A 139,606-nucleotide genomic window follows, 5' to 3' on the forward strand; every position below is an offset into this window, starting at 1 on the left:
AAATGACCTTGAGGAGTGCATTGGTGGCTCAGCTGGTTAAGTGTCCAACTCTTGATTTAGGCTCAGGTCATGATCTCGCAGTTCATGAGTCTGAGCCCCACACCGAGCTCTGCGCTGCCAGTGTGGAGCCTGCTTGGGATTCTGTCTCCTCTCTCTCTGCCCCTCTCCTGCTCATGCTCTCTTTCTCTCTCTAAAATAAATAAACTTAAAAAAATAAATAAAATAAAATTACACTGAAATTTATAAAGCCAAAATATGAAGAAGGATAGAGACTCACTTAACAATATGATTAATAAGTCTCATTTTAATAGATTCCTGGAGAGACACATGTATTGAATAGTAGATGATATACCGTTTTTGTTTCCTAGTGCCCATGCAGCATTCGTAAAAACTTGAATATATAGTTATACTAACAGTGGCATGTAAGCAGAGTTCAATTGCTAAAGAAGATTCACAGGACCCAAAGTGACAAGGCTTACAAATGTAAAAAGTTTATTACAGGGGAAGGACATGTTACAGCAAGAGCACAGAAGTCAGACTATACATCCCAGCATATGGCTCACAGCAGGGCCTGGTGAGGCCAGATGCAGTCTCCTATGGTCTTCTTGTGGTCCTACCAAACTGCATTCATCTCATATCTTCCCTGCCCCAACCCTAGAATCAGCCATTTCTTTAAGGAGCCCTGAATTCTTTTATTGGAGAATGGTATTTAGAAACAAAGATCTGGGGGCTAGGTGTGCTCATTGCTGCTGGCACGTCACTGATTCCAGACCACTGCAGAAGCCAGAGCCAGAGCCAGAAAATGTATCTAAATATACTACCTTATGTATACATACATATCTATATTTCTGTATATTATCTACCAACTATAGTACATTTACATACTGTTCTTTTTATTGTTGGTCTTCCATTCCCTGGTCAAAACACCATTTTTTCTTTCTTTTTTTTTAATTGAAGTATAATTGACATACAACATTATATCAGTTACAGGTATACAACATAATGATTTGATATTTGTATATACTGCAAAATGATCACCACAATAAATCCAGTTAACATCTGCCACACTACACACATTTCTTGTGATGAGAACTTTAAAGACTTCCTCTCAGTTATGTTCAAATATGCAATATGGTATTACTAACTCTAGTCACCATGCTGCACATTACATCTCCATGATTTCTGTATTTCATAACTGGAAAAGTTTGCACATTTTGACTCCTTTCACCCATTTTGCCCATACCTCACCCCTCTCCTCTGGTGGCCACCAATCTATTCTCTGTGTCCATAAACTTAAAAACAATTTTTCCAAGCTATTTAACTTTCCCACCTGCCTTCTTCAGTGAAGTTATGCCATCCATTTTTTTGTTTTGTTTTTTAATTTATTTATTTTTTAATTTACATCCAAGTTAGCTAGCATATAGTGCAACAATGTTTTCAGGAGTAGATTCCTTAATGCCCCTGACCCATTTAGCCCAGCCCCCCTCCCACAACCCCTCCAGTAACCCTCTGTTTGTTCTCCATATTTAAGAGTCTCTTCTATTTTGTCCCCCTCCCTATTTTTATATTTTCGCTTCCCTTCCCTTATGTTCATCTGTTTTGTCTCTTAAATTCCTCATATGAGTGAAGCCATATGATTTTTGTCTTTCTCTGACTAATTTCGCTTAGCATAATACCTTCCAGTTCCATCCACGTAGTCGCGAATGGTAAGATTGCATTCTTTTTGATTGCCGAGTAATATTCCATTGTATATATATATACCACATCTTCTTTATCCATTCATCCATCGACGGACACTCGGGCTCTTGCCATACTTTGGCTATTGTTGATAGTGCTGCTCTAAACATGGGTGTGCATGTGCCCCTTCAAAACAGCACACCTGTATCCCTTGGATAAATACCTAGTAGTGCCATTGCTGGGTGGTAGGGTAGTTTTATTTTAATTTTTTTAAGGAACCTCCACACTGTTTTCCAGAGTGGCTGCACCAGTTTGCATTCCCACCAGCAAAAGAGATCCTCTTTAGCCGCATCCTCGCCAACATCTGTTGTTGCCTGAGTTGTTAATTTAGCCAGTTGTATCTCATTGTGGTTATGATTTGTATTTCCCTGATGTTGAGTGATGTTGAGCATTTTTTCATGTGTCAGTTAGCCATCTGGATGTCTTCTTTGGAGAAGTGTCTATTCATGTCTTTTGCCCATTTCTTCACTGGATTATTTGTTTTTTGGATGTGGAGTTTGATAAGTTCTTTATAGATTTTGGATACGAACCCTTTATCTGATATGTCATTTGCAAATATCTTCTCCCATTCCATCAGTTGCCTTTTAGTTTTGCTGATTGTTTCCTTCACCGTGCAGAAGCTTTTTATTTTGGTGAGGTCCCAATAGTTCATTTTTGCTTTTGTTTCCCTTGCCTCTGGAGTTGTGTTGAGTGAGAAGTTGCTGTGGCCAAGGTCAAAGAGGTTTTTGCCGGCTTTCTCCCTGAGGATTTTGATGGCTTCCTGTCTTACTTTTAGGTCTTTCATCCATTTTGAGTTTATTTTTGTGTATGGTGTAAGACAGTGGTCCAGGTTTATTTTTCTGCATGTCGCTGTCCAGTTTTCCGAGCACCACTTGCTGAAAAGACTGTCTTTATTCCATTGGATACTCTTTCCTGCTTTGTCGAAGATTAGTTGGCCGTACGTTTGTGGGTCCATTTCTGGGTTCTCTATTCTGGTCCATTGATCTGAGTGTCTGTTTTTGTGCCAGTACCATATTGTCTTGATGATTACGGCTTTGTAATACATCTTGAAGTCTGGTATGCCATCCATTTTTAATACAATCAGATTATTTTGTCAGACTCTGCATTCCATCCTAGGATCACTGACAGAATGGTTTTTAAAAATTTGCAAACAGTAAAGTTCATTCTTGGTGATGTAACATTCTATGTGTTTTTTTTTTTTTAGTTTTCATTTATTCATTATTTATTTATTTATTTTGAGAGAGAGAGAGAGAGAGAGGAGGAAGGGTCAGTGAAAGAGGGAGAGAGAGAGAGAGAGAGAGAGAAAGGGAGAGCGAGAGAATCCCAAGCAGGCTCCGTGCTATCAGAGCAGAGCCCAGTGTGGGGCTTGACCTCATGAACTGTGAGATCGTGACCTGAGTGGAAATCAAGAGTCAGACACTTAACCGACTGAGTCAGCCAGGCGCCCCCATTCTATAGGTTTGTGACAACTGTAGAGTCATAGATCCTCCACCATGCTTGTACGACCCATTACATACTCAATCCTTCCCTCTTCCACAAGCCCTGGCAATGACTGCTCTGCTTTCCATACTGTGGTAGACTGAATAATGACCTGAAAAAATACCCAAGCCCTAATCTCTGCAACCCACGAATGTTACGCCACATGGCAAAAGGGCCTTTACAGATGTGATTAAGTTAAGAATTCCGTGAGGGGGATATTATCCAGGTGAGTCCTAAATGTAATCACAAAGGTCCTTAAAAGAGAGCAGCAAGACTGACAAAGGAGTTAGGAGGAGACGTGAGAAAGGAGGCAAGGCGGCGGCGTGATGTGAGGAAGGAGTCGCAAGCTAAGTCATACAGGCAGCCGCCAGAAGCCAGAAAAGTCATGGAAGCGAATCCTCTCTTAGATCCTCCAGAAGGAGCCAGTCCTACAACACCTTGACCTTAGCCTAGTGAAACTGATTTTTGAGTTCTGGCCTCGAGAACTGTAAGCGAATAAATTTGTGTTGTTGTAAGCCACCAAGTCTGTGGTAATTTTTACAGCGGCAATAGGAAACTAATACATCTCCCTCTAATTCTGCCTTCTCCACAATGTCTTATGAATGGCATTATACAATACTTCTGGATCTTAGAATCTGGCTTCCTACCCTTGGCAAAATGCATTTACAATTCATCCGTGTTTATGTTACATATATTTTACCACTAGGAAAAAAGATTCACTCGTGTTGTTGAGTGAATCAATAGATCTTTCCTTCTTATCACAGCCTAGCATCCCATTGTATGCATGGACCAGTTTATCCATTCACCTGTTAAAGGACATCTGGTAGTTTCTGATGAATAAAGCTGCTACAAGCATTTGCATACAAGTTTTTGTGTGCACATAAATTTTCCATTAACTTGGCTATTAAAGAAAACTCATAGGTATGCATAGCTTTCAGGACGTGGGGTTGCAATATAAATATCATTACCAGGGAAACACATTATTAAGTAATACAAACAAAAAGAATTACAGGCTTTTTAAGGCCAAAGTTTCGTTCACAGAACAAGCCGTAAGTTCTGAGTTCCAGATGTGTTACAAGACTCCTTCATTAGTAATAACATTTTCAAGGACATATCAAGAAACCAGAAAATCTTATCCTGTTGCTGGGATTTCTTACACCAGCAGCTAGGACAGCCTGTGGTTTTCGAGACCAAATGCTGGAATTCCATTATTTCGAACTGAAAGAAATAAAGACAGACCTAGGAAGTTTAAAACTCACTACAGAAAGGAAAAGGGCAAAATAGAATTATAAACAATTGGAATATTAGCATGGAACGTTATCCATCCTACGGTGTGAATAGCAAAAACCGACAATATCTGAATTTCTGGTTGATTATATTGGCAATCCATTCACCCCTAGTCCTTAGCACTGTTGCCATGAAACTTTTTCAATTAATTTTATGAAGTCATTAAAACTTACTTGTTTTTTCCAACAGATGTGCAGTGACACCTCTGTCAGTGGACTTCTGCCAAACATAAAAGTAGCAAAATTTTTCCCTAAGGGACCAAAGCTACAGAAGAATAATTGCAAGTCGTACCCCTCAATGCAAAATCAGGTACAAGTCACAAACTAGCCAAAAGGCTTATAAAACTAACTGCAAAGTGCATAATAAGTATTAGTTGGGGGTTGAGATTTTTCTCCTATTTATAAGCAAACAAATTAGCCTGTTACCATTTCCTGGATGCCAGCAGCATGGTAAGCAGTATGAGCCTCATTAGCTTATTTGTGTCGGTTCCCCACTTCCCAGATCCCACAGGGGCCAGGCAGAGGAGCCCAGATAGACCCACTGTGTACATACTGTTAGTACTTTGGCATTGCAGCTGAGGAAAACTGGCCTTGGGGAGCTCACATCTTTTACAGCAAGCCCATTATTTGTTCAGAAGGAGATATCACCTCATCCCTCAAGGCAGTTCCCTACAAAGGAAGCCCTGAGAAGCGGCTCCTGCGAGAGGGTCTGAGTCTCGCATTCCAGGCTTGTAAAACAAGCACAAGCAGTGACACTCTGGGCTGTGACAGATAGTACGTGGCAAAAATAGTGTGCCCAGAGAGAAAGGGCTGTGTATCCTTCCACTGGAAGTGGACAATAGGAGGTACGAGCCAAGTTTTGCTCCTAGGAAGAGTTTCCTTCACCCCTGTCTTTCAGGGGCTAGAATGCACCCACTTTTCAGCTGGTGCCAGCAAATGTGTGTAAACCGGGCCTGTGCTTTACCTGATAACCAGTCATAGAGAACTCTCTGGGAAGTCCTAAATGTGGGTTAAGGGAGAAGTAAATCAGTAGGAGCAAGCGCCATGAGAGTTTAAAACACTTCTTCCTGCAGTTTGCTTGTGCCTCCTGACCAGCTTGGACTCAATTGTGTTTATATAGCGCTACCATTTTCTTTATTTTTATTTTTTTTAATGTTTATTTTTGAGAAAGAGACAGAGTGCAAGTGGGAGAGGGGCAGAGAGAGAGAGAGGGAGACACAGAACCCAAAGCAGGCTCCGGGCTCTGAGCCCTCAGCACAGAGCCTGATGTGGGGCTTGAACTCACAAACCGAGCGATCATGACCTGAGCCCAAGTCAGACACGTAACTGACTGAGCCACCCAGGCGCCCCTAGCGCTACCATTTTCTAATGGAATACTGTTGTCACATCCAATTTTATGTTTCCATGGATCAGATGACACTCACTTTCTGATGGTCATTACAAGAGGCACACCTCACTCTCCTTTCACCTTCCAGATTTCCTGCCCGTGCTTTCCATTGAGTGAACCTACCCAGAAGCTGGAGGGCAAGGAAACCTATTGACACGGTCCCTTCCTACGGCACAGAGCAGGTAGAGAGGGTGGAGTGAATCTGGAAGGGAAAATGTAAGGTACCTAGCACAGCCCATAAATGGCATTGATGTGACTGGTGTGATTTTCTAAAACATTAAGCCATTCTTGGTAAAGCTCCAAACAAAACAACAGACACTCCTTTCAATTTACACAGTAGTTCCATTCCTGGAAAATTCCAGGGTATAAAACCATGCAAAAAATACTTCGAGTTATGCTCACTTCAGCAGCAATATACTAAACTTGAGAAGACAGGCATGGCCCCTGCACTAGAATGACATGCAGGTTTGTAAAAGCCTTCCATATTTTTAAAAACACATTTCAGAAAGAGAAAAAAGTATGTTGAGTTTACATGTAAAATGAGATCAGGTTTAGGTTCAGATAATGACAAATAAGTTTTTCATATACACGAATGTCTAGGGGGACATTTGAAAATTATGTAAGATGTAGGAAAATTCATCCTTGTAAGAAAGTCACATGCACTGAATGACATATGACATTCTTGGCTTCTGTCCAACTAACCAACAGAAGATCCCAGCCAGGGGATTCGTGTCCGTCACTGCAACAACCAAAGGAGCCCCACGTGTTTTCAAAGTAGACCCTTGTGTGGTACGGCCCCTAGTGAGACCCACTCTCCTAAGGTGAAACATTCACCCTGGCAGAATTTGAGTTTGATTCTTCATCAACTTAGCATCTGGAGGCAACACTCAATGGAAGAAATTACTTCTCAAATTATGGATTCTTGCTCAATCCAACATACACAAGTCTCTGATCCAAACTTGTGGGTCAGTTACCAAACACTTACTGCCATTTCTGGTGATGTATAATTGTGAATTTGAATTTTCCGATTTAGTATAAATACAAAGTAAGAAGATAACGGAATGTGAAGCTCAAACTTCACATGGAGCCAGATAAAAGTTTATAAATAACCACATTTCGTGTCATTTGATATCAAACTATAACATTTTTCTACTTTTTTTTTAGTTTATTTTGAGAGAGAGAGAGACAGACAGACAGAGACAGAGAGAACACAAGCGGGGGCGGGGGAGGGCAGAGAGAGAGAGAATCCCAAGCAGGCTCTGTGCCATCAGCACAGAGCCATTTGCGTGACTTGATCTCGTGAATTGTGAGATCATGACCTGAGCTGAAACCAAGGGTCAGACTGACTGAGCCACCCAGGCGCCCCACATTTTTCTACTTTTAACTAATATATTTTAAGTAATACATCCACATTATATAAAAATACAAAAATATATAGGGGCGCCTGATCTCATGGTTCATGACACGAGCCCAGTGTCGGGTTCTTTGCTGATGGTATGGAGCCTGCTTGGGATTTTCTCTCTCTCTCTCTCTGTCTCTCTCTCTCTCTCTGTGCCCCCCCCCCACAGGAATTCATGTGAATGCTCTCTTTCTCTCTCTCTCTCAGAATAAATAAACTTAAAAAAATACAAAATATATAAACAAAAATTAAAAATAAAAACATCACATTCTGTGGTAGACAGAATAATTGCCCCCCTCAAAGATGTCCATGACCTAATCCCCGGAAACTGTGAATGTTATGGTAAAAGAGACTTTGCAGATGTGACTAAATTAAGGATCTTGAGATGGGCAGATTGTCCTGGATTATCCAAGTGGGCCCAATGTAACCACGAGTGTCCTTATAAAAGGGAAGCAGGAGGGTCAGAGGACAGAGAAGGTGACGTGATAATAAGAGCATATATTGGAGTGATGCAGCCAGAACCAAGGAATGCAAGCAGCCTCAAGAAACAGAAAGATGTAAGCAATGGATTCATTCCTAGAGCTTCCAAAAGAAACCAGCCCTGCAGACACCTTGGTTTTAGTCTCATAAACCTCTTTATACATCTGACCTCCAAAACTGTAAAAGAAGAAATTTGTGTTCGTTTAGGCACTAGCTTTGTGGTAATTTGTTACAACAACAATGGGAAACTCATAAACGTTCACCACCCCCACCCCCACCTTGTTAGCACCTTGGTACCTGGACTGCTTCCAGATCTTTTCCTGTACCATTATATGTGTGTGTGTACTTCTCACAAAATCGGATCACAGTCGGGTCACATGCTATTTTATAACTCACTTTGTAAATTTTTTTTAATGTTTTACTTATTTTTGAGAGAGAGAGAGAGAGAGAGAGAGAGAGAGAGAGAGACAGAGCACAAGTCGGGAAGGGGTAGAGAGACAGGGAGACACAGAATCTGAAAAGCCTGCAGGCTCTGAGCTGTCAGCACAGAGCCCGACGCGGGGCTCAAACCCACAAAACGTGAGATCATGACCTGAGTGGAAGTTGGACGCTTAACCCACTGAGCCACCCAGGCGCCCCATAGTACTTCATGGTTTAAAACTAATTTTTTTGTGTCAAAGTTTCTCTAATAAATTTTGGAATGGCGGTCAATTAACAGAAGTTTAGGCAAAATTACCAGACGAATTATTTGTTTCTTACTAACAATGTTTATTTACCCAAACCAGGCACATCTATGCTTTTAGAATGTGTTTTGAAAACAATGCAGTTTTGGGGGGTGGGAGGGAGGGGGAGGGTGGGTGATGGGTATTGAGGAGGGCACCTTTTGGGATGAACACTGGGTGTTGTATGGAAACCAACTTGACAATAAATTTCATATATTGAAAAAAAAAGAAAACAATGCAGTTTGATTCTTCATATTTTTTAAATGTTTATTTATTTATGAGAAAGAGAAGGCGGTGAGCCTGTGCACGCACGTATGAGCAGTGGAGGGACAGAGAGAGAGAGACACAGAGAATTCGAAGCAGTTCTGAGCTGTCAGCACAGAGCCCAAGGTGGGGCTCAAACTCACAAACCGCGAGATCATGACCTGAGCCAAAGTCGGATGCTTAACCGACTGAGCCACCCAGGTGCCCCTGATTATTCATATTTTCAAGAAACGTGTGAAATAGAATTCAAAGTCCAAGCTCTGGACAACCACTTATGATGAACAAATATGTCCCTAATCTAAGCCAATCACTCTCGTCTTTAATATCTAGTAACATATATTTAATTCTTAAAATTATACAAGTAAATCTGTATTTCTTTTATTTCTGGTAAAAAGTTAAATGCTGTTAAATGTCCACTGGAAGTAATGTTATGAATATTGATAAAAGAAAAAGTACTCAAGTTCATTTTGGTTTTGGGGGATTTTTTTTTTGGATTTGTTTTGTTTTGTTGTTTGTTTTTGAGAGAGAGAGAATGCAAGTGGGGGAGAGGGGCAAAGAGAGGGAGAATTCCAAGCAGGCTCCACGCTGAGTGTGGCTCGATCCCACAAACCTGGTGGGATCACGACCTGAGCCAAAATCAAGAGTCAGATGCTCAACCAACTGAGCCATCCAGGCACCCCACTCAGATTTATTTTGAATACTTGTCTATTACTTTCAGGTTTAGCATAAGATGTTGTAGAACAAATAATTCAGCCTGACAAAAGCCATTTCCCAAAAGTACTACTTCCGGTCATAATTTCTCTATTGAATGAGACTTGACAGTAAATATTGTGAACTTTCTCACAACCACCCTGCACATGAATCAGTAAGTATAACTATAATGTATCTTCTAGAAGGTAGCAGGGCTGGCCTTACAGAAGCTTGAGGAATAATGGGTAGGTTCTTTGACCAAAAATATCATACCCACTAAAAAAGAAATTAAGTTATTTAAGTCAAAGACTTTTCTGGTACAGCTTCACATGTTCTTTAAAACTCTGTTCTGGGGTGCCTGGGTGGCTCAGTCGGTTAAGCGTCCGACTTCAGCTCAGGTCACGATCTCGCGGTCCGTGAGTTCGAGCCCCGCGTCGGGCTCTGGGCTGATGGCTCAGAGCCTGGAGCCTGCTTCGGATTCTGTGTCTCCCTCTCTCTCTGCCCCTCCCCCGTTCATGCTCTGACTCTCTCTGTCTCAAAAATAAATAAACGTTAAAAAAATTAAAAAAAAAATAAAACTCTGTTCTATGTCATGAAACTTTTTTCTGTATTAGTAATGCACTGAAGAGGCTGAAGGAATCTTGAAAAATGGGACTGGGTTTTATTTATTTTTCTGTCCTTGGGTCTAGTACAAAACCTGGCGCATTTTTTTAAACTTTTTTCTTTTTTTTTAAAGTTTATTCATTTTTGAGAGAGAGAGAAAGAGTGCACACGTGAGCAGGGGAGGGGCAGAGAGAGGGAGAGAGAGAATCCCAAGCAGTCTCTGGGCCACTAGCACAGAGCCTGATGCGGAGCTCAAACCCACAGACCGTGAGATCATGATCTAAGCTGAGATCAACAGTCAGACACTTAAGTGACTGAGCCACACAGGCACACTATAACACTTGGTCGAGACCCAACACAGAGGCAGCAGTTTGAAAAGCACATGGGTTACACGTGAAGGTGATTTGTTGACTAACTTTAGGGCATGTGCTGGAGGGGCAAAGATCTTTAGGAACTTTCTCTGGAAACGGAAGTTTTGGCAGGCACCATTTATCTTATCCTCCTTCAGCCTACCTAGCCAGATGCTTGTGGGGGTCAGTTCTGACAGTCTCTACCTACCTTGCTAGCACCTATTACCCCACTCTGGCATTCACCTATAGACCTGCTATGCCTGCCAAAGCAACTCCTACCCCACCACACCTGGTGGGCAGCTTCAGTTGAGACTGGCTTCCCCCCAAAGCAACTACTTCCCCACTACACCTGGCAGGCAGCCCCAGTGGTATTGCATCCCTCCAAAGTGACCCCTGCCCCAGGAAGTGAGAGGGGGGGGAGCCAGCCCTGTCTGCCAGTGCAACCATAGCAGGTGTGGCCTGGTTCTGGAAACCAGGGGAGACTGCACTACTCGGCACCACAGGGTACCTTCTAAATAAGGCCACTACTTCCAAGAATAGGAGATGTAGCTGATCTACTTAATACACAGAAATAAACACAGAGAGTCAGACAAACTGAGGAGACAGAGAATACGTTCCAAACAAAAGAACAAGACAAAATCTCAGAAAAAGAACAAAACAAAATGGAGATAAGCAATCTACCTGATAAAGAGTTCCAAGTAATGGTCATAAAGATACTCGCTGGACTTGACAGAAGACTGATAACTTCAACAAAGAGACAGAAAATATAAAACAGAACCAACCAAAGCTGAAGGATACAATAACTGAAATGAAAAATACACTACGAGGAATCAACAGCTTATTAGAGTATGCAGAGGAACAAATCAGTGATCTGGAAGACAAGGTAATGGAGAGCATCCAAGCTGAATAGCAAAAAGAAAAAGTAACTTCTAAACATCATGAGAAATGAAGGGATCTCTACAACACCATCAGTTGTACTAACATTCACATTATACGGGCCCCATTAGAAGAAGACAGAGAAAGGGGCATAAAACTTATATGAAGAAACAATAGCTGAAAACTTCCCTAACCTGGGAAACAAATCAGACATCCAGGTCCACAAAGCACAGAAAACCCCAAACAAGATGAACCCAAGGAGGTCCACACTAAGACACATAATAATTAAAATATCAAAAATCAAAGATAAAGAATTTCAAAAGCAGCAAGGGAAAAGCAAATAGTTATGTATAAGAAAAACCCTATAGGGTTATCAGATGATTTTTCAGGAAAAAATTTTCAGGCCAAGAGGGAGGGGCATGATATATTCAAAGTCCTAAAAGGAAAAAAAAACATACAACCAGCATGGTTATCATTCAGAATTGAAGGAAAGATAGAGTTTCCTAGATAAACAAAAGTTAAAGGAGTTTATCACCACTAAACTGGCCTTATAAGAAATGTTTGGAAAACAGTATGGAGGTTCCTCAAAAAACTAAAAATAGAACTATCCTACGACCAAGCAATGGCACTACTAGGCATTTATCCACGGGATACAGGTGTGCTGATTCGAAGGGACACATGCACCCCCATGTTTTAGCAGCACTATCCACAATAGCCAAAGTATGGAAAGAGCCCAAGGGTCCATCAATGGATGAATGGATAAAGAAGATGTGGTATATATGTATACAATGGAGTATTACTTGGCAATCAAAAAGAATGAAATCTTGCCATTTGCAACTACGTGGATGGAACTGGAGGGTATTATGCTAAGTGAAATTAGTCAGAGCAAGACAAAAATCATATGACCTCACTCATGGGAGGACTTTAAGAGACAAAACAGATGAACATAAGGGAAGGGAAACAAAAATAATATAAAAACAGAGAGGGGGACAAAACAGAAGAGACTCATAAATATGGAGAACAAACTGAGGGTTACTGGAGAGGTTATGGGAGGGGGGATGGGCTAAATGGGTAAGGGGCATTAAGGAATCTACTCCTGAAATCATTGTTTCACTATATGCTAACTAATTTGGATGTAAATTTTAAAAAATTAAAAAGAAAATTAAAAAAAAGAAAAAGAAACGTTAAAGCAGAAGAGTCCATAACTAGAAGTGACAGACTGATAAAAGGACAAATTTAACTGGTAAAAGCAAATATATAGTAAAGGTAGTAGATCAATCAGTTATAAAGCTAATATAAAGGTTAAAATACAAAAGAACTACGATCAATTCTATCTACAAAAATTAGTTAAGAGATACACAAAATATAAAGATATAAAATATGACATCATATACTTAAAGCATGGAGGGGAGAGTAAAAGTGTAGTGCTTTTAGAATGTGTTCAAACTTAAACAGCCATTCACTGAATAAAGACTGCTATATACATAGGATGTTATATATGAGCCTCATAGTAACCACAAATCAAAAACCTGTAATAGGTACACAAAACATAAAGAGAAAGGAATCCAAGTATAACACTAAAGAAAGTCACATAATCATAAGGGAAGTGAACAAGAGAAGAAGAAAAAAAATAGAGAAGAACTACAAAACAACCAGAAACAATTAACAAAGGGCAGTAAGTATAAACCTACCAATAATGACTTTTAAATGTCAATGGACTAAACGCTGCAATCAAAAGACAGAGGATGATTGAATGGATAAAAACAACAGCAACAACAACAAAAAAGACCCATCTATATACTGCCTAAAAGAACCTCACTTCAGACCTAAAGAGACACACAGACTGAAAATGAAGGGATGGAAAAAAATATTCCAAGCAAGTTGAAGCAAAAAAAAAAAAAAAAAAAAAAAAAAAGGCTGGGGTAGTGATACTTAAATCAGGCAAGACAGACATTAAAACAGACTGTAACAAGAGACAAAGAAGAGCATTACATAATGATAAAGGGATCAATCCAACAAGAGGATATAACAATTATAAATATCTATGTACCAACATAGGACCACCTATATACATAAAGCAAATATCAACAGACACAAAGGGAGAAACTGAGAGTAATATAATAATAGTGGGGACTTTAACACCCCACTTACACCAATGGATACATCATCAGGGAGAAAATCAATAATGAAACTGTGGCTTTGCATGACACATTAGACCAGATGGACTTAACAGATATATACAGAATATTCCATCCAAAAACAACAGAATCCATGTTCTTTTCGAGTGTACATGGAACATTTTCCAGGATAGATCACATGTTAGGCCATAAAACAAGTTTAAATAAATTTAAGAAAATTGAAATCATATCAAGCATCTTTTTCAACTACAATGCTATGAAACTAGAAATCAATTACAAGAAGAAAACTGGAAAAAACACAAACACATGGAGGCTAAACAACATGGTGTTAAACAACCAATGGGTCAATGAAGAAATAAAAAAATATCTGGAGACAAGTGAAAATAAAAACACAATGGTTCAAAATCTTTGGGACATAGCAAAAGCCATTCTAAGAGAGAAGTTTATAGCCATAAAGGCCTACCTCAAGAAATAAGAAAAATCTCAAATAAACAATCTAACTTTACACTTAAGGGATCTAGAAAAAGAACAAACAAAACCCAAAGTTAGTAGAAGGAAGAAAATAATAAAGATCAGAGTGAAAATAAATGAAATAGGGGCACTGGGTGGCTCAGTTGGTTAGGCGTCTGACTTTGGCTCAGGTCATGATTTCATAGTTCATGGGTTCGAGCCCCATGACAGGCTCTGTGCTGACAGCTCAGAACGTGGTGCCTGCTTCAGATGCTTTGTCTCCCTTTCTCTCTGCCCCTCCCCTGCTCACACCCTGTCTCTCAAAAATAAATAAAAGTTAAAAAAAAGAAATAAAATGAAATAGAAAATAAATGTTTAAAAAACAATAGAAAAGATCCATGAAATTAACACCTGGTTCTTTGAAAAGATAAACAAAATAGATAAACCATCAGCCAAACTCCTCAAGAAAAAAGATATAGGGCTAAATAAATAAAATCAGAAAAGAAAGAGAAGTTACAACTGATTCCACAGAAATACAAAGGATTATAGCAGACTACTATGAAAAAGTATATGCTAACAAATTGAACAACCTAGAAGAAAGGGATGAATCTCTAGAAACATACAATATTCCAAGACTAAATCAGGAAGACATAGAAAATCTGAACAGACTGATTACTAGTAACAAAATTGAACCAATAATCAGAAAACTCCCAACAAATAAAAGTTCAGGACCAGATGGATTCACAGGTTAATTCTACCAAATATTTAAAGAAGAGTTAATACCTATCCTTCTCAAAATTTCTAAAAACAGAAGGAGGAGGAATGCTTCCAAATTCATTCTATGAGGCCACCATTACCCTGATAGCCAAACCAGACAAAGACAATACAAAAAAAGAAAAAGAAAAAGAAAAATATAGATGAATATGTCTAATAAACATAGATGCAAATATCCTCAACAAATTATTAGCAAACCAAATTCAACAATACATTAAAGGAATCATTCACTATGATCAAGTGGAGTTTATTCCAGGATGCAAGGATGGCTCAATATCCACAAATCAATCAACCTGATACACCACATTAACAAAATGAAGTATAAAAATCATATTATCATCACAATAGATGAATAAAAAGCATTTGACAAAATGGAACATCCATTCATGATAAAAACTCTCAACAAAGTAGGTTTAGAAGGAACATGCCTAAACAAAATAAAGGCCATATATGACAAACTCACAGCTAACATCATACTCAATGATGAAAAGCAAAAAGCTTTACTTCTAAAATCAGGAAGAAGACAAGGCTGCCCACAGTCCTCACTTTGATTTAACAGAGTACTAGAAATCCTAGCCACAGAAATCAGACAAGAAAAAGAAAAGAAAGGCATCCAAAATGGTAAAGAAGTAAAACTATCACTATTTGAAAATGACATGATACTATCTATAGAAAACCCTAAAGACTCCACTAAAAAAAAAAAATACAAGAACTAATTAAATGAATTCAGTGGAGGTGCAGGATACAAAATTAACATACAGAAATCTGTTGCAGGGGTGCCTGGGTGGTTCAGTTGATTGAGCATCTGACTCTTAATTTTGGCTCAGGTCATGATCCCAGGGTTGTGGGATCGAGCCGTCTGCTGGGCTCCATGCTGAGTGTGGAGCCTGCTTAAGATTCTCTGTCTCTCCCTCTACCCCCCTCCCCCACTCTCTATCTCAAAAAAAAGAAAGAAAGAAATTTGTTGCATTTCTATACACTGATAACAAACTAGAAGAAGAGAAATTAAGAAAACAATTCCATTTACAATTGCATCAAAAAGAATAAAATACCTAGGAATGAAGTTAACCAAAGAGGTGAAAGATTTGTACAGTGAAAGCTGTAAGATACTAATGAAAGAAATTGAAGATGACAAAAATGGAAGGATAAACCATGCTGATGGATTAGAAGAATTAATATTGTTAAAATGTCCATATTACCCAAAGCAATCTACAAACTGAAGGCAATCCCTACCAAAATACCATAGCATTTTTCATAGAACTAGAACAAATAATCCTAAAATTTGTATGGAACCACAAAAGACTGTGGATAGCCAAAGAAATCTTGGGAAAGAAGAACAGAGCTGGAAGTATCACAATCTCAGGATCAAACTATACTACAAAGCTATAGTAATCAAAATGGTATGGGTACTGGCACAAAAACAGACACATAGATCAATAGAACAGGAGAGCCCAGAAATAAACCCATACTTACAAGGTTAATTAATTTGCGACAAAGGAGGCAAACATAAAGTGGGGAAAAGACAATCTTTAATAAATGATGTAGAAAACTGTACAGCTATGTGCAAAAGAATAAAACTGGGCCACTCTTTTACACCATACACAAAAATAAACTCAAAATGGATTAAAGACCTAAATGTGAGCTCTGAAACCACAAAAACTCTTAAAAGGCAGTAAACTCTTGCGTATCAGCCTTAGCAATTCTTTTCTGAATCTGTCTCTGCAAGCAAGGGGAATAAAAACAAAAATAAGGAGTGCCTGGGTGGCTCATTCAGTTTAGTGTTCGACTTCAGCTCAGTTCATGATCTCACAGTTTGGGGGTTCAAGCCCCACATTGGGCCTCTGTGCTGTCAGCCCAGAGCCTGGAGCCTGCTCTTAATTCTGTGTCTTCCCTCTCTTTCTGCCCCTTCCCCTCTCGCACTCTCTCTTTCAAAAATAAACATTAAAAAAAAAAAAGGAAAAATAAACCACTGTGACTACATCAAACCAAAAAACTTTTTTTTTAATGTTTATTTATTTTTGAGACAATGCGAGAGACAGAGCGCAAACGGCAGAGGAGCAGACAGAGGGAGACACAGAATCCGAAGCAGGCTCCAGGCTCCTAGCCGTCAGCACAGAGCCCGACACAAGGCTCGAACTCACGAACCGCGAGATCATGACCTGAGCTGAAGTCGGGCATTCAACCGACTGAGCCACCCAGGTGCCCCCAAACTAAAAAACTTTTTCAAAAGGATTTTAAAACACTTTTTAAAGTAATATCTACACTCAACATGGGGCTCAAACTAACCACACCAGGATCAAGACTTGCATGCTTGGGGCACCTGGGTGGCTCAGTTGGTTGAGCACCCAACTGTTGATTTTAGTTCAGGTCATGATCTTGTAGTTGTGAAATTGAGCCCTGTGTTGGACTCCACACTGAGCATGGAGCCTGCTTAAGATCTCCTCTCTCCCTTTGCTCCTGTACCCTACTCACACATACTCTCCCTCTCTCTTAAAAAACAAACAAACAAAAAAAGAGTTGCATGCTGTACCGACTGAGCCAGCCAGGCACTCCAAACTAAAAAACTTTGGCACAGTGAATGAAACCATGAACAAAATGAAAAGGCAACCAACTGAATGGGAGAAGATATTTATAAATGATGTATCTGATAAGGGGTTAATATCCAAAATATATAAAGAACTTTAATACCAAATACACAAAAAATGGGCAGAGCACATGGATAGATACTTTCCCAAAGAAGACATACAGAGAGCCAACAAACACATGAAAAGATGCTCAACATCACCAATCATCAGGGAAATGCAAATCAAAACCAAAATGAGATATCACCTCACACCACTCAGAATGGCTAGAATCAAAAAGAAAAGAAATAATAAGTGTTGTGAAAACATGGAGAAAAGGAACCTCCGTCCACTCTTGGTGGGAATGTAAATTGGTGCAACCACTGTGACAGACAGTGTGGAGTTTCCTTAAAAAATTAAAAACAGAAATACCAGGGGCACCTGGGTGGCTCAGTCGGTTAAGCGTCCGGCTTTGGCTCAGGTCATGATCTCACGATCCGTTAGTTCGAGCTCTGCGTCAGGCTCTGTGCTGACAGCTCAGGGCCTGGGTCCTGCTTTGGATTCTGTGTCTCCCTCTTTCTCTGCCCCTTCCCCACTCGCACTCTGTCTCTCCCTCTCTCTCAAAAATAAATAAAAACATAAAAAAAAAAAGAAATAGAAATACCATACAATTCAGTAATTCCACTTCTGGGTGTTTACCCAAAGAAAACACTAACAAAGAAAATGTACCCTTGTGTTTATTGCAGCATTATTTATAATAGCCAAGATATGGAAGCAACTTTAGTGTCCATCAATAGATGAATAAAGAAGATGTAGTATATATATGCGATGGAATATTACCTAGCCATAAAAGGGAATGAAAACTTGCCATTCACCACAACATGGATGACCTAGAAGGTATTATGCTAAGTGAAGTCAGTCAGACAAAGACAAATAGTATGACTTCACCTATACCTGAAATCTAAAAACCAAAACGAATGAACAAAAAAAAACAAAAACAGCTTCATAAATATAAACTGTTGATTGCCAAAGGGGAGGGGGTGGGAGGATGAAATAGTGAAGGGGATTAAGAGGCACAAACTTCCAATTATCAAATAAATAAGTCATGGAGATGAAAAGTATATCATGGGAAATACGGTCAATAATAGTGTAATAACTTAGTATGGCAACAGATGGCAACTATACTTATTGTGGTGAGCATTGTATAATGTATGTAATTGTCAAATCAGGATGTTGTACACTTGAAACATTTATATAATACTGTATGTCAACTGTACTTCTATTAAAAATAAAAAATAATAGTGATAATAATTTTTTAGGTTTATTTATTTATTTTGAGAGAGAGAGAACCAGTGGGGAAGGGGCAGAGAGAGAGGGGGACAGAGGATTTGTAGCAGGCTCTGCACTGACAGCAGCGAGCCTGATGTGAGATCATGACCGTGAGACGCTTAACCAACTGAGCCACCCAGGCACGCCAGTAATTATTTTTAAAACTTCAATGCAATAGATATTAATGGGCTATAAACCCAGAATGAGGATTATGTGGACTGGAGGTACAACTATTTAAATTTTGGACTCCATCTCACTTTATCTATAAAAAGGGGAGCACCCTACACGCCAGATCTCACAATCCAGCCAGCCTTTGGCCAAACAGCAACCTCAGTCAAAATAGACTCTGAAGTAACAGGGACAATACTGCCCTCTAGGGAACATTTTGGAAGCTTGTGGGTACTTTTTTGGACACAACTTGAGTGAAACCTGCAAAACATCAATGATAAAGGGATTCTTAAAAGCCACAAGAGAAAAAAGGCATTATCACTAAGAAATGAAAATTAGACTGTCACCATACTTTACACCACTTAACAACTGATACCAGAACACAGTGGAATAATATTTTCAATTTTTTTTAACGTTTATTTATTTTTGGGACAGAGAGAGATAGAGCATGAACAGGGGAGGGTCAGAGAGAGAGAGGGAGACACAGAATCTGAAACAGGCTCCAGGCTCTGAGCTGTCAGCACGGAGCCCGACGCGGGGCTCGAACTCACTGACCGCGAGATCATGACCTGAGCCGAAGTTGGACGCTTCACCGACGGTGCCACCCAGGCGCCCCTGGAATAATATTTCCAAAGGGAAATTATTAGCAACATAGGATTTTATACTTAGGTTAAATTATCATTCTACAGTAAAAACAAAATAGAGACATTTACAGAAAGAGAAGTAGTTTACCACTCACAGACTCTCACTAAAAGAAATACAGTGTTTAAAAATTTTTAATTCCAGTATAATTAACATACACTGTTATATTAGTTTCAGGTGTACAAATAGTGATTCAACAATTCTGTGCATTACTCAGAGTTCATCTTAAGTGTACTCTTAATCCCCTTCACCTATTTCACCCATCCCCCCCCACTTCCCTCTGGTAACCATCAGTTTGTTCTCTATAGTTAAGAGTCTGCTTTTTGGTTTCTTTTTTTCTTGGTTTGTCTTGTTTCTTAAATTCTATATATGAGTGAAATCATATAGTATTTGTCTTTCTCTGACCTATTTTGCAAGCATTATACTCTATAGAAAAGAAATGTAATTATCAAGAAAGATAGCACCCCTATTTCCCAGCCTCGGTGAAAGAGTTGAAGCCTAACTTTGATAAGCACCAATTAGCAAGTACAGCTGGCCTAATCACATAGACCAACCTCCCCCACTAATGTCCAGCGCTTTTCACTAGCTCACCTCAATGCCTACACTTTAGAGGTGAGTTCAATCTCTCTCCCTCATTGCAATAGTTTTGAATAGTCTTTCTTGCCTTTTTAACTCATCCGGTGCAATTTTTCTTTTACAAAAATCTTGAAAAATGTTGCTGTTAGAATGAGTATATTTGAAGAAGGCAAATGTTCTACAAATGATGCAGCTGTAGTTTATGCTAATATTGGAGAATCTCCCTCCCTCCATTTAGGGCAATGTAGAACAATGGCACCGTGCAATAATTAGCAACTCCTATAGTCTCAAGTTGGGAATTCCCTAAAGGCTTGACCAGGGATCTGGCTAGAATTTATACTTCTGACCTCAAAAAATGAACTAAAAAAGGGGGAAAATGTATATAACTGGGGCAAGTGGAGAGCAAATTCTGCAAAGGACTTTGGGTCTGCAAATGGAAACTGTTTCAAAAGTTGGTTTCTTCCAGAAACTCAAACTTCTTTCTTGCTATTGGCATCAATACTAACAACCTGTATGCTATTGGCATCAATACTAACAACCTGTATTCTAATCACATCTTTCACGTATGTGGTAAAAAGCTAGTCTCCAATCCTATCTTGGCTTCCCACATAACTCAGGGTCCAATCTTAATCTTCCTCTCTCTTACACTAGAAACCCTCAAAAACATTTCTCCTAGGGATGCCTGGGTGGCTAAATCAGTTAACCATCCGACTCTTGATTTTGGCTCAAGTCATGATCTCACAGTTTGTGGGTTTGAGCCCGGTATCAGGCTATGTGCTGACAGCACAGAGCCTGCTTGGGATTCTCTCTCTCTCTCTCTCTCTCTCTCTCTCTCTGCCCTTCTCTCACTCACATGTGTGCACTCTCTCTCTCTCTCTCAAAAATACATAAACTTAAAAAAAAAACATTTCTCCTATCAAATAGGAATGGACACAAGCAAAGATAGTGTTGTCTTGTTCACAGTACCTAGCAAATGAAACAGATTTAATGAACATTAGCTGAACAAATGAATGAATTCCAAAGTTGAATATTTTCAAAAAATGTTAAAAAATCAAAGAAATACTGTGGATGTACTTGTTTCTGGTGCCAGCTAAGATCAAGTAAGACCACTACAGTCTCTTCTCTCCAACTTATAACAACTAAAGTCTCTGGAAAAAAAAAACACAACAAGCAGTTATCTCAGAATCTGAAAAGTGTGTAAAAGCAGGTGGATTGGGAAGGGAAGTAAAAATGTGATGTGACTTGTCCAGGGGTGAGTTACCCATACATTTGTATCTACTTTCTCTCCTAATATTGATTAGGGAAATCTCCAGCAGAGTTGCTATAGGAAACACAAGGAGAAAAACTCCAAGGAACCCCATATTTCTGGTCAGAGGAATGAAAAAATAGGCCCCTGAAAGCTGGAAAGTGTCACAAAGAAGAGAGAGCTGGAGAAAAGGATCCTTTAATTCTGTGTATGAACCAGTATACATCCCCGGCTCACCTCTGAGCTCAGTATGCATGGGATAGACCCAAAGCAATATAGCAAAGACTCTGAGAACTGAACTATGATATAAAACACCACTCAAACTAACCCCTAAGTAGACCAGATTTAGGATAAGCCCAAAGTATCAGAGCAAAGGCTTTGAAAACTGAACTGACATTTCAGTAGGTTCCAACTACACAGTGAGCTAGAATTTGTAGTTAGAACCTAACCAGGTTGATTGCCTGCTTTAAAAAGAAATCACATCCACTGGAGGACTTTATAACACGACCCAGATTCTTGCAACATAAGATTCAAAATATCCAGTATACAATCCAAAATTACTTGACATACAAAGAATCAAGAAAAAGTAACTAATTCCCAAGGGAAAAGACATTCAACAGATGGCCAAACTCAAGATGATTCAGCTACTGAAATTTACAGAGTTCAAGGCTGTTATAATTATGCCCTGTGAGGTAAACACACCCTTTAAATAAATGAGAAAAGATAGTTGTCAGCAGAGTAAAAAGAAACTACAAAAAAATAACCAAATGGAAATTTTAGAGGATAAAATGACAGTATATTAAATAAAAAATTCACTAGATGAAGTCAATAGCAGAAGTATACATGTGATATGTGTGTATAATATACAGAAAACCATCATTTTATATGATATATAGCTATATATACCAGGATTATGTGGACTGCAGGCACAATTCTTACTTTAAAATTTTGGAATCCATGTCATTTTGTCTTTAAAGAGGAAACTAGCCTAACCTTAAAGATCATGAGAGGCTGGAGATCTACAGCCCAGATCTCACTACCCAGCCACTCTCTGGCCAAACAGCAACCTTAATGAAGAGATGACAATAGTCTCTGAAGTGTTATGGGTGTAAAAGAAACAACACCGCCCTCTAGGGAGCATTTTGGAAGTTTGTGTGTGCCTCTTGGGGACAAAGACTTTTGGGGACACATTAGAGCGAAACTGCAAAATACCAGTGATAAAGAGAATATATATACAGAGAGAGAGAGAGACAGAGAGAGAATGGGAGAGATTCTAAAGATTTGCATAATGTGATTGTAGGGGTTGGAAAATTCAAAATCCTTCTCAGGGCAGGCCAGCAAGCTGGAAACCCAGGGAAAAATTGATTGTTGCAGTCTTCAGTCCAAAGGCAATCTGGAAGCAGACTTCTTTCTTCCTTAGGGCAGGTCAATCTTTTTTCTTAAGCCCTATGACTGACTCAACAAGGCACAACCACATTATGGAGGATAATCTGCTTTACTCAAAGTCTACTAATTTAAATGTTAATCACATCTAAAAAATACCTTCACAGCAATATATAGACCAGTGTTTGACCAAACAGTAGGTATCATAACTTAGCCAAGTTGACACATAAAATTAACCATCACAGGGGCACCTGGGTGGTTCAGTCAGTTAGGCATAGGACTCTTTATCTCAGCTCAGGTCATTATCTCATGGTTCGTGGGATCAAGCCCCGCGTCGGGCTCTGTGATGATGGTGCAGAGCCTGGTTGAGATTCTCTCTCTCCCTCTCTCTGCCTTTCTCCCACTTGCTCTCTCTCTCAAAATAAATAAATAAACATTAAAAAAATAAAATGTACCATCACAGATGACAGGGAAAAGAGATTGTGAGCTTGAAGATAGGTCAAGAGAAATTATTCAATCTAAAGAAAAGAAAGAAGAGTGAACAAATTTAACAGAACCTCAGGCCTGAGAAAAACTATCAAAGAATCAACCATTTGCACCACTGGAGTCCCAGGACAGCAGAAAGAAATTAGTACAGAAAAAAATATTTGAAGAAATAATGGCTGAAATTTTCCAAAATTTGGAGAAGGATATGTCTATATAGTCAAGATCAGCAAACCGAAAACAAGATAAACTCACCAATAAGAAAAATTTGTTCATTCTTCTCAGTTACATATAAAGCAATAATTAAAAATAACCAGATATAAGTGACAGTCTCAACAAATTTCAAAAAAATCAATAACAACAGACCTTACTCTCTGATAGAAAAGAAGAATAAAAAGATGTTTTTAAAAGATAAATGTTCAGTCAATTATACTTCAGTAAAGCTGAAAAAATGTGTAGAACAATAAAATGCTACTAATGACTTATGAGTTTAAGAGCAAATCATGATTTTGTAAAGGATTCTTAGATAGGATACCAAAAGCACCAGCAACAAAAGAAAACAGACATATTGGACTTCATCAAAATGAAAAACTCCTGTGCTTCAAAGGACACCATCAAGAAAATGCACAGGCAGAAAAAAAAGAAAATGCACAGAAAACCCAAAGAATGGGATTTGCCAAACACAAGTCTGATAAGAGATGTGTATTTAGAACATATAAAGAATTCTTACAACACAATAATAGAAAGACAACCCAATATTAAAAATGAGTCAAGGATCTGAATAGACATTTCTCCAAAGAAGAGGTACAAATAGCCAATAAGCACATTAAAAAAACGTTCAACACCATTAACCAACAGGGAAATGCAAATCAAAACGATAATGAGATACCACTTCACACACACTTGGATGGCTAAAATCAAAAAGTCATAATAAGCAACAGGAACTGTCATTACTGGTGAAAATGCAAAATGTACAGCCACTTTGGAAGACAGTTTGGCAGTTTCATAAAAAACTAAATGTATTTTCTTACCATATGATCCAGCAATCACCGTCCTTAGTATTTACTCAAATGAATTGAAAACTCACGTCCACAGAAAAATCTGCACACGGATGATGTTTGTAACAGCTTTATTCAAAACTTCCAGAATTGGAAACAATCAAGCTGTTTTTTCAGATAAGCAAACAGTGATACATTCATACAATGAAATATTATTCAGTGATAAAAAGAAATGAGTTATCAAGCCAGAAAGATATTGAGGAACTTTAAATGCATATTGCTGAGTGAAAGAAGCCCACCTGAAAAAGCTACATATTGTATGATTCCAACTATATGACATTCTGGAAAAGGCAAAACAATGGAGACAGTGAAAAGAACAGTGGTGGCCAGGGGTTTAAGGGGAAGGAGAAAGGGAGCTATGAGTAGGTAGAGCAAGGGGATTTGGGGGGCAGTGAAACTATCTTGTATGATAGTGTAATGGTGAATATATGTAATTATACAATTATCAAAACCCAGAGAATGTACAACACAAGGAGCGAATCCTAATCTAAATCATGAACTTTAGTTAAAAAAAAAAAAAAACTGTTGTAAACAATGTCAAGTAAAAAAGAATATAGCCAAAGGAGAAAATAATAATAACAACAGGTGTTGGTGGGATGTGGAGAAACAGGAACCCTAACATATGGGAATTAAAATGATGCAGCCACTTTGAAACACAGTCTGGCAGTTCTTCAAATGATTAAATATAAAGTCACCATCCAAACCCAGTAATTCTCCTCCTAGGTGTATACTGAAGAGAAATGAAAACAGATGTCCACACAAAAACTTGCACACAAATGTTTACAGCAGTATTATTCATAATAACCAAAAGGTAGAAACCCAAATGTCCATCATTGGACAAATGAATAAACAAAATGTGGTATATCCATACAATATAATATTATTCAGCAATGAAGAGGAATGGAATACTAATAGATGCTACAACATGGATGAACCTTGAGAACACCATGCTAAATAAAAGAAGCCAAGTATAAAATGCCATATATCGTATGGTTTGATATATATTAAATGTCTAAAATAGCCAAATCCATAGAGAGAGAAAGTAGATTAATTGTTGCCAGGGGCTGGGATTGGAAATAACTGCCTAATGGGTACAGATGGGGGTTTCAGGTTTTGGAATTAGATAGGGGTGATGGTTCCACAATATTGTGAATATACTAAAACCCACTGAATCATGTACTTTATTTTTTTTAAGTTTATTTATTTATTTTGAGAAAGATAGAGCACAAGCAGGGGAGGGCCAGAGGGAGGGAGGGGAGAGAGAGAGAATCCCAAGTTGGGCTCTGCACTGACAGGGTGGAACCCGACATGGGGCTGGAAGTGGGGCTCCAACCCACCATGGACCGAACCTGAGCCAAAATTAAGAGTTGGACACTTAACCAACTGCACCACCCAGGCACCCCTGAATCATGTATTTTAAATGGGTGAGTTTAATAATATGCAAATTATATCTCAATAAAAAATAACACCCTGAGTTTTAAGAAACAGGATGGATCCAGCAGCTGCTCCTGGAAAAAGGGATTGATTTTTTTTTTTAAGTTGCAAAAAGAAAAATAGGAAAGGCTGAAAATAAATGAGTTATATACTCATTTCAGGACCCTAGGGTGAAAAAAGTAAACCCAAAAGTAGAAAGACAGGTGTAAAAATGGAAAAGTAGAAATTAGTGATAGAAAACAAAACAAAACAGGAATCGACGAAACCAAATGTTGTTCTCTGAAAAAACTACCAAAACAGAAAAAATTCCAGTAAGTCTGATCTCCAGAAACATAAGGAGAAAAAAGACAGTGAGAAAGAGAGAAAGAGAGAGGGAGGGAGAACAATATTAGGAACAGAAAAGGAAATATAATAAACAATAAGGGCAGAAATTTTTAGTAACATATGAGAATACTACGAACAACTTTATTCCAGTACATATGAAAACTAAGAACACATGGAAAGATTTTGAGAGAAATATAAATTACCAAAATAGAAACTGATAATCAAATGTTGCTCCTGATAAAAAAAAAAAAACAACAACATTATGCCCATGGTCTTACTAAAAAGCTTTACCAAATCTTCCAAAAAAAAGATAATCTCTCTATATTAAACAATATATCTCAAGAAACAGAAGAAGTATAAAAGTTACTCAGCCCATTTTATGAGCTAATATAAACTTCATAACAAACTCACAAAACAGTAAAAGAAAGTAATATTTCAGATCAATCTCACTTATTAATATGCATGCAAATCTTCTAAATAACAACCCTAAGCAGTGTATTAAAATAAATAATGTGACATAATCAAGTAGAACTTTTTGAAAAATGCATCAGGAAGAGTTCAACATTAGAAAATCTAGTAATATAATATTTTATAAAGGAAAAAAATATAATCATCACACAAGATACAGAAAAGACAATACACATTTATTCATTATTTAAAACAAAACAAAAATAAAACTCCTAAGATAATTAGAACTAAAGGGAAACTTCCCTAACCTTGAAAAAAATATCCATTAAGAAAAAAAAAGCCAAGTACATAGAGGCAAGACTTTCAAGGAAGGTGGAAGGCAAATTATGTCCCCAAAAAGTAACTATAAAGTTGACAAAAACAATCATTTCAATGTTCTAGAAATCAACGGAGGCGGGGAAAGGGAGGATGGGAGAGAGAAGGAGAACACAAACTACCACTATCAGGAATGAAACAGGAAATATCACTAGAGACCCTGTAGACATAGAAAGGATAATAAGGGAACACTGCAAACACATGAAAACTCGACAACTAAGATGAAATGCACCACTTACTCAAAAAACACAAACTACCACAATGCACCCAATGTGAAATACATAATTTGAATAGCCCTATAGCTCTTAAGGTGATTGAATTTTTAATCCCCCCCAAAAAAAAACCCAAAAAGAAATCTCCAGGTCCAGATGGCTTTCACTTTTAAAGAAGAATGAACAACAATTATATACAAACTTTCCCAGAAAACAGAGAGGGAACACTTCCCAATTCATTTTGAAGCTAACATTTCCCTGACCAAAACAACAGAGACAATACAAAAAATGAAAACTACAGCCAATTTCCCTCATCAATGCAGATGTAAGATCCTTAATAAAAAGCAGCAGTATATAAAAAGAATTATATGGGTTCTAGTATCCAGAATATATATTTGAAAAAATTTCTACAACTCAATAACAAAAGGCAAACGATCTACTTTAAAAATGAACAATGACCTTTCTCCAAAGAAGATATATGCATGGCCAACAAACACATGAAAAGATGCTCAACATCATTAATCATTAGGGACTTGTAAACCAAAACTACAATGAAATTCCACTTTATACCCACTTGGATGGCCATAATAACAACAGCAACAAAAGGTAAAATGTAAGTATTGATGAGGATATGAAGAAACTGGACCCCTCATACATTCCTGGTGGGAATGTAAAACGGCAGAGCCACTTTGGAAAAGAGTTTGGCAGTTCCTCAAAAAGTTAAAACACTGAATTACCATTTGACCCACCAATTCCACTTCTAGGTATATATCCAAAAGAATTGAAAACAAGTGTTTAAACCAAAACCTGTTTGTTCATAACACCACTATTCACAATAGCCAAAAGATGGAAACAACCCAAATGTCCACCAACAGATGAATGCATAAACAAAATATGGCATATTATTCAGTCACAGAAAGAAGTACTGACAACTGCTATGACATGGATGAACCTTGAAAACATTATTCTAAGTGAAAGAAACCAGACACAAAAGGCCACATATTGTATAATTCCATTTATATGAAATATGCAGAATTGGCAAATCCAAAGAAACAAAAAGCAGATTAGTGGTTGACAGGAGCTGAGGGAAATGGGAATGTGGAATGATTGCTTAATGAGTATGAGGTTTCCTTTTGGGGTGATGAAAATGTTCTGATGATGGTTGCACAACACTGTGAATGCACTTAATGACAATTAATTGTACATTTTCAAAAGGCTAAAATGGTAAATTATATGCTATGTGTGTTTTACCACAATAATTTTTAAAAACATTTTTTAATATTTATTTAATTTTGAGAGAGACAGAGCAGGAGTTGGGGAGGGGCAGAGAGAGAGAGGGAGACACAGAACCTGAAGTAAGCTCCGGGCTCTGAGATGTCAGCACAGAGTCCGACATGGGGCTTGAACCCATGATGTGCAAGATCATGACCTGAGACAAAGTAGGACGTTCAACCAACTGAGCCACCCAGGCGCCCCCACAATTTTTTTTAAAAAAGAGAATCATACACCATCACCAAATGAGGTTTATTCTCTGGGTACAAACCTAGGTCAACATTCAAAACTCACACCTACAAGCTAAAGAAGAAAAAAAATCACATAATCATATCAATTGATTCAGATAAAGCATTTGACAAAATTCAACACCCATTCCCAATAAAATTTCTCCGAAAAATAGGGGTAAAAGTTTACTTCAGCTTGATTTTTAGCATCTACCAAAAAAACCTTACAGCCAACATTATACTTTTTGATGAAAGACTACTTTCCTCCTAAAAACAGGAATAAGGCAAGGATGCTTGCTCTCATCACCTTACTCAACATAGTGTTGGAAGTCATAGCCAATGCAAAAAGGAAAAAAGGAAATTAAAGGCCTCTTGATTGGAAAAATAAAATAGAACTGCCTTTATTTGTGAATGAAATGAATGTGTATGTAAAAAACCTATGAAAGAACTCCTAGAACCAATAAGTGAGTTCAGCAAGATTGCAGGATACAAGATAAACATATAAAATCAACTGTATGAACACAAGGACACAAAATTTTAAAATACAATACCATTTACAATCAGTCAAAAAAATGAAATATTTAAGTGTAAATCTAATAAAACATGGATAGGACTTGTAGGCTGAAAACCACAAAATAATGATTAAAGAAATACAAGAATTTCTAAATAAATAAAGAGATATTCTGTGTTCATTAACTGGAAGACTCACCATAAAAACATATCAAGCTCCTCCAATTCATACACAGGTTTAATGAAATTTCTATCAAATCATAGCAATACTGTTTTATAGATATAGAGAAGCTTATCGTAAAATTTATATGGAAAGAAAAAGGAACTAGATTAGCTAAATGAATTTTGGAAAAAAAAAGAATAAGGTGGAAGGAATCACTTTACCTGATTTCATGATTTATTATATAGCTACAGTAATCCAGATTATGTGATAGTTGCAGAGAAATCTATTTAGATCAATGAACAGATGAGAGAACCCAGAAGCAGACCCACAATAAATATGCCCAACTGACTTTTGACAAAGGTGCAAAAAGTAATTCAATGGAGGAAGGAAAGCCCTTTTGTCAAATAGTGCTGGATCAATTGAACATTCATAGGCCAAAAAATGGATCCCAACCTAAACCTCACAATTTATACAAAAATCAACTCAAAATCGATTGTGGACTTAAATGTAAAACATAAACTATAAAATTTTTAGAAGGAAAACAGGATAAAATCTTCAGGATAAAGAGCCAGGTGAAGCATTCTTTTTTTTTTTTTTTCAGGCGAAGTATTTTTAGACTTAACACCAAAAGCACCATTCAGGGAAAAATGGATAAGTTGGACTTCACCAAAATATAAACTTCATCTAGGTGAAAGACCTTATTTGGAAGATGAAAAGTCAAGCTAGAGACTGGGAGAAAATATCTGTAAATCACATTGATCTGACAAAGGATTAGTATCTCTAAACTCAACTGTAAAAAAGCAAATAATCCATTACAACATGAGGAGAAGATATGAACAAACATTTCACCAAAGAGGATATACAGATAGCAAACAAGCCCATGAACAGATGTTTAGGTATCATTAACCATTACAGATGCAAATTAAAACAACAGTGAGGTATCACTACACATCTATCAGCATGGCTAAAATAAAAAATAGTGACAACATCAAATACTGGTGAGGATATGGAAAAACTGGATACCACTTGCTGGTAAGAATGTAAAATTAGTATAGCCATTCTGGAAAATAGTTTGGCAGTTTCCTGAAAAACTAAACATGTAATGACCACACTACTCAGCATTTGCACTCTTAGGCATTTATTCTGAAAAACTAAAAACTTAAGTTCACACAAAGACCCGTACATGAATGTTTACAGCAACTTTAATTGTAATAAGCGATAACCGGAAACAACCCAAATGTCCTTCAATGGGTAAATGGTTAAACGAACTATGGTACATCCATACCAAGGAATACTATTTAGTAATAAAAAAGAATGAACTATTGAGCTACTGTTACACACAACTTGGATGAATCTCCAGAGAATTACACTGAGTAAACAAAACAAAACAAAACAAAAAACTAACCCCAAAAAGTATGATTCTGTTTATATAACATTCTTGAAATGACAAAATTATGGAAATGGAGAGCAGGTTAGTGGTTTCCAGGGGTTAAGGACTGAGGGGAAGGTGGGGGTGAGGGGAACAGGAGGAACCAGGTGTAGCCAAATGAGGGCAACACAAGGGATCCCTGGTGATGGACAAGTCCTGTATCTTGACTGTATCAATGTCAGTATATTGGTTGTGACACGCTACTATAGTTTTTAAGATGTTACCACCAGGGGATACTGTGTAAAGGGTACATGGGATTTCTCTGTGTCATTTCTTAGAATACCATGTGAATTCACAATGATCTCATAATAAGAAGTGTAATTTTAAAAACAGGATGGGATACAGAGAAAATGGTGTTTAGAGGGAAATTTGTAGCTTTAAATATCTATATAAGAAAAGAAGATATAAAATAAATAACCTACCCTTCTACTTTAAGAAACTAAAAAAGAAGAGCAAACTGTATCCAAAGAAAGTAAAGGAAATAATAAATATTAGAGCTGAAACCAATGGAACGGAAAACAGAAAAACAATGGAGAAAATCAAAGAAACTAAAACTTGGTTCTTTGAAAAGATCAATAAAACTAACAAGCCTTTAGCTAGATTGACCACACACACAAAAAAGAAGATACAAATAGCCAAAATCAGGAATGAACGAAAAGACATTACTACCCACTCTACAAAAATTAAAATAATTAAAAGGGATTATGTGAATAATTTTATGCCCACACATTAGACACCTTAGATGAAATGGACAAATTGCTGAAAAGACACAAATAATAAAAATCAGCCCAATAAGCAACAGAAAATCTGAATATATCTATAACAAGAAATTGAACTAGTAATTTAAAATCTTCCCCAAAAGAACAACTCAGGTACAAGTGGCTTCATTGGTAAACTGGTAAATTCTATCAAATACTTAAAGAAATATTACCAAACCTTCACAAACCCTTTCAGAAAATAAAGGAAGATAGAACACTGCCCAATTAATTCTATGAGACTAGTATTACCTCATACCAATACCAGACAAAGCCAACACAAGAAAACTAAAAATCAATATTCTTCATTAACAAAAACACAGGAATCTTTAACAAAGTATAAACCAACTAAATTAAAAAATATATTAAAAAGGATCATACACTATGATTTATCCTGGGAATACAAGGTTGATGTGACATCCAAAAATCAAATAATGTAATATACCGTGTTTACATAGAATAAATGAAAAACCCATGCTCATCTCAATAGATACAGAAAAAATGTTTCACAAAATTCAACACCCACCCATGATAAAAACTCTCAACAAACAAGGAACCAAAGGGAACTTCCTCAACCCAAAAATCCCAGGATTAACATACTTCATAGTCGATAGACTGAATAGTTTCTCTCTTAAAAGTAAGAACAAAACAACGATGTCTGCTACTGGCACTTATAATCAACATTGTTTTCGAGGTTTTATTCAGTACAATAAATAATGAAAAAGTTAAAGGCAACCAAATTGGAAAGGAAGGTGTAAAACTGTCTTTATTTGCAGGTGACATGATCTTATATAGAAACAATCCCAAGGAATTCTCACGCAAAAAAAAATGACTAGAAGCAATAAACGAGTTTATCAAGGCCACAGGACATAAAAGCAATACATGAAAATCAACTATATTTTTACATGTGAACCAAAAATCCAAAAATGAAATTAAGAAAACAATTCTATTCACAATAGCATCGAAAAATAACTAGTTAGGAATAAATTTAACAAAAGAAGTACAAGGCATGTACACTGAAAACTAACAAAACATTACTGAAAGAAATTAAAGAAAATATAAATAAATGGAGGGACATTACATATTTATGAATTGGAAGAATCAATATTGTCAAGATAGTAATTCCCTCCAAACTAGATCTATAAATTTAATGCAATCCCTATCAAAATTTCAGTAGGCTTTTTTGGAGAAATTGACAAGCTGAACCTAAAACTTCTGTGGAAATTCAAAGGACTTAGAATAGTCAAAAAAATTTTTGGGGAAAAAAACAAAGTTGGGGGATTTGTATTATCCAACTTAAAAACTTACTATAAAGCCACAGTAATCTAAACAGTGTGGCATATAGATCAATAGGAAAGAATTAATGAAATTAACCTTCACACCTATGTCAACTTATTTTTGATAAAAGTGCCAAGACAATCCAGTGGAGAAAGGGTAGTCTTTTCAACAAATGGTTAGGCCTTTACCTACACTATTAAAAAATTAACTCAAAAAATACAACTTAATACCCTCCCAAACAAATAATCCAGTTCAAAAATGGGCAGAAAACATGAAAAGACATTTCTTCAAAGAAGACATACAGATGGTCAACAGACACATGAAAAGATGCTCAACATCATTCATCATCAGGGAAATGCAAACCCAAACCACAATAAGACATCACCTAACGTCTGTCAGAATGGTTAAAATCAAAAACACAAGAAACAACAAGTGTTGATGAACATGTGGAGAAAAAGGAGCCCTCTTGCACTGTATGTGGAAATGCAAACTGGTGCAGCCACTGTGGAAAAGAGTATGGAGCTTCCTCAAAAAGTTAAAAATAGAATTACTCCACAATCCAGTAATTGCACTACAGGGTAGTTACCCAATAAATACAAAAACACCAATTTAAAGGGATACATGCACCCTTATGCTTATTGTACCATTATTTACAATAGTCAAATTATGGAAGCAGCCCAAGTGTCCATCCATAGATGAATGGATAAAGAAGATGCGGTGGGCTAAGTGGGGCCATGATGGTGGAGGAGCATGGAAATTTTTTGCTTCGCTCATCCCTGAAATGCAGCTAGATCAACACCAAACCATCTTGCACACCTAGAAAACTGATCTGAGGATTAGCACAACAATATCCATAACTTGAACCACAGACCTTGGCAGGTACATGGCGTGGAGAGGTGAACTGGGAGAGAGAAGCCATGGAGGGGAGGGAGCTGTTTTTGCTTGTGGAGAGAGGACAGAGATGGGGGAGAGTATAGGAAAAGCACTCCTTCCTGAAAGCAGCTGGAGAGAAAGAGAAAGAGTGGAAACACCTATAAGGGAATTAACAAGAAAGGGAGAGAGAAGAGGGTTTGGATACCATTAAGATGTTATGAACAGAGGAGCACAGAGTCTTAAACTCTGCAGCTCAATACCTGGCAGAGCTCTAGTGGGAAGGGTGAATCCCCAGAAGCAGACACTGAGGTCCAAGGGGTCCTCAGGCCACATGGGGAGAGGTGGTTTCCCTGCTAGGAGGACATTTGGTAGAGGCTGTGCAGCCTCTGCACAGGCAAAGGTCCCAGCAGACCCCAGAGAATAGCCACATTTGCTGGTGTTGGAACAAGGACGTTAAGGGGCAGTGAATCCTGGCGCCAGATGTGTGTTGTGATTTACCATAATCCTTGAAACACTGCTGCTACACCATTGTGTGAACTTTTTCTGGAATGGGCTGGCATCCAGCAGCAGTCTCTGGGCATCGGCAGCAGCACGGTCTCCCAAACATTCCTGGGGGTGGGTCGGCACCGGCCATTGCTCCGCAAGACTCTCCCCCAGAGGGTTTGGCCAGGTCAAAGCCATAGGGCCCTCAGAAATGAGGGGTTTGGAAACACAGCCCCATCTGAGCCTGGCAGGCTGACAGCTTGGTCGCAGATGGTGTAAAAGTGGGGAGTGGATGGAAGCCGGAGACAAAGGAGGGGTGCCTGATTGCCAGTCAGCAAGAGCTCAGAGTTCTGATACTAGAGCCTGGATAGCTGGGTGAAGCCATTTTCACTTCTCCCACACATGCACATACACACACGCGCCACAACGATCCACCCCAGTAAGCTAAGCAGTGCCATCTAGTGGATAACAGAGCTGTTACACCAAGACCAGTAGAACTGCACCAACCACGCTCTAGAGTCCCTTCATCTGCTTAGTTTGCGGACTATAAAGTTCTTCATAGTTTGACTTCCAGGAGAAAGTGGATGTAATTTCAATCATATTTCATTCAATTTGCTGGCCCATTTATTCAATTTTTCTTTCTTTTTCTTTTCTTATTCTTGAATACAGAAAGAGAAAAAAATTATTTTTTCTTTTCCGTTTTTATAAAAAAGATTTTTCTTTAATTTTTTCTACCATATTTTTACTTTTTTTTTGTAAATTTTTAAAATTCTATTTCACTTACATCATTTCATTTTATTCTATTTTATTAATTTTTTTAAATTTTCAAACATTTTCCTTTTTTTCTTTTCTTTCCCTTTTTTCTCTAGTCTATCAAGCTTATTTCAACAACCAGAGCAAAACACGCCTAAGATCTATTATCTTTTATTTTATTTTTTTGTGTTAATTTTTAAATTTTTATTTTATTAATTCTTTTTCTTCCTCCAAAATGATGAAGGAAATCACCCCAAAAGAAAGAACAGGAAGAAATGACAGCCAGGGACTTAATCAACACAGATATAAGCAAGATGTCTGAACCAGAATTTAGAATCACAATAATAAGAATACTAGCTGGGATTGAAAAAAAGAATCCCTTTTGCAGAGATAAAAGAAGTAAAATCTAGTCAGGACAAAATTAAAAATGTTATAACTGAGATGCAATCTTGAATGAATGCCATGGTGGCAAGGGCGAATGAAGTAGAGCAGTGAATAAGCGATATAGAAGACAAACTTATGGAGAATAATAAAGCAGAAAAAAAGAGGGACACTAAAGCAAAAGACCACGATATAAGAATTAGAGAAGTCAGTGACTCATTAAAAAGGAATAATATCCGAATCACAGGGGTCCCAGAATATGAAGAGAGAAAGGGGAAGAAGGTTTATGTGAACAAATCATAGCGGAAAACTTTCCTAAGCTGGGAAAAGACACTGACATCAAAATCCAGGAAGCACAGAACTCCCATTAGATTCAACAAAAACTGACCATGAACAAGGCATATCACAGTCAAATTCACAAAATATTCAGGCAAGGAGAGAATCATGAAAGCAGAAAGGGAAAAAAAAGTCCTGATTTAGCAAGGAAAGACAGATCAGATTCACAGCAGACCTATCCACAGAAACTTGGCAGGCCAGAAAGGAGTGGCAGGATATATTCGATATGCTGAATTGGAAAAATATGCAGCCAACAATTCTTTATCCAGCAAGGAGAGATCAAAAGTGTCTCAGACAAACCAAAACTAAAGGAGTTTGTGACCACTAAACCAGCCCTGCAAGAAATTTTAAGGGGGACTCTTTGAGGGGAGAAAAGAAACAAAATAAAACAAGACCACCAAAAGCAACAAAGACTAGAAAGGACCAGAGAACACCACCAGAAACTCCAACTCTACAGGCAACACAATGGCAACAGATTCATACTTTTCAGTATGTCACTCTAAATGTCAATGGACTAAATGTTCCAATCAAAAGACACAGGGTAGGGGCGCCTGGGTGGCTCAGTCGGTTGAGCATCCAACTTCAGCTCAGGTCATGATCTCACGGTTCGTGAGTTTGAGCCCCGCATCAGGCTCTGTGCTGACAGCCCAGAGCCTGGAGCCTATTTCCGATTCTGTGTCTCCCTCTCTCTCTGTCCCTGTCCCCTTCACGCTCTCTTTCTCTCAAAATAAACATAAAAAAAAAAAAGACACAGGGTAACAGAATGAATAAGAACACAAGATCCATCCATATGCTGTTTACAAAAGAACCATTTAAGACCTAAAGACACCTTCAGATTGAAAGTAAGGGGATGGAGAACCATCTATCATGCTAATGGTCGCCAAAAGAAAGTTGGAGAAGCCATACTTATACCAGACAATCTAGATTTTAAAATAGGGACTGTAACAAGAGATGAAGAAGGGCATTATATCATAATTAAGGAGTCTCTCCACCGAGAAGATCTAACAATTGTAAATATTTATGCCCCAAACGTGATAACACCCAAATATGTAAATCAATTAATCACAAACATACAGAAACTCATTGATAATAATACCATAATAGTAAGGGACTTCAACACCCCAGTTTTGGCAATGGACAGATCATCTAAACAGAAAATCAACAAGGAAACACTGACTTTGAATGACACACTGAACCAGATGAACTTAACAGATATATTCAGAACATTTCATCCTAAAGCAGAATGCACATTCTTCTCGAGTACACACAGAACATTCTCCAGAATAGATCACATACTGGGACACAGATCAGCCCTCAATACGTACAAAAATTGAGACCATACTGTGCATATTTTCAGGTCACAACGCTATGAAACTCGAAGTCAACCACAAGAAAAAATTTGGAAAGACAACAAATACTTGGAGACTAAAGAACATCCTACTAAAGAATGAATGTACTAAGAAGTTAAAGAGGAAATTAAAAAGTACATGGAAGCCAATGAAAATGATAACACCACAGCCCAAAACCTCTGGGATGCAGCAAAGGTGGTCATAAGAGGGAAGTATATAGCAATTCATGCCTTCCTAAAGAAGGAAGAAAGGTCTCAGATACACAACCTAACCTTACGCCTTAAACAGCTGGAAAGAGAACAGCAAGCAAAACCCAAAACCCGCAGAAGATGGGAAATAATAAAGATTAGAGCAGAAATCAATTCTACTGAAATAAAAAAAAAAAAACTAGAACAGATCAATGAAAGCAGGAGCTGGTTCTTTGAAAGAATTAACAAAACTGATAAACCCCTTAGCCAGTTTGATCAAAAAGAAAAAAGGAAAGGACCCAAATAAATAAAATCAAGAATGAAAGAGGAAAGATCACAATGAACACAGCAGAAATAAAAACAATAATAAGAGAATATTATGAGCAAATAGATGCCAATAAATTGGGCAATCTGGAAGAAATGGACAAATTCCTAGAAACATACACACTACCAAAACTGAAACAAGAAGAAATAGAAAATTTGAACAGAGCTATAACCAGTAAAGAAATCAAATTAGTAGTAAAAAATCTCCCAACAAACAAGAGTCCAGGGTCGGATGGCTTTCCAGGGGAATTCTATCAAACATTTAAAGAAGAGTTAACACCTATGCTTTTGAAGCTGTTCAAAAAAATAGAAATGGGAGGAAAACTTCCAAACTCATTCTATGAAGCCAGCATTACCTTGATTCCAAAACCAGACAAAGACCCCACTAAAAAGGAGAGCTACAGACCCATTTCCCTGATGAACATGGATGCAAAAAATCCTCAACAAACAAGGTACTAGCCAACTGGATCCAACAATACATTAAAAGAATTATTCACCACAACCGAGTGGGATTTTTACCTGGGATGCAGGGCTGGTTCAATATCCACAAAACAATCATTGTGATAATTACATCAATAAAAGAAAGGACAAGAACCACGTGATTCTCTCAATAGATGCAGAGAAAGCATTTGACAAAATACAGCATCCTTTCTTGATAAAAACCCTCAAGAAAGTAGGGACAGAAGGATCATACCTCAAGATCATGAAAGTCATATATGAAAGAAAGACTTACCGCTAATATCAACCTCAATGGGGAAAAACTGAGAGCTTTCCCACTAAGGTCAGACACATGACAGGTAGAAACATGACTACCAAACAAGAAGGAAGTCAAACTTTCACTCTTCGCAGATGACATGATACTTATATGGAAAACCCAAAAGATTACACCAAAAAAACTGCTAGAACTGATCCATGAATTCAGCAAAGTCGCAGGATATGAAATCAATGTATAGAAACCGGTTGCATTTCTATACACCAATAATGAAGTAACAGAAAGAGAAATCAAGAAATCGATCCCATTTACAATTGCATCAAAAACCATAAAATGCCTAGGAATAAATCTAACCAGAGAGGTGAAAAATCTATACGCTGAAAACTATAGAAAGCTTATAAAAGCAATTGAAGAAGACACAAGAAAATGGAAAAACATTCCATGCTCATGGATTGGAAGAATATTGTTAAAATGTCGATACTACCCAAAGCAATCTACATATTCAATGCAATCCCCATCAAATAACACCAGGATTTTTCACAGAGATAGAAAAAAAAATCCTAAAATTTGTATAGAACCAGAAAAACCCCTGAATAGCCAAAGCAATCCTGAAAAAGAAAACCAAAGCTGGAGGCAACACAATCCCAGAATTCAAGATGTATTACAAAGCTGTAATCATCAAGACAGTTTGGCACTGGCACAAAAACAGACACTTAAATCAATGGAACAGAATAGAAAACCCAGAAATGGACCCACAAACGTATAGCCAACTAATCTTTTGACAAAGCAGGAAAGAATATCCAATGGAATAAAGACAGTCTCTTCAGCAAGCGGTGCTGAGAAAACTGGACAGCAACATGCAGAAAAGTGAACCCGGACCACTTTCTTACACAATACACAAAAATAAACTCAAAATGGATGAAAGACCTAAACATAAGACAGGAAGCCATCAAAAAATCCTAGAGAAGAAAACAGGCAACAACTTCTTTGACCTTGGCCACAGCAACTTCTTACTCAATAGTCTCTGGAGGCAAGGGAAACAAAAACAAAAATGAACTATTGGGACCTTATCAAGAAAAAAGCTTTTGCAAAGTGAAGGAAACAATCAGCAAAACTAAAAGGCAACTGATGGAATGGGAGAAGATATTTGCAAATGACATATCAGATAAAGGGTTAGTATCCAAAATCTATAAAGAACTTACCAAACTCCATACCCAAAAAACAAATAATCCAGTGAAGAAATGGGCAAAAGACATGAATAGACACTTTTCCAAAGAAGACATCCAGATGGCTAACAGACACGTGAAAAAATGCTCAACATCAGTCATCATCAGGGAAATACAAATCAAAACCACAATGAGATTCCACCTCATACCAGTCAGAATGGCTAACATTAACAACTCAGGTAACAACAGATGTTGGTGATGATGAGGAGAAAGAGGATCTCTTTTGCACTGCTGGTGGGAATACAAAACATAAGGGAAGGGAAACAAAAATAATATAAAAACATGGAGGGACGAAAAACATAAGAGACTCTTAAATACAGGGAACAAACTGAGGGTTGTTGGAGGGACTGTGGGTGGGGGATGGGCTAAATGGGTAAGGGGCATTAAGGAAGACACTTGGCTGGATGAGCACTGGGTGTTATACAAAGGGGATGAATCACTGGAATCTACTCCCAAAATCACTTTTGCACTATATGCTTACTTGGATGTAAATTTACAAATAAAAAAATAAAAATAAATAAAATAAAAAGAAGTTGTGGTACACACACACACACACACACACACACACACACAGAGGAATATTATTCAGCCATAAAAAAGAATGCAATTTTTCCATTTGCAACAACATGGATGGAGCTAAAGGTAAAATGTCACACAAAATAACTCAGAGAAAGACAAATACCATATGATTTCACTCATGTGGAATTTACAAATAAATGAGAAAAAGGAAAAGTGAAAGAGAGAGACAAACCAAGAAACAGACTCTTAACTATAGAGAACAAACTGATGGTTACAAGAGGGGAGATGTGTGTGTGAGGTGGGGGGGGATGCGTGAAACAGGTGAAGGGGATTAAAGGAGGGCACTTGGGATGAGCACTGGGTGATGTTGTGGAATTGCTGAATCACTATACCGTACACCTGAAACTAATGTTACACTGTATGTTAACGACACTGGAATTAAAATTTAAAAACTTAAAATAAAATTTCTTGGAATAAAAAAGATTAACTCAAAATAGATCATAGATGTAAATGCAGGAGCTAAAACTATAAAACTTGTAGAAGAAAACAAAGGAGAAAAATCTTTGTAACCTTGGGGCAGGCAAAGAGTTCTGAGACAGAATACCAAAAGCGTAATCCATAAAATATATATATATATATATATATATATATATATATATATATATACACACACACACACACATATATATACACACACATATATATATATATATAAATTGGACTTCATCATAATTAAAAACTGCACTTCAAACGATACCATTAAGAAAGTAAAAGACAAGCCACAGAACAGAAGAAAATATATGAAAATCATATATCTGATAAGAGACTTGTACTGAGGATATATAAAGAATTGCTACAACTCATAACAAAATAACCCAGTTTTCAAATGGGCAAGAAATCTGAATACCATTTCACCAAAGAAATATTAATGTTAATAAATACATGAAAAGATGCTCAACATCATTAGTCATTAGGAAAATGCAAATGAAAACCACGAGATAGCACGATATATCCACTAAATTGGCTGTAATAAAAACAAAGAGACAATACAAAGTTTTGAGAAGGATGTGGAAAAAGTGGAACCCTCATACATTGCTGATGGGAATATAAAATGGTGCTTTGGGGGAAACAGTTTAACAGGTTCTTAAAAAGTGGAACATAGGCTTACCATACAACCTAACATTCACCCCACTCCTAGGAATCTACTCAAGAGAATGAAAGAAATGAAATGAAGAGAAAGAAATGAAAACATGTGTCCTTGAATGCTAATATTCACTGCAGCATTATTCTTAATAGCCAAAAAGAGGAAACAATCCAAATGTCCATCAACTGGTGAATGGATAAACAAAATGTACTGTCTTTACAGTGGAATGTTATTCAGCAATAAAAAGAAACAAACTACTGATACATGCTACAAAATAGATGAATCTCAAAAACACCCTATATGGAAGAATTCAGATGCCAAAAGACTACATATTGTAGGCATGAGGGAATTTTCTGGAGTGACGGAAATGTTCTACATCTTATCTGGGCTATAGATACATTGGTGTATAAAATAACCAAAACTCATCAAACTGAATACTCAAGATTTGGGCAATTTATTGAATATAGATTATGTCTAAATAAATTAATAAAACCTTGTTTGATTCTGCTATAAAAGTCCCAAGTGGGAAGTGTCTGGTCTTCAATATTTTAGAAATGAGAAAAGCCGAAAGAAAATTAATGGAAGTACTTAGTAAAAAATAGGACAATCAATCCAAAGAAAGTAAAAGAAAGAAAGAAACAAAGGTAAGAAATCAATGAAATAAAAACGAGAGACTAAAAAAGCCAAAAAATGGTCTTTGGCAAAAAGAAAAACAGGCCATGAATCATGATAGTTGACTAGAAAGTTAAAGACAAAAGATTCTTGAATTAGTGCCAGAGATTGTTGAATGAGTTTGAGAATGCAAACCACTGGACTGATGGGTTTTGTTGTATTTTTACAATCCTTTGGAGAAGGTTGAAGATGATTCTCAAGGGATGAAGGTCTCATTTAAGTTTGAGCTACACATTTTCAGTACCTTGCCATCACTAAAATGTGTTCCTGTTTGGTGAAACTCCTGCTGTGACATTCTTGACATACATATTATCTATGAAAGATTTATTGTTAACTCTTTTGGAATGTGATACTGAAAGTTATGAATCCTGCTACATTTTTATGCTTGTTGAGAGAATTACCCACTGTACGCTTGTAGTAGAAAATCATATTTATTAGAAAGTATTTATTGTAGGAATATAGATTGTAATAAATATACCAGTCCGACAGTGATACACTTTGATGTATAATTTCACTACTGTGTGAGTGGCATGAATCCAGAGACTGGCCCTGGCTTTCTCCCTATCAACTTGTCAGAGAAAACAAACTTGTGATTCTAACAGAGTCAAAGCTAACACTGACATAGAGCTTGTTCCTTTGACACTGTTCTTTTTGCTAAGATGAACAACGAATAATGCATTTTGAATTCTCAAAGCACTATAAGTTAAAGACATGATTTCCTCTCAGGGTTTTCATAAAACACTTTTGGGACCAATATTTTCACCTTTAATTTTAAACAGGGCTGAATCAAAAGGTGGATTATGGTTTTATTTCATAATAGAACAAATGTACCACAAAATGTACTTAATCATTCCCTTCTAACATTTAGGTGTCTTACAATTGTTGCTACAACAAACAATGCTGGAATAAACATCCTATGTAGATCTTTATGAACATGAGCAAATATTTGTTTATGAGGCTTTCCCAGATAAAGAATTCTGGGTCAAAGGGTGAGATATTTTAAATCTTGACAGATATAATCAAACTGGGGGCACCAGGACAGCTCAGTTGGTGAAGCATCCAACTTTGGCTCACGGTTTGTGAGTTGATCTCACGGTGTGTGAGTTCAAGCCCCGCAGCGGGGTCTGTGCTGACAGCTCAGAGCCTACAGCCTGCTTCAGATTTTGTCTCCCTCTCTCGCTGCCCCTCCCCCGCTCATGCTCTGTCTCTCTCTCCTTCAAAAATAAATAAACATTAAAAAAATAAAAGTATAATTAAACTGCCCTCTTCAAAGAACATTCCAGTTTCTACTTTTCACCAACAATATATCCTCACCAACACTGGTATAAATCTTTTCGATTTTTGCCAATTTTTTTTTTTTTAGTATAGTTGACACAATTTTTGCCAATTTTAATGAGTGAAAAAGAATCACGTTGTTTGCACATTTCTTTTTACTAGATAGACTCAGCACTTTACAAATCTGTGTTGGGTATATGTATTTCTTGTATAAATAGCCCAGACATATTTGCAACATGGATTTTCCCTGTTGCCAGAAACTGAAGTCAGACATGTTGTTCAATAGTGGTGTTCTATCCCCCAGAATGCAGTGTTATTTCCCTAATGCCCGATATTTGTAAACATTCCATTACATTTATTAAAGTTTATTTATTTATTTATTGAGAGAGAGTGAGAGAGAGAGAGAGCGTGGGCAAGGGATAGGCAGAGAGAGAATCCCAAGCAGGCTCTGCACTGTCAGTACAGAACCTGACGTGGGGCCCGAACCCACAACCTGTGAGATCACGACCTGAGCCAAAAACAAGAGTTGGACACCAAACTAACTAAGCTACCCAGGCGCCCCTGTGAACATTCCCTTAAATGAAAGCGTTAAGTATTTGTATAAGTGCTTCCTGAACAGTGACACAATCCCTAAGTATAAAAGCACAATCACCCAGGACAAAACTCATTATTCTCTGATCCAGCAAGACCTGGCCTTTAAGAAAGTCACTGGCAGAGGAGCACCTGGGTGGCTCAGTAGGTTGATCGCCCAGCTTCAGCTCAGAGCATGATCTCATGGCTCGTGAGTTCAAGCCCTGCGTATGGCTCTGTGCTGACACCTCAGAGCCTGGAGCCTCCTTCAGATTCTGTATCTCCCTCTCTCTGCCCTTCCCCTGCTTGCACTCTGTCTCTGTCTCTCTCTCTCAAAAATAATAAATAAGCATTTAAAAAATTTTTAAAGAGAGAGTCACTGGCAGCAGTACAGCCCCTTCCTGTTAAGTCTGAGGCACAGAGAAAACTCCATGGAGTAGATGCCACATTGGCTCCTACCTGTGGGACTTGACTGCCACTAACTTCAGTCTTCACCCAAGTCAAATCAGTGTGCTCATGAATCAACATGACCTCTCTTCCTGCCAGTCTTTAGCTCAACTAAAGGGACACGATAAATATTTTGTCCCATTTCTATTTTTGTATCTTACCAATTTGTTCCAGATATATATTAATCTTTCACAGGTCATTTAAGTTTTAAATATTTTCTCTCAATCTATCAGCTTTTACATCTTATCTTTGGCCTTGCTCTGAATTTTTAGACGTCAGATCTGCCAAATTCTCCTTCATGGTTTTTGGGTTTGTTTTGCATTCCTCATACAAATTATTAAAATAAACTTTTTTCTTTATTCCTAATTTTGTCCCATTAAAATGAAACCTTAGATAAGATTTTAAATAAAAGACCTTTTATCTCCAAATGCCTAGCCATTTGGACTAAAAATATCTTTCCTTTTCCTGACATAAAATGTGACCTATAGCATGTATTACTAAAATTTTATGTGGCTGTAAAGTTTATTCCAATGGTCTATTTCTGCATCACTACCACTTATTTTTATTTTTATTTTTTTTTGGAAAGAGAGAGCTCAAGTGGGGGAGTGGGACAGAGGGAGAGAGAGAATCCTAGTCCTGATGCAGGGCTCAATTTGATGACCGCGAGATCATAACCTGAGTCAAAATCCAGAGTTGGATGCTCAACCGACTGAGCCACCAGGTGCCCCAGTATCACATTTCTGATATTGTGGCTTTATAAAGTTCTAAAACATGGTAAGTCAATTCTCCTATAATTCTTTTCCTAAAGTTTATTTACCATTCTTGCGAATTTACTTTTCCAAATCTTTATCAGCTGGACAAGTTCTTTAAAGTCTCACTGAAATTTTTATTCAGATTGCCCTGAATTTACAACGAAAAATGGCAGCCATCTATACAATATTGAGTATTTGCGTACAAGAATATTGCCTATTTTCTCATTATTCCTATCTCCTTTTTTGTCCTTCAGCAAATGTTTCACTCATATAGATCTTGCAGTCTTGTTAAATTTACACCTGGATAGTTTATACCCATTGCATTTTCTGATCTGTCTGTATGTAAGTGGGGTGGAGGGCTTTAAGCTAATTAGTAAACTACTTAATAAACTAGTAATTTTTGCATGCTTATCTTTAACTCTCTCACCTCACTGAACTCTCTGCCCAGTTCCTGTTTTTCAATTTCTGGGTTGTATTTCTAAACAATCTTATACCTTGTAAGTAATGTTCTGTTGCTCCCATTCCCAATATCTGTATCTCATTTGCTAAGCCTCAGAAAACACTGTCGTAGAACTGAAGTGTTAGCTGGCATTCTTGACTTGTTCCAGACCTTAATAAGAAGAATATACAGAAAAAAAAAATGTGAATTCCAGTGTCATGCCACTGATAACTGCTTCCCACCCTGAACGTCATCCTAGTTATTTCATTAACCTTACAACTCCGTGTTTTTACCCAACCAAAACTTTTTACCCCACTTATGGCATTATGGAGGATGTTACTGTACTCCAATATTTCATCATTCAAAACCATGATTCTGATAGTTCTCTACTAACAAGTACACTGTAATCAAGTTAATAGTTTCCTTCTCTACCTTACCTACATTTAAAATGTTATTGTGGATTGTATTAAATACATCTTCAAGGTATGCTTTTCTCTTTCAATCTCTTTAACATCCAAGTGTACCCAAGAACGCATTATTCTTTTAATATACTGCTGGACTTAACTTACTAATATTTTAGTATGGATTTTATAACTTGGGTGAGAATAAACTCTAGTGGTTTTTATTTTTGGTAGTATTCTCTCCAGGTTTGGACACCAGGGACATTACTTTGAATTATGAGGTCTCCTTTCTTGTCCTTTCATTTCCCATATTCTTAAACAAAAATTACCTATTCTGTGAAATTTGACAAAACATATATTGAGTTTGTGGAAACTTTTGCAGAGGCAATTTTTTAATAATTCAAGTTAATTGATTGTAAGTATTTTAAGGATATCTGCTTCATTTTCAATAACTTATAAAAATTTTGTTAATTCTAGAAAAGCATCTATTTCACTGAAAGCTTCAGCATATTAAATTTTTCTAGAAATGAGATTTCAGAAGTTTTAGGAGTACAGTTATATGCACTCTTGTTAGAAGAAAATTCTTTTTCCTCTGCAAAGCCCAAACACACACATCATCATCTTTGGAGGTTACAAAGAGTGAAATCATGAGAACCTTCTAGGTCAGTCTGGAAATCACGTGATGTCACAGTGAGATTGCCCTCAAATCCCCCATTTCTGTGAGACTAGCTTTACAACTTATCATACATCATTCTCTTACAAAAAGGTTAATAGGGTTGTGCTGAGAACAGACTGCAATGGGGCAAGTGTGGAAGTAGGAAGGAGTTACAGGGCTATTGTAGGTGAAAGCTAAGGGTGGCTTCAACTAAGTTGTTAACAGTGGAGTGGATGAGAACTAGTCAGACTCTGAAAACTGCCTGACAGGTGAGCCAACAGGATTTACACACACAATGTGCTTTCATCTGCAACACTGCGTTACAAGCAGATTCTCAACCAGGTATAGCTTTTGCTAAGAATCTATGTACTGACTTCAAGTTTTAAGAAAATCAGGTCAGGCCCACTGTTTTTTATTTGTCTATCTTTGTACACTAAGCACAGTGCTTTGCACATTTGTTGAAAATTCATGCGGATGACCAATTGTGCTTTCAATTGACACGATATGAAGATAAATTTAGTCAACTATTGAAGCTTTGGGTCTTATGTTATTTCAGAATTTCTGGTGAAAGGGGCTTATAAAACACATGGGGACATTCTAAATATAAAACATACGTCTGGATTAGAACCTTGCTTTATTTAAGTGTCCTTCATGCTATAACAAAACCCTTCCAAGTCAATCAAGTATGTAACATTATATCCTTCTTCAAAACCTGTAATTCATAGTCATATCTTCTCAATTTCTACAAGGCAATTTCAATGCCTAAAAAGGCATAATATTATGACTGTGGCATCAAGTCCCGTGGTAAGTACAAATTTAAGAAAAGCAAACTAGAGACTATGATCAGCAAAACTCAGTCAATTCTGTTATTTGATACGCCTACTTCTCAACTCTAAACTTGTTTCTTAACACTGGTGGGGGGTGGGGGGAGGAGTTAAAAATATCAGTGCCAGGGTTCTACCCCTAGTGAATTAAATCAGAATCTCTGCAGGCCAACTTTTTTTTTTTTTTTAAAGGTTCTCCAGCAAATCTAATGTCAGCCAGAGTTGGGAGCTACTGCTCTAGGAGAATCTTAGAGACAAAAAAATAAAAATAAAAATAAAAATAAAAATAAAAATAAAAATAAAAAAGCACAGCACAGGGAAAGTGCCAGAACATGGAAAATGACATCTTGAAAGGTCCAACGGTTACTAATACTAGACTCTACATTACAGCCTGATTAATCAGTTAAGAAAAAACAAAATAAGGCCTAGAAAGATCTCTGTTACTCATCTAGAATCATCCGGTGTAAGAACATTTTGCAATGGGGGAAAGCTAGAGGGTTTCAGGTAATAAGCAATGCAGAAACAACTGCAGGGCATCAGGGAGAGGATGAGGAGAAGCGGCTCTAGTTTCCTGTGTTCCAGTTAAGGAAACGAGGAAGGGGATGGAAAGGTGCGTCCAGGAGAATGGGCCCCTATGATCTAAAGGGTAATGTTTTATTAATTTCCTTTTCACTCACAGTTTCAAACATAAAGCAACATTAAATATGGGGCAAAGGAAAGCTGGTTTCCAAGAATTTGTGCCTTCAAGTTTTTACTTGGTATAACAGTTCTTCAAGCCTGGAACTATTCAAAGATGAATCATGCAAAATAAGAAGAAAACCTTTATTTCAAACAGGTTTCTTGGTACGTGTGCTACAGCAAAGGCTGGTTGTAGCAATTTCATTTCAAACCTGTGATCATGTATAAATTAGACATTATTTGGGAATGATTAATTTCTGCTAAAATGTAGATTCAATCCAACATTATGCCAATTTTTACATTTATTGTAGATCCTAATTTAGCAGTAGAGGTTAAATTTTCATGACCAAAAAATGAGAATAACCTTAGAGCTGCCACTAAGGTAATGAGCTGTGAAATTAATTTCCCAGTACTGCTATGAAAATATACCCCTAGGTTGTAAAGACAAATTCTGATTCCATCCAAATGTATTATTTAACTGGAATTCTTCAGTCATCATCTACTGTTGGCTTGATCGTCACTCCTCTTCTTATTTGGCCCCAGCCAATTAAACTGCAAAAAACAAAATTTTTAAATCATGAATTTTACACCTCTTTCATTATCATTACCACACAATCATATGACGTAAGTGGTTTTACTTGCCTATCTGCTATGAATGTTTCCAAAACCTGCGCTCCATTAAGAAAGCTCACGCTATCTTCGTAGATTCTCAGGCTCACAAAGATGGGCTCCAGAGATAATAAATGACCAAAAAAAGCAAACAAAAAGTTGCTACTACAAATATGCTTGTCTTTATTCTATCCCTAGAATAAAGGGATACACTAATCCCTCCAGAACCACCAGTCTAGTCCACCAAAGTATTCATGCTGATACACAATCTACCACAGCCTGATTTTCTAAAATATCTCATTCTCTATCCTTTCCTCATTGAAAAATGCTTTTTTACCATTCACAGCACTCGACAGATCACAAAGGATTTAGCATGACCTTGGCTGGTAAAGAAAACTTAGAGAGGAAGTAGAATATATAGTCTGGTAGCAGATTACTCTCAGTAGCAGAGGAACCTCTGCTCCCTTTTGGTGTTTTCTCTAATCAATGAGTAGGCTGGATTGCTACCTCAGCAATAGCTTCTAGAACAAAACCCATCTCATGGGGTAAAACCACAACTCTAAAGAACGTAAATCATTCAGATGTTCTCATTTAAAAATATTAACACACTTGCTAAATTAAATTTGATTTTTAAATACTTTTATTATTGAAGTATAGTTGGTATATATTGTATCGGTTTCAGGTATACAATATAGCGATTGGACAATTCTCTGTATTACTCAATGCTTACCATTAAGTGTACTCCCCATCTGGTGCCACACATTCTATTATTGACCATGCTCCTTCAATTGTTACTTTTCATCCCCAGAACTTACTTATTTTATAACTGGAAGCCTTAATCCCCTTCACCCATTGCACCCATCCCCCTACCCACCTCACTCCACCACCAGAAATCAATCTGTCCCTGTATTCACGAGCCTGCTTGTTTTGTTTTTTTAGATTCCACATACAAGTGAAAGCATATAATATTTGTCTTTCTCAGGGCACCGGGGTGGCTCAGTTGGTTAAGCGTCTGACTGAGGCTCAGGTCATGATCTCGCGGTTCGTGGGTTTGAGCCCCGCATCAGGCTCTGTGCTGGAGCCTGCTTTGGATTCTGGGTCTCCCTCTCTGCCCTTTCCCAACTTACACTCTGCCTCTCAAAAAATGAGTAACATTTAAAAGTAATAATATTTGTCTTTCTCTTATTTAACTTAGTGTAATAGCCTCTAGCTCCATCCATTTTGTCACAAATGACAAGATTTAAATATTTTTTGGGCTGAGTAATATTCTGTTGTGTACATATACCACATCTACTTTATCCAATCATCTATGGATGGACACTTGGCTACTGTAAATAACACTGCAATGAACATAGGGGTGTACCTTTTCAAATTAGTGTTTTCATTTTTGGGGGGGGGGGTAAATACCCAGTAGCGGAATTACTGGTATTTTTAAGTTTTTGATGAACTTCCATAATGTTTTCCACGGTATTTGCCACCAATTTACATTCCCACAAACATGCATGAAGGTTCCCTTTCCTCCACATCCTTGCCAAACACTTGTCTTTTTTATACTAGCCATTCTGAGTAATGTAAGGTGATATCTCATTGTGGTTTTGATTTGCATCTCCTTGATGATGAGTGATATTGAACATTCTTCATGTGTTTGTTGATAATCGGTATGCCTTTGGAAAAATGTCTATTCAGATGCCCATTTTTTACTTGAATTGTTTGGGGTTTTTCAGTGTTGAGTTGTACAAGTTCTTCATATATTTTGAATATTAACCCTTCATTGGAGCTATCATTTGCAAATACCTTCTCCCAATCAGTAGGTTGTCTTTTCATTTTGTTGATGATTTCTTTTATTGTGCAAAAGCTTTCTATTTTGGTATAGTCCCAATAGTTTATTTTTGCTTCTGCTTCCCTTGCCTGAGGAGACATACCATAAATATGTTGCTAAGGCTAATATCAAAGATCAGTATGTTTTAAGTTTTGTGGTTTCGGGTCTTTAATCCATTTTGAATTTATCTTTGTGTATGGTGTAAAAAAGTGGTCCAGTTTCACTCTTTTGTGTGTAGTCATTCAGTTATCCCACCACAATTTATTGAAGAGACACTTTTTTCCGCACTGTGTATTCTTGCCTTCTCTGTCATAGATTAATTTACCACTTAAGTGAGGGTTTATTTCTTGGCTATCTTGTTCCATTCGTCTATGTGTCTATTTTTGTGCCGGTACCATACTGTTTTGATTACTACAGCTTTGCAGTATAGCTTGAAATCTGGAATTGTGATATCTCCAGCTTTATACTTCTTTCTCAAGACTACTCTGGCTATTCGGAATTTTTTGTGGTTCCATACAAATCTTCGGATTGTGTGTTCTAGTTCTATGAAAAATGATATGGTATTTTTTTAATGTATTTTGAGAAAGTGAGAACGAGCATACAAGCAAGGGGAGGGAGGAAGAGAGAGAGAATCCAAAGGAGGCTCTGTGCTAACAGCCCTACACAGATGGGGCTTGATCCCATGAACTGTGAGATTATGACCTGAGTCAAAATCAAGAGTCAGACGCTTAACCGACTGAGCCACCCAGGCAACCCAATGCTATGGTATTTTGATAGGAATTGCACTGAATCTGTAGATTGCTTTGGACAGTATCGACATTTTAATAGTAATTCTTCCAATCCAAAGAAGGGAAGCCTGGGTTGCTCAGTCGGTTAAGTGTCCGACTGGGGCTCAGGTCATGATCTCAAAGTTCCTGGGTTTGAGCCCCGTGTCGGGCTCTGTGCTGACAGCTCAGAGCCTAGAGCCTGCTTCAGATTCTTTGTCTCCCTCTCTCTCTGCCCCTCCCACAGTCACACATGGTCTCTCTCCTTCAAAAATAAGCACAGGGGCACACGGTTAGCTCAGTTGATTAAGTGCCCGACTTGGGCTCAGGTCATGATCTCAGTTTGTGAGTTCAAGTCACGTATCGGGTTCTGTGCTGACAGCTCAGAGCCTGGAGCCTGCTTCAGATTCTGTGTCTCCCTCTCTCTCTGCCCCTCCCCTGCTGTCTCTCTCTCTCAAAAATAAACATTAAAAAATAAATAAATGTTAAATTTTTTCTGTAAATAGTAATTCTTCCAATTCATAAGCATGGTATATCTTTCCATTTATTTGTGTTGTCTTCACTTTCTCTCACCAAAGTCTTACAGACCAAGGAGTATAGGTCTTCCTTGGTTAAATTTATTCCCAAGTATTTTATTCTTTTTGGGGCAACTGTAAATAGGATTTTAATGTTTATTTATTTTTGAGAGACAGAGACACAGAGTGAACAGGGGAGGGCAGAGAGATGGGGACAGAGAATGTGAAGCAAGCTCCAAGTTCTGAGCTGTGAGCACAGAGCCTGATGTGGGGCTCGAACATGAGATGTGAGATCATGACCTGAGCAGAAGTCGGATGCTTAACCAACTGACACACCCAGGTGCCCCTAAATTTTTTTTTCGACGTTTATTTATTTTTGAGAGAGAGAGAGACAGAGCGCAAGCAGGGGAGGGGCAGAGAGAGAGGAAGACACAGAATCTGAAGCAGGCTCCAGGCTCTGAGCCATCAGCACAGAGCCTGAGGTGGGGCTCGAACCCACAAACCATGAAATCATGATGGAGCCGAAGTCAGACATTTAGCTGACTGAGCCACCTAGGCGCCCCCATTTATTACTAGTTTTAACAGTTTTATGGTGGAGTCTTGCTAATTTTTAAGCAAAATCTAAAGTTTCATTTGGACAGAGATCTCTTAAAGGATTAGCGGGCAGACACAAAAAAATCCTTTTATTTTAAATCTATTCTGATCTAGGAATTGTACCATTCTGAGACTAATACACTCCATGCTGTGAGTTTTTCAAAGTTTACTATTTAAGCCTATTTTAAAATACCCCGGAAATCATTATGTCTATAATAGCAAATAGTATAATCATACCAAAGAATAAAATCAAATGACATAAATCACCACAAAGCAGGATTATTTACTTAAAATTCAACCAAAAGTTAAACTCTGTCTCAATTAGAGAATAATGATTCAGATCGATTTTCTGAACAGTAAGTGATGAGAAACCTTCATGGGGCACGGTATCAGGAAAGCCTTAATAAGGGAAGTACTGAGGAAAAAACAGACAGCCAAAGATATGAATAATTATGACAACAATGAGGACACAGAACAATGTAATTTAGAGGGTTTATATGAGACAAAGAAGGAAGAAACATAAAATGCATTGAAGCAGGCTTCCAGAAAGGTCCTGAATATCATAAAGTAATGAGAAGCTACTGAAAATTATTGAACATATCATAATAAAGATGTTTTAGGAAGATTAATTTTGACCGAATTCTTAACTAACAAAGGAAGAGGTAAATTAGGAATCTTTGGCAGTAACTTTTAGGTGTGAAAGAATGGCTATAGGGATATAATGAGGTCACAAAGAATAGGAAGGGTAGTTGCAGTAACTAACCAGGTAACTAAAAGCAAAGAGAAGTCTAAGATGTGTGTGTGTTTCCTAGCTCTATCCACTCAAAAGACCTAGAAGGAATAGCACCCTAGGAACAATGAACACACCTGGCACCTACATCTTCATTTCTAAATACCATTTCCCACTAAAAGAAACCAGGCTTGGAAAAACGGCCAATTTTAAAACTGGAGCATGGGAGGTATGAGAGGAGTTTGGAACATTTTGTGCCAGCAAGTAAGGAACTATTTAAAAAAAAAAAAAAAAAAAGGTGGGGACGTATCAAAAGGACACAGGAGCCAGCCTCAAGAGTCTCTACTGGATGAATCCTGAACAATCTGGGTATCAAAATAAATAAGGACAGTAATGAATCATAACCTACTGAATAAAATAGGACTTCACGAGGCTAAATTATAACTACTTAAGTAAATAATAGGGAAGAATAATAAATGAGAAGTGGCAGGTTTGGGGGAGGGATGTCATCATTTTAATAACATAATCAAGTTCAATTCAGACAAGAATCATCAGTGGATGAAGAGGAGACTAATCACATAGTCTCAACTAGTCTCCCCACAAAATGAGGTGCATAGGTAAAAAGAGTAACTATAGGGGCGCCTAGGTAGCTAGGTTGAGTGTCTGACTTTGGCTCAGGTCATGATCTCACGGTTCATGGGTTCGAGCCCCATGTTGGGCTCTGTGCTAACAGCTTGGAGCCCGGAGCCTGCTTCAGATTCTGTGTCTTCCTCTCTCTCTCTGCCCCTCCCCCACTCGCACTCTGTCTCTCAAAAATAAAAAAATTATTTTTTAAAAAGTTAAAAAAAAAAAAGAGTAACTATATAGAAAATGGGAACAAAACCTTACTTGCATAATCAAAATTAACCTTAACGAGGAGGAGCAATCAGATCTCATGTGCCTCTGGCTATGATTCCCTGAGGAGGCATCACCAACTATATAAAGTATTCCAGCCAAGACTACATAACCTGAATCTCATCTTAAGAAATTTCAGATAAAGTGAGGAAGAGTCTAAAAACCAGCTTATATTCTTCAAAATAGTCTATGTCAAGTAAGACAAAGAAAAGCTGAGAAAGTTTCAGATTAGAGATCAAAGAGACATGATAACTAATGCAATGCATGAGCCTAGAATGAAGGGACTAGAGGACATTATTGGGAAAAGCCGTATAACTGGATTAGTGACTGGAGATTTCAGTAATTTATCAATGCTAACTTCTTGAAGCAATTATATAAGAGAATGTCCATGTTTTTAGGAAATATACACCAACTGTGAAGAGATCAAGAGGTATGATACATACAACCTGCTCGTCAAACAGTTGAGCAAAAAGTATATACATATAGAAGAGTACTTACACGCATATGTAAAAATAAACGGTGTATCTGGGAAAAGGGAATACAGGAGGTTATGTGCAATTCTTGCAACTTTCTTGTTAAGTTTGAAATTATCTCCAAATAAAATGTTTTAAAAAGCTAAAGATAAGAGAAACATTGAATCTAAATTCACCGGTTTCTTTCATAGGTTGTGTGTATCACAGATCAGGGCTAGAGATAAAGATTTCAAAGCCATCCAAAAGAAGAGCTGAGCTACAGCCTCAATAACTGTTATGTTCAAGGTAAAGTGTGCACATACACCACCAAGAACTTAAGGGAATTGACTTTTTTATTAGTGACAGAGGCTAATAAACTTACCGCCAGTGTTTCTCAACTCTTCGGCTAAGAGCAATTTTTTCTCCTACTTCTGTGCACACAGGATTAGTCAGAACGATTTTGCCCAAATCGGCCTTAACTGCACTAACTCTTCCTCCTGTCGACAGGGATCCTATGTTCACCATGAGCACTTCATTCTTAGACAGCTTTTGCACCTAGGGAAGTAAATCGGGGAAAAATAAACCCTAAAATCAAGAAAATGCTTTCCAAAAAGGCATGCTTATTATTCTCCTACATCCTTGCCAACAAGAGATGTCAGCAACTGTCCATCTCTGCTGACTTAACCTAAAACTTTAAAAATCAAAATCATACGGATAGTAACAGTTTCATGTCACTGACATATGGGACATACATTTTTGTTTGGGTTTTTTTTGGCTTTTTTACTTTAAACTGATAACCATATCTAAGTTCTCAATAAATGACTTTCTGAAAGTAGAAAATCAAATTTACTCACATTTTCTTTTTCTTAATCCCATGTTAACTGTCAAAGAGTGAACCTCAAAACTGGTCTTAACATCACTGCCACTTTTCTGAAACAGGAATTACAGAGAGCACTTACCTTTGCTGCTTTCTTGTCTCCTTCAGTGCGTACACCTAGAAGCCGTCTAAGTAGGAAATAGGAGATTTCCAATTCTGTGAAGATCTCTGGTAAAGCTCCAACTGCACCAAGTACCTGTCCCACCATTCTGTCAGCTCGGCACAAAGTGGGGTCAATTTTTGTTCCTACTCCTGATATAAAACAAGATACATAAAGTCCAACTTTTTATTTCCCATTAAGCTGTCTACCCAAAACTTAGTCAAACAAGTAAAGCAAACACCTGTAAGTTTTAACACACATTTACACTTCCACACTCATGTAATAGCTACATAGGTATGACAAAATATGTCTTACCTGAAGAAAGAATCATAAACCTACGGATTTGTTGGGCCTTTGAGGACAGTCGTTTGATTTAAATTCTAAACAAAGGACAGAAATGATAGCCTAACTCAAAAGTTGAGTGTGACTACACTTAATAAAGAGTAAGAAGATACAAAATTCATAATGAGTAATTTATAGAATATTTGCCTGCCAATTCTCCCCTGGAGGGCTAATCAAAAGAAAAAAAAAAAAAAAACTTCATGACTTCATTATCTGATTCCTAGGATCCACTTCAAAATACTTTAGCTGTGTATGAGGAGAGGGAAGAAAATATAAAGATGAAGCAAAATAAAGTATTGACAACTGTTCAAGCTGGGTGGTGGCTACATGAGCATTATCGTTAAATTATATACAATAAACTATTAATTACAAGATAGGATAAAAAAATGAATTATATACCTAAAGACCAGAGAACCAAAAGACAAACTCCTTCTTTATCCAACAATTTCTTCTTTAATCCAAAGGTACAATAGGTCTAATTCTTACTAAATCTTATCTTTTTCTGGGTATCTGGTAATAACAATAAGTTTTAAGTGACCAGGAAATCCATAAATCATCTCAGTAATTCCTATATAATCAGAGTTATTTTTTTAGTCTCACCTCAGAGTAAATATGATCTGACATGATTCAAGTGACATTTGTGGGTAACTTTCCATTTGCAAAACACACACACAAAAACAACCACTCTCTACCGCCATAACTGTGTAGACAAAAAAGTATACTTGGGTGTTTTAACACTGGGTCATAAAACTTACTTTATTGCTAAAAGGCATTCCTTTATATACTAAACCAAAATGTATTCTTCTTTATGCTTAAAATAATTTTTATCAACACATGAAACCATCTTATGAACTAAAATCAACAGCTTAACCACACAAACATTCCCCCAACCCAATCATTTAAAATACCCAATTAAAAATCTACAATACACCTTTTTGGGTACTCCTTTTCCCACGAAAAATACCACAAATTAAAAACGTAAGGTTAAGAAAAGAAATCCTTACCAATAAGACCTCCTGGAGCAGCATACTGAAGATCATTATGCTCCGCAAAAAGTGACACGATTTTCGAAAAGATTGGTTTACACATGAGTTTTCCTTCACTATCTTTGGAAACAATACCAGGTCTGACTTCTATCTCTTGGCCCACCTGTAAACATGTAAGTTTGTAATTAGAATCACCCTGGGATGATACAATTACCACTTACATATCAAAAGTCCTAACAGGAAGACCCCATAACTGAAAAGGCAATTCTTTTTCTATGTCAAAGACTGCTGTTAAAAAACAAAACAAAACAAAACAAAACAAAACAAAACAAAACAAAAAACAGACATAGAGTTTCAAAACCAGAACCATTCATCCAACTGTTGCTAGCTACATACCACACACACCTCTCTCCATACTCCGAAAATAGTACTTTCTGTTTGGAGTATCCATACTATCCACCTTATGATTAAAACAAGAGAAAAACAGGGGCTCCTGGACAGCTCAATCAGTTAAGCATCTGACTCTGGACTTTGGCTCAAGTCATGTTCTCATGATTCATGAGACTGAGCCCACATCAGGCTCTGCGATGACAGCATGGAGCCTGCTTGGGATTCTCTCTCCCTCTCTCTCTGCCCTTCCCCTACTCGAGATCTCAGTATCTCTCTCTCAAAATAAACAAACATTAAAAAAAAAAGACAAGGGAAAAACAAACAAAACAAAGACAATAAAAATCCAGTTCACCTTTAATACTCCTTTTAGAATACTACCACCAGCTACACCACCCTTAAGGTCATCAACTTCACAGCCAGGTTTGTTGACATCAAAGGACCTAATAACTAAAAGAAAACAAAACAAATTAAAGCCAATTCTGCTCGTTTTAACTTTAAAGGAAATGTTCTTTTCTAAGTTAACTTCTACAATAGCAGCCACAGGGATGCCTGGGTGGCTCAGTCACTTAAGCCACCGACTTTAGCTTAGGTCAGGATCTCACCATATGTGAGTTCAAGCCCCGCCTCCGGCTCTGTGCTGACAGCTCAGAGCCTGGAGCCTGCTTTGGATTCTGTCTCCCTTTCTCTGCCCCTCCCCCCCCATTCGCACTCTGCCTCTCTTTCTCAAAAATAAATAAATCTTAAAGAAAAAAAATTAAAAAATAAATAAAACAGCAGCCACATAATTCTTATACACACAGGGGTGACTTTATACAAAATCTATTATTATTACTCCTACATTTATTGCAGCCTTACTTATGATGAAAAAAGGGGAAATAAGTTAAAAGTTAATTGATAGGGGGCATATGATGGTACACCCATACTATGGAATATCACGCAGTTATTAAAAAAAACAATGTTTAAGGAGCTCCTGGGCAGCTCCGTCAGTTAAGCGTCCAACTCTTGATTCTGGCTCAGGTTCTGGGATCCCATGGTTCATGGAATCTAGTTCCATGTTGGGCTCTGTGCTGACAGCGCAGAGCCTGCTTGGGATTCTCTCTCCCCCTCTCTGCTCCTCCCCACTCACGCTCATATTCTCTCTCAAAATAAACTTAAAAAAATTTTTTTATAAGGATGGTAATTTATTATCACCTCTGTAGAAAGAAAAAGTATTAATAAACACCCTTAGAGGAAAATCACTAATGTGAAAAAGATCAAATTAAGAGTTAAAGACAGGGGTGCCTGGGTGGCTGAGTCAGTTAAAGTGTCCGACTTCGGCTCAGTTCATGATCTCACGGTTCATGGGTTCGAGCTTCATGTGGGGATCTGTGCTGACAGCTCAGAGCCTGGAGCCTGCTTCCGATTCTGTGTCTCCCTCTCTGCCTCGCCCTCTTCCGCTGCTCATGCTTTGTCTCTCTCTCTAAAATGAATAAACATCAAAAAAAATAAAAATAAAGACAAATACTGTCACTTACCAATGAGTCGGGGTTCTGAAGTAAAGTCTCTTGGGGGTACTGGAATTTTCTTCACTATGTACTCACAGACAACTTCAATATTGTATTTCAGCTGAGCGGAAATTGGAATAATAGGAGCTCCTTCTGCTACTGTACCTATAGGAAATTCAGATTAAGATTCTTTAGTTTAACAGAACTTCATCTGTGTTACATGAAACACTTAAGATTGCTCAAACAAATGCCTAAACATCCCCCCACAAATGCCAGCAACAGGATAAAAGTGATAATTCTGTTTAGAAAGGTGGCAGTATTGTTTGTTCTATTCCTGAAAATGAACACTAGTTCCTTTGCAGAAAAAAACTGCTAAAATATATTAACATATATATTTAATATACTAAAAATGATAACACTGTCTAAAGGAATAAAATACTAACACTCCTGGGAAAGAGCACTTTACTAGTTGAAAGATTTCTAATAATATGTAATTAACCTCCCAATAAATGTCAAAGTAAAACTACAGACTCGGTGCTAATCAAAGACTACTGGCTCATATAATATTTCCTCCTTATTAATTATATGTCAAACAGGCTGGGCAAAGAAATGAACCAAACATAATTAGATTTTCATCAAAAGGACTTATTCTTTTTCATAACAACAGAACTGAGTTCACAGGAACTCAACCTTTCCACCAACAAGGCTAAGAGAGAATTGTCAACAACATGCATCATGTCTGCTGTGAAATGAAAAACACCATGCTGTTAGAGAAACAGACACTATAAAGGCTAAATAAATCATTGTCAGTTCCAATGATCAAAGTAACTACCTGGTAAGAATAAATAGTATAAGACCTAAGTATAAAAAAAAATGCTTTTGTTCTTTAAAGTAAGTTATTATTTTTTTTAAATCTGATAGTTTCCAGGATACAAACTTCAGCTCTTTCAGTCAGCAGAAATATACTTTGGTTTATCTTTCCAATTATAAAATAAAAAATCACTGGGATGAAATGTACAGCATGGGGAATGTAGTCAGTAATAATGTAAGAACTGTGCGCGAAGACAGTTGGTGACTCCACTTACTACGTGGAGCATTGCATAATGTATAAAATTGTCGAAACTGTTGAATCACTATGTTGTATGCTTGAAACTAATGTAATAGGAGGTCAACTATACTTCAATAAAAAAAATTTTCAGGGGCGCCTGGGTGACGCAGTCAGCTAAGCATCCAACTTCGGCTCAGGTCATGATCTCATGGTTCGTAAGTTCGAGCCCCACATGAGGCTCTCTACTGTCAGCACAGAGTCTGCTTCAGATCCTCTCCTTTTCTCCCTGCCCCTCTCCCGTGCTCACTCGCTTGCTCTCTCTCAAAAATAAACATTAAAACCAAGTTTATTAAATTCAGAAACAAAGATTTCACTAGTTGTGTTAGGTGGCTAACAAATACTAGGGAGGGAAAGAAGGCTTAAAATCCATAAATGTATTCTATTTCAGATAGTCTATTATACTAAAAGGTAATTTAACATCTGTATCTGGACTATATACGTGTCTAAACAATTCACAGATTTATTAAGTATCACGGCTTCTTACCTTGTACAAATGCAAGGATCTGTTCATACTGCTCTTTAGCCTGACTTTCTTTTACCAAATCAATTTTATTTTGTAGAATCAAAATATGCTTCAGTTTCATGATTTCTATGGCAGCCAGGTGTTCAGATGTCTGAGGTTGAGGACAAGACTCATTACCAGCTAGATGACAAAGAATCAGAAAGATGCCATGAGAATCAGCTGGAAATATTAAGACCAGGCAAATCCACAGGGACAGAAAGCAGATAAATGGTTGCCAGGAGCTAGAGGGAGGGATATGGTACACAGTGACTGTTTAACGGGCATGTGGTTTTCCTTTTGGGGCAATGAAAATATTCTGGAACTAGAAGATGGTGATGCTCGTCTAACACTGTGAATGTACTTAATGTCACTGAGTTGTACAGTTTAAACAGCTAAAATGGTAAATTTTATGTCTATTTTACTACCAAAAAAATTTTTACCTGGCATCTAATAAAGAAAATTTGTCCAGGTCTTATCCTTACTCAAGGCAAAAGTCCTGACTATTATTGCCAGGCGTCCACCTTTTGCCCTTGCTTCACTCTCTGTGCTTGCATTCATTACAGCCTCCAAATCATTTGGCTCTCATCCCTGATCCTAAGCAAGAAGCTTGGAATCAACAAGTTTGGCATTTAGGGTCTGCCCTTAGCTTTTGTTCAAGGGTAAGTCATAGCCCTCTGGCTCTATTCAGTCTTAGAGATGTTTTGGCCCAGTCCAGCTCCTGAGGGGCAGAGAGTAATTCAGAAGGGAAGACGCTTATTACATTCTGTGAATTTCAACTACCATCAAAGGGTACTCTCTAACAAAGGGAGGGAAGAACACTAAACGTGAAGATAACCAACAGTGTATCACATAGAAATGAGCACGTTTTGTTGTGCACTCCAATGATCATTTTCCCTAAGCAGTGATGTTCAGATGTCCTGTACTGTATATACGTGGCATGCTTTTAAAAATTATGTTCCATGTCAATGAAATCTCTTAAGAGCTCACATAAGAAACCCTAGCTTTGAAAACCCCAATGAGGTCTACACTTTAGCACTTATTAGGAGATATGCATCTAAATAAAACCACTATGTGTCAATGTTGCAGTGGACGACGCACAGACCAAAAAAAAAAAAAGGCACGTTTATAACTAAATTTAAAACTAAAATAAGAAATCATTTCACGTGATCTAGACGGGAAAAACGCACTATCGACTTTTTCAAAATATATACTACTGTAAGGATTCACCTGTCAGCCCCAGATCTTGTTTACTATCGTGTGACAGCTGGTAGGCAGGGATGTCATCCTAGTTGACATGTTACCTCCCGTCGGTGTCACCCTTAGGTAAGGGAAATGGCCCTTAATGGCCTTGGTTCTCGTTTCAATATCCCACCCTGGATTCGTTCCACACTGATCTGTCCAAGGCAGCTTTGATGTATTTACCTATCAGCAGAAGGGCTGCATCCATCACTGCTGCACCGTTCAGCATAGTCGCCATCAAAATATCGTGGCCGGGGCAATCAACAAAGGATACGTGTCTAATAATTAAGAAGTAACAATGAGTCCTAAGATCAATCTGTATTTCCGCAGACAGAAATTCCCAAATCCAATCAAAAGGAATAGGGTATAGAGTATGGTACAGAGTATATGCTGGAAATGTCATTAATTTGAAAGCTAAAACAGTGTTAACAGAACAGGCACTGCCATCTGAAAGAATAACTTGCCAAAAATTCCTCTAACACCTTGAAAAGCTGGAACTGCTAATGTGAAGTAGAGACAGCAGTACTATTTTAATAAAACTATACTACTCATTCAGAATCACTATATCCAAAAAGTGTAGGCTCACAATGACATGATCTCAAACAGAGGTTAGCCGACTAAGGCCCTTAGGCCAAACCTGGCCCATACCCACTCAAGCACATATTATTTGTATTTGCTTTCATAACACAAGAGCAGAGATGAGTAGCCTCTTCACAGAGAACCTATGGTCTGCAAAGCTGTAAATATTTACAATTTGGCCATTTATAAAAAAACGTGATCTCTGATCAAGGACCAGAACTAGGGTAAGGCCAAGGGAGGAATCTGCCTCAGGTGCAAAGTTTAAGACGGTGCCAAAAAAACCCGCTAATCAAAATAAATAATATTTAAATTTAAGATTGTTAAAACAAAATTAATGCAAAAAAGTCCATGATGAGCAAAGTATCAAAATTAATAATGCCACAATGAGCCAAAAACAGTGATAATGAAGAGAAAAAAATCTGTAATTGTCTAATTTAAACAAACAACATTCTATTTATTAAGATTTCTTTGCATTAATTTCAAAAAGCACTGTCTCAAAATACTATTTACCCTGATTACTGAGGTGTTCGGGGGGATATTCCCCCTTATATTTGGGGCCCAAAGCAAGAGCCTCACTCTCATCTCTTAGTTCCAGCTTTGCCCCAATCTAAAATTTCTTTGTGGGCCATTCCCAATCCCACATTAACACCACTAGGCAAAAGTCTGTATCCTCTGATAAAAAACTAGGATATGAATCATATTCAGAAAACAGATGGGTAACAAGACCATGTATTTAAGAGAGGTAATTAAATATTGCTTTGTTCATCCACTATCTAAAAAACAGAAACAACATTGTTTAAAAGAAATTTGGGAAGCCTGGCAAAAAGCATCCCCTAAATCCAAACAGCTGTGTTTCCACCTGCTTGCGTGATACCTTTCCTTTGAAGAATTTGCACTCAAGTATCTAAATGGAGGTTGAAATACTTGACTTTTCAAATTACTGTCATAATAGACAACCAAAACAATAAAAAATATAAAAACAAAAACATTCAGCAGTTTCATTATTTAGTATCTCAGTTAAATACTTCAAAAAGGATAATTAGAAGACAACAGAATATGACATATAAAGTGTTCTTAGCATGAAAGAGCTCACCTGACTAATTTGAAGTTCCCTTTGGTCCCTGGAATGTCTGTAGGAAACTCATCGGGCGTACTACTTCCACAGGATCTATAACATTCTGGCCGAGGACAACTTGGGTCATCAAGTTTATAAATCTAAAAGTTCCAACAAAAAAAAGATTCAAATTTGTTACGTGCACATTCAACAAAGTTATTTCTAGTTCCACAGTATACACAGCTCACCTTAGCATTAGCATATCCAAGCTTGATCGTAATATTTCTTTCTAGTTCATTTTTGAACCTGACAGTGTGAACTCCAGAAATAGCTTTTACAACTGTGGATTTCCCATGAGCTACGTGACCAATTGTACCTACAGACAAAGTACAAGAAATTAATTCATATGCATTCAATTATACCAAATACTTTTTCAAATAGCATCAGAGGAGAAAACCCAAAGCTGTAACTCCCTATAAATATCAATGTAAAACCAACTGTGACTTCAGTTTTTCCTCCTTCATATTCTTTTCTACCCAAACCTTATGCTGATACAGGTCTGAAGTGAACCTTCCATGTAAAGACAATCTTGTTCAAAAACTACAGTCAGTATAGTAAAAGCTATTCATTTTATGTTTCTAATCACATGAAAGACTGCCTTCATCTGAAATAAACGCTCTGGGAATGCAAGCTGGTGCAGCCACTGTGGAAAACAGTACGAAAGTTCCTCAAAAAACTAAAAATAGCACTACCCTACGACCCAGCAATGGCACTACTAGGCATTTATCCACGGGATACAGGTGTGCTGTTTCAAAGGGACACATGCACCCCCGTGTTTATAGCAGCACTATCAATAATAGCCAAAGTATGGAAAGAGCCCAAATGTCCATCGATGGATGAATGGATAAAGATGTGCTATATATACACAATGGAGTATTACTCGACAATCAAAAAGAATGAAATTTTGCCATTTGCAACTATGTGGATAGAACTGGAGGTTATTACGCTAAGTGAAATTAGAGAAAGACAAAAATCATATGACTTCACTCATAGGAGGACTTTAAGAGACAAAACAGATGAACATAAGGGAAGGGAAACAAAAATAATATAAAAACAAGGAGGGGGACATAACAGAAGAGACTCATAAATATGGAGAACAAACTGAGGTTTACGGGAGGGATTGTGGGAGGGGGGATAGGATAAATGGGTAAGGGGCACTAAGGAATCTACTCCTGAAATCACTGTTTCACTATATGCTAACTAATTTGGATATAAATTTTTAAAATAAATAAATAAATAAAATTAACACTTAAAAAAATTAGGTTAAATACAAAAATAAACACTCAACAAGAACATAAAATTCTATATACTAAGAAACTTTCCAGTATATCCAGAGTGAAGTAAACAGGTATGAAACAACCTGAAACAACCAAAAAGAATCCATGAAAACAAGCAAACCACCCAGGTTTAATTATGGTAATGCTAGCAAGGGTAACATATATCTTATAATTTCTTAATAACCTGATGGTAGAGCTTTACTTTCAACTAGATTTAATTGTGCTGTTTGTACAGGCTGTCAGATACTCTAACTTGACACTCAGTCAACATACCTTCTCCTCTAAAGTTCCAGATGGCAATGGGCAGGGAGAGAAACTACTTAATAACAGCTTATATACCAAATAAAATTTTTAAAAATTCTGCCCTTGCAATAACCCTGTGTGGCAAATACCACCACATTTTCAACTCCTCTGATACATACGACTACATATTGCCTTATGCTACTAAACTTTTTATATGTATCTTCTCACCTAGTCTGTAAACTAGGCAGGAACAATATGTGCTTCCCACAAAATCTGACAGGTGCTTTGCTCACAAGGGCTCAAAGTCTATTTCTTGAAAGTCTGTATCCTCATATAATTCAGGTAATCACACAAAGGAAGAGGTTAAAAAATTACTTGTCGAGATCAAACAAGTCAGGTCATGAAAAGACTAAGGCTTTGTTTACTTATTTTGAGAAAGAGAGCACGTGTGAGTGGGGGAGGGGCAGAGAGAGAGAGAGAGAGAGAGAGAGAGGAAGAAGAAGAAGAAGAAGAAGAAGGAGGAGGAGGAGGAGGAGGAGGAGGAGGAGGAGGGAGAATCCCAGGCAGGCTCTGCACTGTAAGCACAGAGCCTGATGCGGGGCTGGAACCCACAAACTGCTAGATCATGACCTGAGCCAAAGTCAAGAGTCGGATGCTTAACCACAGAGCCACCCAAGCACCCCACCAAGTTACTCTTATCTTACCTATATTAATCGTGGCTTGTCTGCTGATAACTTCGTGTGAAAGTGGCGTCAACTTGCTAACATCCTACAACCAAACATTTTTATTTTAAGTCGCTGTACATAAGACCAATCACAACTTTCCTTTGATTTTACATTTGCTCCACAGAGCTTCCAAAGCGCTTTTCCTGAAAAAGCAATCTTCTGTTCTGATGGCCGGGATGCCCTAAGAGTCCTTCATCGTTAGAGAAGACAACTCCACTCACTATGGGAGATGTGAAGGCCCGAGGCCCCCCAAACTTGACAGTATTAGGGCTAAGGACTATGTAGATACTCCCTCCCCAGACCTTCAGAAGCAAAAGCCTTAGTGACATTTAACACCATCACTTTCCAGCCGAATCCTTCGGGGGGCTCGAAATCCCACAATCTTACACCCCCATGCACAGCTCGCAGACTTGCCGGGGTACAGCCGGCGGCGCGAGCTCAGCTTAGGGCGCCCGACTCCAAGGCTCCCTCCTAATGCATGCTCCCGACATCCCGGCACTGCCTGATCTCAACCCCTCCCGGGAGGCTCTATCACTCACTTCTGAGCTCCCTCCGTATCCCTGCAGCACGAAACCTTACCAAGGTGGCGAGATCCTGGCGAGAAAGATGCGGCTGCCCCAGAGTCACGCCAGCCTCGCCCCCCGCCATCTTGCTCCGAGAGGAAGGAAGTCGCACCAGTGGCTGCCTGACCAAGCGCAGGTCCCCTTGTAAGGGGCGGGGAAGCGGGGGCGGGAAGGCCGACTAGGGCCCACGCCTGGGAAAGGAGGCTGGCCAGTGCCGCCGGGGCCTCGCTGCTTGGACTTCTCTCCGCTTGGGTTTACACAGTGCCTGCCGGCCGACTGACTATAAACCAGGAGGCAAAGTTTCGGAATCTATTCGTGGCAGACCTGATACATATTTGTGCAGGCAACGCTGAGGGCAGCCCCATAATAAGACACCCCCGCCCCCCTTGCTAGGCGGGTGATGTAACCGCCGCGCGCTGGCGAGGGAGAAGCCATTTCCGGTTCCCGGGGGGAGGGCCGGAAGAGTTTCCCGGAGCCTGGGAATGTTCTTTGGGGTGTGGGGACAGACAGTGGGGCTGTCCTTCTTTACCGACTTCCATAATTAAATAAGGCGAGATCGGCTGGGGGTGCGGCTCTACTGTGACGGCCACGCTGGCCACATTTACGGCCCCACGCGTCACCTGGTGGGTGGGGGGAAGGGCGCCCTCGCGCGGAGGTTTGTTGAAATGGTCATGGCACAGGGATGGCAAGAGCAAAGTCCCTAACTTGTTCTCACAGGTTTCTAGGGCCTGGGAGGCGGTCCGTGGTGGCTGTAAACTGCACAGCATTGTAAGGGCGCCCAAAGAGGTTATTTTTTTAAGCTCAAACAGGAAAACCCACTTGCTTAATGGAAAGATTACCACTAAATCGGTGTTTTGAAATGTAAAGACTTTTGGGAGTTTCCTTTTTTTTTTTTTTTATGGTGTATCAAAAAGTCGAGTAATTGTTTACCTCCATTCATGTCTACACTTTACAAGTTTTCCGTCATGAACAGGTGTTCATGTTTAGCCAGCAAAAAATTTAAGGAGAGGTGAATAAGAATCTAGATTACCTGTGTTCATTGAATACTTAAGATGAAAAGGAATATATGCATTCTATCACATACGTTTTAGGTACAACAGTTTACCTAAAATGGGAAGTTCTATTTCAATAAATGCATTCATTGGTTAAGTGATGGTAGAGACTACAATGTATTATGTTTGAATGGAGGAATTTAGTTCCTACATTTAGGAACTCACACATTTGTAAGTTTATAAATTTAGAATTTCTCTTACATTCTGAATAGTTACATCAGCCAATTAAGAAAACCCATTGAGGTGATAAAAATGTAGAAATATTGAATCACTATGTTGTACACCTAAACTCATTATTATATGCCAACTATACTTCAATAAAAAACGTTGAACTAGGGGTGATGGTTGCACAATTTTGTAAATATACTAAAAACCAGTGAATTGTATGGTTTAAAAAGGGTGAATCTTATGGTATGTGAATGAAAAATAAAATTAATTGATAATAAATATAATATGCTTCATTGTCAGAAACTTGCACTGGAAGTAGAAATGTCACAAAAAATAATATTCATAAAAGATTACAGTACAGTTAAATATTGGCAATGACTCAACAAGTATTAACTTTATTTAACCTTCACAACAATCTGACGACGTAGATGGTATTATTCCCACTTTACAAGTGAGCAAACTGAGTCCACAAAAGATTAGATAACGGGCCCACAATCCCACAGTTTATAACTAACAGAGCTGGAATTCATAGGCAATTACGAGTATACTCTTTTTAAAAAATCACCTTTGAGGGGTGCCTGGGTGGCTTAGTCCGTCGAGCATCCAACTTCAGCTCATGTCGTGATCTCATGGTTCGTGGGTTCGAGCCCCACGTTGGACTCTATGCTGACAGCTCGGAGCATGGAGTCTCCTTCAGATTCTGTGTCTCCCGCCCTCTGCCCCACCCCCGTTCGACTCTCTCTGTCTCTCTCTCTCAAAAATAAAAGAATCAGCTTTGAGATAAAATTTGCATACTATGAAATTCACTCATCTGAAGTATACAATTCAATGGTTTTTAGTAAATTTACAGAGCTGTGCAACCACAACCCAGATTTTTGAATTTTCCGCCACCCCAAAGAAATCCCTCGTATCTATTTACAGTCAATCCCCATTTCCATCTCTGGCTGCCGGCAGCCACTAATGGGCTTTGTCTCTACAGACAATTTCTGGACATTTCGTATAAATGAAATCATACAATATGCAGTCTTTCGCATCTGGCTTGTTCGCTGAGCATAGTGGTTTTGAGGTTCTTCCATGTTGTTCATTCCTTTTTATTCCTGGGTAAATTCCATGGTATGGACATAGCACATTTTGTCAATCCCTTCACCAGGTGATGGATAGTTGGGTTGTCTGCATTTTGGGCTACTTTGAATAATACCATGAACACATGTGTACAAGTTTTTGTTGGGAATAATGCTCATATGAACGTTTTTATGAAAACATGTTTTCATTTCTCTTGGCAAAGATCTAGTTGTGCAATTGCTGAGTCCTACGGTAAATCTATGTTTAACATTTTGTGGAGCAGCCAAACTTTCTTCTAAGATAGCTGCACCATTTTATAGTCTTATCAGCAGTGTGTGAGGGCTCCAGTTTCTCCACATCCTCAACAATACTTGATACTGTCTCTTGTTTTTAGACATTCTAGTAGGTGCGGTTTTCATTTGTATTTCTCTAATAACTAATGAGGCTGAGCATCTTTTCGTGTGCTTATTAGCCATTCATATTTCTTCTCTGGTAAAATAGCTATTCCAGTCCATTCTTAAGTTGGGTTGCTCATTTTATTATTGAATTGCGAGAGTTCTTTATATATTCTGGATACAAGTCTGTCTCAGATACATGATTTGCAAACGTTTTCTTCCAGTCTGTTGCTTGTCTTTTCATTTTCTTAATGGTATCTCTGCAGAGCAAAAGTTTTTAACTTTAAGTCCAATTTATTTCTTCTTCCATGAATCATTCAGTGGGTATCATTATTTAAGAACACTTTACCTAACTCAAGTTCACAAAGATTTACTCCTAGGTTTTCTTCTTAAAGGTTAACAGTTTTAGCTCTTATATTTAGCTTATGATATATTTTGAATTAACTTTTGTGTATAGTGTGAGGGAAGGCTTTAACTCCATCTTTTTACATGTGGATATGCAATTGTCCCAGCACTATTTCCCTTCCCTATTGAATTGCCTTAGCATCTTTGTAGAAAATCAATTGACCATCAATTGACCATATTTTTGGACTCTCAACACCTTTCCATTGATCTACATGTCCAAACTTAAGCCAGTACCACACTGTCTTGATTTCTGTAGTTTCATAGTACATTTTGAAATTGGAAAGTATTAAGACTTCTAACTATGTTATTTTTCAAAACTGTTTTGGCCCTTCTAGAGCTTTTGCACTTCCATATAAACTTCAGAAACAGCCTGTCAATTTCTGCCAAGAAGAAGAAGAAGAGAAAAAGAAAAAAGAAAAACAAAGAGCCTGCTGGGTTTTCGATATGGATTGCTTTGAATATGTAGACCAATTTAGGGAGACTCACCATCTTGACGATATCGAGACTTCAATATCACAGGGCTATCCTGCCTCACCTATACTTAGCATTAAATTAATGCCCCTCACCCAAACAGTGCTGCTCTCTTCTCAAGTCCCTGGGAAGCATGAAGCTCAGCCGTGCTTCGGCCTGAGCCCTGTTGCTCACGTAATGCTTTCCCAGCTTCTCCTTCAGCTCCCACCGCCCTGCGCTGTGGCGGCCCGAACTGACTTACCCAAAGTCCCTCTCTGCCCTGTATCGACAAAGACAGCTTGTCCGGAGAGAGCTATGCGATTACTGTTTTTTTTTTTTTTTCTTTTTTTAAGAACTTCGTTTTAGAACCAATAAATAACCTCAGAGCCTGGCTTCAATCCCGTCTCTATCCTTAACCACACTCAAACCCTAAAGCTGTGCTTCTGGCAACAGTAATTACTGAAGGCGGTTTTTTTTCACTTCTTTCATTGCGCAAACACCATGTAGCAGCTCTTCATGGCTCCCGCTCACCTCAACTCTGGCGCTCACACTTAGGATGTGTGTGTGTGTGTGTGTGTGTGTGTGTGTGTGTACGCACATCTACTGAAATGCTGTGCTTATGAATATGTGGCTTGTACCTTGAGGCTTCTATAGTATTGCTTTTCATTGGCTCATAAAGAACATAAAAATGATTAACTTTGGGGGGAATTTGTTCTTTCTAGCATTTTCATTTACAAGGAGGCATTGTCTACATTGTTCCCAAGTAGATAAATTTCATTAAAATGATGACATTCATTTAATCTTTTATAGATAGTGGAATTATAACAACTTGCAATAAATACTTTTCTATCTGGCTTGCCATACCACACTCTCTCTTTTACCCTTATCTCACTCGCTACTCCTCAGGCTCCTTGACAGCTCTCCATCTTTTCCTGGATGACTCCCTACTATTGGTATTGCCCCAGGGCCCAGTCCTAGTTCTACTTCTTTCAGCCCTTGGTAATCCCATAAACACTTCATGAAAATGTGGCTTGCAATGTTGAGGCTTCTGAAGCATAGGGTTATTTTTCATTATTTCAGAAGGAGCACAAAAATTACGAACTTTCTAAACACTTGTTCTTTTTGACATTTTCATTTAAAAATTTTTTAAAGTTTATTTAGAGAGAGAGAGCGAACGAGCAGGGGAGGGGCAGAGAGAGAGAGGGAGAGAGCATCCCAAGCTGGCTCCGCGCTGTCAGTGCAGAGCCCAACTCTGGGCTTGACCTCTTGAACCCTGAGGTCCTGACCTGAGCCAAAACCAAGAGTCAGAAGGTTAACGGACTGAACCATCCAGGCACCCCTGACATTTTCATTTTCAAGGGGACATTGTCTACACTGTATTTCAAGGTAAATATATTCAGTTAAAACAGCAACATTCGGGCCACCTGCGTGGTTCAGTTGGTTAAGCGTCTGACTTCAGCTCAGGTCATGATATCACAGGTCATGAGTTCGAGTCCCACATCACATAGGACTCTCTGCTGTCAGCACAGAGCCCGCTTCAGATCCCCTGTCTCTCTCTCTCTCTCTCTCTCTCTCTCTCTCTCTCTCTGCCTCTCCCACACTCAAGGTCTCTCTCAAAAATAAACATTAAAAAAATTAAAAGAAAACAAAATGGCAATGTTCACTGCACCTTTTATTGATGGTGAACATTGAGCAACTTCTACTAGTCTCTCCAGCTTGTAGCATACCATACTCCGGTCTCCTACACCTGCTCCCTGTTCTCTGGACGGCTCCCAGCCCTTGGTGTGCCCCCTTCTCTTTTCACGCCCACTCATTTCAAACCTGCTCCTCTTGAGGTCTTCCCCATGTCAGGAAATGCCAATTCCATCCTTCCAGTCACTCGGGATGGAAACCTAGGCGACTTCCTCATCTCCTCTCTTTCCTTTATTGCTACATCCAGGAAATCCAGTTGGCTCTACCTTCAGAATATTTGCTGAGTCTTGCCACTTCCCACAGTGTCTCCTTTAGCTTCTATTTCATTGTTAGATGAGTCTCCTTATCCCAGGTCCCTGCTTACATGTTCATCCACTTTAATTGTTTAATAGCCTAACTTTTTATTTATTTGTGCGTGCATATTATATTTCCAGTGGTTTTCTTTTCTTCCAATGTTACTGACATACAGCACTGTAGAAGTTTCAGGCATACAGCGTAATGACTTGACATGAATATATTGTGAAACGATTACAGTAAGTTAACATCCATCATCTCATACAGATAGAAGAGGAAAAAAACGTTTTTCCTTGTGATGAGAACTTTTAGGATTTAATCTCTTAGCAACTTTCAAATATCCCATACAGTAGTGTTAACTATAGTCACCATGTTGTCCATTACATTTAGGCCTGAATTCTATCATTTACACGAGCAGCCTTAGTGTTAGTGGTAGTGCTCCTCTTCTCAAGAGCTGCCAATGGTTCCCAATTTCTCAAAGGCCAAGGCCTTACAATGGTCTAAAAAGCTTTACACAGTCTGGTCCTTCACCTCCTTCAAGTCAAAGCTCAAAAGCAACCTCCTGCGTTGATTATCCCAGTTAAAACTGGAACACTCTTACTAATCTTTTACCCTGCTCTGTTATTTCCCACAGCGCTCATCACATTCTAATAGGCCACAGAATTTGCTTATTTATTTTGTTTACTATCTGATTTATGTAATCTTTGAGATGGCAAAGGCTTTTTATATGTTTTGGTCTCTGACAGATTCCCCAATGCTTAGAACAGGACGTGACACACAGTAGGTGTTCATAAATACCGACGGCATGAATAAGTAAATTAGCATAGTAGATTAGGATAAATTAGATTACTATTAGATTACTATAGCAAATAATTTACGGAATTAAGTAGGAGTAAAAATGCAAGATCATTTAATACGTTCATCAGTATGACATCATGGTACAGTGGAAAAAGCATGGCGTGAGAGGCCACACAGGAGGGGAGAAGCCTTTACTGCCTCGGTCTAATACGCAGCAGCCTTGGTGGTTCTTCTTTTCCCTTTCCCCTTCTTGTGTACTATGCTGTCATCCTACAGAATTATCAGCGGTTCTCTAAATAAAGCTGCCTTGCTGTCTCTTCTAGGCCTGGAACGCCCTGCGCTGTGGGGGATCCTTTACTCTCTTCCCTTTCCCCTCTATTCTTCCCTTTGCCCTGAATTTAGAAATTACTGCCTCGGGGCACCTGGGTGGCTCAGTCGGTTAAGCGTCTGACTTCGGCTCAGGGCATGATCTCACGGTTCGTGGGTTCGAGCCTCATGTCGGGTTCTGTGCTGACAGCTCGGAGCCTGGAGCCTGCTTCGGATTCTGTGTCTCCCTCTCTCTCTGCCCCTCCCCCAGTCACACTCTGTCTGTCTCTCTCTAAAAAATAAACATTTAAAAAATTTTTTAAAAGAAAGAAATTACTCCCTCTGAGACTTGTTAGACCCTCTCAAGCCTGAATTACACCCCCCCTACCTTTGTGCTGACTCACATAGCACCCCATGTTGTCTAAACCTGTCACCATGTATTGGGGACTCTGAGACCAAACCTGAATGTTTTTAAACACTTGTTAGCTGGCCACAAGCACAAAACAGTTATTCTCACAACTGCCAGCAGAGAATTGCTTGCTAGGGCTTTAAGGATGGAAGTGAAATATGAAGAAGCATTTGGTTCCAGAATCACATTGTTGAGTCCTCTTGGCCATACAGAAATAAGTCAGGTTATCAGTTCATTTTCATTGAGGTAACTCCCCACATTGGTGAAATAACAAAACATAAATACAGTAAAACCTTAGTTTGCAACCATAACCTGTTCCGGAAACATGCTTATAATCCAAAGCACTTGTATATCAAAGCAAATTTCCTCCTAAGAAATAATGGAAATTCAGATGATTCATTCCACAACCCAAAAATATTCGTTTAAAATGATTACAATCCTGTAATACAATACAAAATAATAAAGAAAATGCAAAATAAAGAATTTTTTAATGTTTACTTATTTTTTAGAGAGAGACACACAGACTGTGAGCAGGGGAGGGGCAGAGAGCAAGGGAGACACTCTGAGCTATAAGCACAGAGCCTGACGCAGGGGTTGAACTCACAAACCGTGAGATCATGACCTGAGTCGAAGTCAGATGCTTAACGAACTGAGTCACCCAGGCGCCCCAAGAAAACACAAAATATAAAGAAAAACAAATTAACCTGCACTTATCTTTGCAAACTTTCGTGGCTGGTGTGAGGGCAACAAGAGAGAGGAGGGTTATTGTGTAGGATGACTTTCACTGTCACTAACAGATGTTGACTACAGTACAATGTGAATTAACTTGTCATAGACTGTATTTAATGCAACTGGCGATAAGGCAGCAGAGGAAAGTTTCCCTCTCTGCAGGCAGCCTGACCTAGAATGAAGCAAAGCATTCTTAGGCTTACTCTTGTCTGGAAAAGCAAAGGACTGTCCATCAGTGCTTTGAAGTGACAGAAAACACACTAGTGACAGTTGTGGGCACCTTCCAACGTTCTGAAAAATTACTGATTTCTGCCAGACACCGTGGCCAAACACCAAACACCGCATCCGAGCATGGAGATGATCATCCACAATCCCGCAGTGAGAATGAGAGAGAGAGAGAGACAGACAGAGAGAGAGAGAGAGAGAGAGAACCATTGGCTCAGTTGTGATCTTGTGACATTTGGCATCATGTACTACTTGTATTGCAAGACATCGCTCGTTTATCAAGTTAAAATTTATTAGAAATGTTTGCTTGTGGGAGCGCCTGGGTGGCTCAGTCGGTTGAGCGTCCGACTTTAGCTCAGGTCATGATCTCACCGCTCCTGAGTTCGAGCCCCGCATGGGGATCTGTGCTGACAGCTCAGAGCCTGGAGCCTGTTTCAGATTCTGTGTCTCCCTCGCTCTCTGCCCCTCCCCCACTCACGCTCTGTCTTTCTCTCTCTCTCTCAAAAATAAATACATATTAAAATTTTTTTAAATAAATAAAAGCTATTAAAAAAGAGAAATGTTTGCTCATCCTGTGGAACACTCGCAAAACAAGTTACTTACAAGGAGTGATGTCTTGAAATATGAGTAGTACGTGATGCCAAACGTCACATAATCACAATTGAGCCAATGGTTCTTGAAATTCACTTTGATACACAAGTGCTTTGGATTATAAGCATGTTTCCCAGAAGGATTATGCTCACAAACCAAGGTTTTACTATATTTCTTTTTTTTTCTAAAATTTTTTAATGTTTATTTTTGAGAGAGAGAGACAGAGTATGAGCAAAGGAGGGGCAGAGAGAGAGAGGGAGACATAGAATCCGAAGCAGGCTCCAGGATCTGAGCTGTCAGCACAGAGCCCGATGCGGGGCTGGAACTCGGGAACACAAGATCATGACCTAGGCCGAAGTCAGACGCTTAATCAATTGGACCACCCAGGCACCTCGGTTTTACTATATTTCAGATACACTGTCTCATGGGGGAAGTGCCCTTTTGAGGGTTTTTGTGTGTGTGTGTGCCCACATTCCTTTTGGATGTTTAGGGACCTGGTACTCTCCTAGCTGAGCCCAAGGCGTGGATTTAAGGACTCATGAGATTGGGGAAGAGAGGAGATAGGACAAGCCCTTTTTTTTTTCTTTTTTTAAAGTCGATTATAATCAATTTACACTTTTTTCAAATGCTTATTTATTTTTGAGAGACAGAGCGCGAGCAGGAGAGGGGCAGAGAGAGAGGGAGACACGGAACCCGAAGCAGGCTTCAGGCTTTGAGCTATCAGCACAAAACCCAATGTGGGGCTCGAACCCATGGACCGTGAGATCATGACCTGAACTGAAGTCAGACACTTAGCCAAATGAGCCATCCAGGGGCTCCTCTTTTTTTTTTTTTTTTTTTAATGTTTATTTATTTTTGACAGAGAGACAGAGCATGAGCAGGGGAGGGGCAGAGAGAGAGGGAGACACAGAATCCGAAGCAGGCTCCAGGCTCCGAGCTGTCAGCACAGAGCCAGACATGGGGCTCGAAACCACATGCTGTGAAATCACGACCTTAGCTGAAGCCGGACCAACTGAGCTACCCAGGCGCCCCAGGACAAACCCTTTGATATGCTTAGGAGAGGGTTCCCACCTAATGATTACAATTCTGACTTACAGATGGCGAGAGAAGACATCCCTGTTTAGGGATCTCTAGAAGTCATGTCCTGTTTAAAGCGACTGAAGTTTCCTTGTGATGGCTTTAGGTTTTTGCTTTGCTAGAGAATTGGAGGGAGAGTCAAGTTTGTGAGGCAGGAAGTACACAGAAAGAGCTGGAGAAACGTGGAGATGTGATGACACACCAGAAAGCTAGAGATAGATAATAGACAGAAGCTATGAGGAGCCATTCCAAGCAACAGGTGACCAGCAACAACCAAGGTATGTAGGCATTAGCCAGGAAGCCTCCAACATTCACGAAGACACGGATTTCCTGTCAGTCATGCAACATAAAGTCTCAAGTTATTCTACTGGGTTGTAAAAACAACAAAGTTGAAAGGCTGGAAAATTTGGGGACTCTCAGATTGCATTAAAAAAAAAAAAAAGCTTAGGAGCACCTGGGTGGCTCAGTCAGTTAAGCGTCTGACTCTTGATTTTGGCTCAGGTTGCCATCTCTCAGATCGTGAGATCGAGCCCGGAGTTGGGCTTGGGATTCTCTCTCTCTGCCCCTCTCTGGCTTGCATGTGCACGCTCTCTTTCTCAAAAGAAATAAACTTTAGAAAAATATTATTATTGTAGTAATCTCTATACCCAATATGAGGCTCGAACCCACAACCCCAAGATCAAGAGTAGCATGCTTTTCCGACCGAATCACCCAGGCACTGCTCAGATTGCATTTTGAAGGTTCTGTCTGCAATAGGGACCAGAAAAAATATTTAGGACAACAGCTACCAACCTGTTGGAATGTGTCAGTGTACAGGTCTTGGTGTGTACCAGCGGAAGTTGGTACTGATTTGGGAGGATGCTGGTGCATCCTGAGGGACTGAGATGGACCGGACCCCAACAAGATGCCTTAAAAACCATCAACAGCTATAAAGTCCCTGTCCAAACAGTTTTCAAGAGGAAAGGGAATGCATATGTAACTTTATTAGAGTTCACCGAAAATACAACTCTTTGATTCCCAGAGATTAAAGTGGGAGCTAGTTACATGAAAAGTGACTACCTTATCACAGACGCTAGGCTTCTGAAAAGCCAAAAAAAAAAAAAAAAAAAAAAAAGTGGGCAAGGAAAGGTTATAGAGTATCCTAAATCCTCACAACCCCCTTCCTTGGAACTTCCTTCCAACTCTACCACCATTCTTAGACCCAAGCCTCTAACATGCCTCGGGACATTTCAGACTGCAAGGTAGCAGATTTGAGGAGTATCCTGTAATACTTATGTTAGAGGGCTAGGAAAAGACAGCCTCCCTTTCCCCAGTGGGACTCTACCAGTGTGAAAAGATGCCCTCAAGGTATTTGGGAGCTCCCATTACTTTCCAGTAATTGGTGGGAAAAGTAATTGAATACAGGAATTACCTAGAGGAGTTAGTATAAATGATGTGGTTTCACTTTACTTGGTGTCAGAGAAACAGAATGCTCCTTACAGCACTAGACCCATCTATACCCTTTTTTTTCTTAAATGAAAGTGAGGGAGGTATCATAGATCACGTATAACTTTTTTTTTTTTTTGAGGAATGGACTCTACATAGTAAATATACAGATTGGTGAAAAGACACAGCACACAGAAACAGTACTTTTAAAAAAGACGTTTTGGATATAATGGAATGTCATATATGAGGCCACGTCATGCCATAAGGGGTGTAATGATCACAGTGGTTCATGACATTACTCACTGTAGGTATATATACCAGCTACACACAACACAGACACATTTCAATTCCTGCTTGATTCAAGAACTTAAGTCTCTCTCTGTACAGGTCAGTGCTACACTATGTATACCTCAAAGTGTATGTTTGTTGGCTAATACACAAGAATCAAAATTCACCCATTTTAAATGTTCAAGAATAATGTATGAAAACGCAAATGTTCAAAGTTATATGTATGTCATTTTAAAGTATATTTTATGGCTTACAGTTTTTTAAAGCTTGTTTTATAGTTTAAATCAGAAAAAGTAAGCTTATTTCCCTATTTCCTTAGGATTCAGGTGATTCTTAATTTTTTCCCACGAACTAGTCTACTTCAGCAAAAAAGTACACCGTGTGCTATCTTGGCCTCTTGGGAAACATGACATGTTCAAGTTTGCTAGAAAGAGATAATGATCGCTTTTAGCCACACACCTCACTGTAAATTCATGGGGATATTGGTGTAGAGAGAAAATGGCGGTGGGGGGTGGAGTGGGGGTTAGGGTAGGAGATCCTCAGTTTTAGATTAGAAAGGGGCACTGGATGACTTAATTTAAGGTTAGTTGTAGAACCACTGGCCTCCAGCTGTGTATTTCTGTCATTTACATTTTTCTCACAAAGAGGTTTCACAATAATAAATTTACAAAACAGGCTTTAGTATGGTTCTACATTCTTAAATCAAGTACGGCGATATATTTAAAAAACATTAGCTCAAATTCTACAGCTGATTTATTTAAAAAGAACAACCACCCCAAAAATCACTGCTCTCTGAATGTTCGTTCTTGCCATCTTATTTTGACGCAAATAGAACAGCGTTTTTAGATCCGACATTTCTGTGGGGCAGACATGCCGTTTTCTATGAATTTTCCCACCTCTGGGAAATGCATTCCCGAAAGAGTAATTGCTGTGCAATAAGCCAAGTGGAACTATGACGCAATAATCTCCTGCAAGTTGCTTTACAAAAATGATGTCATTTGGCGCAGAAGTAGTCAATTTTATAAAACAGGTAGGTAGGGCAAGGCTTCCTCCACGTCGTCGCAGACTCCCCCACCCCCACCGTGGTATTCAAGATGCAAAAAGACATTTTCCGGGCGCCCCAACCCTCAACTTTGTCGAGGGTGGGCGCACCCGCAGTAGCTTGAGACCACCGCTCATGCAGACTAAGCGAGACCGCTGCGAGGGGATAAGCACCACCCGGCGTTCCCAGCCCCGACGGCTACGCCACGAGGGAAACCGCGTCGAGCCGAGGCCGCAGTGCAGCGCCCGGCCGCCTTATTCTCTCGGTGGGGCCCGCCGGCGTGGCCGGCTTGAACGTGGGGCCCCGCGGGCGTGGGACAGCCCTGCCCCCACCCCGCTCCCACACCCGCTCCCGCTCCCCCGGCGCCGGAAGTGACGCGCGCAGGCTGAAAGATGGCGGCATTGGCGCTCGACCAGGGGGAAGGTAAACACCCTCCGGGCCGTGGCCCGCGCGCGGGCCCCCTCGAGGCGCCGATGGGGGACGAGGGCGCCTCCGAGGCCTGCTTTCCAACTGTTGCCTTCCCACCCTTCGACCTCCCTACCCGCGTGGCAGGCTTCCGCGTTGCGACGACGGCGCATGGAGCCCCCTGCCGGCGGGCCCCGCCTCCCTGGGCCGGCCCCGGGCGGCTCCCGCGGCCCGCAGGGGGCGCGCGGCCCGGAGCGGCCCCTGGCTCGTGGCCCCGCACGCTCCGCCCCTTGCCCGCCCCTTTCCCGCCTTCCTCCACCCCCGGCGTGGGTGATCCTGAGGCTCGGCGCGCTTCGGGGCAGAAGCCCGGAGACGCCGTCGTCGACGCCGCTACCACCCGTGCATCTGCCGCTGCCCGCAGCCCCCCAGCCCCTTTCCCCGCCCGTGGCCCCGAGTCGGCCCTCCAGCCGAGCCTCGCCGGGCGCCGCGAGGCTCCTGGCGTTGGCAAGGCCGGGCCCGGCCCCGACGCCGCGCCGCCTTGCGCCTTGTGCCGAGCCCGACTGTCTCGACTCGCGACTCAGCGCTGTCTTCTTTCCCAGGACTGGTTCCGAGGGGGCCGCAGGCGCGCAGACTCGCCCCCCGCCGGAGCGCCCCGGCCCGGCCCGGGAGCGGCCCCTTGTAGAGGTTCGAGGAGCCTGCCGAGTGCCATCCCGGGGCCCGACCGCCCACCGCCTGGCCCGCCGGCCCGCTTCTTCCTGATGCAGACTGCCGTCCACTAGAGGCTGGACAGACCCCCGAGGTGCGTAGCCGCCCCTGGCCCTCCGGCCTGCAGGAGCCCGGGCTTCGTCCGCGTCCCCGCGCTCGGCACCGATTTGGTAGCCTTTTCTGCACAGACCCGAGTCAAACATTTGGTAGACGCCGGGAACTAATTTGTCTTTGAGTTTACTTAAATTGTTTGAAATCTAATTTTTTTCAGGGGGGGGGGGGGAGAAGGAAGAAGCATAATTCAGCCATTTTTTGCAGCACACAGCTGCAGGTACCATGATTATTTTCTCCCTAACCCGTTCCTTCCCTTTAAAAATTCTGTTTATGCCTGGAATAGAAGTATGCGAAATGCGAGGCATAAAACGTGGAATCAGAAGGTCTGGGTTCGACCGGGTGACGCTGAGAAAATCGCTTACTGATCCTCGGTTTCTTATCTATGAAATCTAGTCGGTAATAGCCACATCACAGGGTAGTGAGGACTATATGAGGTCATATATATGAAAATAACCTATAGCTGTAAAGTGTTGTAAAAATGCAAAGCAATTTTTTAAGTAACCCTTGCCAGAGTGGTTAACGTTGTAGTGGCTAACTGTTGCTGCCTCTTTTTTTTTTTTTTTTTCTGTATTATAAGAGTAAGCAATAAGTACGGAATAGCGAAGCAGTGCTGTGAATCGACCAGATATATAATAGTCACGTTGCTTGGCCTTCTTCCTACGAAATGCTAACTGCTTATTTAAATAACGGTATTCTTTAATTCAAATTTAACGTTACTGTAGTGCTTTGCTTTTCATTTTTCTAGGCCGCTTATGCCCGTTTTCTTACTCGGAATATTTATTTAACACTTTGTGTTTAGTCTTCTGTGTTTTCCGAATTTACATTTATTTTTGTTGATCTGATTAAATTGTAACTTAGAAAATGCTTTTAAGGTATATTCTTTAATTTTAATGCTGTTTTTCATATCTAGGGAACAGGATGCCTGGATATCTCTACTAATTTGAAAATTATTTTTGAAGAGCTCACAAATGCATTCAGATTTCTGTAATTCTTAACAGATCTAGAAATGTGTAGAAATTTTCAACTTTTTGGCAATGTACTAGTATTTGTGTAATTTAATTTTCTTTTTAAGTCATCACAACACTTAGTAGGTGCTTAAAACCAGTTTTTCAGTGGTAAAGGGTGTTAATTTGCGCTCTATTGCTGATTTAACTTGGGAGAAATAATAGAATAGTAATATTTGTGGTTTGGACTTATTTGTCAGATTTTATAATACATATGTGTAAAAACAGATCAGTATGGAATAATTCTTACTGGGTACATCAAAAATGTACCATGTAGTATGTTTTGGTTTAAAAATGGCCCACAAAAAGTGAAAGAGAAGCATTTTTCTTAGTATATTGTTATTTTTAGCCAACAAATGGTTTTCTGAGACTTTTTATTTTATAATCTAATCCTGGTTGTTTTTTAGAGTATGCTTTTGTGTTTTGTAAAAAGATCGAGTAATATAAGTGGGTAGGATTAAATTAGATGGTAGAGCCTCTTGTAATGTGCTAGGCTTTTATACATCGGACTTATCGTTTGTCCTGAAGAAAAAATTTTGGTAAATCATTGCTTTATTGGGAATTTCAAGGTTTGACCTTCTCTCTGCCTTGATTTGGGTTATCTGGGGCAAAAATCTTGGAACCAGGGCTGGCTTGGCCTTCATGGGTGTTCAGAAGGGCCTCGAAGTTGGTATAATAATCTGCACATAAAACTGGCATTGTACAATATAAAGGTGAATGATGAAACTCATGCTAATTTAAATTTTTAATTTTTCTTTACTTAGAACGCGTTAAACAGCAAATAAAAAAACACCAATAAGTCGAGAGATACCTCAGAAGAAAGGAGAAAACTTTTTATTTTAGTACCTTTAACGACACTTTTTTCCAGCTTTTGGATAAGGGGGCCCGAATTTTCATTTCACTTGCGTCCCAAAAATTAGCTGGTCTGCTGTCAGCTCGCCCTTCACTTTGTAAATATTTTAAGAGTAAATAACGTTAACTGTAAGGAGAATTAATATTTAGTTTGAGAGGTTGGATTAATTTATTAGCGTATATTTTCTCTGAACTGGCATGCGGTAGTTTGTGTGGGGTTTTTTTATTGAAAAGAAATTAAGAGTCACTGGTGAAGCCTTGTAGGATACTGATTAAACATAGAGGCTCTGAAGTGGGACGGACCCCAACTCCACCGCTTAAGGATCAGGGCCTCGGGCAGGTTTCTTAAACTCTGTGAGCTTTGATTTTTCTCATTTTTAAATCAGGGGTGGTTACAGAACATGGATCGTTATGCGGTAAATGAACGGATAAATTTATCTGTTCATCCAACAAATATTTATTAAGCACTTATTATGTGCCAAGCGCTGTTATTTCTAGGTTGTGAGGGATACAACAGTCAAAGCAAAACCAGAAAAAAGAAAAACAACCCAAACAGTAAACTAAACAAGGACTCAATTTTAATATACTATAGAGAAAAACTAAGCAGAAAAGTAAAGTGAGGATTTCTGGCAGTGGGTTTTGTTTTTTTGTTTGTTTGTTTGTCTTTAATTTTAAAGATGGGGTTTGGGGAAAGCCTCACTGAGATGACACTGGAGTAAAGGCCTGAAGGGAGCCCTATGTATCTGGAGATATAGTGATCCAGGTAGAGGGAACAGCAAGTGTAGAAGTCTTAGGATGGGTGTATGGCTGGTTTTCAGGAAATAGCAAAAGAGGCCAGTGTATCTGGGGCAAGGGGTACAAGGGGGAGAATAATAGGAGATAATACTATTATTGCTATTTTAAGAATCATTGGAGGGGCTCTTGTGGTTCATTTTTGCTGTGGGTATATGTTGTATTGCCGCTGGTACAAAAGTGGAAGGCCTTTTCAGAATTAGAAATTTTAACTTTGGAAGAAATTAGAAAAGGGGAGGTATTTCCTCAGATACTCTGTTTTTAATATAAGGCCTTTAAAGCTCATCTGGCTGAATCATTGAAGCAAATAAGAACAGATAGAAAATTTATTCTTTGTCTCTGATAAAATCATTGAATTTAGTTAATGATTCTACATCATTTAAAGATTTGCAGGAAATCTGTATCAGGACATCAAGATCCCTTCCAAAAGATTTAGTTTGTTTGTATAATTCTTGTAGAGAACTAAAATGTTAACACTATAATATTGATGTTTTCTTGTTAGGATATAACTTAGAAGATTTGGAGTTTTATTCCCCAGTAGAGGCTTTTCCTAGAATTCTCACTGGATCCAATCTCTAAAGGCTAGGGAAGCTGTTTTCCATGACATCACTCTTGGACTACTACTGCTTGTAGTGAGAAATAGGCAGAGCATTAAATGAAAATCTTCTGATGAAAAAATAGCATTGAAGCAGGAGTGGTTTTTTTTTTTCTTATAAGTTTTCTTGTGGTATAGAATGATTAAATGCTAAACATACCTGAAAAGTGAAGTAATTTGGATAATAGGTGCCAACCTGGCTGGAGGACCCAGAGCCTTCCTAAAAGCTCAGTTAAACGGTCATTTGCAGTTTGGTACTGAGTTGTAAGAACATTTAGATAGATAAGAAAGAATTTCCAGTATTAAGTAAATTAAAGTTATGTTGCCTTGCCTCCCATATTAAACTGAGTTGTCTCTCAATTTGAATAGCGTATCCAAGAATAAAATGACTGCTAATATAGGATGTTTTTACATTTTTCTTGCTTTTAGATTGAGAAGTTAACCACTTTGAGATTGCTGAACTTAAAATTTCTTTTTTATAAGTTAACAGAAATTGTGAGAAACTCCATGATTCTATTTTTGTCTATAGTAAGCCTTGCATTTTCTTTTCAGTGTGCGAGTATGGGATTTTCTGCATTAGGCATCAGCTTTGGTAAGCCACCAGTTTGAGGAAGAAGGTAGTATGAAATAATTTAAATTTTTCGTTGAAAACAAGTGTATCAAGCTTTGAGAATCTAGCTTTTGTTCCGAATGACTTAAGATTTTGTATGAATTTTCAAGGAGCTTTGGGAGGAACGTGAAAGCAGTAAATTATTGCTTAAGGCATAAACATGGAGGTTGATTTTGAAATACCTTCTATTTAAGTGCCTAAAATTTTGCCTTGAGATTGGAATGGCAGCCTTCTAACTGAAAAGGAAGCATTTAATTTCTTTGCGTTTAATTTCCTGTCCAATTTTACCCCCATCAGACTTCTTTCTTTACTGGTCACTAGAGAGTTTGAACTGTTAGAAATTTCTGTGATATAAATAGCAGTAATAGTCTTCCAGGGCAGAGGTAGGAAGAATATGTTTTGTGCATGTGTGTGTTGTCATCAATCTCTTAGACCGTCAGGAGCACTCAAACCTTTTGGTCTCAGGACCTCATTATTCTCTTAAATATTTGGAGGACCCTTAAGAGCTTCTGTTGATGTGGGTTGTATCTATTTATATTTACTAAAATAGAAATTAAAACAGGGAAATTAAAAAAATATTTGTACATACAGTTTATTTAAAAAACCCATTACAGGTTAATCTGAATAACATTTTTTTAATGAAAATTAACTGTCTTCCAAAACCATACTAAACTTGGTGAGAAGAGTGGCATCATTTTGCAGATCTGATTAATGTCTGACTTAAAGACAGTGGGCTTCCTATAGGCTTCTGCATTCAGTCTGTTACCGTATCACACGTGTAGCCTCTGGAAAACAGAGAATGAAAGTTCTGGAAAAGACAGACAACTTTTAAAATTATGACTCTGAAAATAGTTTTGACTTGGTGGATTTCTTTTAGGGGACTAGGACCTCATTTATCCCTGGACTGTACTTTGAAAATCACTATACTAATCATTCTTAGGTGTAGAAAATACGAAGGTTTCTCTTTAATCAGTGCCAAGTTTATGAAACAAGACAAACTCTTCAGTATTTTTTTCCTAGTGAAGTAATTATGTCTTGTCATTTAGTTTTAAGTTGGTTCCCCTTTTGAAAAAAAAAAAAACCTGCCATTTGAAATTCTGAAGGCCAAGTGTAGAATATTTGTGTGTGTGTGTGCGTGTATGTATATATATATGTATATATATATATATATACACATATATATATATATACATATATATATATATATAAGTTTATAAACCATGATTTCCTTTAATCTGATGATCTGTTTTGAAAAGTGAGGATACAGAATTTATGTGCATGGAACATCTTGTAAGTCAGTAAATACCTCTTCTCAAAACCCCTGAATGGATTTTTTTCGCCAGACCTCATTGATTTATAGTCCTTATTTGAGTTTAGTTTTACAGAGATTCATTCTTAAAACTATTTATTCCATGAATTGCTATAATTTTAAAGAAAATTCTTATGCATAAGATTTTGTGGGTTTTTTTTTTGTATCCTTATAATTTCCTCTTTGTAGGTATTATTTTTTTTTGTTTGCTTACATGGGTGTTTTGTGTTTTTATTTTAAGCCTCACTTTTTTTTCTTTTCTTTGTAGCTTCCAGGGTATGGATTGTGAACAAGTTGGTTTTGTTTCACATGTTCCTTTGTAAGTTTGGTTGTTTGATGCCTTAAACATGGATGTTGTAGCTCTGTGCTGCCCAATAGAATATAACACAAGACACATGTAATTTAAAATTTTTTACAGCCACAGTTTTTTTTTTAAAGTAAAAAACAGGTGAGGTTACTTTTAGTGCATTTTATTTAACCCATTATATCTAAAGTATTATTTCAATGTGATTAGTACAAAAAATTGTGTAAAGAGATAATTTACAGGGTTTTTTTGTACTAAATCTTCAAAAATCTGGCATTCATTTTATACTGAGAGCACATCTCAATTTGGACGAGCCACATTTCAAGTGCTCTATATCCCCATGGCTAGTGGCTTATATATTGAACAGCACAGATACAGAGAGTGGCTACCCTGGTTAGGGCAGAAAAACTTGAAAAGCCCATAAAAGCTAGAAAATTATACTTGTGTGTTGAGAAAAAGTAGAAAATAATGCCATTGTAAAATGAAGTCCAGTGTTTTGACTACCAGTAAGAGATCTCCTGATCTCTTAGGAATTTTCATTTTAATAAACTTTAGGGAGATGTGGGGTCTGTAGAGGTGATTTTGAGAGGTACCAAGTTCCTATGGTTTTTTGTTTTGTTTTGTTTTGGTTTTTTTTTGGATGGTAAAGGAGCATTAGGCAAGAGTTGAACAATGAAAGCCATCATTGATTGACCTCTGGTGGATGCCTTGCTCTGGGCTAGGCATTGAAGTGACTTTATTTAATCACTACCCCAATTCAATAATAAGGTGGTGGTGATGATAATTCCTAATGTATGAATGGAAACTGAGGTCAGGAAGTTAACTACATTTCTCCAGGTCATGCAGGTGGTGAGTACTAGAAAGCACTCTAATTTCAAAAGTTTTGCTCTTTCTAACAAAACACATTTTTTTTGTAAATTAAATTCTAGTTTTAACTCTATTTCTAACTAGTTGTATGACCTTGAAAAATTTCACCCATAGACCTTAGTTTCTTTATCAAGTTAGAGTTGGCCTGGCTCCTAAGAGACTTCACTGATAAGACAGGTTGGGGTTCTAAGGAAGTGCTGTTGCTAGGGAGAAGGGTTCTCTAGAGACAGCTGGACTTGTTTGTTTGTTTGTTTGTTTGTGATCTCTACGTGCTCTGTGGGACTTGAACTCACAACCCCGAGATCCAGTCGCATGCTCTACTGAGTGAGCCACCTAGGCTCCCTGAGGCAACTGGACTTTTAAAGTGGCCGTTTGACTCTCTTGGTTCCACTAGCACCAACTGAAGGGGCCTAATAATGAGCCCTAACATTATGGTGTACTTAAGGGCCATATACTGTCTTTACATGTATTAACTAAGTCTGTACGTGTATTAACTCCTGCAGTCCTCACAGCAACCTGTGAGGAAGGTTCTGTTGATACTGGTGCCTGCTTTTTACAAGTGAGGACATTAGAGCACAGAGAGGCTCAATATCTTGCCCCAAGGTCTCAAAGCTAGGAAGAAGTTAGAACCAGGATTCAAAACAGGCATATGACTCCACACCTGTGCTTTTAACTCAACTATTTCCATTTAGAGATTAAATGTTGGTCAGTTAATCACGGAGTATTTTATTGTTTTCTCCTTATAAAAATAAAAATACAAAATACTGCTGTTGCTCTAAAGCTATTACTTATTAGTCTTATTGATAGATGCACCAAACTTTTTCATGTAGAAGTTACTGATAAGTCCCAGCTATCACAAATTAGTTTTAGAAATCAATTTAGATCAAGTAAACTTCACAAATGAATTGCTAAGGCTTGAAAAATAGCTACAGGTTATTTAGCCTGCACACCTACGTAAGTGCATTATACCTCTGTAAAGTCTTATAAAAAGTAGGAGAATAAATGAGAAATTATCTGACTAAAAATTTTGAGGTCCTCATGGTGAATGTTCTCAATTTTACAGATGCAGAGATAAGACCAAGAAGGTTTGAGTAACTTAAAGTATAGCAGTTTCTGTTCTAAAACCATATTAGTTAGGGACCATGGTTATGTGAAGGGAAAACACACCTATAGTAGTAAAGTAGGAATTTGTTCCAAGCATGGAAGGATTTCTCTTAGAACCCAAGGGCAGGAATAGAGCTGAGCCTAGGAACTGGAAAAATGAAGGTGTTAGGGAGCACTCCCTGTCCTCTTGTCTTGGCTTTATCCTTCTTTCTCAGTTCACTGGCTTTCTCTGATATTCGGCCCACGTGGCAGGCAGAAGTTGGTGCCTACAGCTGCTTTTTGACATGTTCCAGTTCCAGTCATACACAGTCAGTGCACGTCTCTCTCTTTTTCCTTTTTCTAAATTCTTGACAAGAGAGTGTTCCTCTTGATTCATATTTCCCACCCCAGTCTGACCGTATGTGACTGGACAGGATCACAGAGTGAAGCCTGCCTGCTTGGAGTCCCCCTTGGTGTGCTGGATCCCAGAGGAGTATGGGTGCTGTCCTTATATTTTTTAGGGTCTTTTGACTCACAGTTTACCAATCATTCTCCTTTTTTTTTTTTTTTTTTTTTTTTTCTTTTTTCTTTCTTCTTTGCCCTATGATGTTTCTACCATAGTAAGTATCTGGAACCTAGATTGCTTTTTTTTTTTTTTTTTTTGAGAAATCATAGTTTCTCCTTTTATTTTTATTTTAAAAAATTGTACTTTTTAGGGGCGCCTGGGTGGCTCAGTCGGTTAAGCATCTAACTTCAGCTCAGGTCATGATCCTGGGATTTGTGAGTTCGAGCCCCGCGTCTGGCTCTGTGCTGATAGCCTGGAACCTGCTTCAGATTCTGTGTCTCCCTCTGCACCCCACCCCACCCCCCCCCCGGCTCACACTCTGTCTCCCTCTGTCTCTCAATAATAAATGTTAAAAAACTTTTTTAATTGTACTTTTTAAAATTCAAGTATAATTAACATGGTCTTATGTTAGTTTCAGGTGTACAGTATAATGATTCAACAATTTTATGCATTTCTCAGTGCTCATCAGGAGAAGTGTACTCTTAATTCTCTTTATTTTCACCCATTCCCCCTGCCAGCTTCCCCTCTGGCAATCACCAGTTTGTTCTCTGTATTAAGAGTCTGTTTTTCGTCTTTCTTTCCTTGTTCATTTGTTTTTTAAGTTCTACATATGCGTGAAATCATATGGTATTTGTCTTTGACTTATTTCACTTAGCAGTATATTCTCTAGGGCTGTCCCATGTTGTTGCAGATGGCAAGATCTCATTCTTTTTTTAATGGCTGAGTAATATTCTATAGTATGTGTATGTATGTACATACACATACACGTGTTCTTTATCCACTTATTGATTAGTGGACACTTGGGTTGCTTCCATATCTTGGTTACTACAGATTAGTACAGTCACTGTGGAAAACAGTGTGGAGGTTCCTCAAATAATTAAAAATAGAATTACCATATGACCCAGTTATTCCACTTCTTGGTATTTACTCAAAGACGAAAACATGAATTCAAAAAGATATATGCCCCTCTATGTTTATTGCAGCATAGTATCTCCTTTTAAAAATTTCCTTCAGATGAAACCTTTTCCAGAAAGGTGAATAATAGCTGTTGGAGACCTTATCAGATAGTGATAACTGTTGAATAGAGAGTGTTACTTTGACAGGAAGTGAAATATATGGTATTCTAGGCATTGTCAAAATAACAGATGAATAAAACACAAAGAAGTCTATTCTCACGTATACAAACCCTGAGGTCGAGTCTTCTATTACTAAATCTCCATTAAACGTGACCAGTATCTTGACAAGTCACAGTGATAATTGGTGTCCATAATGATCCTGAGAAAGATAATGAAATATCAGACATTTCATCTGGCCCAATTTATTGTATTTTTAAGTTCCAGTTATTTTGAAAACTGATCATTAGTGTGATGTGGGTAGTCTGCTATTAACCATAATGTTTGATTATTCAGATACCACGCCGTGTGACGTTCCTTTTGTTCCCAGTGCGCATTTGTGTATGTATGCCTCATATCACTTGGAAGATTCTAAGCTCATTAATTTTACCTTTAAAAATAATTCAGGAAAAAACCCCTCATATCTTACTTTAATCTCGAATGTGTTAGTAAAGTTGTTTTGCCAAGAATTACTTGTAGCGTCTAAATTATTTTATATCTGTTTTCCACATGGTAGACAAACCTCTTGTGTTCTGCCTTCAAAGTGAAAATATAGCTTTTGGAACAATGGAGTACTAATAAAAAACTTGATAGTAATTTCACTGTGTGCATACTTTGCTGTCTTAGGTAAGTGATTGTATATATATATAATTTAATCAGTAAGACTTGCAGGTAAGTTAGGGACAAATTGAGTGAGAGAGTCACCTAGACTGCCTCTTGGTAAGATGAGGAATATGGAAGAAAGAACCGGTTGGGAGAAGGTCATATTACGATTACTTTTAGACATGATGTTTTTGAGATCCCAGTGGGACACAAGAAATGTTTAGCAACCATTCACTATTTGGACAGAGATAGTCAAGGTTTTGGTAAAGGTAGGTGTTAGAAGAAACCATGGGTTTAGATGAGATCATTGAAGGAGATACGGTGTTAAGATGAAAAGAGAAAAGGTCCGAGAACAGAATTCTGGGGAACACCAGTGTTTAAGGAACAACTCAAGAAAAATGAGGCCAGGGAGGAGATTGAGAAATAAACAGCCCAGGAATAGGAAGAGAATCAGGGAAGTAATTTCATGAAACTGAGCCAAGGGAGTAAGTCATGTTGCGGAAGGATTCTGCAAAATAGGGACTAGTCTATAACCATTGGACTTGGCGATTAGTTTTTCTTAATATTTTTAAAAATGAATTTTCAAAACAATCATATACTTTTGCTGCAGATAGATTAGAAAACACAGGTCAGCAAAAGGGAAAAAATTAGAACTTCTTGATACTCTGCCATCCAGAGATAACCATTTTTAACATTTTGGCATATTATTCTTTCAGACTTTTGTCTTGCTGATTAACAAAGGTGTTTTTTTTTTAAGGTGACTTCAGACGGGGGTAACTACTGAATCAATGGGTTAATACATCAAGAAGTTAAATATGGGGTGTCACAGATAACATTGATGAAACAAAGAAAAATACCGTGATAGTCTACTCACAAGATTGGATACGTAGAGCTGTTAGCATGTCCACAGAAGATGCCTTTCACTCTCAGCATCAGCGGCTTCTTCCAAATCCAGGGTGCAGAGGGGATTCCTGAAAGGCACATTCCCCCATGCCTAACATAATGCCTGGCACACAGAAGTACTCTTTTAGCAAGTAAAGGAGGAGGTTTTGGTAATAGAGTGGGGAGATTGGAAAGGAAAGACCTTGGGAGATTGTGTCCAACACCAGAAGATCTAAGCTGGAGAAGGATACAGGTAAAGTTTGGAAACGATAGACCAAGTGAAAAGGGAGGCAAAGATTAAGCCAGAGTGAAGAGTCGACAGTTAAGATTTTAGATGGGGACCAGTTATGGATTGTGTTGACATCTAGCAGGTACAGGAATAAGATTTTAAAATGGAGTAAAGAGGGAGGCCGAAGCAGTTGAGGTGGTCAGGGAAATTTGACTCTTCAGGTTTTGGATGAGTGGTCTTATGTGAACATCGAAGAGGTGGAGAACATGAGTCTTAGCCAGGTGCCAAAGTTGTTGGCAAACGTGCATGAGAGAGTGATCGATCTGGATGTGTGTTTGTGACAAGTGACAAGAAGCAATAGAAGATGAATTTTTATCTGAGCAAAAGGCCGTGTTTTAGAAAAAGGACAGTAGAGAGCTAAAAAGGAGCCTTAGAAAGTAGGTTTATAAGCTATAGAGGAGTATGTTTTCATATTTAAATCAGACTGCGGGAAAAACTTTGTGACCAGCAGGAGGCTGTAGGGGAGTTTGTTTTCACTGAAGCAATATTCCACAGGGCACAGTGGAAAGGGTAGGGAGGGAATTCGGGGAACGGAGGAGGCCCCAAGCTGTGTGAGGTTGAGAGGAGAGGATAGATGGCTGGCGGGCAGGGTATGAGGGAGGGTGCTTGTGTGAAAAGGAGAAAATTGCTTTGCTTCATAAACAGTCTAATAGACTGAATTAGTTGATTCTGCTTCGGAGATCTAATTATCAGTCCACTGTCTCGGCTTCATTTCTCGGATATGCAAAAATGTGGTTTAATTCCCTTTAAAAATTATATATTTATATTTTAAATATATAAGCAATGTGTGATCATTGTTTTCTTAAGATAAGGTTAATGAGGTAAGTAAAAAAGAAAAGGTAAACTTCAACATTTCTTGAAATCCCATTACCCAGGGACATCGTTTTGGTATATATTCCTCCAGACTTTTTCTCATCTAAACATACGTGTGTGTATTTAATTTTGGAAAATGCACCAAGTAAACTGTAGTTGTGTGCTTTTTTGTTTTTTCACATAACAGTACCTAATAAATATCCTTTGTCAGAGTAGGTATATTGCTGCCATCATTTTTAGTTGTTAAAGTTATCCATTATAGAACTGCATGCACCATATTTATTTAATAATCTCTTGTTGGGCTTTTGAATACTTTCCAGTTTTTTTTTTATTGTAAGTAAGGCTAGAAAGAAAATCTTGTGTGTGTACAATTTGGCGTATTTATCTCATTATTTCCTTTGGGTAAGTTTCTAAGAGTGTTCAAGGTCAACTGTGGTACTTTTTGGTTTGGTTTCTTTCTTGTTGTTTTTTCTCATAATTTAGCGTTTGGCTGAGAAATTCTTTTTGTGTTGAAAATCTGGGAACATATTGAAATATATTTGGTGAACGGTGTAAAATCAGTGGGATAGGCATATATTGTTTGTAAGTTAACAATTTACCATTGTTTGATAGATACGTGATCATTTAGATATATTTTTCCCCAGGTAGGGAAGCCAAAACATTATCCTGCAAACCTTTAGGTTGTCTTCTCCCAAAGGGCTTGTGCATTTATGATTTAGGCAGTGGAATTGAGATGATTATGAAAAATTGTTTAAGCTCTTAAGTTAACAATGTCTTCAGAATGCATGGAAATGATTAACACAGTTTTCTTTGATTACCTTTCTTCCAGGTGATTCATGGCAGGGGACGTGGAAGGATTCTGTTCCTCCATCCATGACACCAGTGTCTCTGCTGGGTTCAGAGCACTGTATGAGGAGGGATTGCTTCTTGATGTCACTCTGGTTATTGAAGATCATCAGTTCCAGGCCCATAAAGCACTCTTGGCCACCCAGAGTGATTACTTCAGAATTATGTTTACTGCAGACATGAGGGAGCGAGATCAGGACAAAATTCATTTAAAAGGTTTAACTGCTACTGGTTTCAGCCACGTGCTTCAATTTATGTACTATGGAACTATAGAACTGAGTATGAATACTGTTCATGAGATCCTTCAGGCTGCCATGTATGTTCAACTTATAGAAGTGGTGAAGTTCTGCTGCTCTTTTCTGTTAGCCAAAATCTGCTTAGAAAATTGTGCAGAAATTATGAGACTCTTAGATGATTTTGGTGTTAACATCGAGGGAGTCAGGGAGAAGTTGGACGCCTTTCTGCTAGACAACTTTGTGCCACTCATGTCCAGGCCTGACTTCCTGTCTTATCTTAGCTTTGAGAAGCTCATGTCTTATTTGGATAATGATCATCTGAGCAGGTTCCCAGAGATAGAGCTGTACGAGGCTGTGCAGTCTTGGCTGCGGCATGATAGAAGACGCTGGAGACATACCGATACCATCATACAGAACATCAGGTTTTGTTTGATGACCCCATCCAGTGTTTTTGAGAAGGTTAGTGCATTTGAAAGCAATAGATAGGACTCATATAGGTGACATTCCCAGGCTTGGTCAGGAGCTAAAAAGAGAATGAATAGTTTATAAGAATAGTTTATGTGTAAGAAGTCTGATTTGTTGTAGCTTGTGCATTTAGGTTTTTAAAAACACATTTTGTGGGTGAAAGATGAACCAGGTAGGTAGTAGAGTAGTTTGTTTTAAGTTGAAGCATAATTACGTAATGCAAAATATTTCAGGTTTGCTTTAGCTCTTCTTTCTTTTCACAAAGTAATTACATCTGAACTGCATCAGGCTAGCTCTGTTTTTAAAAATTAATTTAAGTGATACATGCTGAAATTAGAGTTGAGAGGAGTTTTGTAGTTCTGAATGACATGCATTAAAGCACTTTGGTGTTCCTCTAAAACGTAGTGAGTAAACATAAAATAGCTCTTGAAAACCAATAGGCCCTAGTGGTGATTCTTCCCTACCCATACCTAGTTGATTTTCTTCCCTGCTCTTCAGTAGTTCTGTTTTTCCCATTTCACTGTGAATACTAACTAAATTTAACCATGAAAACATGTTTATGTCTAAAACCATTGTTTTGGCATTTCTAACTAAATAGGCCATCAGTCATCTATCTACATTGATCAAACATCCCTGTGCACATTTTACCATGTAACAGTTCTCTCTTAAAAATAGTCTTTCTTCAAAACAGCCTTGCCCTTTTTGCATGTAAGCATATTTCATTTTTATGTCAGAGTCTCACTTGTGATCCTTTCTTGCGGAAAGGAGAGAAAGCGGTTTCAGTAATTGCTTAACTTAATTGGTTTCTAATCACATGGTTACCTCTGGGGGTCTGTTTACCCTCTTGCATCTTCTTTCTAGAAAGCGCACTTAAAGCTTTGGTCGACACCCTTCATGTTAAATAGTTACTCAGATTTAGTTACCAGGCCTGATGATAAAAATATAATATTTGCAAAGGAGAGTTGTTTGCACCATTTGAAAAATAAACAAATTTGCGACTTCAGATAACACTCAGCAGCCTGGCATGTTCCCCCCCCCCCACCCCAAAATGTTGTGAAATGTCATTAACTTACACTTTTTTTTTATAAATTTTTTTTTAACGTTTATTTATTTTTGAGACAGAGAGAGACAGAGCATGAACAGGGGAGGGGCAGAGAGAGAGGGAGACACAGAAGCAGAAGCAGGCTCCAGGCTCTGAGCTGTCAGCACAGAGCCCGACGCGGGGCTCGAACTCACGAACTGTGAGATCATGACCTGAGCTGAAGTCGGATGCTCAACCGACTGAGCCACCCAGGTGCCCCTAACTTACACTTTTAATAGAGAATTCAATTTTATGGGATTTTATCTTTATTCTCAAAATGTACTGATCTAACAGAAATAATTGAGGCTAAGAATACATTTCTTAATCACTTTTTGTTGGATAATAACCACTCCCAACATCAACTATATAAATCATTTGTGTCTGATTTGATTTTTTTTTCCTTACTGTTGTTTTTATTGCTCTCTTTCCCTGGGGAATCCTGTTTTGTCTTATACATTAAATGCAAATGCTTTCCCACTACTAAAAGAAACAAAAACCCTCCCGACTTCAGTCCAGATGGAAGTACTGGTGAACAAGAAAATAAAATTTTCCTCTTGTGGTGCAATATGATGGATAATTTTTAGCAGTAAGTGATTTTTAAGTGCTAGAGCAGAGCCTTTTTATATTCTAATCACCAGCTCAAGATGGTCAATAGTGATTGGCTGAAATGAAAGTTAATACCGTCAGGTAGTTTTGTAAATTATATGAAACATTACTTGTACCTTCTGATGGATTTTGTTTGCTTATGTAGTATAAGAGGTGGTTATTAACCATTGGCCAGGTATTGAGCATCTCATCAGAATAAAAATGTTAGGGCTTCCTACTTGAGTTAATTTCTTAGGAAAACTTCATAAAGCCCTGGCCACAGAGAAATCTTTCAGTTCTTTGTTATATAGTGTAAGTCTTTCACTTTTATTTTAATAATACTGGTAAGATAAATAGAAGGTAGGTGTCTCTGATTCTTACCTTTGCGATATGAGAGTTAATGTTTATCAAAGGAATCTGTGGCTTTCTATTTTATTTTAATTCCAGTAGAGTTAACATACAGTGTTATATTAGTTTCAGTAGGCCTGTATGGCTATCTACATTTTAAGAACCACTAAGTTAGGCAATTTTTTTTTTAAGTTAGGCAAATTTTTGAGAGCTTATCTCTAGAAATAAAACTTCATAAACCAAACTAAAATGGAAAATTGGGTTGGGAAATAAGAATTTGAACTATTTTATACCATACTATTTTGAGCTCCCTTGAAAATAGGGCCCATCTATTTTTCCATAGTATGCTGCAGGTCTCACACAAAGCCATTTTAATATCCATTATATATTCATGGTGCCAGAAAGGGCACAGGAATAAAGACGTGTTACATCTGCGCTGGTCCTTTTTTAGTATGAGAATCTACATGGGGAAAAGCGTAGGCAGTTTTGATTTGTGGTTTTATCCTATTTGCCGAAATTTAGAAAAGTGGAATATTGATACGCACTTCTTATTTTTAGCTTTAAATTTTTAAACACTTATTATGAGACTTTCTAAACATAAAAAAAAAAAAGTCTGAGGGGCACCTGGGTGACTTCGTCATTTGAGCGTCTGATTCTTGATTTTGGCTCAAGTCATGATCCCAGGGTTATGGGATCCAGCCCTGAACTGAGTGTGGAGCCTGCTTAAAATCCCCCCATCCCTCCCTCTGTCTCCCTCTGTCTCTGCCTGTCTCTCTGTGTCTCTCCCTCTGCCTCTCTCCTCCACTAGCTCCCTCTCTCTCTTTCTCTAAAAAATAAAAAGGGCCGAAAGAATAGTGAAATGATCACCCATAAACATCCTGTAGGTCAATGTTTTTATCATCTTGTCACATTGGCTTTAGGTATGTGAAACCATTTCAAAGAAAGTTGTAGATACTATTACACTTCATCCCTAACTACTGGAGCAAGCAGCTGATCTCCCAAGAGTAAGGAAATTCTCCTACATAATCATAATACCATTATTGAAGTTAACAATCATTCCTTAATGTCATGTAATACCCACTTCGTTTTCTGGTTTTCTCACTTCTCCCCCAAATGTCTTTTTTAGCTACTTTTTAAGGATTTAATCAAGGTTCATACAGCATATTTGGTTGTTATGTCTCTGTTTTCATCTAGAATTTCTCCTTATGATGAGGATGTTTAAACACAGAAAAAGTTGGAAGAATAGTATAATGGATACTTATATAGCTGTCATCTAGATTCAAGAACTGTTAACATTTTACCATATTTTCTCTCTCTAGATTTTTTCTTTGCTGAACCTTCAAAAATAAGTTGCAAACATCATTAATGCCTCATCCCTAAAAACTTACATGCCTCTTGTACGAATAAGGACTTTATCCTACCCAAGTTCATTGCCATTCCATCTAGGTAAATTAACAATAAGGCCTTAATATCATCTAATAGCTAGTCCATATTCAAATCTTCCCTTTTCTCACAATGCCCTAGAATCCAGTCATTATTTATGCATTGCTTTTGGTTTTCATGTATGTCTAATCTTAACCTAAAACAGTCCCCCATTTTTTTTTTTACATTTATTTATTTTTGAGAGAGAGAGAGACAGAGCACAAGTGGGGGAGGGGCAGAGAGAGGAGACACAGAATCCGAAGCAGGCTCCAGACTGAGCTGTCAGCACAGAGCCTGATGCGGGGCTTGAACTCAAAAACTGTGACATCATGACCCGAGCCGAAGTTGGATGCTTAACTGACTGAGCCACCCAGGCGCCCCAGTCCCCTACTTTTTAAAAAGAAAGATCACTGATTGCCTTAGTGTATCCCACATTGTGGATTTATCATCTTTTTTCTTTGTGTTAGTGTTAACTTATATTACCTCTTTTCTTTATGTGTCCCTGTTAACACATCTCCTTTTCAGTGTTGTGATTTTTCAGTAATGGTTGCAGGAAAATCTTGTAATGCTGAAGAAGTCTTGGAAAAACTACTTAGTAACTCTGATCAAACTTAGAATTTACCTTTCTTTTTTTTTTATATTAGGAAGTCAGGTAGCCCAATCCTCTGACTAAAATAGTCACAAATTTTATTCACACTATTCCATTAGATTTCTTTTAGATTGATGAAATTTCCCTCCTTTAAAAAAAATTTAAATCTAAGTTAGTTAACATAGTGTAATAACGATTTCAGGAATAGAATTTAGTGATTGATCACTTACACATAACACCCAGTGCTCATTCCAACATGTGTCCTCCTTAATGCCCATCACCCATTTAGCCCATTCCCCCTACCCAACACCCTGCCAGCAAAATTGTTCTTTGTATTTAAGAGTCTCTTATGGTTTTTCTCCCTCTCTGTTTTGATCTTATTTTTGCTTCCCTTACGTTCATCTGTTTTGTACCTTAAATTCCACATGAGTGAAATCATCTATTTCTGTCTCTGACTTAATTCGCTTAGCATAATACACTCTAGTTTCATCCATATCGTTGCAAATGGCAAGATTTCATTCTTTTTGATCACTGAGTTATATTCCATTGTATATGTATACCACATCTTTATCCATTCATTCGTCGATGGACATTTGGACTCTTTCCATACTTTGGCTTTTGTCGGTAGTGCTGCTATAAAATCTCCCTTTTAAAAAAATTTAAAGCCTTTCCATTCAATTTACTGGGGTTAAAACTAGCTGAAGTGTCAAAAGATTACTCTTACTGATAAAAATTTTAGTGTATATCTATGACTCTAGAACTGCGCTGTTCGATATGGCCACTGCTTGCGGCTATTGAATACTTGAAATGTGGCAAATCTGAATGGAGATTTCAAAAATTAAGATGACATAGGATGTAAATGACCCCATTACTAATTTTTATATTGATTACAATTTGAAATGATATTTTGGGTATATTGGGCTAAATAAAATACATTATTAAATGTTTTTTACTTTTTTTTTTGTTTGTTTATTTTTGAGAGAGAGAGAGAGCAGGGAAGGGGCAGAGAGAGACGGAGACACAGAATCTGAAGCAGGTTCCAGGCTCTGAGCTGTCAGTACACAGCTTGATGCAGGGCTTGAACCCACAAGCTGTGAGATCCTGACCTGAACCGAAGTCAGATGCTTAACTGACTGAGCCACCCAGGTGCCCCAATGTTTTTTACTTTTTTAAATGTACAGAAAATGTAAAATTAATCATTGGCTCACATTTGCGGCTCTTTCTGTTGCACAGCGCTGCTCTAGAAGTTCAAGGAGTGAGTTGTTCATTAGAAACTCTGAATCTGCATACAATAAGCAGCTTTTCTCACATATTAAACCCTTCTCCTGGTTTCTCAGCCATTAGAAATGTTCTGTACAGTTTAGTATTAAATGAACTGACCTACCAAACTATTCTGTAGAGTGGCTGATGAAGACAGCTTGAGTATAGCATCTCTTTGTCAGGATCCTTACCCTGGCCTCACGAAAATTAAAAGCTAGTGAGCAAAGCTTGGTGAAACGAACCTGTGGAGATTTTAAGTCTTCTTTGGAAGTAACAAACAGATCTGAGCAGAGGCTTCCTAGTGCGGAAAGGGGATGTTCTGCCTCTCCCCAAGGAATAGCCCTCCTTCACTCCAGGGACCTGAATCATGCTCCGTAGCTATGCTGAAATCTTTAGGTTTATTCTTCTACAATATCTTTCCCCTTTGTCCTCTACTGGATTTTCTCCCCAGCTGAAAACTTTTGTACTGAGTACTCTGTGGGAGCATCACCAAAGAGATCAAGACTTCCAAATTTCCTCCTGGAATTCCTTAGAAGCAGTGATTCTCCTTATTTGAACACCTTATGTGTGTCAGGTCGTGCGTACGCTAAGCGCTCTCCGCGTGGGTAGAATCTATAGGTTATCTCCATTTTATAGATAAGGAAACAGGCTCAGAAAGGTTAGGAATCTTATCCCATGATGAATGACTGAGTGAAACCTAGGTCTGCTTGCTTCCCACTGCAAGGGCTTCCTATTACAGCTGCTGGAGCAGGGAGGGAGAGGCCCCTAAGGTGCAGAAGCATGCACTTGTCTCTGTGGCCCAGCTTGGGTCATTTAGAAGTTGCTGTCTAGAGTCATGAAAATTCCAACGTGTTTGCATGAACAAAATACAGCCTGAGAAGTGTAATGGCACTGAAAAAAGTACAGGGTGTGGGAAAACCTTCAGATGTGAAAGCACAATTCTGGGGATGGCAGTGTATAAGAAAGCTGAAAATAAATATCAGAATCTTGTCCTTTTAACATAGTTGTTGAAGAGTTCTTATGATCCCTTTTATCTGTAGTGGATTCTCAATTTTAAAACTAGACTTCAGTTTCAGTTTTTACTCCTACAAATGTCTGTGGCATGTTTTTTTACTAGCTCCGAGGGTCTTTGCATCTTGGATTTAAATAGTTTACACTTTGCTTTCTTTGGTCCTTTGGTTTTTAAAAAACAATTACTGCCTTACTGAAAACATTGTATGAGGCAAATCTATATTTAGCCAAGTGCATATTATACTTGACTTTTTTGTATGGGAAAGATCTTTTCAGCAAAATTGTTAAATTATTCATTAAAATACCCATATGTTGATTCTTTAGTACAGTGATATTTTAACATTTTGAACCCAGGGTCAGTATGATAAATATGTATATGGTAAGAGCTTACCAATGATCCCCTTAGAAATTGTATCAATCATAAAATCTTCCAATTTTTCACAAGGAAAGAAAATGTATTTTAAATCCTATAAAGATTTACAAAGCAAATTTGTTTGGCTTATAATTAGGCTTTTACAGTTGATTTTTCATTGGCTGTTGACTACGGAAGCAGATTATATACATGTATTCTGCTTCATTCCAAATGTTTTTATAAACTAGCTCATGATATTCAGACTCCCTACTGTGCTTTTTTCCTGATCTATTAAATGTAATTCATCATCTTCCCCCCAAATTTGGATGTATGTAACTTTTAAAGAGCAAAGTTTATTGTTTTAATGAGAAAAAAGCTCTTTTACTGAGAATATATTTCGATTTAACAAATCATATCTGCATTTTATGAAAGCTTGTTCTAAGAATAAAACTTTGAGGTAATTTTGATAGTCTGCTGAAAAAAAACTTCATTACTAGTGAAAAGTAATCCTAGGATCAGAATAAAAAATGCTTCAGAAGAGCTTTCCAATACTTTTTTTAAGAAGTGTCTTTTACTTAAAGTACAGAATTTGTGGCTTTAAAAGCTACATCTTAAAATGGGGATAAGTGATCTTGTACTCACCTTGAAACGGATAGAATTCAAGGATTACAAATTAAGCGTCCAAGTATAGTATACCTTGGACGCTTAAGAATACTAGTAGCTCTCAGAATTGGTCTTCACAGAGTGTTCCAAATATTTGCGCTATTAGCATAGTTGATTTAGATAGCATTAACAGTGGACTATATGACACATGAGGAAATCAATTGTTCTTAATGTCCTGCTTGGATGGTGTGATATTTTGGTTAATTGAGGTACAGACCACTTGTAATGACGTTGTATGGATAAGGACGCATCTGTTTAAAGTGCAGGTGCTGTATACCCTTTAGAATTCCTTTACTTAGGAGCTGTGACACGTTTTGACTGATCTAGCACTTGAGCAATCCAAAATTTCTGTCTAGCAACAAGACCATTAACTGTAGTGTTAATTACGGTTTAACGGAAAACTCAAAAAAAGTTTATTTCTAATGACTTCAGCTATAGCCAGACAAATCTAGAGGAGAGAACAGAAGTTTCCTTCTGACCCACACGGAAGTACATGAGAAACACAAGCAGTGCTGTATTTGACAGTACAAATATTTTTTACAAAGACAGTAACCTAGATTTCAAATGTGAAATTTGGTTACAGTTCTTAATGGGTTTGAGTTGTTTTTGAAAAAGTTTAAAACCCCCTTGAATACATTAAATAGTCCTTATATACAGCTATAAACTTGAAATTGCTTAACAATCAACTCACTTGCTCCTTGGAGTGAAAGCACAGAGATGACCAGGTTTTCTGTTGGAAATTAGGTCAATAGGGTAAGCGGACTTTCACCGTTCACTTAATGTCTTTTTTACATCCATCTCTTTTACCAGCCCCTCCTCCCCCAGCCCTGGGGACTTGGATGATTGTAATTAACACATGCACAGTTCTTTCAAAATCACCCAAGGTGTTTTTCTTCTCTCAACTCTTCTGCCTTTTATATATAGAAGTAGAGTGCTCTTGTTTTCTATCTTTGACTTGGATTCATCCCAGGTTTACAGGTTCGTGGAGGGTACAGTAATCCAGGGTGTTGACTGCTGTTAGATCCCCTGGGAGAGAGACTGTCCGTAGAGGGTGTATTAAGCAGGCCAGAACCTACTGAAAATGGTAGTTCACAAATTTAGTCTTACTTGCTGATTTTCCTTTTAAGTAAAATAAATGGGAGATGAAAACAAAAGTCTAGAATTGGAAATTAACTGTGGAGTGAAAGGGAAGGAGGAGATGGAGTGGAGACAGCTGTTTTCTTATAAAAGGAGAAAAATGTTTTAATGAACGAGGGAACAAGGAGGGAGAGAAACCAAATGAGAAGCCGAAATCAAAAAAGATCAGAGAAGTCAGAAAATGGAGGCAAGGTTAGAAGCAGGAAAGGAACAAGAGCAAATACTAAGATTGTAGGCTTTAGAGTTTTAATTCTCTAATATTTACTCAAAATGTTACATGAGTCATAGGTAAGCCTTGCTCATTCAGAAGTTAATTGTAGGATTAAACCTTTTATTTGGCTTTCCTTCTCTTTTAGCATATTTTTCAATAAAATTAAAACATTTACACAGTTGAGAATATTTCCATAAGTAGGAAAAAGTCCTCCTAAGTTGTGAATTGTAGAATACAGTTGTACTATCTAAATATTAGTATAACCAGATAATAAGATGGTCCTAAGGCTTTCTAGAAATTACATAAATTTTTACCTTTTAGGCTTGTGCACGCTTATTTAATTTCTAGTGATGTTCAATGACTACTGCACTGGAATTGGAAGCAAATTAGACTTTCTGAGCATATTTATTTTTTGAGTTACATATTTTTCATCCTAGGAAAGTTGAAGGGATAGAGGACTAACCAAATTGTGCTCAATCTCTTATTAGATTATTGTCTTGAGGAGGGTCTTCTCCCTCACCCCCATTTATGCTGGTCACTTGGCTTTTGAAGTTCTATTCGATAATTTAGATTGTTGCCTGCTTGAAGAAGAGAGGATAGGTAAATCCTTACTAAAATTTGTCTTTACTGTTTGGTGTTTGACTGCAGTTACAGTATTACTGAGAGGATTTGTACTTAGCAGGAACTGATTTTTTTTTTCTTATAGCTTTATCCTTGGTCATTAACTCAGTTTTTCAGGACAAAGGGATTAATTAAAGGTATCTTGCACCTAGCTTTTTGTAATTTTAACATAAATAAGTATGAGCTTCAGTTCTGAGCATGAATTTATAAATAGACTTCTCATACCAAGGTGGATGCTTTTGTAATATGGCACATAAAGACTGCTCCACATTTTGCTGAATATCAAAAATAATACTAGATGTAGCTGTGGTTCCCAAAGGTATAATTCGTTTTAGTAACTGCTTTATTTCTGGATATTTCTTTTGAGCAGATTGGATCATAGAGAAGGGATGATAAAACTGATAGCTAGGACTCTGTCTTCCTTCCACATGATCCCTTATACTCATCATTCTGAAAATTAGGGTATCATTTTGGATGTAGGAAGGGCCAGAGGTGTCTTCATGCAACTGACTCCTATCGTAAGGAGAAAATGTCTCAACTAGAGGCTTGTCCATGGTCATACAGTGACTTAGGGATGGCATCAAGCCCAAGACCTAGGATCTTTAGTTCAGGGAATATTTCAGTCCCCAGTGGCACCTCCAACCCCCACTGATGTGGGGTTTTTTTGTGTGTGTGTGTGTGTGGTTTTTTTTGTTTGGTTTTGGTTTAGTAGAAGTATATTGGGCATTTAAAAACATTTTGAAAGGTGAAATAGCTGTTAATATCTTAAATTGGCTAAAGGCCTAAAATAATTTTAGATTGTAGCCAGTTTTTTTTAAAGTGACCTCTACACCCAGTGTAGTGCTCAGACTTAAAACCCCAAGATCAAGGGGCGCCTGGGTGGCTCAGTCGGTTGAGCGTCCGACTTCGGCCCAGGTCATGATCTCACGTCCGTGAGTTCGAGCCCCGCGTCGGGCTCTGTGCTGACAGCTCGGAGCCTGGAGCCTATTTCAGATTCTGTGTCTCCCTCCTCTCTGACCCTCCCGCATTCATGCTCTGTCTCTCTCTGTCTCAAAAATAAATAAACGTTAAAAAAAAAAATTAAAAAACAAACAAACAAAACTCCAAGATCAAGAGTCACATGCTCTACCAGCTGAGCCAGTTAGGCACCCCAGACTAGCCAGTTATAGTAGATTTTTTTAAATTGCAGATTTTTAATCACGTGAAGTTATGTAGTAATAAGCTCTGTAGAAATGCTTGTTTTATTTATATTGCCAGTTTCACTTTAATTCTTTAAAACAATTTTTTTTAGTGTTTATTTATTTTTGAGAGAGACAGAGTGCAAGCTGGGGAGGGGTAGAGAGAGGGAGACACAGAATCTGAAGCAGGCTCCAGGCTCTGAGCTGTCAGGACAGAGCCCAACGTGGGGCTCGAACTCCCAAACCATGAGATCGTGACCTGAGCTGAAGTCGGACGTTTAACCAACTGAGCCACCCAGGTGCCCCAGTTTCACTTTAATTCTTAAAATTAAGAATGATCTATACGAATTACCTTTACAATTAAAAAATTGAATGAATGGATTATGTAACGTTTTGACAGCAACAGGAGAAACCTGGAATATTTGCCCAGTGGTAATGGCTAGCTCCTGTTTGTTCTACTTAATACACATTTCCAGGAGCCTCATTCAGAATTAATAGTACCTCACATTTTCTCCTGTACATGCATGTGTGCACACAGTTACATGAAACTAAAGATCAGAGGAAATGGCCAATTTAAATTTTCAGATCACTGTTTTTAGGAGGTATCATACTTTTATTTTTTATGCAGCATAAGACAAAATACTTTTCATAATAAAATTTTTAAGTATCAAGAAAAGCGATAATGAATATATTCTTTCTAAGTGTTAAAACAAGACCGCTTTTTTAATCCTGTGAAAGGATAAGGAAAGTAGTTCTTCAGAACATGAAAGAAATGTCATTTTTCCCCCATATCTTTCTTTTGGAAGTAACTGATCTAGAGATAAACTGTTATGTGAGCGAATGATGGGAGAAATGCTTTCTCTATGAAAAGATGAGCCACATGTTTCTTTTTTGATAGCTTTCTTCATTAATGTATTTAAATGATTCCATTCACATAGAAGGTTTTAGCCCTACGCTTTTTGTTTTAAAGCAGAGTATATCTGTAATTACTTTGTCCAGGATTATCAGAGAGGCATTAATTCCCCATTTCTATAATGAAAGAAGAAACTAATTATGCTTATTGATATTGTAGTTGTAGAGGAAAATTGTAGTTCTGGGGAAAGAGCATGGTAGATCTAGAACTTCTAGCTGTGGCAGAGAGTAGGAGCTGAATTTCTTAGGTTAGAAGACATTTTACAGTATAACCAACTATCTCAGAGGCACAACTTCCATTGTTGGGGGCTTACGGTTAGAACAAGCTGGATAAAGATATGTGGCTATGATAAGGACTTTTAACATAGAGTTGAAGTAACTCTTTAAACTCTTTGGAACCCTGGTTTCAAAGGAACACAATAGAATGAATGGAGAAGAGGACAAAGGGACCGAAACACTGGGTAGGAAACAGACAGGAAAATGACTTTAAGAAGCACTTAAGCTGGTTCAGGTTGATGGGATTTGCAAGAGACTGGGGTTGGAAGGTGGAGGGCTGTCACAGGCCATTGTGCCTAGTCCTCATGTGACACCAGAACCCTCTCCACTCCTGACAGGCAGTCACACATGGACTACCTGAAGTGACAGGATTGCTCACTGACTCCGGAGGTAAACAGTCCTGACTTGGGGCAAATATGTACCCATACCCTTTTTACTGTAGTCCTTGTGAAAAAGCCAGATACAGACCTGTATAGATCCTGAAAAGGGGCAAGTCCCCCAAAAGTTCACTGGTAACCATATGTTGTATGTGTATACATGTTTTCCTCTGAATACACTACCAGCTGTTCAAAGCAGGCCACTTTTATTTTTTGAGAATATTGTATATATTCTTCAGTTATCATTTGACACTTTGAACATCTGTGTTAGTGCATGTGGATTAACTTCATTCTCTTCATGACTGCATATGGTAAAGTCTGCATACCACAGTTTATCCAACTGATGTCATTGATATTTGAGTTGTTCCTGGTTTCTGTGCTCTTTTACTAATGTGATGGATATCCATTATCTTGGTAGGTCTAATTACAAAGCTTTTCTCTTTGTTGGCCTAAAATCTTCCTCCAAACTTCCGCTTACTGGTCCTGAAAATGGTTGCCATCTTTCTCCTGAGTCTTCTCTTGAACGTAAACATTGCTGATCACTTTTACCATTCTTCCTATGGTTTAGATCCCTTCGCTGTCTTCAGACTGTGGTCCACTTTGTATTGTCTAAATTGTAGCGATGGAACTAAATGCTCTGAGCTGTGGTTTCATCTGATGGAGAGGGTGGGATTGTCTAATTTAATTAGGTCCATGATATGACTCTGCTCTATCACATTGTACTGAGGATAGTCAGTTACAGCTTTACATTTAGAGTTCATGGATCGTTGGAGCATTTGATAAAAGCTGTGGACTTCCCACCATCTAGCCTTACCCCCGGAATGCATTAACACAATTATTGCTACAATTGCAACTAGTTCATGGATCCCTGGTACTTCTCTTGATGATTAGACTTATTGATTACTTTGCCAAAGCCATAGGTTCTCTCATTGTCTACCGGTTCTGTTACATCCTCGGACATTAAACTGGAAGTGTCAAGTTTTGGCATTATTTGGTGGGTCTGCTGCCTCCCAGTGTGTAACACTTTCTTATTTGCAAGTGGTATTTTTTAACAATTCAGGATCAGCCTCTGGCTAACTAGTCTAGTTTGGAAGTCTGGCTTCTAGTCGTTTTCCATTCTTCATGATTCCGCACAGATTACGGAAAGCAGTTAAGCAACCTTATATGTGAAGCCTCTCAGGATCCCAGAATGTGATCTTGAGATGAAATGACTTGAACTTAGTGACAATATCTTATCTAGTTTTTCTTTTTTTTTTTTTTTCCTTAGCCATCTTGGATTTAAGTTTCTTTGTCATTGTGTTTGATCTTCAGATTGGACAGAATAAAACATTGTTAGCTGAGAATGGAAATAAAATAGAAGACTATTTGTCTTTGCTAATATTACATTAACCACCCCATCCGGGAGGGGCTTCACTTTTGCCTCCACTTCTTTTTACTTTAACCTCCAAGATGCCACTTAATTCAATACCTGGCACTTTGCTAAGTCACAGTTCATCCTGAGGCGTTAGCCTTGTTCACAGTATTCTTACAGCTCCATCTCACCCTTTGTAATACTTGTTTTATGCGCCTGTTTTGTTTTGTTTTGGCCATCTGTTGTAAGTGGTTTTTTAACATCTGAATTCCAGAAATCTCTCTGTGCAGCACATCAGATTTTTTAGATACTTTCCCCTTTTCTTCCCCTCATCAGTGTGTTTTGCAATTATGCAGTCAGCATTATGCTTTTGAGAGCCTCCAAGCCTTCTTGAGCTTCTTTACACAGTTTCCGATCTTGGAATTGGTCCTAATTTTCCTTTAAAACACTTGAAATCTGCCTGTCCAATATGTGCAGTGTTCCCCTTCCTTTTTCCATCTCCAAGTGACATGGCTGCTTTTGGGAAAGCTTCCTTCTCTTCGAATCTTACCAGTCAGGTTTTACTGGGGAGGATTAGGTCCAGGGTAAGTTTGACTCATTACTCCTCTCGTTTCTAAAAGACTGAATTTTTACACAGACCAAAAACACACCATCAGATGCATTGACTTAAGCTGACGGACACTTCCACAGATGTCCACTGGTGAGTAATAATAGCTAATAACTGCTATTATTTGTTGTACACTGCCACATGACAGGCACCGTAGTAAGTCTTTTTCACTTGGATTATCATGCTTATCTCCTACCTTAGGGTTATGAGGCATAGGTGCTATTGTTATCTCAATGATACAGATGAGGAAACGGCTGTAAAGATGTTGAGTTACTTGCCCAAGATCCCACAGCTTGTTGAATGTGAGTCGGATATTTTCTAAATTGGATTCTTAGTTGTCTTACCAGGCTGCTTGACGTGGTGCTTAATTACGGTGCTAGACCGGATTCTGTTACTTCAAAACCTGTGTAGCTCTCAGGCCACTGGCTGTGCACAGTAGGCACTTAAATACTTAATTTGAGGTTTATGTTTCTTGTTGATTTCCAGGGTGTTGCCTTTTAGTCTTGCACATATGAAAAAGATGAGAAAAATGGGCGAGGTACACTATTAGGCAATTCATAGTAGAAATGAATGGAAAATGAAAAGATACGTATTTTTACTAAGCAAATATATTTTTGATGGTTTTAGGAGACCCATTTTTTTAATGGCAAGATTCTTCTTGTTTATAAATAATGATACATTAAAAACAATGCAAAGATGTTTGTGAAGTTTTAGAGACAATCACTATTAACACAGCAAACGTACACAAAATCTTCTTTAATTGGGATACCAGTTTACTATTGCTTTTTAAAAACTGAATATATTGTGAACATCATTGCATATTGATAAATACTCCGTGAAAATGGCTTTACAGGTTTCCATTGTTTCTCATAAGAGATTGAGGCTCGCTTCATTTCCTTTATTCTTCTATATGTGAAGTGAAAGTAGTAGAGAATGAGAGTTCATCTCATATTTTTATCATATTAGTACTCTCTTTATTGAAATTACTTGTTTACCATTACTCATTATTTTGCTGTGATTTCTTCCACACTTAATATTTTGCTAGGAAGAATTGGGTTGGATGCCCAGTCATTTGTGATCCATGTGATTGATTCTTTAAGAACCATTATATTATCTTTTCTTTGAGAAGGGTCATTAGGCTAATTCATTAAATATGTTAAGTGTTCTAAGAATTGAGTTTGTCGTTTGAAGAGTTTTCTAAAGACTAAAGGAAGCTGTGCTGTAACCTATTGGAAATTGATCTTCGGAGCAAGACTGTCCTGGTTCAAGGTTCAGATCCCAGCTCTCCTGGTTTTAGTCATGTAAACAATTTGGGCAAGTCACTTAAGATTCTAAGCCTTAGTTTTTTCATCAGGAAAACAGGGATGATTATTAGTCTCTCGCAGGAGGAATAATTTAGCTTGAGATGTTGCACATAAGGCCCCTGGTGAAGTAATGACGTCCGTTTGTTCTCTTTTATGTAGTAAGACCAGGAATTCTCTGCTGGCCTGGTTAAATCCACCGAAGGACCCCTTCTCAGAATAATGATTTTAAATCCATAAAATTAACTGCTTGGGATCACAAAGGAAGCCAATCGTATTGAAACGCAGTTAACAAAATACTTAAAAACACATTTGCGGTGCTTTCTGTTTCAAACTTTTTGGACCAAGGCGGGCGTGAATGAGAAAACTAGGGAGGAGGAAGGAAAAAGGAGAAGAAGGAAAGAAAGCTCCTAAACATTTATGTGTAGTTCTGGCTCCCTCCCACACAGCCACGCTGGGTTCCCTGTACACTCCTAGACGTCCCCGCCTCAGCATCCTCCCACCAGTGCAGACTGATCACCAGCGAAGTGGAATGCCTCTCCAGAGTCCCTTAGTGATCCCGCTCTCACGAGCGCCTCAAGTCTAAATCCTCAGATCAGTTCAAGTCATCGCCTTTGCTCCCTGTCTCTACTTCACATCAGTCGTACTCTTCTGCCCGTCTTCTGTCTCCAATAGCTGATTTTCCCCCTTGAAATTGAAGATTCTTGTCTCATTCTTGCCACTAGGATACAAGCTTTTTCTTCACGGATTCCAGCTTCCTACCTCTTCCACGAGGTAACCCGTGAGTGTTTTGGGCCAGTTTGGTGTATGTTCCATGTCCTAAGTTCTACAGAACTCCCATATTACACCCTCATTCCCAACTGTCAACTGCCTTGTTTATTTACTTACTGGCAACTCTATCTATTTTCATTTCCCCAGACACAGATTCGAAGTTCTTTGAGGAAAGAGACCCCATCTTAACATTTTTATGTCCCTATAGAACTTAGCACAGTACTTAAAAGTGCTTCATAAGATCTTGATAATCGTCACAATGAGGTAGTTCCAGCTCCAAAAAAAAGAAAAGAAAAAGAAAAAAAAAGTTGGGGCACCAGGTGGCTCAGTCGGTTGAACATCTCACTTTGGCTCAGGTCATGATCTCATGTTTGTGAGCTCAAGCCCTGCATTGGGCTCTCTGCTGTCAGCGCAGAGCCCTCTTTGGATCCTCTGTCTGTCTGTCTCTCTGCCCCTTGCCCTCTCTCTCTCAGAAATAAACAAATGTTTTTTTTTTAAAAAGGAAAAAAACTTGACCTTTCCTTGTCAACTGGGTTGTGATTGTAGGAGTTGATGATATCAAACCAATTCTTTATATCAAAAACCTACTGAGAATTTTATATATATTTAAATTTTTACTAACTCACTAACTTGATTGCCCAAGTTTTTCAGTCATGGCTGTTCTTACAGTGTTCCTTGTGGTTAAGAAAACCATGGCCATGATTTCCTCTACTGTGAAACCTCTGTCCTCATAGCCACCACTTGTATCCCAGGGCCTGACATACAGTAGTTGAATGATTAGTACATTTTGTTAGAGGAATGTAGCTTGTGCCTGGAAAATAAATATTTACTTTAAAAGGCTTGGGGATGTGCATAGATTATTATGAAAACAAATATGATAAAACTTTGCTTAAAAAATAGTATGTGATCTTAACAGGAGAAACAGTTTTAGCAAAGTAAGCCTCAAATCGTACACTAATCATCTTAGTTGGCTTTGATATCTTGTTTGCCATTGATGTTCTTTCTTTTGGTTAAATTCTTTTACTTGTATTCTTAGGTTAAGACATCCGAATTTTATAGATACTCCCGACAGCTGCGCTATGAAGTTGACCAAGCACTGAATTACTTTCAGAACGTTCACCAGCAGCCTTTGTTGGACATGAAGTCAAGCCGCATCCGTTCTGCCAAACCCCAAACTACAGTATTCCGAGGCATGATTGGACATAGCATGGTTAACAGTAAAATTCTTCTCTTAAAGAAACCAAGAGTCTGGTGGGAACTGGAGGGCCCACAAGTTCCTCTGCGCCCGGATTGCCTTGCTATCGTCAATAACTTTGTGTTCTTGTTGGGCGGGGAAGAACTGGGCCCGGATGGCGAATTCCATGCTTCTTCCAAAGTGTTCAGGTATGACCCCAGGCAAAACTCTTGGCTCCGGATGGCAGACATGTCTGTGCCACGTTCAGAGTTTGCAGTTGGTGTCATTGGAAAGTTTATTTACGCTGTGGCAGGCAGAACCAGAGATGAGACTTTCTATTCAACTGAGAGGTATGACATCACCAATGATAAATGGGAATTTGTGGATCCTTATCCAGTTAACAAATATGGACATGAAGGGACAGTGCTCAATAACAAGTTGTTCATCACTGGTGGAATCACCTCGTCTTCCACCTCCAAACAGGTGTGTGTGTTTGACCCCAGTAAAGAAGGGACCATAGAACAGCGGACCAGGAGAACTCAAGTGGTTACCAACTGTTGGGAGAATAAGAGCAAAATGAATTACGCAAGATGCTTTCACAAGATGATTTCTTACAACGGCAAGCTTTATGTCTTCGGTGGCGTCTGTGTGATCTTGAGAGCCTCTTTTGAGTCTCAGGGATGCCCTTCCACAGAAGTGTACAACCCAGAGACTGATCAGTGGACCATTTTGGCATCCATGCCAATTGGCAGAAGTGGTCATGGTGTGACTGTGCTGGACAAACAGATAATGGTTCTCGGAGGCCTTTGCTACAATGGTCATTACAGCGATTCCATTCTCACTTTTGATCCAGAAGAAAACAAGTGGAAGGAAGACGAGTACCCGCGGATGCCCTGCAAGCTAGATGGTTTACAAGTATGCAACCTGCATTTTCCGGAATATATACTGGACGAGGTCAGACGTTGCAACTAATGACATCTTTCTCCCTTTAAATAAGCCAAACAAAAAATTTGTTTGTGACAGAGTAGTTAATTAAAAAACATAAAGAAAAACCTCACCAGTTTTACTATCAAAGCCATTGGTCTAATATCGTAAAAAATTCTTCATTCTGTGCTAGCATCCTTTTTTTTTCTTTTTAGTGGCCTCAAACTCATGCAATAAGTTAATTCGAAGCGCTAGCTCTTGAAACTACTTCCAGAAGCAGTTTAATAGAGTGATCCACTTATCTGGGAAGTTGATTTTATGCTTTAAACATTTCTTTCAGATGTCAGCGTAGGAGTCATGCCTCTTCTAAGAGAAGACCTGATAAGTGTCACTGGATGTAATTTCGGTTCCTATCTCAATCTGAAATCTTTTGGAACATTTATTTCAGTGTATTTCAGTCTGTTAGACCTTTTGGTTTTATTATTTACGTTAAAACTCTTGACCTTTTTGCATGGCTTTTTGCTGAAAATGCAAAAATATAAATTTTCTACAAAGTTAACTTTTTTATATTCAAAACACTATTTCTAAGCTGCCTTCTCTTCTCTGCATTGTGTTAGCGAAAGCATACCCATACTTGCGTACATCTTAGGAACATACAAGGCACATCTCCTTTTATGCGTGGTTAGGATTCTATATTTTTAAGCTAGTGCACTTGCACACACGGTTTGCCATACTTGTTGAATTTTAGATGTAACGTCTTTTCATGTACTAACATTTTTAGAAAGTTAAAATAACTGGAGTCCTCATTTGGTATCAAAGTAGCCTATCTTCAGTCCATACTGATTCAGTAATATTTGAGCTCCTTGTATTCCTGAAACATGTATGGATTTCTGAAAACTAACATTTTGTATTTTATTTTCAAAAGTAAACGTTTAGTGTTCCTTATCAATGTATGTCTTCTTTTTGAAAATGTTTTTCTTTGCAGTCTGTTTAACGTTACCCTGTTTTTAGTGAGAATCGGAGTGGTATATGCAGTCCTGGCCCTGCAGCGTGCAAGCACTTTTAAAGAGAATTTAGGTAATACCAGACTCCTAAATAAAGGCCCCCTAAAAGTAAGTGCAACTCCCGTTCTTTACATTCAAGAAGGCTGCTGCATCTGTTGTTGAATGGAAAGTAGCATCTCGTGGAAAATTTGAGTTCATTTTTGACTTAGAGGTAAGAAATAGAATTACAGTCTTACTGGTTATATCTACTTGTTTATTTAGTACAAAATATTTAGTGGCACTGGGGATGTAAGCCCTCAGCCTTTGTTTTATTTACTGAAAGCTACTAGCATGAAGGATAGTAACCTCAAAATTCAGAATGCATCAAAGTTAACTGTTTAAAAGCATTTATAAAAGTGTTGTAGGATTAGCTGTGCACCTTTCAAGTCTTTCAACTCGAAGGAAAAACATGTAGTTGACAAAATTAAGCAAGAATAACCAGGGAGTGGATCGTTCAAATTGATGCCATTTTCTCTTGAGTAAAGTCTATATCTGATACAGACTAGATCTACACTGGCAAAACTTGCCAGAGCTTAGGATATTGGTGCAATATTGCAATGCCTTCTTCTATGGCTGTTGTATAAATTTTCTAGTTTCACTTTTTTAGTTTTGTTTTTTGTCTTTTATTTTTTGTTTTCATTTTTGTTTTTTTGTTTGTTTTTTTTTTTTTTTTGCTGCTGCCACCACTGAACACAAAATGGAAGAGTGAAGTCATGATCTTGTTTCCCATGGTAATATGGGTAAAAGTCTTTTTCTACCTTTTAAAAACCATTTTTTAATCATTTTATTTTTGAAAACTAGGAATTAGATTAGCCATTTAATTCTTTTTCTAATATATTAGTTGGTTTAGTGCTTTGTGTGCTTTCTTGCTTTAAAGAAAATAATGATAATGTCTTCATTATTTTCCTCATTGTTGTCTTTTGCTGGAAAAGACCGAGACAGGGTACCCCTATCAGGCTTTTACACTTTTACACACCAGTGGTGGTTCTTGTTAATTGCTTAGATACGACTTCATAGTCCTAGTTAGTGTAAGATCTGGGCAAACTGTTGACTATTCTTGGTCTTCCACTCTCAAGACACAAGACCAAGATCACAGTTCGTGTTTTGGAAAATTTGTGAAATCTTAACTTGAACTAACTGTGGGTTCAGCTTCACATGTGAGTCATGTCTGACCTGATGTTAGCTGTAGTCAGTTTTGAGCTTTAAGAACAGTTGGTATTGCTTGGGTTCTGAATGTATGAGAAAATTCATCCGTTTATATGTAGTGCTAATATAGGTTATTTTAAATCCACGATTAACCTACATTCCCTTTTAAAATTACGGTTTCATTGCTGAAAGAGATTTATTTTTGTTATACTAAACTATGGAAAATTTTTCCATAGAATTTTTTTCACATTTATTTTTTGTGTGCTTCATTTGGAACCATTTTTTGTTTAGATACATTGTATGTGCTCAAGGTAGTGGTTTTTAAAAATTCAGTAAGAGATTGGAAACTACAGTGTAACTGTTGTGATCTTTGTGTGTTAATTTTCACCTTACATTTTAAACACCAGACTTGACAAAGATAGCTGATCTTCAGTAATTGCATCTTAATTAGAAATGTTTGTTCTGTTCCCTATCTTTGACCTTGAATTTCAGTTTTGACTTTAATCTGCTTAAAGAAAATCCTTGCACTACAGCCATTTCACAAAATTCAAGATTCTCACATTGAAGGTTTTGTATTGGAAGAAGTACTACTGGTTTTTATAAAAGCAAAGCGTAATTAATAGAATTACTAGCTTTTCTTGAGACAACATTCTCTGTGTCCTCATTGCTCTGCTCTGTGTGTGCGTGTTACTCTAATTTGTGAAATATTGACTGAGCCCTTCACTTATCTTTTCTAAAGCAGCACCTTTGGACACCTCATTCTGGGAAGCCTGCTCGAGTCATAGTAAAGGACACACACATTTGTGTGGGGAGAAGTGGTAAAAATGGAGAGTTTTGTCTTAATTACATGAAACTAAGCTTTAAAATATTTTATAACAAATTATTTGAGCTGCATAACCTAAACATGTCAAACGTTCAGTGGGACTATTTTTATATATGTATATGTGGTTGTAGGTCATAACATTTCAGTTTATAATATAAATTGATATTTCAGTTTATAAGCTATCTCTCAGAAAAGACTAGCTCTTTTGAGAATACATAATTTAAAGTTTTAGACTGAAGTAAAACACAACATAGATAATAGTGTAAATTAGCTGTAACTGAGGGCTATATGGCAGTAAAACTGCCAGTGCCATTTTTCTTGTTTGCCTATTATACGTTTTTGATTTTTCTTTTGTACTCAACATTTTTAGGGATCATACGTTTATTCAATCAGATTAGAGTTGGTTTGGGAATAAATATCTTCTAAAAGAGATTTATCTTCAAAACGAAAGTCCTGAGAAATTAGTTTATCGAGAGTTTATAAAGTCAAATACTCAATAGACACAGACCAGAATAGGTAAGCTCATGCAAGTCCTACCCTTGCAGTACATACACCCGTGTGACTTCACTGGTACACGGGCGACGCTGAGAGAATGCCCTCAGCGTGGTTTGTTCCCCCTTCATAATCTGGGATTTTCTTTTTTTACATCTTTGGGAACAGCTACATTAAAAACCTTATTAATCAGTATATCAGTAAGGGTTAGGTGTTTGCTTTCTGAAGGAATGTTCCAGTGAGATAGTCAGAGAGGTTATTTTCTACCTAACTTGTATATGCCCTGTACCTCTTGGGCATACTTTGTCTATAGAAAAATATTTTGACCTTTAGGTACATTTTGGGCCAGTAGTCAAATAATCCTAAGGCCGATTTAAAAATCTTAGAATAATTTAAGGTTTGCCTTTTATACCTGTTTTGAAAGCCTTTACATTTTTGTCAGGTAATTTTTCCCAAGCCGTGAATATAATCTATTCAAACATGTTTATGCTATCCATTCTGTTTTTAAATTGAAAAAAAATGTTAAAAGTGTTTATGAAGAAAAGTTTAAATAAAATATTTTTAATCTTTAAAATCTATTTATCTCTTATTATTTGCTATCTTTATGCAACTCCACTTTCCAAGTCACTCATGACCTGATTAACAGCATACATTTTGTTTCCCTTCGGCATGCCAAGGAAGTACCATAAAAACGTGATTTCTCCCACTGCTTTCAGTCACAGATTCAAATGAGTGCATTGGAGTGAAATTACTTACACTTACATGCAATGGAAATTTTATAACGAAGCCAAGTAATTAAAGTTCCACTAACACAGAGTTTTGCAGAATGGAAATACGGAATTGAGAAAGAGCATTTACAAGCCATAAGCCTTAGTGTGGTGATTTTTAGGTTTCCTTTAGCATTTATTTCTGAACTTAGTGGCGAGGCAGAAATGAAGCTGCTGCGTCACAAGCGCTTGGATATCCATAGGCTCCTCCTCTGCGCCTTCTTTAAAATGGACGCCTGAGAAAGGATTCCCTGGGCCCTGGCCTCAAGCCACCTTCCCAGCCTCTTTCTGTTGCTTCGCCCACTTCATTCTGTTGTGATCTTTGTTAGTTTCCAGCTTCTGATTACCTGCCTCCTTTCCCCTTCCCTGCTTGCAAAATCCACTTTCCACCCCAACTCAAATGCTCTCCTCCCTTCCTGAAACCTGTGTTCTCTCTTCCATTGAATTAATTGCCTCTTCAACATTCAGCATATTTGTAGCTCTTGATTTCATTTTGCATAATAGGTGGGTATAATTCTTTCTCCACGACTACATCCTAGTCCCCTTGGATGAAAGGACCTTCTTGTATTCCTCTTTGTACCCTCATATCAAGCATGGTACTTTTTGTGCACAAGTAGGCACTGAGCTAGATGTTGCAGCACGTAACACATTCCGTAAGTTATAGGCAGAGGCTATAGGCGTTCAGAAGAGGAAGATAGAGTTCCCCATGGTTTTGTCTGCTTCTCAGTCTACACATTCCCTGCCCGATTTCACCACACCTGTGGCTCCCGCAGCTTTTATTCTGAGTTCTGACACCTGTCAAATCTGGGTACATCTCAACCCAGAGTTCCAACCGTCTCCTTAACGTCTCGCACGTGTTTTATCAGAATTTCAAACCGAACAAGTGCAAGGCTGAGTATATTCTCTCCTTCCCAAATACCTGCCCCTCATCCCGAGTTCCCTCTGTTATGTGGCTGGACCATTGTTGAAGTTGGAAAGCTGGGAGTGGTCTACCACTGCCTCTCTCCCCTGCCCCCCCAGCATCTCGGTTCGTCTAGCCCTCACAATTTCACCTCTCAGCTGCCCCTCTCCGTCTTTACTGCCCTTGTTCAGATCCTCATTATTCTTGCTGGCCTCCTGGAGCTTGCTTTCTGATCTACCTCCGCAGTCTGTTTTCTACACTGCTGCCAGAGGGAGCTTTCAGAAGGTAAATCATCCTGAGGTTCAACAGCCTTTCATAATCTCCCTTCACTCTGAGAGTAAGAGCCAAACTCCCTAGCTAGCCTGCCACACAGAGCCCTTCATCTTTTGCTACCTTTGTACCTGTTCCGTCTTTTATACCCCATACTCTAGCTAGGCAAACTACTTGGAGCTCCCTGAATATACCATGTTTTCTCCAGCCTCTTGGACTTTGCACATGCTCCTCCCCTCTTCCTTGCCCGGCTAAGCCTTCCTTGGCCTTCAAGAACCAGCCTGGACATGATGGCCTTTGTCAAGTCTTCTTTCACACCTTGGGCCGGGTTAACTGTGCCATTGGTCTTCCTACAGCACCTTGTGGATGCCTGCATGCCGCCACCTCTGACGCTCAGTTATAACTCTTCTCCGTCGTGCCCTTAACTGTACTCCTTGAGGGCAAATACTGTGTCTTTATTTACCAAGAGCCTTACTTAAGCCAGGCACATGGGAAGTCCTCCTTAAAGAAACACAGAACCCAGAAACTTGGAAGGTTACCAATGAAATGCTCCCGGTGAGGACGGGCAGCTGTATTAGCTTGATTGTCCACAGAAATTGACCTCACTGAGGGATTTCCCTCCATTCATTTCCACTACCACCATTCCCATGTCTAGAAGGTTGATGCATCCAGCTGTCATAGTTGTGAACATACTTCTTCCCCTAACATCTCCGTATTTCTTATCCAGGCAGAAAATTTCAAGTAAAACACACCGAAGGGTATTTTGAAGATCGGCAATCCCTTGAAGTGTGGGGGGGGGGGGAAAGTTCATTGGTCGCAGTGTTGAGAAAACACTACCTATTTTCTTTCCTAGAGAATCTCAACAAACAGCATATTAAAAGGCTCTGAGAAGTCCTGATGTTGACTCCTTTTGATTTTGTTTAGCTTAACGTAAATCAAATGTTGACCATAGAGCTTTTTTTCTTTTCTTGGAATGTAATGATCCTTGAATGCTAAGGAATAAGTGGAAGAAAACAAGTACGGAGGACCACTAATCCAGGTGCTCTGGTCTGCACAGTTGGACTTTCTCCTGCAGATCCCGTTAGTTTCCAGGCTGAAGACACTTTGCCAAGGTGACATTACCCTGGGGATTTCATGTCCCAAGGAAGGTCCCACTTTCTCCCTCAAGAAGAAGGATGAATTTGTATAATTTGTACAACTTGTGTGGTTTACAGAGCAGGACTTCCAGAGTGGCCAGTTAAGGAGCTCAGCCAATCCTCTCCCTTAAAAGCAATGGTAAAGTTAAGCAAACTTGTCCAAAAAATGTAGACTCTGGAAATTGACCAAAGGCATACAACAAATCAGAGAAGCATTTATTCAAGATGTGCTGACCCTCTAAGAACAGTGGGAGTCTGGGATGTTTCAGCCAGGGGCTGTTCCCATCTCAGCTCCCCTTCCCCCAGCCATGTGGCACAGAGGTTCTACCAGGCCCTCAGAGGGGCCTGCCTTTATTTGGTATGGACAATCCCATGTCATTGTTGCCAACTCTGCAGCTAGCCTGGGGGTCTCAGTAGGGATTGGTTTTGAAGAGTGGCAGAGAGACCAGCCAGAAATTTAACAGACCTTGGGAATGAGACAGCCTACTTTATCCCTGGTGGTCCAGAGAAGGCTGTGTTCACGGACAAGGCTGTGTGCACCTAACGGGAGACTGAAGAGGGCCCTAGCGAGCTACTGGTCCGCGAATGGATGTGAAACCTTGCAAACCCAAAACAAAGGCTGGAATAGGGTTGGAAACTACTCAGAGTTTGAGTGCATTCCCCAGGCCACACACAAATTCATTAGCAAAAGATGGGAGCCTTACTGGCTCAAGGTGTTGAAGTGTAGCTTCTGCTTAACCGCTGGCTGACCACTAAGCTATGCAAACTCGGGCGGTGCGTGGGAATCCAGGCTTAAAAATAAAAAATTTAAAAACCCAAACTGAGCAGACATAAATCAATGGCCATACACCGTAGGGGAGGGGAAAGGGTGGGGAAAAGACCACAGAATTCGTCGAGGCAAATCACAAAACACACTACAAACCAAAAAATAGCAAAAACAACACACACAATCCAGAGTTGCTACGATACATTACCTAAAATATCAAGTTTCCAACAAAAAATTATGGGACATGCAAAGAAACAGGAAAGTGTGACCCAGGAAGATAAGGAGCCAATAGAAAACTATCCCTAAGGGATCAGAGTGTTAATGGAAATCAGGATAATTATAATTTTGTATCCCGTATTTCACGTAAAATTGTATTAGAAATAATTTCACCAGTCATTGAAATTTCTTTGAAATTAATATTTTTAGTGATTGTTTAGTGTTCCATAATATAGTTATACCATAATTGATCTAAACATGCCTCTGTTGTGAGACGTAACTACATTTTTAAACTTCTTTACACACACACACACACACACACACATGCACACACTGTCCAAATTTAGGATTATTTCCTTAATATAATTTCCTAAAGATGAAGTTTTAAAATGAACCATTTAAAGTCCCTGGGAAATATTACTAGAATAAGCTCCAGGAAAGTTGTACAATATTATACCCACATCAGCAGTGAATAGGAGTTTATTACACCTTGACACCTTGTACTTTAATAAAGAGGAATAAGCAATGTAATAGGTGAACACTGTAGTTTAATTTCAGCTTTGATTATTGTGATTGTTGAGTAATTTTTCACATCTATTTGCTATGTATGTCCTATGACCTTTTTCAATGTCATTTTTTTCACTGGCATTTTGATATTTGATTATGGATTTGGAAGAATTCCTCATCAACTATGCCTTGCCACACTTGAGCATATTATTCCAAATGATGACTAGGTATCTTTAATTACTGGGGCAATTTAAAAAACCGTACAATCAAATTTCATTAAATGTGAAAAGCAAAACAGAATTTAGAGAAAAGAGATGGAAATTGCACTGATGGAGCAAAATGGTTAAGAATCGAATGTATCTGAGAGATAGCAGCTGATAAAGATAGTGAGAGGCATGGTGTACATTACAGATTTTTAAAAACCCATTCAAAAGTTAACAAATAGCATCCTTAGATCTGGAGTATGAGAGGTTTCTCTGTTATGGAAACATACATTCAGACTTTTACTGAATACCTGCAGTGTGTGCTGGTAGGAGTGGAGTTAGGTGGGAGTGAAAACAAGATCCACTCTGCTCTCAGTCTGATGGGGAAATAATTAAAAATCACTTAAGGCAAGAAAAGGTGCTAAATAGAGGAAAAAGCAGGCTGCTATCAGAGCTCAAAATTACAATTACTATTGATGAGAATCAGGAAAAGGTTTATGGAGGAACTGGCATTTCTCCTTCATTATGGAGATTAAGATTTCTCTAGGTGGGGAATATAAAAAAGGGTTCTCAAGAAAGGATGTGCAAAAAAAAGTACAGGAGGTCACATGAGGCAGGAGGTTCTGACGCAGGCATGCACCCAAATCAAATCTATCAGTCTTCAAGTGGATTCTAGTACTGGTAGGAATAAACATAAAACAGCGCCTACAATAGTTGCTGTGAATGAACAAAAAAATGGCTGAAGACTCATTTTAACTCAGTAACAAAATGTTTGACTCTGAGAATTTAAAAAACCCTGACTGGGTGCCTGGCTGGCTCAGTGGGTTAAGCATCTGACTTCATCTTAGGTCATGCTCTCACAGTTAGTGGGTTCGAGCCCTGCGCCGCCGACAGCTCAGAGCCTGGAGCCTAGAGCCTGCTTCCGATGCCGTGTCTCCCTCTCTCTCTGTGCCTCTCTCTGCCCCTCCCCCGCTCGCACTCTGTCTCTTGAAAATAAATACATGTTAAAAACGTTTTTTTTACAACACCGACCATGGAAGATTTAGACCCCATAAAAATAACACAATAAAACTGTCAATAGCAAAACTTTATACAATTACATTTGTAGCCTTAAGTTGGGGTCCCTGGAAGCTGACTTCTAGAGGAGAATCAGAGTATAAGTAATTAAGAGGTCATTTCAGAAAGCATCAGTAGGGTGGGGGAATTAAGACAGATGAGGATGGGCCAGTTAAGGGTACATCATCAAGCAGCTTTCGACCAGAGGTAACTGGCTTCTATACCGGCCCCCCCCCCCGCCCCGCCCCGCCCCCACACCCCAGGGAACTAGGAAAAACCAAGTAGAACATAGCTAAGAGTCATCCCCCCACCCCCAGGACATGGAAGCTGGGGTGTTTACCCTCCAACTTGCCTCTGTCATTGGCTGAGGATTGTCCCCGGGGCACATCAGCTCCCCAGCACTTCTGGCCTGGCTGGGGTGTCGGGCTCCGAGAACGCCCGCAGGTGGGGGGTCTCAGGTGTTTGCACTCAGAAGCCAACCACCGTTCCTGTGTACTGAAGGGTGGGTGCCAGGGGGGCCTGGGGGGGGGGTCACTACTACCTGCTACATTTGTTAGCGATTCAAAACACTTGGAAGAACCACATTTTCTTGGGGCGCCCGGGTGGCTCAGTGGGTGAAGCATCCCGACTCTTGACTTTGGCTCAGGTCATGATCTCCGGTAGGACAGTTGGGAGCCCCTCTTAGGTCTCCGCACTCACAGCCTGCTTGGGATTCTCTCTCTCCCTCTCTGTCCTTCCCCAGCTTGCACCCATTCTCCCTCTCTCTCTCTCTCTCTCTCTCTCAAAATAAATACAGAAACTTAAAAAACTCACATTTTCTTAAAAAAATTTTTTAATGTTTATTTTTGAGAGGGAGAGAGAGAGAGAGTGTGTGTGTGAGTGGGGGAGGGGCAGAGAGAGAGGGAGACACAGAACCCGAAGCAGGCTGCAGGTTCCGAGCTGTCAGCACAGAGCCCGACGTGAGCCTCGAACCCACAAACCGTGAGATCATGACCTGAGCCGAAGTGGGACGCTCAACCGACTGAGCCACCCAGGCGCCCCCAAACTCACATTTTCTTGACAAAATTTAGGCCCACAAAATTCACAACATGGGAAACTGGCAGACCTAATTGCCACAGAAGTAAACTCACTCGAAAGAGGTTAAAATGTAAAAATTTTGATTTAGACAAGTTTTCAAACAAATCACAGTGACATTTTTATGAATAAGAATTTTCCAGATGAAAATAATTTCATTCACATAAAAGCAAATAAAAAACACTAGAAATGCTTTATCTGCATTAGGTAGAAAATTGATATTAAGGAATTAAAGTGATTTGAGATTGCTTGGGAAAATATGTTCTTCATAAAATTTCTTCAATGTTGGCGCGATTCTGATTAGAATGTTTGTACTAACAAACATGGAGTCACGGTGTCCTCGGGCTCAAAACAAGCGGAGGATCGAAACATCCTGTTCTTGAGTTGCTAGAGGCCAAAAACTGAAGAGGATTTGTGCCAGGGGAAATTGCACGGGTAAATGCAGAGTGGAAAAGCATATGGAATGCTTTGGGAATGATGAATTCCTTACTGACAGAGCTATGGGAGCAGATGTGAAGCAAAAAAAAAAAATTATATTCATGAATATTCTGTAGATCTGCAGATTTCTTTGTTGAAGGAGGAGAAGAGAAAAATTGGATCTACAGTCCACCAGTAAACTCCTCACAGCTTTCCATTAAAACATCCCATGTCCTCATAGAAAAATAATAAAAATCCATTAAAATAATGAGAGTTTGACAGACAACATAATATAAAATTGTGAACGGCCTTGAAAATAATTGTAAGGCAAATAGAGTTTGAGAAAAAGGGACACATACTTCACCGAATGGAGCACTCGGGCTTCCTTTCATGAAAGAGAGCAACTGGGGATAGATTCAAACAAACAAACAAAAAGGTACATTGTTCTTGCTATACCTATTGTGTCCTGACTCAGAAATTGGGGCCTTTACTCGCCAGAAGACTGCGCATTCATAGCTCTTGATCCCAAGGAACTATACTGTCATGCAGGAAGTCTTGTTCCTGAGTTTTGCCCCTTGTCTGGAAACCCCTCTGTGTCCTCTGCCCACCTCGAGTCCCCATCCTCTCTGTCCCCTCTTGTCCCCCAGTCCCCCACAACCTCCAGTCTACCCACTGCATTTTTACATTTTTACATTGAAACAGAACGACCTTGGGGAATTTTTTTGTTATTTATTTTTTTAACGTTCATCTGTTTTTGAAAGAGTCAGAGTGTGAGCGGGGGAGGGGAAGACACACACACACACACACACACACACACAGAATCTGAAGCAGGTTCTGGGCTCCGAGCTGTCAGCACAGAGCTCAACGTGGGGCTTGAACTCAGGAACCTCGAGATCATGACCTGAGCCAAAGTTGGACGCCCCACCGACTGAGCCAGTCACCCCGAAACAGAACAACCTGGTTAATCAACTAGGTAGGAAGTAAGGGCAGACTGGCTGTGGCATAAAACGTATCCTCCCCCATTACTCACTCACTGTAGGTGACCACAGACATAGGAAGAACCGTTTCGCTTACTGTCATTGGGTTCCAGTACCACAGACGGAGACAATAAGAGGAAGGTGATAACCACAGGAGAACAAGGAGGTACAAAAAGGGAAGGCCTGTTAGAAGCTGGAACGTGGTGGGGCGCCTGGGTGGCGCAGTCGGTTAAGCGTCCGACTTCAGCCAGGTCACGATCTCGCGGTCTGTGAGTTCGAGCCCCGCGTCAGGCTCTGGGCTGATGGCTCGGAGCCTGGAGCCTGTTTCCGATTCTGTGTCTCCCTCTCTCTCTGCCCCTCCCCCGTTCATGCTCTGTCTCTCTCTGTCCCAAAAAATAAATAAAAAACGTTGAAAAAAAAAAAATTTTTAAAAAAAAAAAGAAGCTGGAACGTGGACAGGAGGCCATGCCCATCAACTAACCCACTTTGCAGCTGCAGATATCAAAGGGTTGGAAGCCCTACCCAAACGCATACAAGCTGGGACTAAAGGCAACCCGCACATTCTATTGACACACTAAGTCTGGAAGGGTCTTAGATCTACAACCAAAGACAATGGGATAAAAGAAACAGTAGGAAGACTCAAAGAAAGGAAATACTTGTGGAAAATTATTGGCTTTCAGAGACAGAAGGAAAAATCAAACTATTTGGCCTCTTCAAAAGATTGCAAATAACCATAACTTCTGTGCATGAGAAGCAAAAGGTCATAGGTAGACGAAGAGCAAAAGTTGACAAGGTAGTTGACTCAAAGAAGACTGGAAGAAAATTCGTAAGGCATCAACAAAATTAAAAGCCATATAGTCAGTAAGGAATAGAAAGGCTGACGTGAAAAACATCCTTGAGATACTTTCCCAGAATGCAGGTGAAAATGACAGAGACGTTCCGTTCTTCACCACACGCTTCGTGAGCACCTACTAGGTGCCAGTTACATCCAGGTACTGGGCCCAAAGACCCTCACGTTCTTTGTCATCAGAGTGGGAGAGGCAGCATTTGAACACAAATTAACATATAACTGCAAATTACGGTGGTTGCCACAACTAAAAACTGGCACTATGAAGATTGCCTGGGAGAAGCTAGTTCTGATGGGGGGGTTAGGGAGTGTCTCTCTAAAGAAGGAGTAGATAAAAAAAAAAAAAGAAGGAGTAGATAGCTGGAGATACAAAGGATGAGTAAGAGAGGACGAAACAATAGAAAATGGGCAGGGGTGTGTAGCCTTGCAGCAGAAATGCATGTGGGGCAGCAGAGAGACTGAAAGGGGACCGGGGCACCTGGCTGAGGAGAGGAAGGCGGGGAATGTGGTGCAAGGTGTGGCGGACAAATACGAGGGCCACATCACACAAGGCCACCGAGGCTGGGTGAGAAGTCTGTATTTTACTCCAAGGGAAAAGGGAAGTCATCGAAGGGCTCTAAGTAGGTGGCAGATGTGATTTATGTTTTCAGAGGTCCTCTGGTCCCTGAAAGGGGGCAGCATAAAATCGGAAAGCTCACCGAAGCAGGCAGGGCCGTGTAAAGGGTGATGGCAACTTGGACGATGGTGGTGGCTGACACTGCAGGCAGAGAAGAGAATGGCATTCGGACACGCTCTGGAGATTACAGCTGGCAGAACCTGGCAGTGAATTGGTTATACGAGGTAACAGAGAAGAGATGGCACCCAAACGACTCCTGGGTCCCTCTTGAACACAGGGAGTGTGATGATGCTCTTAGCTCTGGTGGGAAAGACAGGAGAGCGGTTGGGGAAGGGGTAGCAGGAGTGCAGATCCCGGCCCATCAGGTCTCAGAAGTCTGTGAGGTGTTCAAGAGTGAAGAAGTCAAAAATGTCACCAGATATGCCAATCTAGATGAAACGGAGAAGGAAGTCCAGAACTGGAGAGATACACTGGCCAGCCATCTGCCATGACAGATAGTACTTAATCGTTTTGACTCCGTGTCCCTTTCCCTTATGGAAATATTCAAAGAAGTAGACAAAATAGTACGCTGAATCTTTACCCATCATAGTACAAATAATATTTTGCCATGAGAGTGCTAAGTGTCCTGAAGAGAATGAGAAAGATTCCAATTCCCACCGACTGCTCCAGCCTGAGCTTCCTCGTCTGAAAAATGAGAATATTTCAGCCCACCTCAGGGAGTTCTGGTGACAATAAAAGAGAGGAATGATGTCAACGGTGTGTGGTAACCAATGTTAAACATTAATATTATAAAAAAAAAAAACCCATTAATATTGTTATTGTTGAGTGGGCAATATTGATCCAAAGTACATCAAAGTTCATGAGTGGAAGCTCAGGGGAGAGTATTGAGATCAGGGAGCTCTTACGGAGAGAAGAACGAACAAAACAGAAGCTGCGGACACAACTCTGGCAAGTTTGGGGTTCTCTGAGGGGTGAAGGGAGCCGAGGACACGGCAGGAATGTGACGGAGTAAAATTAAGGTTGCAATGAAGTGTGAATTGTGCACGTAAGACTCAGGCGATGGGCAACGGAGTCCCCAGTTTATGGTCATGAAACTTCACATGAAAATGCAGTAAGAAGTAGTCAGAGCCTGACATGATCTGGTCTGGTGAGGAGTTGGGAAGGTTTTCCCCGTAAAGAAAGACCCCGTGAGTAGCCAGAAAACAAACGGATTATGAATCAAAGGGTTACCGAGTCCCGTGCTCTGGAGCACAGCCTCTGCAACTTTAAGGCGCACGCAACCCCCACCCCGCACCCCCCCCCCCAGCCCCCACCACCGGGGGCGTCGTGAACGTGCTGTTCCGCTGCAGCAGCGGGGCCAGGACCTCCCGGAGGCTCTGCATTTCCAGCAAGCCCCTAGGCCGGGCCTCTGGGCTGAGCAGCGGGGGTTCCTGGGATCGCCCGCGCGGTCGGTGGCTCCTCGCGCTGACCGCTCAAGCGTGTCGCTGAGAAGTCGTGTGCCGCTGCCAGAAGGACAGTGGGCCGGGCGAGGGGCAGAAACTCATTCCCTAAGCGGCCGGGCCGGGGGCGGCCGGTGCCTTGTAGGCCCTTCCAGGGCCTCAGGGCCCAGGAGGCTGGGAGGAAGCCCTCCGGAGATCAATACCGGCACCCACGTCCCCGCCCCCGGGAACTCAACGTTCCGAGGTGGGGAGGGATGGTAGAGACGGGGAACACAGACCGTCGCCCACAGGCAGGTGCTCGCCGCTCCTAGCCAAGAGGCGCAATAACGAAAGCTCGTCGGGGAACCAAGGTTTTCCTAAACTTGGGGAAGATCTCTCTCTCTCTCTCTCTCTCTCTCCCTCTCTCTCTCTCTCTCTGTGCAGGCTGAAAGAGCTCCCCGCACTTCGGGGAAAATCACCTACCCACGCACAGACACAGTTGGCAACAATCTGTAACCACAACTTGGAACTACAAAAAGCCCCGCAACCACTGAGGCGGGAGGAAACCGTCGTTCGCTGAGGGCTCAGCCCGTGTTCTGCACGCTACTCGCGGCTCTACTGAATTCTCTCCCCTAAACCTCACGGCTTCCAACCAAGCCGCGCGCGGCGCCCGCCTTGACGTCGACTGGCCTCGGGAACCCTGAGCGAGTCTGGCGGGAGCCGCCTCCGCTGTCCTCCAGCCCTTGCCGGAGCAGACGGGCGCCTCTGGGCTCCCCGCGGCCCAGTCACCCTGGACGAAAGAGAGTGTGTCTTCCGGTCTCGCCGCGGAACCGCTCGCTCGGTTGTCTCTCTGCCGCGTGCGTGCCCTCGGGTCGGTGGCGGAGGCCGAGAGGCCGGAGTGAGATGACTGGCCAGAGGCTGAGGCCGCTACGGTTAGAAGCCCTGGCAGAATGAAAAGGTCGGAGTGAGGGAAAACGAGCCGATGGAAGGGAGGAAGGATGGCTTGGCCAGCATGTGCAAAGGGCCCAAGGCGGGGAGGCCTAGGACTTGCCCCGCTTTACACACGATGCGGGCAAGGACTGCAGAGGTCAAGTAACTTGCCCAGAGTCACACATCCAGAACTCTCCACCGCTAGGCTAGAAGGCAACAAAGTCAGTTTGATGTCAGGCTTCTCTGCAACATCAGTCTTCGGAAGAAAATGGACCAACAGCTAGGGTTTTTAGAGAACAGGGTTATACCGGAGGATTCCTACTCGCGGCCAAATGGTCTTTCGCAGTAATGGCTGGCAAATCCTAAGCACACGCTGGCAGGCACTCTTCTAAGTGCTTTATATATATTGACTCATTCACTCCACCAACCCCCGTCATTTTACAGAGGAGAGAGCTGAGAGTTTAGGGAACTTATCTAAGAGCCAGGACGGGGCCCAGGCAGTCAGGGCGTCTGCGCCCCTGCTATGAACTGCTCTTCCCTACTGCCAGGGTTCAAATGTGTATCATCAACACCCACTTCCTGAAAAAATTTAATACACACCATAATAACAAGAGATTAAAAAATAGTTCAAACCTGAGAAAATTGTGTGAAAATGACAGTTTTTAAAAGTCTAAATGATTACTCTGTATCAAAATCTAACATTTTAGTAACAAAGACAAGAGGGAGGAGAGTAAGAGTGAGCTCAACTTGGCCAAATCAGGAGGAATGAAAAGATGACCATTTTGGGGCACCTGGAGGGCTCAGTCAGTTAAACGTCCAAGTCTTCATTTCAGTTCAGGTCATGATGTCACGGGGGTGATGTGGACCTTTGTGCTGGGTGCAGAGCCTGCTTAAGATTCTCTTTCCCTCTCCCTCCTCCTCTACTCATCCCCTGAGCACACACTGCCATTTTGCTTAAAAAATACTGATAATTTGGGGCGCCTGGGTGGCTCAGTCAGTTGAGCGCCGACTTCGGCTCAGGTCATGATCTCGCAGTCCGTGAGTTCGAGCCCCGCATCGGGCTCTGTGCTGACAGCTCAGAGCCCGGAGCCTGTTTCAGATTCTGTGTCTCCCTCTCTCTGACCCTCCCCCATTCATGCTCTGTCTCTCTCTGTCTCAAAAATAAATAAACATTAAAAAAAATTTTTTAAAAAATACTGATAATTTAAGAAATACAGGCCACAGAACGCTTTTTCAAACTGTTGTCCCATGTCAATATTTTATTTAGCAGTTTTCCAAATACAGCTGGTGCCATAAACTCCTCTAAAGGAAAACAATAAAGTTTTTGTCTTTTTTAAAGGGTAGATGGTAAGGGTTTTTTTTTTTTTTTTTTTTTTTTTGTAATATGGACTCACAGATTTACCCTTATGTCATGTGTTTCAAACCACTGCAATTATGTTTACTGATGCTCTAATTATCCCAACTGGGCAGGGGGTACTTTGAGTCCTTTTGCCATGTCTTCGTGTCTCTGATAGATTTATTGCCATCAAAACATCTTGTATGTGTTCTTCCCCAGACCCACAGAAAGCTTAAAGCCCATACCTACCAGTCCTAAAAGGAGTGTATGTGCCTTCCAAAGCAATGAAGTAGATAAAAACAAAGAAAATACTCATGATAGAGAAACAAATCATAAAACAAAGGAAATGGCAAAGAAGCATTTAAAAACAGCATAGAAGAAGATGAAACGTAATATACTAAATATATTCATTATAATGATAAATATCAATGGAACCTACTTTTATATTTAAAAATAAAATTTCCCACACTGGATTTTTAAAAATCAGTTCTATGTTAATTTAAAAAATCACACAACTGGGATGAGCACTGGGTGTTGTATGGAGACCAATTTGACAATAAATTTCATATATTAAAAAAAAAAGAATATTAAAAAAATAAAAAATAAAAAAAAATAAAAAATCACACAACTGCACAAAAAAGATCAGTGTAAGAGAATGGGAAAAAATACGAGAAGCAGACACAAAGGAAAACAAAGGATCAAAATACTTAAATTAGTAGAATTTGAGACAAAAAACTAAGCAAAAGGGCATGAAATGTATACAATCAAAATATGAAGGACAGAGATTCACTCACTTACTGATAAAATCAATGTCTTATTTAAAAGCTTCCTGGAAAAAAGACATGTATATGTACTAGACAATATGACTTTTTTCCTAGTGCCCATGGGACACTTACAAAACTTGAATATATATGTGCACTAACAGTGGCACTTAACTGGGGTTCAACTGCTGAAGAATACGCGCAGGTTCCAAAATGACAAAGCCTACAAAGGTACAGTTTATTACAGGGAAAAGACATGCTATGGCAAAAGCCTGAACGTCAGAATATACATCACAGCCTATGGCTCACAGTAGGGGTCTGCCGCAGCCAGGTGCAGGTTCCTAACGTCCCCTTTCTGTAATGGCCAGGCCAGATGTCTCCTGGATTGGGAACCACTGACGTGTGCACAGAACCCTTCAGACCCAGGCAGACTAAAATGAAGTATCTGCTGACGTTGTGTATTCTATGCTGGTCACCGAGGCACATTCTGGCTGCAGAACCAGCAGAGCCCTGGGGTGGGGGCTGGGGAGGATCACTCCAAGACCAGGTGCAAGTCTTCAATCTCATTGTTATTAATAAACAATGCCTACGAGCTGTGTCAGACTGCTCTGAAACTCTTTGGACTCATGGTTACAGAGACGCTCTACATCATTGTTTCGTGCTTTGACCAGGAGTCGTGTCAAGCAGGAGCTTTAATTTAAGCAAACAGCTCAGGTTAATTACAGAACTGCTGTGATTAACCTTTACAGCACAGTAGCAAAACACTAAATGTATCTCAATAATTTGCAACATGCTGAAACCATACAAACCCTATTTTTGGGCCATAATTCAAAAAATGAATAAATGTGATGAATACAAAGTAATCAAAATGCTGATTAAAACCAGGTACTTTTCAAAGAATGCAAGTCTGATGGAAATTAATAAGAATGTTAATATCGAGGGTCAGCAAGGATCTAGGGGAACTAGGCCTCTTCAATCACTGCTCCTGGAAACATACATTAGTAGAACTTTCCCTGGTACGTCATGGTAATCTGTATCTTAAAAAGGTACATTCTCTTGACCCAGAAGTCACATATTTGGCATTTCATCCTGAGCAAATAATTGAGGATATGGGCACACTTGGATGTTTATCACAGCGCAGTGGATAATAGCAGAATATTGGCAACGATCAAAACCTCCAGAAAAATGGGCCTGCTTCAGTAAGTTATATCCATATATCATTCAAAATAATTTTGTAGAGGTCTATTTGTGGCAGGCTATGTTAGATGCATGTGTAAATTCCTTTGTATCTTTTCTATACTAACAGAACCCAGATACTATTCATGGGAGCAATGTTCACTGCTCCAGGCACAAAATCATGAAAATTCAGTCCCCACCTTCCCAGCTTCCCTCTTACCTGGCAGTGACCATGTGATACATTTCTGGTCAATGAAATGTAAGGAGAAGTCTACTACGGGCTTTGAGAAAGTTTTTTTTTTTTGCTTTCCTAATGAAAGAGAAAGATGATGTTGATGCCAAAAATCATCTACTGCAGACCTTATATTAAGTGAGAATAAGTAGCTATTTGTTAAGCAAGAGTTGGTTGGATTTTCTGTTATTTGGAGCCCCAAGTGTCCCTCGCTGGGGTGGACATTATGACGTTCTTCCCCAGGTCCCCCTTGGGGACTTCCAGATTCTGAGAGTGCTGCAGGCTGACAATCGTCATCTGTCTGGTGTCTCCAGGAATTGCATGCAGTAGAAGTTGGCTGCCTTGCCTTCCCAGGGACAGCCCACATCAAATTCCACAGGAGTAAGAAGGCCCAGCCTTCTTTCTTCAGTTTGGGATAAGGCTGCAGGGCCCCTTCCAGATTCAGAGCTGAAGCCTTGGGACTGATAACTGCATCACTGCCTAACGTCCCCCTGAACCGACTTAACTCCTTCCCTGGTGGCGTTGATCTTAAAAATACTCCTTAATAAACTTCCTGCACTCAAGTCTCTGTCTCAGAGTCTGTTTCCTGCACCCAGAGCATCAGTGACACATTTATTTACATAAACAGTTGTTCAAAATATGTTGCTAAATGACAACAGGTTAGAAAGCACTATGCATGGTGTTTTCTTATTATACAAATCATACATCTGCATAGGAAAATTTTCTGCAAAGGAAAACACTAATATTTTAACAGTAGGACTTGTGTTTGCAACAATATGCTGGCTAGATGTTTGGAGAAACTTCCTTCTAGTTCAGAAAACAGTAAATGCCAAAGAAAGGAGTTTTAATATTTCAGTCTGTAGAGTAGTGGTGGGAAAGTAAAGGAATTCCTGGGAGGGGGGTGGGGCAGAAATGATAGGAAAGCACAAATCCACAAGACCTACAGATCATATTTTCTCTGGAAGCATCTGCTGATTTGTGGTAGTCCAGAGCCAGGTTCTGACAAGCTATCACTGTGGGGGGCAGTCGACAAATCACAGAGCCCAAGCAGTGTGAGAGGTCAGCTTGGAGACCCTCTCATAAAGGCAGGAGAGCCCAAGAGCACCAGCCTCAAGAAGTTCAACTGGAAAAAGCCCACCCTGCAGACAGAGCTGTAAGAAGCAAAGTCTATGGGAACATCCAAATACAAGCAAATTGACACAGGTGTGGGCCAGGTCCAAACCAGAATCTCTGTGACCCAAAATGAACCCTGTGTCAAAAGCAGAGTTCAAAGTGGACCTTGGTAGTACCCATAGAAAACTGCCAGAAGAAAACAGAAATTTTTCTTTGGAGGAATACATTTACAGACTTCAAAGAATTACCATAAAGTTACAAACTCAGAATTTAAAAAAAAATCACTAAACCCCCAAGGGTCCGCATAAACATCAAACATCAGCATCAAACATCAAACAGAATCAGGCACGCAGACACAAACACCAAACCATAGACAGTGGGATATTCAAATACAGAGTATAAAACAACGACGTTAATTGTGTATAAGGGATTCAAGATAGGGTTGCTAGAATAAGGATGCAGGGAGTATGAACACTGGACAGATTTGAAAGAACATCTAATAGGAGTTTATACGATAAAAAGTAATAATTTAAGGTAGAAACTCAAAGGATGCTATAAGTAGCAGACGGACTAAAAGGAAAATTAAAGAATTAGAAGATCGATCTAAATAAATTACCAATACAGGGCAAAAAGTCAGAATGATAGAAAACAGTATTAGGAGTGAAGAGAAATAGAGTATAGATAAGGTTCAATGTATGTTCCAAGTAGAGCTCTAGAAGGAGAGAAAAACAATCGAGGAAAAGGCAACATACAAAGAGGTAAGGTTTCAAAAATTATGAAAGACACCAATCTTCAGATGTAGAAACCCAAGAATTCCAAGGAAGGTAATTAAAATAAACCCATATTTAAGTACATAAACCTGCAGGATAACAAAGACAAGCAGAAGACTTTCCAGTAACAGTAGCCGGGAGACAAAGGAATGGTATCTTTGAAGTGGCAAGACGAGTATCAAGCTAGAATGCTAAACCCAGCAAATAAACTCTTATGAGTGAGGGTGAACTAAAGGTATTTTCAGACACAAAAAGATGTCATTAAAAGAACTTTTTATTTTAGAAAGAGCACGTACCGGGATGGGGGACAGAGAGAGTGAGAGAGAGAATCTTAAGCAGGCTCCAATCACAGCTCTGAGCCCGTCGCAGGGCTCGATTCCACGACTGTGAGATCATGACCCGAGCCAAAACTAAGAGTCAGACGCTCAAGCAACTGAGCCACCCAGGCGCCCCATCTTCCAGAAGGCTAAAAATGATTCTGGGAAGAACATCTGAGACATAAGAAGGAACAGTGAACAATATTCGACATTGGACCGGGAGTCCTAGCTACCAAAAAAAGGCAAGAAAAAGAAAAGGCACACATATCAGAAAAGAAATGAAACTTTCTATTGACAAACAACTTGCCTATGTAGAAAAATCCAAGGAGTTTACCAAAAAACTACTAGAACTAAAAAGTGGCTTTACCCAGGCCATAGGACATGAGGTCATTTTTGTATACAAAAATCAACTGCATTTCTGTATGCTAGCAATTAACAATTTGAAATTCTTTGAAATTCAAAATTTTAAATAGTGTGGGGCTCCTGGGTGGCTCAGTCAGTTAAGTGTCTGCTTTTGGCTTGGGCCCTGATCTCAGGGTTCATGAGTTCAAGCCCTGCGTCAGGCTCTCTGCTGTCTGCATAGAGCCCATTTTAAATCCTCAGTCCCACTATCTCTCTGCCCCTCCCCACTCGAGCACTCTCTCTCTCTCTCTCTCAAAAATAACATAACATAACATAACATAACATAACATAACATAACATAAAAATTTTAAATAGTGCTATTTACAAAAGTACCAGAAACATGAAATCCTTAGGTATGATTCTTTTTAATGTTTATTTATTTTGAGAGAAAAAGAGAGAGAGCATGTCCGAGCACATGAGCGGGGGAGGGACAGAGAGAGGGAGGGAGAGAATCCCAACCAGGCTCCACGCTGTCAGCATAGAGCCCAATCCGGGGCTCAATCACACAAACTGTGAGATCATGACCTGAGCAGAAATCAAGAGCTGGACGCTTAACCTACACAGCTACCCAGGTGCCCCCTCAGGTCAGATTCTTACAAAATACGTGCAAGATATGTATGCTGAAATTTCAAAACATCAATGAAAAAAATCAAAGATGACCTAGACAAATAATGTCTTCATACATTGTAAGACTCATTGTTAGAACGTCTGTGGTAGGCAGCCTTTGAGATGGCCCATAATGGGGGGGTCCCTGGGTGGCTCGGTCGGTTAAGCGTCTGACTTTGGCTCAGGTCATGATCTCACGGTTCATGGGTTTGAGCCCCACGTCGGGCTCTGTGCTGACAGCTCAGAGCCTGGAGCCTGCTTGGATTCTGTGTCTCCCTCTCTCTCTGTACCCACCACTGCCCCCCCCCCCACCCCGCTGGTGCGCGCGCTCTCTCTCTCTCTCTCTCTCAAAAATAAACATTAAAAAAATTCTTTTTAAAAGATGGCCCGTAAAGGTCCCTACCTTCTGGCATTCATGCCCTTGCATAACTCCCTTCCCTGGAAGGTAAGCTATATCTAGTCATGCACTTCTACTAAAAAAAAGTTGGCAAAAATGATGTTGCTTCCTAAATGAGATTGTAAAGGGTCTATGGCTTTGGTCTTGAGCACTCTCTCACTCTCTTGCTCTCAAGAAGGCTAGGTGCCATGTCGTCAGCTGCTCTGCTCTACAGAGAGGCCCACAGGTCGAGGAACTGAGGTAGGATTCCAGTCAATAGCCTTCAAGGAACTGAATCTTACCAACAACCATGTGAGTGAATTTGGAAGCAAAACTTCCCCTAGTTGAGCCTTCACCTCGGCCCTGGCTGACAACTTGATCACAACGCTGTGAAAGGCCTTAAGGCAGAGGCACCCAGCTAAGCTACTTCCAGATTCCTGACCCACAGAATCTGTGAGATCATAAATATTTTCTGTTGTAGACTGCTTACTTTGGGGCTCGTTTGTTATGCAATAACAGATAACACACTGTCAATTCTTCCCAAATTGATAGGTAGATTCCATCCCAGAAAGATTTTTTGTAGAAATTGTGAAGCTGCCTCTAAGCTTTATATGGTAAAGCAAAGGAACTAGAAGAGTGAGAACAGTTTTGGAAAAGAACAAAGTTGGAAGACTCACAGTGCCTGATTTCAAGCTGTGATATAAAGCGGGAGTAATCAAGACAGTGTGGCAAAGGTAGACCCATGGGTATGTGGAATAAAACAGAGAGTCCAGAAATAAACACACACATATATGGCCAAACTGATTTTTGACCAATGTGAAGGTGCAATTTCTAGAAAGATAATGTCTTCAACAGATGTTGTTGGAACCACTGGACTTTCATATGCAAAACAAACAAACGAGAACTTCACTTGGCACCTCACATCACGTGCGCAGATGAACTAAGTATAGATCACAGACGTACGTGTAAAACCCAAGACGATAAAACTTTTATTTACGTACTTATTTATTTATTTACTTATTTACTTATTGTATTTATTATTTATTTATTTACATCCAAGTTGGTTAGCATATGGTGCAACAATGATTTCAGGAGTAGATTCCTTAATGTCCCTTACCCATTTAGCCCACCCCCCTCCCACAACCCCTCCAGCAACCCTGTTTGTTCTCTGTATTTAAGAGTCTCTTCTGTTTTGTCCCCCTCCCTGTTTTTACATTATTCTTGCTTCTCTTCCCTTATGTTCATCTGTTTTGTATCTTAAAGTCCTCATATGAGTGAAGTCATATGATATTTGTCTTTCTCTAATTTCACTTAGCTTAATACCCTCTAGTTCCATCCATGTCGTTGCAAATGGCAAGATTTCATTTTTTTTTTTTGATTGCTGAGTAATAGTCCACTGTGTATATATGTCACATCTTCTTTACCCATTCATCCACTGATGGACATTTGGGCTCTTTCCATACTTTGGCTATTGTTGATAGTGCTGCTATAGACATCAAGGTGCATGTGCCCCTTCAAAACAGCACTCCTGTATCCTTTGGACAAATACGTAGTAGAGCAATTGGTCGCAGGGTAGTTCTATTTTTAATTTTTTGAGGAACCTCCATACTGTTTTCCAGAGTGGCTGCACCAGCTTTCATTGCCACCAACAATGCAGAAGAGATCTTCTTTCTCCGCATCCTCACCAACATCTGTTGTTGCCTGAGTTGTTCATGTTAGCCATTCTGACAGGTGGGAGGTGGTATTCTCATTGTGGTTTTAATTTGTATTTCTCTGATAGTGAGTGATGTTGAGCATTTTTTCATGTGTCTTTTGGCCATCTGGATGTCTTCTTTGGAGAAGTGTCTATTCATGTCTTTTGCCCATTTCTTCACGGGATGATATGTTTTTTGGGTGTTGAGTGTGGTAAGTTCTTTATAAATTTTGGATACTAACCCTTTATGTGATATGTAAGACAATAAAACTTTTACAAGAAAACACAGAAGAAAATCTTTGTGACTTGGGTTGGACAAAGATGTCATCTCTGACACTATAAGGACAGTCCATGAAAAACTGATAAATAGGGCTTCATCAAAATTTTTCTCTTGCAAAAACAGTTATTAAGAAAAGGAAAAGAAAAAATAAGAAAAGGTAAAAGGCAAATCACAGTCTGAGAAAAATCTTTGCAAAACACATATCTGATAAAAATGTTGTAAGCAGAATACATGATTAACTCTCAAAACTCAATAATATGAACCCAAACAACCCAACTGAAAAACAGTAAAAAAACAAATTGTAACAGGGGCGCCTGGGCGGCTCAGTCAGTTAAGCATCGGACTCTGGATTTTGGCTCAGGTCATGATCTCACGGGTTTGTGGGATCGAGCCCTGAGTGGGGCTCTTCACTGTCAGTGCAGAGCCTCCTTGGGATTCTCTCTCTCTCCCTTTCTCTGTTCTCCTCCCCCACTTGCGCTTTTCCGTATGCACACAAGCTCTCTCCCTCTCTCTCAAAATAAATAAACATTTAAAAAGCTGTAAGAGATAACTTCACTAAATAAGATGTATGGATGACAAAAAATACCAGGAAAGTTGCTTGACATCATTAGTCATTAGGGAAACGGAAATTAAAACTATAATGAAACACCACCCCATTCCCTCTATAATGGCTAAGATGAAAAAACTGATAATATCAAGGGCAAAGCAAGGATGTAGGGCAACTAGAACTTTCATATGTTGCTGATGGGAAATGCAAAATGTTACAGCCCCTTTGGAAACCAGCTGGGCAATTTCTTACAAAGTTAAACACACGTAGGCTAAATCATAGCCCCCCAGATATACCCACATCTAATCCCTGGCCTTTGTTAAAGTCCCTTTATATGGTAAAAAGAACAAGCCGCGGGTGTGATTCAGTCAAGGATACTGAACCGAGGAGATTATCTTGGATCATCCGGTGGGACTGATGTAATCACAATGGTTCTTATAAGAGGGATACAAGGAGTCAGAGTAAGAGGAAGTGACGTGATGACGGAAGCAGAGATTGGAGTGATAAGCTGTGAAGATGGAAGGGTCTCCATTCATCCTCCTGTATATTCCACCTAAAAAAGAAATGCAAGTGACCACTAGAAGCTGGAAAAGGCAAGGGAAAGGAGTCTTCACGCAGAGCCCTGAAGGAATCAGCCCTAATGACACCTGGATTTTAGCCACTTAAGAGTCCATGCTGGACTTCTGACCTCCAGAACTGTAAGAGAATAAATTTGTGTTGCTCGAAGCCACTAAGTTTGTGGTAATTTGTTGTAGCAGCAATAGGAAACTAATACACCTTGCCACACCACTCAGCAATCCCACTCCCATTTATCCAAGAGAAATGAAAACGTGTTTAGACAAAAGGCCGCACGCTAATGCGTATGGGAGCTTTATTCAGAATAGTAAAAAACTGGATACAACCCAGATATCCTTCAACTAGTGAGTGGGTACACACACTGTGGTACATCAGTAAGATGGAATAATATTCATCATTAAAAAGGAATGAGTTACTGAAGCATGCAACAATGTGGAAGAACGTCAAATACGTTATGGTAAGCGAAAGAAGCAAGGCTCAGAAAGCTGCAGACTGTGTGATTCTATTTACGTGGCATTCTGGAAAAAGGCAAAACTATAAAGACAAGAGAGATCAGTGGTTTCCAGAGGTAGGGAGTTAAGGTTGGACACAAATATTCATAGCAGCACTACTCCTTAGAGTCAAAAAGTAAAAACTATCCAAATGTCCATCAGCTGATGAACAGATAAATAAAATGTGGTCTATCCAAACAATGGAATACTACTCAGATGAACCATTGATATGTGCCACGACAAGATGAATCTCAAAGTTCTGTTGAGCGAAAGAAGCCAGACCAAAAAAGAGCACTTGCTATTTGATTCCATTTATACAGAACTCTAGAAAATGCAAATTCATTTATACTGACAGAAAGCACATGAGAGGCTGCTTGGAGGTGGGGGCGGGGAAAGGCAGAAGGGAGGGACTAAAGGAGCACAAGGACACTTACGTGGATGCTGGAGGATATGTTCACTATTTTGATTGTGGTGATCGTTTTATGGCTATGCACATATGTTTGAAACTTACCGAATTGTGTCCTTTCACTACATGCAATTTACTGTATGTCCATTACACTTCAACAACGCAGTTGAATTTTTTAAATTAAAATTTGTATATTGTGTATTATGTATTGAGAATATTTTTCCCTGGCCCAATTTTCTATGTGAAGATTGTAATCACAGTCATGCTTGACTAGGCACCCACCATTTATCAGTTATCAGAAGCAGAAAAATAGGGATTAAAAGGCTGTTATGTTTCTTCTCTTTGAAAACTATTCACCTTTTACTCACAGAATTAAATTTCTTCAGTCACTGCCCTTCAACTTTTGGCTAAGATGTGTACCGTTTTAGTAAAGTCAGGGAGGAAATAAATAAAAGGTGAGAAAACATAAAACTTAAATTTAAAAAGCCCTTTCAGTACTGCTTTGTCCGTTATCATCGTTGATCTCTCATCTCAGTCTGACCAAAATACTATTAAGTATTATTAATTTCACCAGGATGGACCTTCAAGTCTGAAACCAAAGGAGAGAAAACATGGAGTTTTGTCAAAAAAGTAATGTGACTCTGTAAGTCAGCCCCTGTTCCAGCTATTCTTCATGGGCAAAGGCAAACATTTTTGGACATTTAAGCAGTCATGTCCCTTCTTAAAAGATTACTGGAAGCACTATTAATGGCATATGAAAAATTAACGAGAATGAGACAAGCTCCAAATAAGAGAAACACTGGTGTGAGGTCCAAGTTAATGTTCTTCCCCACCCCCGTTACGGATGTCCAGTTGTTTAAGCACCATTTGTTGAAAAGACTATTCTTCCTCCATTGAATTGCTTATTCCTGTTTGGCAAAGACCAATCTGGTGGATTTTTTCGGTCTATTTCTGGGTTCTATTCTGTTCCACGGATCTGTGTGTCTCTCCTCCACCAACATCACACTGTCGTGAGTACTGTGGCTATAGAGCGTATCAACATCTGATACAGCGATTGTTCCCACTTTATTTCTCTTTTTCAAAATTGTTTTAGCTATTCGAGTTCCTTTGCCTTTCCGCATAACTTTTAGAGTGAGCTGGTCTATATCTATTAAAAAGTCTTGCTGGGATTTTGATGGGAATTGTGTTAGACTTGTGTATCAGTTGGGAGAGAACCGACATCTTTACTATATTGTCTGCCAATTCATGAATACGGTATGTCACTCCATTTATTTAAATCTTTGGTTTCAGCAACATTTAAAACCTTTCAGCATACAGATCCTTTACATGTTTTTTGTTTGTTTTTTTTTTTTGTTGGTTTTTTTTTTAGATTCCTACCTAGTTTGGGTTTGTTTTTTTTTTTTTTTTTTTTGAAGGGGTAGTGATTTTAAGCAATATATATTTATTTTGAGAGAAAGAGAGAGAGAGAGAGAAAACGAGTGGGGAAGGGACAGAGAGAAGGAGAGAGAGAAAATCCCAAGCAGGCTCTGCACCATCAGCAAGGGACCTGATGCGGGGCTCGAACCCATGAACCTTGAGATCACGATCCAAGCCGAAATCGAGAGTCAGACACCCAACTGACTGAGCCACTCAGGTGCCCCTGTTTTAATTCTCAGTTTGCACATGTTTATTGCTAGTTTACAGGAATAGATGGATTTTTTTAAAAAAGAATAGATGGATTTTTGTCTGTCTCGTACTCTGCAGCCTCGCTGAACTCATTAGTACAAGTGTTGTGTAAGAGTCCTTCGGATTGTATATGTAGACAATAATGCCATCTCAAACAGCCCAGTTCCAATCTTTCTTTTTGATCTTATTTCTTTCCTTTTCTTTTTTTTCAGTAAAGCACTGGCTGGGACTCCCAGTACTGTGCTTAATAAGAGTAGTGAAAGTGATCCATTCATGATAAAAACCCTCAGCAAAGTAGGTTTAGAGGGAACATACCTCAACATAATAAAGGCCATCCATGAAAAACCCACAACGAACCCATCCTTAATGGGGAAAAACTGAGAGCTTTTCCCCTAAGGTCAGGAATAAGACAAGGATGTCTACTCTCACTACTTCTATTCCACATAGTGCTGGAAGTCCCAGCCACAGCAATCAGACAACAAAAAGAAACAAAAGGCATCCAAATCAGTAAGGAAGAAGTAAAACTTTCGCTATTTGTAGATGACATACTATATATAGAAAACCCTAAAGAGTGCATAAAAACAACTGCTAGAACTGATAAGTTCAGTCAAGTCGCAGGATATAAAATCACTGTACCGAAATCTGTTGCATTTCTGTACACCAGTAATGAAGCAGCGGCAAGAGAAATTAAGAAAAACAATCCCATGTACAATTTCACCAACAATACTAAGATACCTGGGAATAAGCCTAACCAAAGGGATGAGAGACCTGGACTCTGAAAACCATAAAACACTGATGAAAGAAATTGAAGAGGACACAAAGAAATGGTAAAATATTTCATGTTCATGGGTTGGAAGAACAAATATTGT

General features: G+C 39.2%; 2 protein-coding genes and 1 pseudogene across 3 annotated transcripts; 2 read left to right on the forward strand and 1 right to left on the reverse strand.

Annotated features, from left to right (window-relative positions):
* The first annotated feature begins 6,284 nt into the window (after nt 1–6,284).
* Nucleotides 6,285–6,379, forward strand: LOC145714760 (U6 spliceosomal RNA; annotated as a pseudogene).
* Nucleotides 6,380–47,599: 41,220 nt separating this feature from the next.
* On the reverse strand, nt 47,600–65,516 carry EIF2S3 (eukaryotic translation initiation factor 2 subunit gamma). Its single transcript, XM_081793362.1, has 12 exons — nt 65,392–65,516; nt 64,792–64,855; nt 62,756–62,883; nt 62,547–62,668; nt 61,058–61,152; nt 59,618–59,776; nt 58,056–58,190; nt 56,894–56,988; nt 56,170–56,314; nt 54,806–54,975; nt 54,229–54,401; nt 47,600–48,021 (listed from the first exon to the last, which is right to left on the reverse strand). Exons 1-12 carry the CDS (start codon nt 65,458–65,460, stop codon nt 47,958–47,960), a joined length of 1,419 nt encoding a protein of 472 aa, XP_081649488.1. The 5' UTR covers nt 65,461–65,516; the 3' UTR covers nt 47,600–47,957.
* Nucleotides 65,517–78,116: 12,600 nt separating this feature from the next.
* On the forward strand, nt 78,117–114,467 carry KLHL15 (kelch like family member 15). Of its 2 annotated transcripts, none has more exons than XM_081792999.1 (4): nt 78,117–78,206; nt 78,788–78,987; nt 91,517–92,228; nt 109,324–114,467. In XM_081792999.1, exons 3-4 carry the CDS (start codon nt 91,524–91,526, stop codon nt 110,431–110,433), a joined length of 1,815 nt encoding a protein of 604 aa, XP_081649125.1. In that variant the 5' UTR covers nt 78,117–78,206; nt 78,788–78,987; nt 91,517–91,523; the 3' UTR covers nt 110,434–114,467. The 2 variants fall into 2 exon arrangements, with proteins under 2 accessions (XP_081649125.1, XP_081649126.1); XM_081793000.1 differs by lacking the exon at nt 78,117–78,206 and having other exon boundaries at nt 78,525–78,987; nt 109,324–110,415; nt 110,726–114,467.
* Nucleotides 114,468–139,606: the final 25,139 nt, after the last annotated feature.

This window comes from Panthera onca, chromosome X (genome assembly GCF_046562875.1).
Source record: "Panthera onca isolate mPanOnc1 chromosome X, mPanOnc1 haplotype 2, whole genome shotgun sequence".
In the NCBI taxonomy this organism is placed as follows: Eukaryota; Metazoa; Chordata; class Mammalia; order Carnivora; family Felidae; genus Panthera; species Panthera onca.

Bases quoted from the DNA above. Each gene is read 5' to 3' on its own strand.
- EIF2S3 (XM_081793362.1), bottom strand. From the start codon at position 65,460: ATGGCGGGGGGCGAGGCTGGCGTGACTCTGGGGCAGCCGCATCTTTCT. The intron at 61,153-62,546 runs GTGAGCTCTTTC...CTTAATTATTAG, and splicing joins GGGAACTTCAAATTAGTCAG to ACACGTATCCTTTGTTGATT. The intron at 56,315-56,893 runs GTGAACTGGATT...ACATGTTTACAG, and splicing joins TTCTAAAAGGAGTATTAAAG to GTGGGCCAAGAGATAGAAGT.
- KLHL15 (XM_081792999.1), top strand. From the start codon at position 91,524: ATGGCAGGGGACGTGGAAGGATTCTGTTCCTCCATCCATGACACCAGT. The intron at 92,229-109,323 runs GTTAGTGCATTT...TTGTATTCTTAG, and splicing joins CATCCAGTGTTTTTGAGAAG to GTTAAGACATCCGAATTTTA.